Source organism: Antedon mediterranea, chromosome 9 (genome assembly GCF_964355755.1).
Source record: "Antedon mediterranea chromosome 9, ecAntMedi1.1, whole genome shotgun sequence".
Lineage (NCBI taxonomy): Eukaryota > Metazoa > Echinodermata > Crinoidea > Comatulida > Antedonidae > Antedon > Antedon mediterranea.
The window spans coordinates 5,803,462-5,925,357 of record NC_092678.1 but is presented as its reverse complement, the minus strand read 5'-3'; the positions used below and the strand labels follow the sequence as shown (position 1 = coordinate 5,925,357).

The following is a 121,896-nucleotide window of genomic DNA, read 5'->3' as shown; positions in this document are numbered from 1 at the left end:
CGTTTCACCCACTTGCGCTAGATATCCGCTTGGTGGAATATTGTCACCAATTTTAATATCATTACCGGCTGCCTGTGTTGATCATATTTATAATTTCTTATGCACATTTTCCTATAAAAGAAGAATTTGAATGCATGGAGGGCAAATTGTTCGTTCAACCTGGAAACGAATAAAAAAGTAAGCCTGCTAAAGATAGGAAGAACAGGAAGAGTATTTTACTTTAGGATTAAAAAGACAAAAATTGACCATTTTGATGGGTGCATGGTCAAAGGCTTGCTTTGATCATGTCGTCTATCGATTTGAAATTAATATTTAATAATTCATAATTCAGGTGTTAAGTACGTTTATAAATAATGTATTTTAATAGCTAAATCGTATTATCTTAGATACTGGCACTCTAGTCAGGGGAGGGAAGGGGAACGTTTTTACATCTCGGCGACCCCATGAGTTGTACTGATATCTGAAATACGCAAAGTCATTGTATTTTTTTTTATCATGACATAGGCCTACAGCAAGTCTCTTTTATCATTTTATTGGAATTCTTTGTGCTTCTACTTAAACAATTACGTTTGTTCCCTTGTACTTTTGTATTGAATATTTAAAATTGGTTTACATACTTTCTCCTGTTTAATTTTGAAGACATCTATTGACTTTAATTGAATAAGCAAAACTAAATAACTTAGCCTGTTTTTTACTAACAGAGCGCGTAGTACCCGCTGCGCGCAGTACCCGCTGCGCGCAAATGTGAAAACGTTATGTTTTATAGAAATTGTGTTCCTTTGTTTTTAGATTTTTTTTTTTTACCTTAGTTGGGAGCCCTCTAACGGCCGTATATCTATAAAGTGATTTCCGGTGTGCGCAGGCGTACTTAAGTTTCTAAGCACGTCGTATGAAAGTTATCACGGTATATTTCTGTTGCATTTGTTATTGAAAGTCTGCTTTGAGAAGACGTAAACACGCGTGGAATGGTATATTTTGCTTGGAATATCATGATTAGGCCTATGATTTACTAAAATAGGATTTATTTGATAGAGGGTAAGTAGAATTAAGTTTTACTTTTAAAAACTTGTTTGGAGACCAAATGTCTTACGCCGAAGTGAAATCATCGGTATGTCTTCGGCCCACTCACTGTCGCTCAAAAGGGTAACTAACTGGTCGTATATCATCGACATCACACACAGTGAGTGGCCTAAATAATTTGGCATTATTTCATAGAATTTATCCTCTACCGTTATTACGGAAACCCGGATAGATTTCAAACGGTAACATACATCGTCAACAGACAGACTTCTATTAATTGTATGGTGGTTGTTTGTTTATTCTGCAAGTACAATGCTAGTTTGTGTACAGTAGGAAGAGATAGGCTAGTTTTGTAGGTGTGCGGAATTCCAGCGTGAACCGGACATGTCATGACTAAGAAGTATTAGTATTACTGATTGTTTGACAGCCGAATTCGACCAAATTTATCCCACAGCATTTCTTCAGAGTACATATTATATTCTCTAGTAATTTATTGTTCCCACAAATATTGTACGTACACAGTATTGATTAATTAATTGCAATAGTTTAACCAAATGTACAGTCTTAGACCCCATTTACACTTTCGTTTGGGTCCAGGGCCGGTCCTGGGTCGGTCCTGGGCCGGTTGCAAATATTTACTTTTTAGGCCGGCCCAGAGCGTTTACACTACCGACGCAGATTACTGGTCGTAAATAATTTTATCGGAAGTACCATTGCATGCTGGGATACGAAGTACAGTTTGTTTACATTTTTCTCTCTCGATCGTCAATTCAACTCTCCGCGCGAACCGACCGTTTTATATTTATAGTACTGTATTGTTGTTTTTTGTCCCATTAAAAACAAAATGAACCCCACTGTTTTATATAATATGGCTATATTTTATGTATATGCGAAACAAGCGGAGGAATACTTTATTGAAAGAAGATGTCTGAAAATAAATTTAACTATATAATGAAGAAAACAAATTGTCGCCCGAAAAGGAGGAAGGTATGTACTGAGAATGTCGGATCGTCATAACAACAACCTCATAAAAAGGTCAAACGTTGTTCACGGTTCACTGCGTAAGCCGGCCCAAACGTAAAAGCCGCTCCTGAACCTACCTGGAGAGGTGGCCCAGATCTGCGTCCGGCCCAGGGCCGGCCTAACTTTTTGGAGTATTTACACTTATCAATTGCCGACCCAGGGCCGGCCTAAATCGTAAGTGTAAATGGGGTCTTAAGTAACTGTTAGTTACTGTTGTTAGTTAGTTACTGTTAGTCAGTAACTGTTAGTCAAAGTTGGCCTCTGAATACAAAGTTTATTCATATTATTGGTTGCTTCACAAAGTGACCTAGTTTTGTTTTTATGGAGTGTGTATAACCTGTAACACTATTAAATTTACCGTATACCCATATAAATATAGAAGATTAGCAATTTATGATAGTGGAATGTTTCCTATATAATATATACGTATATTTAAAATGTTTACTTTAAAATAATGTTTATACTCTTAAAATCTGTATTGTTTCCTTAGTTTATCATTGAGTAGACTAATTATGATATGGGATTGTGATGTAGAAGATTCCAGTGTCTGTCTCTTATTTCAATTGCTTGCTGTTTCTTTTCACAGATAAATATCTTAAATTCTTTTTCTTTTAAAAGTAAATCACATTTCTAAATAAGCATTTAGTCACCATGGCAAGTTAAGTTATCACACAAATGTAAATATATTAATAAATGACCAGTGGGGACAGAACAATAACACCATTATGCAGCAAAAGATAGGACATAGTTAAAGCTCCGTCTACACTATCAAAGTTTATGTGAAAAAAAATGTGATTATGTTGTGCTTATATATGGACATATGATGTCATATCACTACCATACTAACTTGGACATATCATTACCATATTTGTTATTGATCTGGCACCGAACATGCCGAAATCATAGAATGAATAGGCAGTGTGATCTATTTAATTAAAAAAAAACATAAGTCTTCCTTTATAATTCATGCTTCACTTCCTTCCAAGGTTGGATTATTTATATAAAAGAAATCCTGCTAACTTTATATAGGATTAACGCAGGAAGGGAAAAGGCATATACAGTACGATTAGAACTGGGAGTATTATTTGGGGTCAGTATATGCCCTATTTATAATTCCCTAAATTAGGCTAGGATAGAAACCCATGTCCTTTTGTACTGTACTGCCATGGGAACAACATTTAGAATAAAATTGATGCTGGAATACATTAGATTATTTTTATACCAGTTACTATAAAAATATTTATTGGTTCTTTTTTCCTTTTTTGAAAGAGCTACAGTATATACTGTATATATTGGTTCCGTTCGTACGTGCCTAACTTACCTGGATAAACCAACATACTGTAGAGACTTTATCTTTAAAGAATATAACTCGAAATGTGATAAAAAACGCATCTAAGTCAGTGGTATTATATGTGATTACTAAAGCTTGGTTTCCATAAAATCGCTACACGACAGAGCGTAGCGATTCTATGGAAACGCTAGAATTTATCGGGGATCTAGTACGCGAGCGCTAAATATTCTTTAGTACGCGTATACGATTCATTGCCGGCAAAGTTGAACATGGTTGAACTTTGCCGATTTGACTGCAATGAATCGGGAAGCCTTCCCGATTGCGTCGGCGACATCTGCGCGTGTAGCAATTTGAATGGAAACGCTGTAGCGATTTTAATGGAAACCGGGCTTTAAATACTAAATCTTTTAGCATTATGTTCTTCCCTTTACCTCCACTGTACAGTATGTCAAATTATCCAGGTACAGTAGGAGCACAGAATACCAAAATTACTTCTGGTAATATTTATCTATTTTTCATTCCATTTTTATTTGAAACTAAAATTCCAGAAGTGGATACAATTGTTTATAAAACAATGTTAATTTATTATCTCAATTAGCGCTTCATTACCCACCCATTATGCTATCTCTTTGTACTCTTCAAATGAAATATGATGTGAGCAATTTTTTTATGGGTAATACACAGCTGGCTTTATCTGCATCCTGACTAAAGTTTAGCCTTTTGTCTATAATTTGAACCTGTTAAAATTTATCATGCCTTCTTATAATTTTTTGATATTAATTCAATTTTTAAACACAAAGTATTGAGTGAATGTTCTTTATAATTATTTTAGCTGCAATCGTTTTAGTTACGTGCAGTTTGGTTTGAGTTGACTATCTATATTGTTTACTTAACTTGTTTGTTTAGTATCACCTACAGAAGTGTAAAATATAAACATTTTAATTTGTTACTGAAAACTAATTAGCCATTGAAAATTGCTATTTTTAACTCTACTGAAAGTCTGTTCAGACCTAACAAGTTATGATTTTGTATAATACACCTCTTGGTTTCAAATTCAACTAAGATTATTGGAATCCACCTGCTACGGAACATCCCTATACTGTACCTATTTAGGGTACACCCATATCAAGGAACACTCCTACTCAAGGAACAGCCATACTCAAGGAACAGACATACTCAAGGAACAGCCATACTCAAGGAACAGCCATACTCAAGGAACAGCCCTACTCAAGGAACAGCCATACTCAAGGAACTCCCCTACTCAAGGAACACCCCTACTCAAGGAACTCCCCTACTCAAGGAACTCCCCTACTCAAGGAACAGCCATACTCAAGGAACTCCCCTACTCAAGGAACTCCCCTACTCAAGGAACAGCCATACTCAAGGAACAGCCATACTCAAGGAACAGCCATACTCAAGAAACTCCCATATTCAGAGAACACCCATATTCATGCGATACCCATATTATATAAACCAGAGAAAACTATGTTTTAACACTAAACAGCTAACCCCTATTAAGGGGACATTTTGTTGGGTCCCTAGGTTGTCCCCTTAACACATTGACTGCCAAGGCATTTTCCGTAATTTCTGTCCCAGTGCCAAGTCCCGTTTACATATTAAATTACAGTTTGAAAGTGTAACATCTGGTCACAGACTATCATGATGTCATTCAAAATATTTTTAGATTATCGTTTACGTACATCATTCATAAACTGCCATGCGATAATTCCTGTTCCAATCACCACTGCCAGCGATTCTACATACAATACAAAAGTGCTACGATTTTGACGTAGTATTACGTCTTGGCAAGTAGCGACACGCAATTTTTGACGTATAAATACGCCGTGGCAGTGAACGTGTTAATAGAGGTTAGGTATTATAATGTAAACATGATTTTAATCAATTGTCCAATGTGTGTACACCAAAAAAAGAACCTATGAGTCAATGAAAGAATATTGATGAACATTAAATGAAGAATTTTGTGAAGTTTATTAGCAATTTATTGACATTTATTGCAAGTATTTTGTAGTAAAAACACCAACTCAATTTTATTGATTTTATAGGTTCATGTGTTAGTTTTATAGTCCATGAATCATTTTATGTTTATTTCCTTATTTGGACACATTTTCTTTGTAATAAATTGATTGATTGATTTAATAGGTTGAAACACTGAAACATAAAAGATTATAGTAATAAGTTGTGTGTATGTTGATAAAAGTAGTTCTTGACATTGTTACAACATACAGGTGGTTCAAATTTGAAGGTGACTGATTCTCAGTGTATTTTCATATACTGTATGACAATATATCTTCAGTGTCAGGAAAATTCCATGATACAGTATCACATGGTGCCTGTATCTTGTATTCTTAGGTTAAGGATAATGTCTAGGATACTAGACAATGTGAAACACATGTGATGCTGTATTAAAGTATTTCCCTATGATACCGGAAAAATCTAGTGAATGTTTTGTTCATTCTTATTTAACGTCTCATCATAGTTCATTTACAGTATTCTGTCAAGATTTGTCCGCTTAGTGGCAATAAATTAACATTCTAATAGACACAGAAAATATATTGAAAATGCAGCATTGAATTTATTATTTTCATAATTCATAATACAAGTAATCATTATTTGAATTATACTAAACCTGTCATAAAAATGATATAAAATATGCACAGACAATTTTAATAGGATATTCTGTAAACATAATAAGAATGGCAATATATATTTTAATGCACGTTACGAAGGATGCCATAATGTCATGGTCATACGCAAGTCTTACATTCAAGTCACATGTGGACGAAGCAACATTAAGCTTCACACGTGAACGAGCACACAGTGACGAAAATCGCAACTTATCAGATATATAATGATATGCTTAATTGTCAGTGTATTTATCGACGCGAAAACGGCGGCCAATTAACCTTGGGAATTTTAGTATGCAAAATACGACATACAGTACACTTTTGGTGTGTAGTGAAACTTTCAAAATTAAAAGATGTGAAACAGTGTAAATAATGTTGGTACTGTATAATATTAAAATTTAATAAGATTTATTATTACAATATTGTACAGACATCCCTATAGAACTTGAATATAAAAATTATTTATGAATAAAAAAAATTTGTTTTGATGGTGCCTTAAATATAACATTATATAACCTATATAAACACTCTTATGATAAATAATATTTTAAAAATTCTTGGGAGAAATATTTGTATCAAAAATAATCAGTATAGTTTCAATGAATCAAATTTATGTAGATTTATTGTATTATTTTCTCGATAAGAAACTGTGTCAGATTTCGAAAAAGGGATCTGATGAAGTAGGTTAGTCAGTTTTTCTGTTGGTGCGATAATATAATGGAAATGAAATTATATTCTCGGGAGAAGAATTATTTATTTCAATGTTACAGTCCAGTATGGTAGTAAAAAAGGACAATGTTCTTTTTATGTTTCATACCTGTCTAGCTCACAGTATTGTTTGACGTATCATATATCGTTTATACAGCTACATGCTATGTCTTGATAAGAAAAGGTGTGGTTGAATAGGGCTTGTCCCACTTTAGGGCGGGGTTTAGTGCCACAATTCATGAATATAGTACTCTAAAAATCTCCCAAAAGATTTTTTTGTGGTAAAAAATGTTTTTACCCTTTACACAATTCAGAATATCAGAATGTTTGTGTGTTCAGTATTGGAAGACTCACTGTATAACAGGGAACGACAGCATTGGTTATCATTTTGTGACTTAAATTATGGTTTGCCCTGATAAGGATGGTCATTATGGATATATATAATTCCTGAAATAGATATAACTTCTTTTTATACAGCATGACGCATGCTTAAATTAGCAATTGAATTGTCCAGGCTACTCATTGAAGTATTCGTTGAGTCATGTTATGTGTTAAATTGTTGGTGAGATTTTATTTATAGTATATTACTCAGCAGTTGAGGTTTAACATTAGTATGGAAAGAGTCATTTGGTAATGTTTTCTGTGATAATTGTCTTTTCAACTGTACATGCAGTTTAAACTTTACTTTTACTGTATTTATAGAGTTGGAAATCCAGTAGATCCTTCTTTGTTGTCCCAAAGGTGTCTCCTTAATAGAGGTTTTATCTTTGAATACAGGTTGACCATAGTGTTATATGTATTTCTCTCAAGAAAGTGTGTCTTATTAATAGGGGTGTCCTCTAAATCCTAAAATGGTGTCCCAAAAAGTCTTACTAAATTAGCCCAGTTCCCAGCATCTGCGGCTAGTTACTTATATAGCCTTATTTCACTAACTTGTTTTATATCGATAACCGATTACATTAAATTGCATTTCAACCATCAAATCAAATTGATTATTTGTTTGTTGTTGATGATGGTACTACGTGGGAGTGGTCCCACTAGAGGGCGCTATAGCGGACTGTCCCATTTATCACGGAGGGGAGCTAAATTCTTTTTTTCGTAATTGTTTCGCACTTCGTGGAAAAGGGCTTATGTCGGGTTTATCCAGGTAAGCGGCACTCATAGACTACCAACACCATTTCTGGTTTGTGTAGTTTTTTTCATTTATTGTGGTGGATACTTTTTGTAAATACTGTATTTTTATGGTTATTATTATTATTGACCAGAGAATGTCATTTAACTGGTTATTCAAAATGTTTATAATGTCCTGTTTCTGCTGCCAGTTTTTTTCATGGAATATTAATTGGTAACAGTATTTGCCCTCAGAATAGACGGGCCCTGTTGTACATTTGCTATTAATGTTTAGTTCAATCTTGTGGTAATGTTTATTTGATGTGTTCTTATATTAATAATTGATGTAACTCTCATTTTCCTAATGTCTCATCAATATTCAATACTGTATACTAATGGATAGAGTTGTCATGATTACTAATTATTATTAGGAAGTTAAGTAGCTTTAATTATCGTTGGGAAGTTAAGTACAGTAGCTTTAATTAAACTGTTTGCCATTTAAATTATCCATTCAATTTAAAATTATGAATTTCTAATTAAGACTCTAAAGACAGATAATAATAATTGTTTGTTGATCACTTTGTCCTAAAGTTGAACCTGGAAATCTTAATTTTAAAAGGTTAATATACTCTGATGCTTTATTTGAATTCACTCTCTAAAGCTGGGTTCACACTACAATGCAATCTTGGCAAGTAATTTGAAATAGGAGTCACCGTTTGTATGTAATTGACCAATGACTCGTGCTATATCCTAGTGGGAACCAAGCTTTCAATTGGTGTATTAGTACAACCCTATTAAGTGGGATGTACAACAGTAGTGGTAAATAACAATTTTTTTTGTTTCGTGGGAATCTGTCCCTATTTCCTTCTCATCCATTTCACAAGCAATTGTTCACTTAATAGGAGTTGCCCTTTGAATAGAGGTTGACCATACTGGTAAAGTACAGTATATTGCCCCTCATACATATCCTGAGAATGGGCCGCCTTTATAGGGGTACTGTATCCCTGAAAAAGAGATGAACCGTTTGTGTACCAATCATTAGTAAGTACTGTAAGCACTCATAATAGTTTTTAGCAAATCATATTTGTAAGCTTGCTAAAATAAAACACTATTGTGACTATCATTTAATTTCAATTTAATGGAGGGAATGTTACTTTCGAAATTAACAGGAAAAAGGCGACAGTGCTGTCGCTATGAACAAGGCATGTAGATCAGAATTTTTAGGGTAATCGACCAAAACTAATTGTACAAAGACACTAAAATAAAGATATGATACAATGATTATACCTAATTCATGCTAGGCCCATTAGTTTAATTAATTTCTATTTAAACAAACCATCTTTCATTGCCATTCACTAATCCGAATGAAAGCTTTTTCACCGTAAATTAAATATATTGTTTCTCGTAAAAGTGCTGTTGACTTTTTACTCTAATTTTTATACCTCGTTGCGTTAATGTACGAAACACACAAATCATAGTTTCCGCTTGTATCTCTGTTGGAAAATCTTTGCCGAGATAACTTTTAAAATTAGACCAATGATTCCTTTGATGTTATGCCGACAAACACCTGTTAATGATACGGAATAGCCAAACAGACTAAATCGGTTTTTTGTTTCATTTTTATAAATAGTAGAATTGAAAATAAATTGAAATGTAGGGTTCAATGGTCTACTGTAGCAGTTTTCTTTTCCTGAAAAAATGTTATTTAAAAAATCATAAGTATATAATAATTATACAATATAATAATAATACCAGTGGATTAAACCAAAATAGAAGATAGACGACAATAGAAACAGAACTTTAAAACACTTTTTTGTGACAGTGGTGTTGTCCATGACCTGTCCTCTGATGTACACTTCTGTTTTGTGTAGCAGGCCCGTAGCCAGGCGGTTTTATAGTTCGGGTAAATCCCTCTTTACCGCAAACCCCCCTTAATCAACTGCAAACCCCCCTTAATTAACTGCAAACCCCCCTTAATCAACTGCAAACCCCCTTAATCAACTGCAAACCCCCTTAATCAATTGCAAACCCTCCTTAATCAACTGCAAACCCCCTTAATCAACTGCAAACCCCCCTTAATCAACTGCAAACCCCCCTAATCAACTGCAAACCCCCCTTAATCAACTGCAAACCCCTTAATCAACTACAAACCCCCTTAATCGACTGCAAACCCCCTTAATCAACTGCAAACCCCCTTAATCAACTGCAAACCCCCTTAATCAACTGCAAACCCCCCTTAATCAACTGCAAACCCCCCCCCCCCCCTTAATCAACTGCAAACCCCCCCCCCCCCCTTAATCAACTGCAAACCCCCCCTTAATCAACTGCAAACCCCCCCTTAATCAACTGCAAACCCCCCCTTAATCAACTGCAAACTCCCCTTAATCAACTGCAAACCCCCCCCTTAATCAACTGCAAACCCCCCCCCCCCCCTTAATCAACTGCAAACTCCCCTTAATCAACTGCAAACCCCTAATATCCTGACATGCCCAATACCCTCACCCCATCTCTGAAAATCCTCCAAATACTGCATGTGCCCCATGGTACTAAAGTTTATTTGTAAATTGAAAAAATCGTAAACTTGATTGTGAATATAACTTGAACTTATTTGATACTTGTAAATACAGGCACTGAAATTAGTTATGTTTGAGGTAGACCATGTGATTTAAAAAAGAATGGTTGAGAATGTCCTAACGTTTTGGTTGATATGGTACATTATTCTATTCTGGGGAATGTACACGCACTGAAATGCCACACAAGCAATGTATTTCTTTGTAATAATATTTTGTAAACGAACACATGCTACCTCTATGCTTCGTTATTTATAAAACATCATTCAATTACCATCACAAAGCCTTGTATTAGCAGTTTCACTCACATTTGTGATGCTCCATTAGACTCGGTTAAATTTTCTATAGATTTTGTCGTCGTACATTATTACCACCATTCTTACTGGCCTACTTAATGCAAACGTAATTATCTAATCGAACGTTTTTATTGCGTGACCTTAAGCCGAATGACTTTAGGCATCAAATGCATACAGTGTATCGTAAATAAGGGCCAGTACTTGATTATGTAATCAATAATTACATGGGAAATTTGTGATTGTTTCATATCTGAGAAAACAGGCAGATTACAAGAAGAATATTTGATCTTGATGATTAATGTAATGATTTCAGTTAAGCTTGGTTCCCACTAGAACGTAAAGCAAGGACGTTAAACGCAACGCAAGCGTTTTAACCAATGACAAGCGAAGTTATAGACAGTTAGCAATCACAAGCGAATAAGCCATCGCTTGTGATTGGTCAATTCACTTGCGTTGCGTTACGTCCATGTCTTGCGTCGCTAGTGGGAACCACGCTTTACTGTATACAGGGTAATTTAACCCCATATTGGAATTTTGGTGGAAGACTCATTTAGCTTGGGTCCCCTGCCCTAAAATTTAAAAAGTACAAATATGCAAAAGGTATAGGATATTCGGTTTACTGTAAAAGTTAATTATTTCGGCCCTGTCTTATTAAAGTGGCACCTTTACAGTAGGACCCAATAGTAGGGGTGTCCCCTGAATAGGAGTTGGTTGTATTGCCCCTCTCATTCGTTTCACAGAGTACAGTGTCGTCCTAAATATCAGTTAAACACTGATAACTAGCCGACTAGGGCTACAGGTTAGTTAATTACATTTCCTAGCCCACATGATATTTGCTAGCCCAAAATTTACAGGATTTTAGATGTATGGTAAGCAGCTAATGACGTTTTACTGATCATATCAGTAACTTACAGTACTGTCACACCTGAAAGACCAACAAATTACTAACTAACAAAGAAAGAAAGAAAGAAAGAAACTGCCTTGTGATAGTATCAATAGAACTAATCCCTTTTGGTTGTCGGAAAACGAAATAAACAAACAACTTATTAGGCTTTACTGGTTTGTAAGTGGTATTCAACCCACGTTAGCACCAGAATCAAGTTAAACGGTGCATGATAAGATCAAAGTTAGCACTCTGTGTAAAAGGTAATTATAAAGTTGAATTTATGATAAAAAAATACTGTACCTACAGTATATTTGTTAACATACACTTTTGGTTATAAAGTTTAAATGAGGATTCAGTTTAGATTGGCCAGAGTAGTATGTGTTTTGTAGTATAGAAACAAAAAATGTAGCTATTTTATTATTTTAACTGAGCAGAAAGGCCCAAACTATAATTAAATATAGGGATATGGCACCGAATCCAGCAAATTCCAGTTAGTTGTACTGTATAGTAAATACACGGCAGCAACATGGGCTTTTTATTGTGTTTTATTTGTATTTTAATACTCACATTGCAGAGTAAGTCAATGTTCTTTAAGCAGTAAGTTTGCTTATTATAAAGAGAATCATAAACGTATGACAAAATGTTGTGTACATTCATAGATTTATTGAATAAAGTCAAGTTTAACCTATGACCTTGTATTAACTGACAATTGGTTTTGTCAAATAACTTATCACATAGTATTTACACTCACTACTGAAGGAAAGTTACCCCTGTCCTACATTTTGTTAAATATTGTGTTACTGTACCTATTGTAAAGTACAGATAATACTAATAAATAGTAAAGAAATACCTTTAAAAGGCCTTTACACCAGTTAAACGTGTATGGAATATTTTGTATGCTTTTAATCGTTTTACTGTCATTTACACAATATGTAATGGGTTGCTTTTATTACACTTAGCGTGTTATAAACTAATAAACAAACAAAGGCAAGGCAAGTTATTACTGGATGACGTATCATGAGAGTTCACAGTTTTTGTCATTTTTTACAATTATTTATTTAAATATAACATTTAAGTAATAGTATATGTACACATTTTGTATAATTAAATGTACAGGAGTAGTGTATTTCTTATTTGAATTCTTATTTATCTAGTAAATCAATTTGCTTAATAATTTTTAATAAGTTATTGTAATGAACTTATAGAGATATACAGTAACTTTCGATAAGAATTATAACTGATACTGTATCTGAACTTATAACCTTTTAATATTTACATAATAGGAGCCCTTATTATATTTGATGTCTTAAAGTTATTAGTTATGTAAATTTTAAATTTAATTACAATTTAATTTAAATTTGGATAGATGACAACTTTTGATTTAATATCTGACCTTATGACCTTCTTTGAATATTTGAATAAACTAATTATGCTTGATGTCTTTATTGGTTATGTAAATTTTATATTTAATGACAATTTTACTTAAATTGGATGAATGGTAATTTTCGAACTGATATTATCTGAACATGTGACCTTATTTGGATATTTGCATTAACTAATTATAAGAAGCCCTAATTATACATGATGATATTAGTTATGTAAATTTGTATTAAGTTTTAATTACAATTTCACTTAAATTGGATGAATAGTAACTTGCAAACTGATAGCCCTTTCTCCTCGAAGAGCGAGATATAACTCGAAAAGTAGTTTATGGGGAGGCTCCCACCTGAGGACATAGTTCATGGACTATATCATTTGTGGAGAGGGGTATTCAATAACATTTTATACTTTTAGAGTTATATCTCAATTTTTGAGGAGAAAGGGCTATTGTTGGTTTATCCAGGTAAGCTAGCACTCGTAATGTAATATATTGGATGTGTTGATTTACCATCGAAAGAAACATGTTAGCTAACCCAACAAAGCAACATCATTGCAAGTTGGGCTGGAGGCTGTTAATAAATAAAGGTACGGCTCACCGAAATTGGCAAAATGAAGTTAAAATTACATACTTATGACGTTAATATCACATACGGCTTTTATTAACTTAGCACATTCACATTCGTAATCAAAATAAATTGGTAAATTATTATAGAAAAACACTTAAGAAGCAGTCTTGATTATGAAATTCACGAGAGGTTACAACATTTTTAGTGGACGATGCTGTTAGGATATTAATCAACGAGAAATTCAATTAGAGTCGTTGCGATTATTGATGTATTGCTAAGAATTAGCCGCAACGTGGTAACGCGTTTCTCATCAAAATTCGTTAACAAGGCAGGGATGTTGACATTGCAAATAGAGACTAACCCTGTGCATTGTACAGGTAATGGATCTAAAGTGATCTGGACAATGGTCACTTTCAACTGACCGTTGTGTTACTTCGAAGGAGGTATTGCAAATTGTATCTGCTTATTTGATAAGCCAAGGTGAGATTGTTTGTTGTGGAATTAAGCTTTTTTTTTATGATAATGGATTTGATATTTTATGGTGTAAATAATTTAGATCAGGTATTGTCTGTTTTTAGCTATATAGTACAGTATACTCTTTTATTTTACTCATGGTTAGTGACCCAAAAATGAGAAGATAAAAGGCTATTCTTGTACAGCATTTGTTCAATTCTAAAATGACGCACATGGTTTTACTGGTTCAGAGTACTGTATGTATGCCTTTTCATACTTAAATGATAGTTAGCCCACCTAGTTTTGGTATGATGAATGATGACTTAATTACAGCCTAACTCGTGAATGATTTTGTTTTCCTTTTGTGGAAAAAAAGAACCCTTTAAAAATCCTTGATACCAGTGCTGTAAGCATATGCGTGGTTTGACATATTTTAATGCCTTCATATTCCTGTGGGCCCTGCTCAGGTGCACCTGGGTTTAACCAGTGGGCAGTCATAGACACTGCTTGGTACGCAGACATGATGATTGAGTTTTATTGTATTGAAATACAGAGCGGAGAAACATGCAATAAAAGTACAATTTGACTGTAAGTGGTTGTCTGCTAATCTACTGTACTCTTGAGCGTCCAATTGAGCTGTCGTAATCAAGCTAATAACCAACATCTTGTCTCTATCTTCTCAGGATGCTAATCTCCGCAGTTATTAAGTTACAGTACCATGTGATACGCTGTCAACGATTTACAATATCCTCGGAAAAATATTTTCTACCTTTACAGTTTGTGATGGCTTGGTACAGAATAGTCTTGGTAATAATTTTAGATAAAAAGAAAATAGTTGGTACATATTCCTGAAGTTGAACAAATAATGTTTAAAATATTGGATAATAATAGCTTGTCTCGCTTTTTCAGAGTTTGTTTTATATTTATATTTTCAAATAAAGCTGTTTGACATTATGCAGAAGAAACAAGCAACTTTTTTAGGAGTTTAGTTTTTCCATACAGTAATTAGTTATTGAGGAAATGAAATTTGGCAGAGCTAGCCCAGTCGACTTTTACAAAATTAGATTCAATTAACTGTGTTTAGCCCTGTTAGGAACCATTAACTAAATCGAGCCCATTTATTTAATCACGCTTGTTTAGACGCATCAAACGTATTTGTAAATGATGCTCGTCGGTGACCTGAAAATAAATTCATTTCCAGAAATGATGCTTGTGACCTCTATGTGACCTTTCTCTACTACATATTTTTTTTTTTAACCAATATCAAATTCACAACATGTATGTAATATGTTCAAGAAATATGACACTACTGTATAAATTTATGTATGAAATGTTGAATTTTGATGGAGCTTTGAGATATTTGAGAATATTTCCCCAATGTTTAATAAAACCCTTCATTTTTTAATACTTTGAATGACATCCATTCCAAAAAATATTTACAGTATTTCTGTTTTAGTTTGGCTTATGGATCAAATTTATTTTACTGCAGTTACTTCAGTATCCATACATTTTTAAAACTTTTTTAAATCGTGTATATGCATAAGCTTACTGTAAGCATAAGATTTGTTGATAAACGGGCTGTTTATTGCAGTGAATGTATCGTACAGTACATTCAGATATTTCCTGCTATCGATTTTACATGATATTTCATGTAAATTTTAACCTTGTGAAAAGAAGATATCACTGATAATGGAAAATATGATAACTTGATTTAGAATATGGATCTTACAGTAGTGTTAACTGAAATATTTCATCTAATTTGTAGGTTATATAGCAATAAAGGTTGACCTTTCACTCCCTAGATGGTATTAATAAAATATTAATATAATAATGATATGGAGTGGAATAGTTAAAAGAAGAATATTCTGACACAAAAAATGTCAGAACAAAAAGAAGGAGAACTGATGAGTCTACTGATGATATTCATTTAACAATAACATTTTAAGAATATTTCTAGGAAGGCCCATGATAGCAGGAAATTTTAGCTGGCATACTCAGTGTCCGGTCTCTCTTCAAGAAAATTCCTCATTGATCGTGAAGCGTCCTGGTCGTGGTCAATTGATCCCTAAATAGTAAATAGCAAGTTTGAATTTGAAAAGAGCTTACAACATTTCTTACGTAACTTTTTATTCAACATATACGTGCTTAAGAACAAATCTGTTTGCCATTAAATCATTTAATAAGTTATAATCACGGTTGGCGACATTCTCAATGTCTAGCATGAGCCTAGATAGTTGTCTTGTTATAGATAACTTAAACTTTATGTCTGAGAGATGGTGCCTCGGGTAAAAATGCTATTCAATGTATTTCCTCTACTACATGGCGTAATGTTTTCATTTTTCTCTTTAGAAAAATAAATGTAAATTTTGAATTAAAATTTGTTAACTATTTTGTAATTTAAACTTTCAACCATCAATTTCCAGCCGCAAGCAATATATTACATTGTCAGTTTGTTTGAAATTGAACTCTTTTATTGTGAAATGTGAGCAGTTATCTTCGCTTTTCATCTACGTAAACGAAGGACTTTGATTTGTCTGTAGTTTTTTCTGAATAGTGTAATAGTTGTAATTTAGTGAAAAGATGAATTACATAAATGCTGCATCAAATATAATGTATACATAGGAATAGATTTATCTGTTACTTAATAACTTGTTTCGCAGACATTCTCCATTATAAATTCTGTTCAATGTTGCTCGTCAATTCAGTTGAGATTCAGCCAAGGCGTCTTGGTTTGTGTTTCTTAAGTGATGAAAACATTAAGTTCTCCTAATATATATCCAGTCATTTAGAATTTGGGGCCAAAGTATCCATCAGTATTTTGTCAGCTGTTTATAAAGTTAATATGATGTGAACCAGCTCTGCTTCAGTAGTCAGTCAGGAACGTGCATGTTATTATTCTCTCTGCAGAAATGGTTGTATAATATTGAGAATTTAACTGAGATTGGTAAACATTAAAAGCTTGCTTTTTCGATACTTTATACAAGCGTAATTTTCATGCATAGCTTACATGGATAAACCGAAACAGGCATCTTCCACCACTAGAGGACGCTAGATAAGTCAAGATTGGCGTTGTGTATTGGACATTATTTGTATATCATTTGTAAGTCTGTAACTATCTCCTTTTAAGAATCCATTAACTACTTTACCTTGAATTCTCATTAGTAATCTCAACTTATAGATTTTTAACAAGCCTAGTAGATTATTATTTATTTATTGAAGGATAATCTTTGGTCGTTACAGTTTGTGAAAGCGATTCAAGCCATAATTGGTTTTCAATTTGGTATTGAAACTAGAAAACTGTGAATAATTTAAGAAATACAGAACAATACTGCACAAACAAATAAATTATTAAAGATTATGTTAATATACAGTAGTTTACCTGGATAAACCGATACTAACCTATTCTCCTTGAGGCGTTTGATATAACTTGTAGAATTATTTGAACACCCCTCTCTATAAATAGTATAGTCTAAAACAATAGCTTTAGATACATATCTTCCATATTTCAAAAAAGAAATGTTAATGGTGATTTGTGAGGATGCTTGAGTATATGGGTCTTTGACTGTACCATTTATTGAGAGGGATGTTCAATGAATTTAACTTTTCAATTATTCATTCTTAAAGAAGATTAGGCTATTGTCGGTTTATCCAGATAAGCATCATTCATAGTCTACCAACTCCCGTTGGTTTTTGTATTTTCAGCTATATGACCCCACCCATTCTTTGCCTAGCACCTCTGACATATTGTATAATTAGTATTATACAGCGTGGAATTAAAATCAATAAATTTGATGCTACAAAAAGTTGCAGTGTTTTTTCAGTACATAAATATAACGCCTAGCTTGGCGACCTACGACCCTTTATTAAAATCAATGATGTCTACGTCTGTAGGCGCTTGACAAAATAGATCAATGCTTCTGGCAAGTTTAATATTCAATGTGATTTTAAAAGACATGATTTTTCAAATTGATTATGTCTCGCAATATGTATTTAGTGTGTTTTTATTTTATTTTTTATGGTATAAAATCAATTTTTTGGACAGTTAGTTGGATTCTAAAGGTTTACCTTAATTCAGGGTGGGTCTACTGTAGATAAAAATTTATATAAAACCTCAAAAAAACATCAATTATCCAGTAATAATCTTATTGAACATTATGTAAATTAGTCTACTGTATCTACACAAGGTCACATGACGTTTAGAATTATGACATAATTAAGGTAATCAAATAATAATGGCAACATGCATGTCTCATAAATTTTTAACCATTTATTTCCTCTGATAATTTCATCTTTATAGTAACAACTACAGTATACATATTTTTATCGTGCATTTTTTACTGTGTAAACTTATACTTTATTTGTAAAGTTTCTTTAATTTGTCCAAATTGTACAATGCAATGTCACATTAGTATCACATGTGACACCTGTTTTAAAGCCTACAGTATATAACATTAACTAAACATGTAATGTGATGCATGTATAACATGTACACTAACAGATAATGCCAGATGTGGAAATGAAGAGAATTAAATCAATTTAACTTAAATGTTTTATTTATTAAGTGAAACAAAATAAACATACTTTTATCAAAAAATTATAATAGAAAACTTTTAAAATACTACAATATGTATTTATTCCCTTTGGAATTATGCTTTTATGATTATTTATGGATGTTATTTATTCTTTAATATCTAATGATTAGTAGTAGCCTTATAAATCATTTAACATTCATGAAATTCCATACATTGAATTATTTCGTAACTTGAATAATTGAATTAAATATAATTTATTCATTCATAAGTAACAAGCCAGTTGTTGTGGCATCATAGAAAATATAGTACAGTTGAACATGTCAATTTCTTAAGTAGTTGTATTGTAAAATTAATGAAATAGGCCAGTCTATTTCGTGCCAACTTACATGGATAAACCAATGTTAGCCTTTTACATATATACTTGTACATACAACATGAATCCAGAAGTAATAAAAATGTATAAACTCCCTTCAAAGACAATGGTATTGTCCGTGAACATGCCAATGCATATCTCACCATATCTTTGCCTATGTCTGTTTATCCTGTTAAGCTGCACTAATTGTAATTAGACTGACTACTAACACCATTATTGGTTTGTGTGTATATTTTTGTGGTGGAAGTGGATCCTAGGCCTCCCTCTACATTTGGAAATTAGGACTGACCACCCGCAGTTTCTCAACAAACTGGAAACCCTTGGACTGGCCCGAAATATCTCACCAAAAACTGGACATCCTTAAGATGGTTTTTAATTTTCATCTGTGACCTTTAATGAAAATCTGAATTTATAATAGTTTCCTGTTGGGAAAATAGATTGTATTTCTACGTAAGTTTATATAGAAATTATAGTACGAACAAATTAACAATAAATTGGATTTTTACCAACCTAAAGGTTGAATCAATTTAAATCTTTTGAATTTATTTATCAGGAATCCAATTTGAATGCAAACAAATTATAGCAAATCCTTGCAATGATATTTTTCTAAACAAATCCTTCGGAAATGGAATTTGGATTATTGTTGTTGATCCTGCTTTAATTTTTGGTTCCGTGTTGGATTAAAACGGACAGACACGAATATACTATCATAATAATAATTGTTGACAGGTCATGGACTACAGACAGAAAATATTTGGCAATGTTCTGAGTCAACTATATATTGTATCTGGAGGCCATCTTTTATTGTATTGAATCGCAGTTTCGCAGATTCGGGATTAGGTCTGGACCTTATAGATGTACAGGTATGTGTGTAGGACAGATAGACCAGCTCCCTAACATTTATCAAAATAACTACACAAACCAACAGTATAGTGGATATAGTTTATTGTACCATTTGTTTGGCTTAACACTTCCCTGCCATCCTATAAGACCAGAGGTGAAATAACATTGATATAGGTGTGGTTGTGGACTGTCCCATTTTCAGGTAGGTTACTCAGGTAACCGGCATATACTGCTTTTTTTCTGCTGCAAATAAAAAAGAGGTAATTTATTTGCAGCAGAAACTGGCCTTAAAAATTAAACAAATATTTTTTTTCTTATATAAAGTTAATTTTGCTAATATCTGTATGAATGGACAGATTTCTGAATGAAGGTTGTCTAGCATTATTAAAACTAATCAACTCATAATTATGTCTTTGTCATGTTGTAATAGGATTAGTTTTGATTAGTAATTAGTGTTAATGATATTGGATAGAGTAGCTTTAATTACAGACCATCCAGAAACCCTCCAGAAACTGAATGTAATGCTAGAACCATGGCTATGACTCAAAAACAGGAAAGCCTACCACCATGTCTAGGTTACTGTTTTGCGGCAAAGAAAAAGGTGGAGAAATATGACTTCTTGGCAACAGTTATTGGACAGATACCAACAAATGTTAAATGTGGTTTTTAAATAATATGATTTGTTGTTTGGATGCCATAAACTATTTTTAGTTTTACTTTGACCATAAGGTAAGGTTGAGTTGATTAGTTATACAGTACCAGAAGCTTGGTTCACTCTAGAAGTTGATACCAGAAGCTTGGTTCACTCTAGAAGCTGATACCAGAAGCGTTGTTTCGCTATAGAAGTGATAGCCCATCCAATGTGTCTCTTGTGATTGGTTAGATTACTTTTTTGTCCTAGTGTGAACCGTGTCTAAAGGTAAACTTTTTTCTCGAAATAACTTCCTCGAATATCACGTATCAAGTGATGACTCAATTGTAATTTTGATTTCTCCAGAATTGACCCAGTGAGAGGAGGTGTGTTAAGTTTAGCAACTTTTATTTCTTTCCTGTATATTATGATACAAACTATATATGAGAGGGAAACTTAGAAGGGGGAAAACTTAGAAGGGTGGAGAGGGAACTTAGAAGGGGAGGAACTTAGAAGGGGAGGAACTTAGAAGGGTGGAGAGGGAACTTAGAAGGGGAGGAACTTAGAAGGGTGGAGAGGGAACTTAGAAGGGGAGGAACTTAGAAGGGGAGGAACTTAGAAGGGGAGGAACTTAGAAGGGGAGGAACTTAGAAGGGGAGGAACTTAGAAGGGGAGGAACTTAGAAGGGGAGGAACTTAGAAGGGGAGGAACTTAGAAGGAGGGGGAAGAACTTAGAAGGGGAACTTAGAAGGGAGGGGGAACTTAGAAGTGAGGGAGAACTTAGAAGGGAGGGGGAACTTAGAAGGGAGGGGGAACTTAGAAGGGAGGGAAAACTTAGAAGGGAGGGGGAACTTAGAAGGGAGGGAAAACTTAGAAGGGAGGGAAAACTTAGAAGGGGGGGAAAACTTAGAAGGGGGGGAAAACTTAGAAGGGGGAAAACTTAGAAGGGGAAAACTTAGAAGGGGGAAACTTAGAAGGGGGAAACTTAGAAGGAGAGGGAAACTTAGAAGGAGGGGGAAACTTAGAAGGGGGAAACTTAGAAGGGAAACTTAGAAGGAGGGGGAACTTAGAAGGAGGGGGTACTTAGAAGGGAAACTTAGAAGGGGGAGGGGAACCTTAGAAGGGGAAACTTAGAAGGGGAACTTCAAAGGGGGAGGGAACTTAGAAGGTTTTTTCCGTTAGTTTCACAGTAAAGTGTCCCTTTAATGTTTTCAGTTTCCTGTAAATTACAAAATGCATAATTCCTGCACTTATTAGAAAAGGTCATAGTGGGTTCACTGTAAACATAAAGTATCAACTGAACCGGTTTCATTGTTGTCGGATACCATAACATTGTTTACTTTGGGTGTTCGTATTTCGGAAGTAGCTTTAATACCTCAGAATTCATTATATTTTAACTGAATAACACTATAGAACTATTTGTTGATTTATTTATGAGGTTATTTATATAGGTGTGATGTCAGCATTTGAAATTTTATATGTTTGTTTCGTAACTGACTTTAATTTATAGTATTTATAATTATTCCACTATACCTTTTATTAGAATCCATTGCAGGCAATATAAAAGATAGGTAGATATTGTTGTTTGTTCAGTGGTCTATTTAAACATATAATATTATTATAGTACGTAGTTAATTGTTTATATAGCAATGTTTGTTATGTATCATTATCATCCTCTTTCCAAAATTAACAGGCAATGGATGTCTATGCATTATTGAAGACACTACTTGTACTGACCCCTGGTTAATTACGAGCATGTGGTTTGAGTTTTTCTGGCAATACTGTTTTGTTTTGTCTGTTTATTTGAATTAGTTGTTTTTTAAATAATGTATGTACAGAGCTTTAATGACGTTTATGTGCTATATAAATCTAGGATATTTATTGTTAATTAGTAGTTAAAAAATACAGTAGGCTGGAACCAGTATGTTTGTATATTTCTGTGCAGTGCAAATAAGGCTGTTGTGTCAGTACTATAGGAAATGTATTGAGTATTGTAATTGTATAATTGGTTCTAGACCTTAAGATCTAAACAATGTGTCTGTGACCGCACCCCACATTTCATAGGTTATAGGAATGAATGGTACCCTATTGGAAAGTGCCTATTGTCAACAGAGGACAATATGTGCTTTGTATTTCCTATTGTCTGGCATATAGGCACTTTCCAGTACCTATTGTTGAACCCAAGACAGTTATATATGGAAAGTATAATCAATCCAGTGGTAAGGTTTAAAATGTAGTGTTTTCATAGGTGGATATTTTGCAACACAGACAAAACATTAGACTAAGATCAGCACTTAATTTCACAGCTTTTAGGCCCTCCTATTTTAATATCATATAGGCTACTGGTGCTTTTGGAAATTACTGATTTTGTGTTTTGTTCATTATATTTATCGTCTAAATCACATTTTCAGATTTGTTAGTAAAACAAAACTTCCGCTGTGTAATATTGATAGTTTCGTTGTTTGTTCAGGGGCTAAGTGTTGTGTACAGTTGATCTAATATCTTAACACTTTCACTGTTTGTCACAGATACAATCTGATTACCATTAGTGCTGGAATGTTCCCTACGGGTCGACAAGGTCGTGAACATCCTGAGGGTCAAAGGTCAAATTCTTCATCGAAGAAACACCTGTGCATAGGTAATAAGATGGATGTTGTGGAAATGGGAGAAACACATTGAGTTCAACCTGCGTTCCTATGTAATATAATACGAATAGGCATAAATAACTCGGAGCGATGGTACTAAGTATTTTAGTAGTCACAGACAGGAATCGTAAATTACGTTTTTATGTACCTTATTAAGGAAATCCTGTTTCGCATCCTTTAAGTTGTCTGCTCGTAGACTGCACTAGTTTTCGTACTGAGATGCCATAGTTAGCAGAATATTGAATAAAAGAAACATCTTCTGTTTGTACAGTATGGATCATCTCGGCTTTTGCTTTTACAGGAATGTAGCGCTCTTTATAATTGATAGTAATGTTTACTGAACTTTATCTTCTGTCGCTATTTGTCATTGTTGTAAAAACATTAACAAAAGTATTTGTATCTAGTTGAAAGTAGAAATAATCAATAACCAAAACATAATGGATTTTAAAAAGAAAAAACTATGCTAGTAACTGCACAATATTTCCCTTTTCAATTAGTTAAGAACATTGAATATTTATTGGACGCTAAACAAGGCCATACCTTAACGGCACTTGCTACGTGAAAGCCTATGATAGTCAAAAAGCGATAAAATCATCAGTTGGAATCCCTTCCTGTAAAAGGGACATCTGAATAGGGATTGACCATAGTGTTATGACCCTCTAATAGAGGTGCCCTCTAACAGAGGTGTCCCCTAATAAAGTAGTAGAATTGGAATATTGTACCTATCTGAAGGTACGATGTCTGCATATCAAGCAGAAGGTTCCTGGTTTTGAATCTTAGTTTGGTCAGTTTTGTTCATTCTCAAAGATTTCCTCATCTTTACCAGTACATAAATTAATTTATTAATATCACTGGGCAGTTTAGATTGTCTATGCCAATAAATTTATATTATTATTTTACAAGTAAGGTAATACACTAGAGAATCTGAAATAAAGCCCTCTATGAATTACCTTATTGTTGCTCCTTTCCTATTTATTAATTCTCCATGTACAATGAAATGATGTTCAAATACATAGGTATAGTTTATTAAATGTAATCCAATACTGCCTTGCCAGTTCAGTTTAATATATGAATAACATATTACTGAAAAGAAAAAAAAAATGTTTGAAATTCTATCTTCAATATATGCTGCGAACAACTTGCATATTTTTGTATTATTGTTCCTTGTTGGTACATTATGAGTATTAATGTTTTTTTGAATGTTCTTGTAATCTAAGTACGTGTTCTTTGAGTTTAAATTGCTCTGGGGTTACCTTAGCAAACCTCTGGTTCAGAAATAAATCTTCTCAGTATTTAATGGAATCACTGAATCTTAACTATGTACTTCTCGTATTTGTTGATTCACGTTCCATTTCAACTCTTTTATGTAAGGTTAATGTTGTCTTGCATTTCTTGGATACGCAGTGTTATCTTTAGAATTCTTTAATATTCAATATAATATGAAACTGTTGCTATTGAAAACATGAAAGAATAGATTAAAACTTTATTTTTCAAGAATATTATCTTGCTAAACCAGTTTTTTAAAAGCTCCAAATGGTTCCAGTGTTTGATTGCTTAAACTGCAGATTCTGTGGAGCACGTTTTTAACTTCAAATATTTTTAATCACAGTCTCAATTTTTCCTCACTTCAAATTGCCCAAACAGAAGAAGATATTATTTTTTTTTACTTAATTATTTTATCTTAATTTATAAGGTACAAATACAGTACCTTGATCTATTCCCTGTTATTTTTTACTCATTTATAGCACAAAACTGTGGTATTGGTAAACCAGCAAACCTAAAAAAAAAACATAGCAAACCTCATTGAACCAGCATAAAAGTTAGTGAATTATGTAGTGTACAACTCACTTATGTATGTCAGTTTAAAAAAATATTTCTTTAAAAAAACGCTTTGACTTTTTGATGTAAAATTTTTATTTACAGTATTGTTCTTTCTTCAGAAATTATGATTTATTATCAGTTATTTTTGTTTAACAATCAGTAGTGAACAAAAATATAATACAAAATTGTATAACTTTTTAAAAAGAAATTGAATTTTTGACTTTTCCGTTTTAGATACATATTATATAAGGTACAAGACCCAATATAGCTTGATCTAGATTCTTTGACCTTTTGTGATCTACAGTGAGTATTGTCTGTTTTTATGAGCTACTTGAAATTGATATTAGTATTGATTTCTGTCTTTCTTTTATGAATTAATTATATTTTTGTGGGGTTTATTAGAGGCTAATTTAGGTCATGGACACTGATGTTTTAAGTTAACGATAGTACAGTAGTTAAATTTAGTATTTATAGGTTGTAAATTTGGTATAATTAATTTTGGAAAATCTTGAAGGTAGTGGATAGGAAATCTTTCTACAAGTAATACTGCACATACTAAGAAACTTTGTTTAAATGCAGAATGACTTTTTGAGTAGACAGCTTCATAGTCCTTTGAAAACAAAAGAATCTCTATCCAAAGTTATTCTAGAACAGTGTACAATTACGTCGATCCAAAAGTTGGGCTTTTCATGTTGTGGTCATTGATTTGACAATAATGTATATATATATTGCTCTTCTAGGAGAAAGGGCTATTGACGGTTTATCCAGGTATTTGTTATTAATTATTAACTTTAGTGGTTTATATTCCTTTATTGATTTCTTTATCTGAACTTTTCCACCAGAATGATGTTAATTGTTAAATTAACTTACATACTTATCTGTATGACATTAGTGTTTTTAGAGTGACATTGAAAACTATAGTAGTTAGTATTAGTATTTTGCAATTGGTATCGTTTTATTGATCGCTTATACAAGATACATTTGAATATATGAAAATTGATCAATTTGTATCTTCTTCAAAATGACTCAGTCTATATTCGTGACTTTCAACATGTATAAACCATTTTCATTAATTTTCTAAGCAAGTGCTCACCCAAAATGCCACATTCACCCTAAATGCCACGTTCACTTAATCCACTGAACATTTAACGCACTTTAGAATGGAACTTCCAAGTGCATAGCATTTATAAAGCTTTATACTTGATGATTTGATTTATCAGGGCTTTTATCCTCAAATGACCTTTGAACTCAGTCTTTAATGGTAGGTGTGAAATAGTGGGATTTGTAGGTCATGTGATTTGTGTGTCATGTTCTGGCACTTTAGATAATTTCTGAATGAATTGAAAATGAAAATTTAGCTTAGACTTTCGTAAAAAATTAACTCATTATACTTTTTTGTTGTTTATATGTTAATGTAACAAAGCTCTACTTTTTAAAAACTTTTTTAGTGTAAATATTATTTTAACCAGTCAAACCACTTACAGTTACACCTAAAAATGCCTGCAAAGTTTTGAACAGAAAACTTTTAATCTAATCTTCTCAATATACAATCACTTCCTACTATTTTATGTAGCTTAAAAATCTCTTTGTTTAATACCCTTTTATCACACAATTTGAGTGTTACCCTTTCCACTTAGCATGAATAGGTGTGAGCTAATGAAGCCCATAATAATAGGATTTATATGTTAAATACACATTTTAAATACTCTACCTCTAGGTGTAGTTATTTATCATTGTTTCAATATTTCCAAGCTTGAAAATGTAATCGTCCAAACTAAATCATGCTTTATTTAATTTGTATGTGTAGTAATTTAAGTCATAAATTTTAAAGTTATATTATTAGTTTACTGGGTGGTACTGGTATATGAAAATAGTATAACATATTTAATTCCAATATTTTACCAGTGTGGTCCAATCAGTCAAAAAAGACCCCCATGGATGTTGATGTATTATTAACAATTTAAAACAAGCATCAAATATGAAATTAAATAATATAATATTAATCTAATTGATCTTTGGAACATTAGGGACGTAGTCTGTCGTTTCAATTTAAAAGACTTAAGTTTGTTTTCTTTCAAAATACCATGTTTTTTGTAGAGCGCTATTATAAATAAATGTCAATTATTACTACTATATTAATTGGTAATGATAACTTTAAATATTCATTTATGCAGTTTAAATCTAGCAGAGTCCATCTATTCTGTGGACCGATAGTAGCCACAGACACAATTATATATGGCTACCATAGTTTGATAAGTAACAAATTTCTCTGTGAGTGTGATTGCCATAAAATATTATGAATAAAACACAATAGATAGAAACATATTATTATTATTATTATTTATTGCCAAAAACCAGTTACAAACAAACAAAACACAGAAACTAAGGGAGTAGGCAGGAACCTAAAAGTGAACCTAATCACTATAACAAGAGTTCAGGTTCCGTACTCCCAAAGTAACAACAATGATATAAAATAAACTATATAAAAATATTTAAAAAACAAAAAGACGAATCAACAGTGTCAATATAAAATAAACGGATAAAATACATAATAGTCGATTCAACAAAGTCAATATAAAACATAAAAATTACTTTATTATTCAACAAGCGTATTGTTACATTATAGTTTAGTAAGTATGTGTGCAGCTGAATAGTTTATTGTTTACATATAAGCTATAATACTAAGTTTAATTGCTCTATTTGGTACTATTATTACTCTCTTTGTGTATAGTATACTATGTCATGTACTATGTACTAAAGCTCATGAATTGTATTCTGGCATTATTTATACGCTCATATTTGAGAAAATGCGAGATCTGTTGTGAGATATGTATGCATTTGAACAAAATGTGAGATCGTTTTATTATGTGAGATTCATATTCAGGAAAATGTTAGATATGTTCTATGAGAATATACTATGTAATGTACTATGTACTAAAGCTTATGAATTGTATTCTGGCATTATTTATACGCTCATATTTGAGAAAATGTGAGATCTGTTGTGAGATATGTATGCATTTGAACAAAATGTGAGATCGTTTTATTATGTGAGATTCATATTCAGGAAAATGCGAGATATGTTCTATGAGAATTATATTTGGAGGAATGTGAGATCTGGTGTGAGACTTGCAAATCGAAAAAAATGTGAGATCTGTTTATGTGAGATTCATATTCAGGAAATGTGAGATCTATACTATGAGAATTATATTTGGAATAATGTGAGATCTGTTGCGAGACTTGCATTCGAAAAAATGTAAGATCTGTTTATGTGCGATTTATATTCAGGAAAATGTGAGATCTGTACTTTGAGAATTACATTTGGAAAAATGTGAGATCTGTTATAAGAATTGCATTCCAAAAAAATGTGAGATCTGTTTATGTGCGATTCATTTTCAGGAAAATGCGAGATATGTTCTGTGATAACATTTGGAAAATCCGAGATATGTTCTGTGATAATTACATTTGGAAAATGTGTGATTTGTTCCTTTACCTGTATAAAGAATTGAATTAAAAATATGTTATTGGAGATAACTAGAAAATGAAAGAATGTGCTACTTGGATTTCATGGAAGTACAGCAATTGCAAAATTAATTTAGGCAAGTAAAATTACAGAACATATGGTATGATTCACTAGCCCCGGGCATATAACGTGAACGTAATCAACTTGATTGAAATTAAATGAAAACATTTGTAGTGTTTGTACCTATGCAACACTTTGACGCGTATTCATCAAGAAAAGAGTTTTAGTAGGTATGTCGTGTGATTCCTTTGTATAAATCCATAACCGAATCATTTCTGGTGAATCACGTAAAAGCTGCCTTCACATATTTCCTCCAACGATAATTTCCATCGTAAATGTCAATCATAAATGAAATGGTGCAAATTTAAGGTTGTTGAACCTAGTACCATCTTTCGTTTTGATACTTGAATGATTTTATTGAGGTCAGAGGTCAATGATAGGTGATCTTTCAGTTTTGGTGCTAACTTCAGATTGGATGTTACACATTGATGTCTTGTCTTGCTAGGTAGTTTCTCAGATCAGAATAGAAATATTGTTTGAGAGAGAAGTATAAGTATACGGAGTAAAGTGCAATGTTTCTAGAACTACTATAAATATATTGATACAGAGAATAAATCTATACTAGTATGACACAATAAAAATGTTAACTTTACTGAACAGGACGTGCTAAAGGTATGTATGTACGGTTAACTTTCTCAATACCGTATATAATGTGTTTTTAATGGTACAAATTAATTGGGGACCTTTTGGACCTCAAGAAACGTCTGGTTTTGGAAGAGTTTACTGTTTTCAGCGAGTTTGGTATGTAGAGAGAGTATTTGCATTTGTAACAAAGAAAGTTAAAAGGGTTTTAACTATTATTTGGTAGTACTGTAGTTATTACTGTAGCTATAACTATTTAAATGCTCCTTACAATTTTCTTTGGTCGAATGCACGAAACACGATACAAAATTAATGTTGAATTGTTGAAGATGTTGTAGACTAGGCTCGTAGCCCTGAGCGAGTGCCAGTTTATTGTGCGTAAGTACTTAAATTACGTTGATGTTTATTAATATAGATCTGAGGAGTCGTTGAACGGAAGAACAAATTCTGATCAAAAATAAGAATCGTTGTCGGTAAATACGAGGATATTTAATATTAAATTGGATATATTTGCTGAATCTGGACATCTGCGCCTTGTTTAACTTTAATAATACTATTGATAAATTATTATATAATTTTATAGCCTTGAGTAAACGTTGGTGTACCTTGCTTCCTGTTGATGGCGTTCGACCTTCTTTTAATGCATAGAACATACTTCAAGTCTGGCTAGACAAACATATAATAATTCATGTTCACATAATACTATCTCGAAATCAGCCACTCCTTGTGGTTAAACTGTACATATCCTCAATGGGGATGAAAACATTTTCTAAAAAACATCACAAATCACTTTCATAATCATATAAATTGGATTGATGCTAAAAACCATTTAGATTAATTTTACGAATAATTAAACATACTAGACACACGCCTAAATTATTATTTTTCTAAAAGAAAATTAGATACTATATAATAATTCAGCTTATATAATGGACGTCAAAACAATATTAGTTATTCACTTTATACTTTATAGTGTTGAAACTATATTAAAATAACTGTAGATCTTGCACTTTCATTTGTTGTTGAAGTATCTTTACATCATCCTAAAACGTAATTATGATCTTAGAATAATAATTTACCCAAGGTTAGTTGGTAATAAATCTTCGCTTAATCAGTAACTGGTGATAAAATTTAAATTAATTCATTTTTCATTATCAAGGTAAAAACTACTTACAGTGAGTCTCTGTGATTTCTGTATACAGTAGAAGGAATGGAACACTTTTAAAACCCAAAATTTGGTGATCTCAAATTAACGATTAAAAACACACAATGGATTGAGCGTTAGAACAACATTTAACCGGTTACATATGTGCAATTTTTAGCTGCAATGCAAAATAACAGTTATTTGAATGACCTCCATTGACCTTGAGTCAAATAATGCAGTATAGTTTATACATCTGAGCGCATTGTATTTTGGTAAATTTTAACATTTAAACTGATTAAAAACAGGTTTTTAGGAGGACCAATTTGCCAGAAATGTTGTCGATATAAAAATTAGGGCAGTCAATAGGTTTTTTAGTTCAAATACTATTTGCGTATCTTTAGATTTTAAATAGTTACGTCCATAATATGTAAACAAATCTTCTGAGCCATTTTATTTATACGAGGCATAATCAGTTGATACTAAATTTAACGTGATTGATAGTGAGGTAGTGTTGCAGATGGAGGCTATAGGCAATTCAGTTTAAATAGCTTATTTAGATTATGACCAGCTCACCGGCAACTTACATCTAAATATAATTTAATCCACAATAGTTCTAAACTTGTGGTCCTTCTGAAGGATTTATCAAACTCTACAGATCAGAAATCATATAAAGGTAATATTATAATACATTAAATAAAACTAGTGCGGATGAGTTACATCATCTGAATATTTAGTAACTGCACATTTTATCTTTAAATCTAAGAAGACTTGGCATCTCTCAAGGGTAAAGGAAATCGTTGTCAACTCAACAACTTAATATTGCAAGCATTTTTGTAATATAAAATTTGAAATATTTCTAGAATCAAAATTTTATAAAACTTTACTAACACGATTCATTTCCATAAATATTAAATTTTCGTTTCTGTCGCATTTAGTTAGTTTTGACAATTTTCAATATGTACAGTTTATTTTTTTTAACAATTCTTGATTTTTATTTTCTGCATATGGAATATTAATAATTTATAGAAAGTTTGAATTCAATTCTACATCTCCTTGTATTTCATACCGGATATTAATTTTTGGTATTTTGTTTTTATGACTATATTATATGTAGGTCACATGATCTTGGGGCATTGATATGTAGATTTCAATCGTTTCTAATTTTGTAAATTTACAAAAACCACAACATTTGAAGATTATAAAGGTTGTATGAAGTAAGATTTAATTTAACGAGGATACAAAACAAATATATTAAACCGTAACGAACTAAAACAACCAATTATTCCTTTTGTGAAATGATCGAAAGTTCATTTGCTTTGACAGTCAAAGATAAACTGTTTAGATTGAGAATAAATACACGTGTATAACCGACTGCAGTTGTATTAAACCGGCGGATTCACATGAACTTATCGATGCTCCGGCCTGCTTGTCGTCGTTAACGTTGAGAAGAGATAAGCGTCTATGTATCTAGGGATAGAATCGTTCGGTCACATCAATCAGAAAACGCAATTAAGATACCATTGTCAACCAGGTGTTGGATGCCTTCACTAGTATGATATTATTACTGTGGATTAGCATTGTGATTTGGAAAATACTATTCATATCCTCGCATTATACGCATATTCAAGTTTATTGCAGTTCCATTGTCTATTAAAGGTATTGATCTCAAGACTAAATCGCATTTCTTGAAGTTTGAACTGCCTGCTTAACTTTGTAAGCAAATTTAATAAAACATGGAAGTCAAGAAATAGATGTTATTTTTAGAAGTTTACATAATAAAATACAGAAACAAGAACAATTTATCACAAATATCTTAAGGCCTTTTCACACAGAGGTGTGAGATGGTGATATTTTGGTGACAAGCCCCCACACACTGAGCTGTGAGATGGTGATATTGTGGATGCTGACTTATGTGTGAATAAAATGGTTCAAACACCAAAATACTGGTTCTGGTTAAATCCAGAGGTGCCAAAGCTTGAGCATCACAAGCTTGAGCAGCCCAGCATTTGAGGGCCCTTAGAAGTACTAAACCAGGGGCATTTTTCCCTTCCGTTACGCCATTTCTCAGGCATGGTCTTGGTGTTCAAACGCTTGCTTATCTAGTGAAGACAGTGCTGTAGCTACAAGAAATAAAGTGGGAACAATCTCTGTTCAACCCCACTGGGTTGTTGAAGGCTTCTGTTTAAAAGTGGTCAGATTGAAAGGTTACCAACCACTCTGGTGGCTATGGCCCTGGAAGTTTAACCCAACAAACAGAAACTTGAGGACAATTTTGTTCTAAAAAATGTGAATAATCTCTTGAACTCTTTTTTTACATGGACAATAGTAAAATTACCACAATATCTGTGAAGTGACTTGCTTATTACAATTCTATAAAGTATTTAACATTCTTTTGTTAAAGTTTTATTGCTTTGTGCTGGTAATATAATTTTGTTTCAACCTAACAGTTCTTCTATTAATCAATTATTACACGGTATTTGAGGTATTTTATAGTATAATAGTATAACAATTCACAATACATATTATCTGTTCATATCATCCTTTTTTCCATTCCTTTTGTGTCCATTCCTATTGTTGTTGGTGTGTGTGGGATCAGTTTGGTACGTGTCGACCTTGAATGTTTGATAAAAGCAATTTTATTTTATGCACTGTGTAATTATTCCTGATGGAAACATAGTCTATATACATCAGGTTTTCCACCCATAGACAAAGAGACTCTTTTATAATAATATTGTACTTTTCTTATTTTTTATGATTGACAATGAATTGTTACATATATTTCAAATATTTTGTATTGTTAATAATTTATCGTAGAAGATATAGTAGTATAATCAGGGAGTTGCTCCCTGCTACGATAAAAGATATTAATATTACAATATGTTGTTAGCCTTTGTTAATGAAAAATTATCAACTCTCATATTATCTGGTGGTGACTATTCATGTGATTCTTGGGCAGCAGGCCAAAGTTTTCCTCTAGAAATTCTGAACACCAAAATGATATCCTAGCCGTGCAAAATATTTATGACTCAACATCACGTTGGGTGGTTATAAATTCTTGCAAAACATTTGTAGGTAACGATTATAGGTGTTAATTGATTGTTTAATTTTGTTTAAGCATGGTGGTATTTTATACATACTGATGACCTAATTAGTCAAACTTAATTGCCAAATTTATAAATTAGTTTAGTTTAATTGCTAAATTAGTGACTTTCATCATATTAATTATACTTTGAAATCAAAGTTTAATGTTTAATTAATGTTTGAGTCCATTAATGATTATGTTCCTTAATGTTTATTAGTTATTAATGTTTGTGTTTCTTAAAATTTATCTTCATTAATGTTTATGTTCATTAATGTTTATGTTTAGTAATTCTTTTTTTTTAAAGAAATGTGAAATCTAAGGATAACTTAACATTTTGGCGCGAGAAATTCAAAAAGCTCGACAGGGGCCTTAAACACCTTTTCTTGTTGTATATCCATACTTAAGTCTATTGTTTTACACATTAAGGATGTTTTTTACCAGCACAGTGTGGACTTTTCATTACCCTGGGATAAGAATCTCAAGGTTTTCTCTATTGTGAATCATGAAAGCATTCAGTTGTATCCAATCATCCCTTTGTTCACAGTGACTGTACTCTCTTTCAAAGTGTATTAGTTGATCAAAGTTGATACGATGTGTGTTTGCTTCTGTTTAGCATGTTGCTAGCTGTACAGAGTCGTTAAATGCTGTTGCTTGGCTAAAGGCTAGTTACTTGGAAACACTTGCGATTTAGTAATTACCAGTTGTTGGAATAGTATGAATTCTAGTATTTGTCAAGTTATAGAATCTGGGTTAATGTACTGTTGAAATCTGTAAGTATATTATTACACATTAATTTTTTGTGTATTATATTTTTATCTATTTGATGCCAGATTTCCTGGGTTGTAAAAAAGTGCATAGCATACTATTGAAGTGTTCTTTATGATAATAAATGTGAGATATTTTACAAGAGTTTGATATGAACGTCTATTCTAAACTTAAGCTCTGTCTACACTATCAAACTAGTTTGACAAACAAAAATGTTGATATGCTTAAATATGGTAGTGATATGACATCATCATGTCCATAGGATGATAGTAATTTGAAAAATTAACTGAAAGTTAACTTTCGCTGGCGTTAACTCACTTACGTTGTGCCTATGTCGATGCGTTACGTCCAAATGGGAACCGGAACAAAACTTTTAAGGGTGTAGAAGATTGTAAAGTTGTTTTCTCATAATGATATGTTTTATTGGTGATCTCTAGATCTTGTTTGTTTAATATTTCTCTGGATCTAGCAGGTGATAGGGGAAATGTCATATTATTCTACCCAAAAATAGAAATGGCCTTGACTAAATAATTAGGTTAGCTCATAAAACCATGGAGGACTCTCTCCATGGTAAACCTAAAATAGTAAAACTTTTTAAAACCATTTACTTGTTGTACATGGAATGAATGTAGTGAAACAATGTGTGGATACGAGTTGGAAGATCTTGCAGTATTTGAGGTTCCAGTTTGAAAAAGAATCTTACTAGGTAGGTGAAATTGAATTGGGAAGATATTGTACCTATTTTCACAGATACACCCTCTTCTTAAATTGTACTCGGTACATCAAATAAAATGGATAAATGATGTCAAATATGTCTAGCTACACTACATATTATGGAGGAGCAATACACCTGTATAATTCTTTTATTGCTTATACTTATAGATACTTAAAACAATTCCCATACTTTGAATGGGTGTAAAATTAAGTTGTGGAGATTTTACGTAGGAGGTTGTATATTTATATACCATCACAGTAAGATTTGCATTCCACAAATGTTTTTATCAACTGGCCTCAAAATAGCAAATCTACCTTCCTAGGCTTAGTGAACCATGTAAATGATATGTAGTAAACTTCGATCCAATGGAAAATTAGCATAAAAAATTTCAGGAAAGTATAAAAAACCTATAAACATCGACACGCCAGATAATTTAAAAATGGAGATTGACAATTAAAAGGTTGTGTTGCTTTTGAAAAACTGGCTTAGAAAAGTAGTATAGGACAGAATTGAGAATTCAGTCCACCTTCCTGCTTTTTTTAAAATGGTCACTTCACTCCCTGTTTGCACAGTTTAGTTTTGAGCATACTGTATGTGGAGTGCTACCACCACAAGACACCTGTTGGTGTTCAACAGTTAGCAACTTGTATTTTACTTGGGTGAATGTATATTTCCTTCCTGTCTGGAGGCTGGTAGTCTGCTACCAGAAGATCAAGGGTGTTCCTGTAAAGAAAATTGGTTAAAATTAAATGGTGTTGTTAACATATGTTGAAAACGTCCGCAACCACATATAGTTCAACAGGAATGCATTCTGTATGGAACTTTGTTTCTCATTGAGAAGAACATACCCATATTATTTCCTATTTGTTTGTATTGTGATGTTTTTTTGTTGTTGTTCTGTTGTATCGTTTTGTTGTTATTGTTTGGCCATTGATGTTAATACAATGAAATCTTCAACTGTAACATTTTGGCATGCAGTTGGATATCAATTACAGAGAACAGCTGAAATAATGTGTCCTTTTAGCTTCTTTTTTGTTTATTAGTGTTTTATATTTAATAAGGTAGGAAGCGTATTGTTCCAATCAATTTCCTTTTAAATACTGTAGAAGTCCATACCATTGACAACTTCCTATTTTTTCAATGATTTTATACCACCTGTGTTTTGAAGGTATTGGTTAGTTGGTCTAGACTTATGTTAAGACGTTTATGTTTTTGTAGCAATGTGCATTGAGTAAAGTTAATATTCATCGCAGCCTGCAACGGTTGTTAGATTTCTTACTGTTTTGTACATTATAGGCACTGTGCCAACAGAATAATCTGTGTTTGTTATTTTTCAGAGAAGTTATATTTTCGAAAATAATTTTTGAAATGCAATTACAATTTAATTCATTACAAGTACTTAATATTAAATATATAATTATTTTTATTTTGCAGAGTGTCTGTACTTTTTCAAAATGGGAGAACATTTCTTGAAGATATTTTGGAAGGTTGCAGTCACTTTTGTTGTAATATGTCCGGCCTTATCACAAAGTTACGTCAAATATAAGGATCCTGCAGGCAATTTCTCCACATTAGTTTATGATAGTGAATCAGAAAATATATTTATCGGAGGCTTAAACAAAGTTTATAGACTTGATGCTGGTGACTTAAGACTAATAGTACAAGGAGATATTGGACCAAAATTAGATAATCCAGAATGTCAAACGCCACCCCCTGCAGAATGTGCTTTTGAACGAACATTCAGGAATAATTCCAACAAATTGTTATTACAATTTGGTGATAAAATCATCTCGTGTGGAACTGTTAATCGAGGAACTTGCGAGTTTTTGTATAGTTCTAACTTAACAAATATTGGTCAGCTGGTTAGTCCACCAGTGATAAACACAGATGGAAATAGTGTAGCGATGATTACACAGTATCCAGGTGGTGAACCAAACTTATATATTGGAACTCCAGCTGCTATTGAACCTGATTTACCGCCATTCACTACACGTTCTTTAGTAGATTTTGAGGTACAGAAAAGCATGCTGCAAAAATCACAAAAGAAAGCATCAGACAGTCATATAAGACAAGGATTTAAAATGGACTTTATACATGGATTTAATAGTAATAATGTTAACTATTATGTTGTTGTTTATGATGAGAATTACTCACAAACCACCCCTAATTACCAAACATACATTTCACATACTTGTGAATCTGATCAGACCTATAAGGTATCATATATTGAACTGCCTCTTGTTTGCAATCATAATGGCCAGAAATACATGCTTGCCCAATCAGCTTACTTGGCGAATAGGGTACCATCTGAGCCAAACACATCATCACTCATACTTGTTGTAACATTTGGAATGTCTGAGAATGGTGCAAGTTCGATTCCAGAGCGGAAATCTGCGGTTTGTGTATATTCTTTGTCGGATAAAATAGAATATTCGTTCTTGAATGCATATAAGGAATGTTCACAAGGAAATACGACATTTAAAACTGTCCAATGGGCTGGAGCTAGTCAGCATGTGTGCGAACCAAATACTTTATGGGTAAGAAATGTTCACACATGACATAATTACAGTATTACAGCTTTGTCAAAAAGACATGCGATTTAACAAAGTCATATGATTTGCAAAAAAAATGTTTTTTACTGTAGGGTGTTTGGTATGAGAAGTGGTTGCCTATCAGATTCAATACAAATAAAACTAGTTGCTTGGTGATAAATCGTTTTTGTAACAGAGCCTAAACTTTTGACCAATTTACAATTTTGAAAACAAAGTAAATTGCCTGTCAGACATGTATACAACTTGTCTCAAGCATAAAACCAGTGTTACTGTATAAAGGATCAACAAAAACTGTATTTGATTCTAATTTGGTACAAAAAAAATATCAAGCAGAAACCAGATTTTTCGAAGTATCTGTCTGTCATTTAAGTTTTATGTAACCAGAAACGTTTAAATTAATTTTTTTAGGAACAAATTCTAGTAGACGAACAAGTGCCCTATTGCCATTACCTTGAGCAGATTCCAGACCTTGGGGGTAATGCCCCGATTGTAGCAGATGCTATTTATCAGGAGGATGACACACTGTTCACATCGGTCACGTTTCAATACGTAGACGAGGTACAGGAAAGTGTGATATTCCTAGGAGATGACAAAGGTGATCTTGTGAAGGTAAAGTTTTTGGAATATTTTACATTGGTTTCTATAGGTGTGAACTACAGTATGTCCTCCAACGTTGTTACCAGCCTCATCACAGGAGCCCAGAGTGTGCAAAGATAAGAATTTTTCAAGTACAAAATTCAATCTACAACATTATACACATGGCAAAGGTGCAGCACCGTGAGGATTGCCATGAGTGCTTCTAAAGCTTGGTTCCCACTAGAACGTAACGCAAGGATGTAAATGCAACGCAAGCGTTTCAACCAATGACAAGCGAAGGTTTAGACAGTTAGCAATCAGAAGCGAATAAGCCATCGCTTGTGATTGGTCAATTCACTTGCGTTGCGTTGCGTCGCTAGTGGGAACCACACTTAAGCACTACCGTGACAAATTGGCTCTCCATACTACTGTACACCTTAAAAGTAAAACAATAAATACAAAATATATAAAATTGCAAAATATTAACAAAACTGAAAATCACAAGAAAATTATTTACAGTTAAAAATGTTTATGCGTACATCAAATTAAAGCTGCCTGATCAAAGACCGGAGAACTGTCACAAGTATGTAAAAATTAAATAAAGAATTTTCTCTTTATAATTTCTATTTGTGTAAACATTTGTTGATTTATAGAATTGTTTTATTAAATTGATTTATTTAATTTCTTATAGCTACGATTAAATTCATTGACATCTGCTCAGAAGTACGAGACGAAAACAATAGACGCCGGCAGTGCAGTTATAAGAAATGGCCTGATGTTGAGCAAAGATAACGATTCAATATACGTTACAACCAAACAACAAGTAAGTTTTGATTTGTTTATTATATACCATAATTTTTCAAATGTACAATCTTGTTTATTTTCCTTTATGCCTTCTAGTTGAGTTTATAGGACTTAAAGTGTGTTTACAAATTTAGCAAGACTTCGGAGGCCAGAGCTGACCAAGCAAATTTAAGGTGTACACACTGGTCTTGGGGGTTGTATAGTGACCATCCAGATAAACAAAGGGTTTTATGCAAATTAGTTAAGTTAGGTTTATGCAATCTTTTCTTCAATGATTTTACAGTACCAGCAGTATGTTTCATGTGCAAGTTTACAATCTAGGACGAGGCATCACCACATGCAGTAGGCAAGGTTTAGGGTATCTGCTACAATTTTTATATAGTATTCTTTCTTTGCCATGTAGGACGTCTTTCTTACAATACATTTTTTTTTTTTTTTTTTTTTTTTTTTTTTTATTTTATACTCATCCAACAGCGAGTAACCCGCCAATTACAGGATGGATAAACTATTTAATAATTTCACAAGACAAACATATACACAAGATGCTCTACAGATACATTTATTCTCTATACGACTTTACTCTATTGATAGCTCTACACACAAGTGTTGAAGTTTTGGTGCAGACATGAATTTTAAATATAATATCTGGTTAATTGTACATACCGTAAATAAAATATGTGTAACAAAAATTATGACGAAAAACATGGATTTCCCTTAAAATGCTCAAATACAAAAGTTGGCAAATTTCTTATTTATAAACCAGACTGACTTTTTTCAGTGGTTAGGTAGTTTAACCTATTGTACAAAAAATGTCTGGTGACTCCCTAGCAAGTGAAAAAAGTTGGTGGGTGCTTATTTTCAACAGGATCATGTAACAGAAATAAAATCCCAAATATTATGAAACATAAGGGAACTATAGATCCATAACTATTGGAATGTATAATCAATAGACATTTTTTGCCCGCACCTGGCCTTTAAGGCCTTAGGATGATCATACAAAGGAGGGGCTCTCCCCATGTTTTCTTTGTTAAAAGACCATTAGCATATTATATCTGTCTTTGTACAAAGGTTCTGTATTAATAACACTAGGTCGTGCAGAACATTTTAGCTATACATAGCCAGGAAATGTATTCCAGGTTTTTAAAATAAGATGCATTTATTTATCATCACCCACCTGATGTCACACGGATGCAACAAACATGTCCAATAAAAACTAGTTGTTTTTTACAACTTTAAACAGCATTTTAGTTCCTTCTTAAGTATGTTCTGCAGACCATTAAGTCACCATCTGCACATGGATTTAGATGATAGCCTTATAAACTTAATTCAATATCCTTGCCTGTTGTGCTAATTCATAGACTGCCATACAGAAATCTACAGGAAAATGCTAATAATTAAAAACATGCGAGCTGTAATACTTTAATTACATGTGTTTTTTCTCGTATTCTGAAAGATTCAAAGTTGCATAGAAAATGGATAGAACTTTTGTATATATAATCTCATGTATACTTTTACGTGTGTTAACTAGTATCAGTATAGCCATAATAATGTGTTGTTTTATAAACTATAGTAATCAATAATATAATAATGTCTACAGTCTACATCCAATAAATCCCAAAACATAATCCACATGTATTTTAAGAGGCACTATATGTCAACAAATAATTATTAGTTCTCTCTCCATGACGGTTGTCACATAATGCTTTGTATTATTTTTTATTGTATTTATATGTTTCATATGGACCGTTTGTCTGAAATAAAGTTGAATTGAATTGAATTGAAAGCACAAAGAATACAATGAAAAAATAAATCCCTTTTGTGATTTTTTCGCATAACAAACATTTCTGTTCATTTGTTCAGTTACAACACCTTGTGTATGTGTGTCTATTTCGTGCCTAGCTTACCTGTATAAACCGATAATGGCCTATACTCCTCAAAGAGATGATGATATAACTAAAAAAATTGAAAATTCATTCAACACCCCTCTCAATAAATGGTATAGTCCAAGAAACATTGTTGGTTTGTGTATGAATAAAAGAGGGTTCACAAGCAATCTATTAGACATGTGAACACCATATGAATAAAGAGAGGCTTACAAGCTGCCTGATATGTGCGAACACAGTATAAATAAAGAGAGACTCACAAGCAACCGGACATAGTATACATGCAGTAATCCATAAACATGGTATGAAAAGTGAGAGGCTCACAAGCATGTGAATGAAGAAAGAGAAGCTCACAAGCACCACGAGACGTGTAAAGAATAAAGTCGAGATGCTCATGAGGAGTTTGAGACATGTGAACATGGTGTAAATAGAGTTTAAACAATTAATGTTTTTACCAATTGTTTTCGAGTTTAGTTCTATAATAAACTTTATCGCCCACACTGGATTCCTTTCAGCTTTTAATTGATGTAATTCTCTAATGGAATTAAGCATAACAATGAATATAGGACTATGATATCTAAAGTGAATATGTCGCATTTTACACGATTTAATTTAGAGCAATTAACGTGTTCAGTGAGACGTAAACAAGTTCAAATCTGGTACAGACATCAATGTTTAAACACATCAATGTTTAAACACATGTTCTGATATCTACCATTTATTGATTATTGTTTTTTTAGCATCAATCGTTTTAATTTCCTTCTCTAATTGCTAAGAACCCACCCTCCTCACTCTTTATCTGGAATGGGAAGATAAAAGGTTTGAGATTGTTTGAATACAGACAAATTTAATGAACTTTTATTCAATTAATCTGCTACTTCCATCTTGGAATGTCAAAGGTTATAGGTCAGTGAAATAGGCAAATCTTGGATTTTTGCGCAGAATACTTTAGAACAATTGTTATACATAGATAGGGCACACAATATATAGTAACAAGTTGGATTTTGATTGCACATGTCATATTTACCAGCCTATCGCATCGCAATGCTCAGAATGCTTTACAAACAGCTGACCATGCAATAGTACTTCTACTTGTTGAAGTAGGAGGAACTAATGCATGCCATGTTATATCAACCAATCAAATGGGTATGGGTCTACACTATCAACTAGTTTGACAACAAAAAGTGTGATATGCACATCAAATTTTTTGTCACATATAGTTTGATAGTGAGGACAGAGATGTGTTACAGTACTTTGTGAAATCTGCGAAGTTGTGCTCAACTTTTAGTATTTTGAAATATATCTGGGTTACGTTATATGCATTAATTAGGTAGGTGGGCATAATATGCGTTCATTGTTGCCAGTGTTCTGTCAGTCTGTTTATCATTGTATTTTCTGTTATAAATTGTTATTATAATGTGAAGTCTGTCTGTCTGTTGTTATATTTTAGTTGTTATTGTAGAAGAAGATTGATTATATTAGGTTAAATAGGTAATTAATTTTTGCTGTGTAAAATGATTGTGTTTTAGTGCTTATGTTTCCAGCTTGTGTTGTTGGAAAATGAGAAAGATGGTACGTTAGAATTGGGTTAATTATACAGTAGTGCTATAGGTAGTACCGTATATTTCGGTGTATAAGTCGCACTTTTGACACGCAAATTTGACCTCTAAATTAAGGGTGCGTCTTATACACCGAACATAAATGCCTCACCACACAGATTGTACATAGGCCTAGGCTATCGTCACCTCGTTTTCTAGGCCTGAGTAGGCTAGGCCTAGCTACAGTAACTAACTAACGTAACGGCAACCTGCTTCTGCCTAGTTTTCAAGTCATTTTAGCATGATGTTATACTAAATATGATGAAAAGATTTGTTCATTATGGCGCTCCGATAAAATATCATTTGTAAACGTTTACGTCGTACGATTGGAATAGTATTTATTTATACAGTAGTTATACGCACGATCGCCGTACCCCAAGCGCAAGCCCTTCTTTTGGTGGCACATGGTGTACGGTATTCGACTAGTATATTCTCCAGGTGATTATAGCATGGACCTAGCGTACACACTTCTCGGATACATAGATACTAATCGAATACGATTGTCCGTGAAAACGTGCGCCCTCTCGAAATGATCGAGCGAGGCTAGCCCACACACGTGCGTGTTACACACACGGTCATGCACTCGATGTTGCGGCGAAACTCATGAATAACAAGTTAGAAAGAACTTGTTGAGGCTGGGCGCGGCCGAGCCTAGGTAAAAAAAAACCTAAATAAAGGACGCCGTTGTAGATATAACAAAATATATTATTACAATAATATTGATTACAATTAAAAAAAACATTGTTTTGATGAAATATAAGGTGCGTCTTATACATCGACGATATAAAAAATACCGATATTTTACTCTCAGTTGGGGGTGCGTCTTATACACAGGTGCGACTTATACACAGAAATATACGGTAGTAATTGTATACAGTATTATACAGTATGTGTATTCTATTGCACCACTATTACATTGAACTAAATATCTGTTTTTCCTGCAATCGGGTTGCGAGTGCTTTTTACAATATTGAGAATGAAGTAGTTGCCATCAAATCGGATTTGAGCGTGCTAAGAAAGATTCTGTGGTCTGATGGTACAGTGCCTGCATGCCAAACAAAAGTTGGAAATCGAACCCTTGATTTGATTAAGGACCCTTTTTTTCACTTTTGTTTCTAATCTTTAATTAAATTCAATTCATCTAGACTATCACTGTGTTTTTATGTCTATTGCGTTTTTCGTACTATTAGTTGGGAAAGCCACTCGACAGTGCAGTTCTTTTGAACTGATCCACTTTTGGTTACCCGCAGGTGCTGATAGTACTTTTGTTCTGTTTTGTTGAATGATGCCGTACCTTGTTTATGATTTTTGTATGTTACCTGGAAATTGAATAAAATAAAATAAAAATAAAAAATAATTATTTAATTTGAGCATTTTCAATGATGAACTATACTTTCTATTTTCAATTTTGTAGCGGTGACTCCAGCCTCCAAAGCCCCGCTAAATCCAAACGGGATAAAAACTTACTAATTACGGTTTACCAAGATACTATCTATTCTGAAGAAGTCAATTCAGGTACCTACCAGGAACATTCAAAAGCTATGATATAAAACCTCTTTGGCATAATAAGATGCCCTGTAGAATTGTTATATCCCAGGGTGCACCATTGAGGTTATGCAAGAGTCTGAATTCCTCACTTGGTCAAGGTCGTGGCCTAATGGTGACCTTGTCAATTCATCATATGATTATGATTTTACCTAAATTACATCATCTTTGGTTTTCTCATTTCCTCATATACTATTTACAGTGGAAGCAATTACAAATATCAAATGTTTGCCAACTTTTTGTTGTCAACATGGGATATAGTTTGTATACAGGATTAAAATGAGTCCTGAGCCACAAACACCAATAATCTTAATTAGTATAGAACTGAATACATTTCACACTCAAATTATAAAATTGCTTTTTTTCTTTTATTTACGATATCAAGTAAGTAGTATTTTCGTTATTATCTCCCACAGATCCTAGCATTTGCAATAACACAATTTTTGTTCTCTTAAAATAATTAAATAACATTGCTTTTGATATCAGAAATATTAAATTTATCATTGATGAATGAAAGTGAAATATGAAACCGAAATTCAAAATTGTTATTGATAGTTATTGAAGGAATAAGAGATTATTCTGAAAAAACCCAAAGCAGGGAATCTAATAATTAAAGATTTTATTACATGATACAGAATCTAGGACAGTCATTTAAACTCTGCATTTGTAAAAAATATGAGAACTGTCTGCATTGCTTACCGTATTTTTCTTTTCTTAGAAAAAAAAAAAGATTTTGTATTAAGCGGACGTTTAAATTTAATTCATTAAAGTTGGCGACTTTTGTTTAGAAAGAAAATATAACTTGGAGACGTTGAAATTGCTAATATTCCTGAATGAGTTTTGGAAAAATTGATATACTCTAATATAATGCATAGTTCTACAAAACTTTGTGCCCAAATGGCTTGTAAAATAACAGTTTTACACACATATTCATACCTACTGTAATGCACAGTTAAAAAACACATTGTGACCAAATGGGTTTTATGATGATTTATAACAGTTGTATCTATCTGTCTAACATTTCCCGTCCAGTTTCATTTTTTAGTTCATGCCTTTCATCACCTGTGGTATCTGCCATAAATTGTTCTGAAATAAATTAAAGGCCTGTTCACACTAGAGGACCTTAATCCAGATCTGGAACTAACTGTTAGCCTAACTGCTCGCAGTCTGTGTGAGAACGCCCAATAGGATAGCTTAATCCTGCTTGGCCAATGAGTATAGATTATTTAGATCTTTCCTATCTGAATAATAATAACGGTTAGTGTCTATGTGTGAAAATGGCCAATCAGTATAGGTTATTCAAATTGCGATCTCGTTTAGGCAATGTAAGTGTGAACGAACACCCTGTGTTTGGACTTTCCTATCTGGATAATAGTAACGGTTAGTGTCTATGTGTGAACATATCCTTAATGAAAGTATATTCACAGTAAATTTCCATGGAGATTTTCCTATGCTAGTCTCTTATAGCATGTTTGTGCAGTAGGTTTTGCCATATGCTGCAATATTTTCAATAACAAAAATATATTTAGAATATTTGACCGACGGCTATGAAATTCCAGGGTTATTGTTTACCTCAACCTCAGACAGCCCACCAAAAGTGATTCCAAGTATTCATGATTGTCAATACGTAGCAAGTTTGCCGGTAGCAATTTAACTGCATGGTATTAAATTTCTGCAATGTTGATAGTACTCAAGCTTAGTTTTAGTATAATGTCCTAAAATAAACAATATAGATATTCCAGAAATAGGAAAATGTATGAAAAGAAGGATATTGTATAAATATTGTGTGTTTAATTGTAAAAGGTCTCAATTTGTTTAAAAATTAAATCAAAATGAAACAAAATATTCTTATATTTTTCTGTAAAACACAGAAATGCATACGATTTCATTTCATGGCAAAAAAAGAAAAAAAACTACAAAAAAATATTGTACATTACATTTGATCATATTCTCTTATTCTTAACAAGATCGCAGCTGATAACATTTAAAAAATCCTGCCTTTGTCTGGACAAATTCATTTTCCAAGTAATATAATAAATAATAATGAATATCATTAAAACACTGATATATTTTAAAAGTTTGGATTGATTTCACTTAAGTTTTGTTGAAATAAAATATTTAATGTAAAAAGTGAAATATAAGAACCATCAAACTGTGTGTTGGGCGTTGAACTACTGATTGGAGATCGTAGTTCGAATCCAACTCTCGCTGCATTGCTTGTATCCTTAGGCAAGATACTTTACTTACGTTTGCCTCTCTCCACCCAGGTGTATAAATGTGTACCCGGTTAGATCAAGACACAACTTCGCGCTGATTACTAGCTGCATTATGGGAGTATGTTTCCATATGTGTTTGATGCAAAAAATGACCGGGGTAATAATGTTCAGCGCTTAGAGGTTTCACAGGCTATTAGGCGCTATATAAATCCAGGATATTATTATTATAACCACCATTTCTATTTCCTTCATCCAATTGAGATCACTGATATCAATAAAACATTTTTATTGTGTCATCATCTAAAGTAGTGTGCTTATCCGAACCTTTATAATCCAGGATATATAGACCTTAAATCCAAGGCTGAAGTGTAAATAGCATGTGGTTTGCCAATATCTGCTCTTAGGTCATGTGAAAGATTGCTTGAAAAATAATGCATTTGAATGAAGGAAATCGCATAATTCTAACTTCACAAAACAGTATAATGTAATACTTATCAAGCCCGCAGCCTGGGGGACAGTGGCCCATAGTTTAGCAGTCCCAAAGGCCCTCCAACGCTGGGTAGTTGCAAAGATAATAAAAGGAGAAGATACAACAGTTCCGTTGGCGGCGTAAACCACATCCGGGTTACTATTTGCTTATGCCTGAAGGTGGCGCACTTCTTTTTCGCTAGAAGAAGTGCGCCACCTTCAGGCGTGGGTAAGGTAAAACTATCTATAAAAATGCAAACGATGATTATTTATCAAAATTATTATCAAAATATTAATATCAAAATTAGTAGAGCACAGACGCGAGAACACATCAGATCATCACGATCCATCCAAACGTGGAATTAGACGGGAACCATATCTAGAGCCCGCCGTCGTTCGGCTGCTGGATTCTTACGCGTCCATGAAAGCACGTCCGCGTTTCCTATCCGTCTATATATAACAGCGCGTATTGTTGATTCTTTACCTATTTATATTCTTTGGTAGTTGGGATGTTCTTGTCTTAGCCAGTGAGCACTCATAGTCATTATACCACTGCTGGTGTTTGGTCTTTTTTTTCTGAAGTACACTTTTAACCTAGAGACTTATTGGCTAACATGTAAGGTTCTTTCTATTTGCGGTTTTCGTCGGAATCTTGAAACCATAAAAGCAGGCCCCAATTTCTGCATATGCAAAAATGAATTGACGTAACCTGGTTAGAAGGTCGGACGTCCAAAATGACAAGTGTACAGTCATTATTAGACATGTATGATGCTGTAGTTGTATTGGGCCTTCCACCGAGACATGAAACCTGAAAAAAAATATCCACAGTATAACCAGAAATGATGAATAGTCCAAAGGGAAGAAATATTATATTGATATTCAAAGTTGCCAGGATATTATAAAATTTCCTGGATATTTGATTTGTAATCAGTTGGAAATTACATTTGTTGAATACATTAAAGATAAGAGCCAGTATCCTACAGTTAATACTTAAAAATACATTAGTACCTGCCAGCTAAGGGTAATTTAAATACATTGTAGGTTTGAATATAGGTCTACACCGAGTCTAAAACTTATTATAATGAATTTTGAAATACAGTCGACTATGCTAATTGACAGACTTGCTGAAAACACTCCCAAAACCAGTCCAACGACCCAAAATTGTTTTGTACCAAACCAGTGGCTCAACCCTGCTTTGCTGTGGGACCTCTGGGTCTTGCCAGTGAGCGCTCATCCGTTATGCTTACCATTAATCAAAATATTTGAAATATTTAATTTATGGAAAATCGGACATGTTAAACCAGTCCAAGAGTGTCCAGTATTTGGAGAGTTGACTGTATAATTGTTTGTTTTCAGGATACTATTTTGACTTAGAAAATTTTAAAAAGAAAATTTAAATTTACATTATATGTTTGTTGAGACAATCAGGAGTATTTTAGGCCCTAGAAGAGACAATTTGTAGTGACATCATAAGCCTCTATTAACAGTACTTGGCACTAAGCTTGAGGACAATAATAAATATGTTTACCTTCTCGAACTTGTGGACAACTTATTTTTCAGATTCTTCTTGTTCAAACTCACCACTCAATGTTCCTTTCATTTATTTATTACTTGGGAAGAAATTAGATATTTCTATCAAACTACTTGGAGACTGAAGAAAATCGATAAAATTTAATTGAGAATTGAATCTGCAATTTCATATCAGACAAATTTGTATTAATATAAGAAATTCTAAATATATTACTTAATTTCTAATGAATTTTCCTGTTTCATCATCCGTCTCCTACCGCAATGTAACAGTCTATAAGCTTCATATTCCATCAATATCCCTTATCCCCAACGCATGAATTATTCATAGTGCAAAGGGAATGCAGCGTTAGTATAAGATAGTGTAATCAAATTTTCTGTTTAATTCTTTAAATGAAATCTGTCGGTTTTGTCGTATCCGTGTATTTAGTAATCATATAAAGACCATATTTAGTGTAGATTAGAAGAAATATTCTCTATAAATATGTTATAGCAAGCAAGTAAAAAATGAATTTAAGAAATGAATTATCATTACTCATGAGTGAGTCATATGGCCGAGCGGTTAAGGCAGGGGCGCCGTTTACCGTACCTAAAGAGCCAACAACAACATCGGCAAGGGTTCGAGGCCGACTCGCTCCTAGTTCTGGTGGTGGAACAAGTCTTCTCGGATAAGGACATAAAATAAAAAAAATTACATTTCCAATCCGATGTTTTGTCACTTAGTTGTTTCATACGTATCAACAGCTAGTAATTTGCCAACAACAGCAAAAAACATGACGAATAAACGTACAAACTCTCTAATATTATTTTTTGTTTTTAAAAGCAATCTAAAAGGATCTATCATACATCTATGAGGATAAATTTCATGTCTAGGCTTGTTTATATATAAACCGATATATATCCTATTGTACAGAAACAACACGCAACGACCATATAACAAAAACATTAGCCATTATAGAATACAAATCGGTATGTACAATAAAACTAGGCCGCTATTAAATGAAAATACATTTTTTTTGCAGACATACTATAATTTTATGTTTCTTTCCTACAATAGCTAAATAAAAAATTATTGATATGAAAAAAAAAGGTTAGTTGTTGATTGGTCAAGCCATCTGACCTATTTCTTCCGAATATGAGATCATAGAACGAACGTAATTAACTGTTTCAATGGTTAAACCAAACATATAACACGTTTGTTGAAATTTGTGCTAAGATTAAACCGTGCTTGACGTTTTGGTTCGTGAGGTCAAGCTAACGAATAAATGTTTACAAGTCATTTCTGGTTATTACGTGTTTAATTTAAATACAATTAAATTGTTCTATTTCCGATACATGTTGTCCAATACAATATATGCTGTGTTGTAATTTATTTACAGTACAAAATAATACACAGTAGTAGTATGATACAATTTGTTATATTTATTTAATCTGATATGTTGTGTCAGTTTGTAGGAATGTGTATATTCACCTTCGGAACCCTATAAAGTGATCCCTTAATAGAGGTCGCTTGTAAATTAAAGCATATATTTCACCTTTTGTTTCGTGTGAAAGTGTCCCCTTAATAGGGGTGTCTCCATGAAAGTGTTCTACTACATTATATATATGGAGGTATTCTACTGTATATAAAGTTTTTTCTATTTTATTTTTATATATACTGTATAATAAATATATTTTGTTTTTATCTGCTATAGATTACAAAAGTGCCTGTTGAAGAATGTGAACAGTATACAACATGTAGTGAATGTCTTGGCGTTGGTGGCGGTGTTGGTGACCCATACTGTGGATGGTGTACACTGATGAACAGGTAAGGGGCTATATCTATTCTATTTAGACTTGCAATTAAGGTCATGCATTTGTAAAGTGTAAATAGCAGGACTGTATAATATGAGAGTGTAAATAGCAAGCAGATATCATATGATAGTGTAAATAGCAGGCGGATATCATATATGATAGTGTAAATAGCAGGCGGATATCATATATGGGAGTGTAAATAGCAGGCGGATATCATATATGAGAGTGTAAATAGCAGGGGATTATGTCATATGAGAATTTAAATAGTAAGCGTTAATAGATGATAAATGTTACAGTACAAGAGACAAGAGAGTGCAAAAACATAGGCAGGCCAGAGTGTAGATAACATGGGAAAGCCATATGTAATAGTGTGAATATCACATGTAGGTCATATAGAGAAGTGTGAATAGCAAAGGCATTTCTCAAACTGGATTTGTAATAATTCATTTTCCACCATGTCAACATGATATATTCACACACATTTCAACAGATTGTACTTAATGACATCTTACAGGTGTCAATCTGACCCTCTTTTATAATTACATTACATTAAATAGAGTCACAATTGAAAGTTTCCAGAGATTCGGGAATGCAGGTGTCTTAGTATTAACTGTAGTTTTAGATTGCATAAAGAATCGCACAGACTGTTGATAGATGTTTGATAGCTTACACAGCACTTTTTAACAGGTGAAATCTGTGACCCAGTTTATTTCACATGACTTTTCTAGAAACAGTACTGTAATAAAAGTTTATTGAATGTTAATAAGGTGCCTGGGGAACACACTGAAGATAGTCAAAGTTATTTTCCTTGATAAATTTAATTTGAATAAGAAATTGTTTTTCGTTTAAATGAGACAGTGGGTAGAGATTGATCAAAAGCACAGTTTGGTTGTTAACCTGATTATGATCGGTTTTAATGCTTAGTTCCAACTTGGACACAATTCAGCGACGTAGGCCTAACGCAAGTTAGTTGACCAATCACAAGCAACAGTTCTCATGATACATTGCGTCATGATTGGTCAAATTGCCTGTAGAGCGCTTACGTCCTTGTGTTGTGTACAATTAGTCTTGCATTTGTCTGAATCTGATTGTTTAAAGCACCTTGATGATTGGTCCTATCATTGATCAAGGGCTTCTCTTGTCCAGTGTCCCTTGAGCAGAGGAAAGGCATAAGCCAATACGTCTGAGGCAGATACTAGATGTAGAAGCTGCCGTAAGAGTCAGCAGTGCTGATTTCAAATGCCTAATGGGACCCCATCTCCATGTACATCACTCAATATTCCCATATAGTGTTTTTTATCCAAGCTCCAATTTGGCCCAACGTTGCTTAACTTCGATGATCTGACGAAAACTGGTGTTTCAATGTGTTAAAGCCATGAAAACCAAGCTCAACTTTATTTTCTATGCGTGTGGACACAGCTACAATCATTTTATTTACTGTGGAAATGCTTCATGAAATGCTGAGTGATTTTATGATGTATTATGCAAACGTAAATCAAATTTCCTCTGCAGTTTACTCATTAACTAATGGGTGTTTTTTATATTAAAATCTTGAAAAACATTAGCACTTACATCAGTAATTCAAATTAGGAAATCACGACTGAATAAAACAAGAGGAAAGAATAAATTAGCATGTGCATTTAGCGACTTCCCGCAGTAATTTTTAAAGGTTTTGTGGTACTAACAGATAAATTGAAGGTAGTGATTTATAGGATTTTAGTTATTTTGATTATGTTTTAATTATGCATTTTGCATAAGTTAGAAGATTAATTTTTATAGACATTTTTCAATTGTAATATAAATGACTTGTTTTGGCAGAATGTATAAGGAGGTAAGATATATAATCAAATAGTTTGAACTTATTTCAAGATCTATATACTCGGGAGAGTTTTGATATTGTTGATAGATTTAATAGTTGTGAAAACCTGCTAAATTGAATTGAATTTCTAGTGGCCTGGCCTCCTTTTCCTGGCTATTCTACACCATCATCTTAATTTCATTCTTCCTCGTGTGATCAACAAAGCTTAAACATAACGTTAATTTATTGTCAATAAACTGTTCAAAGTGAATAAATATGGTGCAATAAATGTAGGTTCATAACATATTGTTACAATCTAAATATTCATGTTCAAGTCAGCCATGCCCAGGGGTTGAATTTCAATAGGAATCCATCAGGTAGAACAATTTATGAATATTTATGAATGAATGAATGATTGAAACAGCTAGGACTATGCCTGCATGTTTTCGTGTTTGTGTAACGGCCGTAAACATTTACTATCCCATATTTCTATCTCGTAAAATATAGTTTAATTAGGAAAGATACGATTTCCAACAGGTCAAGGATTTAGTAAATATATTTCTCGTATTGTTTTATAAATTTGATAACTATGAACCAGGATGATGAACTATCTACATGTAATGATAATATTAAATAATGAAAAACTCTTTCGAATTGAACTTGTAAACTGCAATAAAGTAAATAATTACACAACTGTACTGGGAGAGGGCATTATTTTATAATGATAGGATTTTTGTTGGTTGGGTAGAAACTTTCCTTATCACCTTCCCTTTGTCCAGTAAGTAAAGTAATTGTAATAGTTGGAGCTTTTAACTCTTCTCCTGAACGCCAATAGACCTGACAGTAACACCACACTAATCATGAAATTCCACTTTCTGTATAGATCTATAAATATATATCGATTTCAATAGTTGGTACTTGAGAAATATTATCAAAAAGAAAGCAAATAATGTATAGATTAATGTTCTGTCTACACTATCAAACTTTATGTGACACAAAAATGTGATGTGCCCATATATAGACAGGTTGACGTCATATCACTAGGGCACATCACACAATAGTTTGATAGTGTAGACAGAGCTTTAAGATTTAGAATTGAAACATTTATCATACAGTACAGTGAATTTGTCTTATGTTATGATATGAGAATTTGTGTTCATTTTAGAGTGGAAATATTGAAGTCTTTGGGGATATTCTAGTCATTAAAAATCGGAACTAATATTAGCAAAGTCTAGTTGTTTGGGTGGAGCTGGGGAATGAGTTTCTTACCAGGAATAATTATACACGTAAGAGACATATGACCGATTGAAATTGTGCCACTAATCTGAATTCGTTGTCTACATTTTAGAGGATGTTGAGGAAGTTTGTCGGGCCTTTGGGTATTATGAACCATGTGATCTCGGAACAAACTAGACCAGGAAGGACCTGGCTGGCTGGTTGCAAGAAGCTTAAAAGATTTGATGCCAATAACATATTTAAAATTTGTAAACATGGCTCTTCTGTAGAAAAATTTATTCATGGTAGTTAAATGGTTTAACATTGAACTATAAATAGTTTTAACAGATTTATACCAAAGAGAAAAGTATGGTAGATTGACCATAGTCTGTAGTTGGAATGTAATTTAGGAGCTCGCTTTTACCATAGCCATAGTTTGCATGAGAATGCCTTTTCCTGATGAATATCGAGATTTACTAATTAGAATAGGTTATCAAAAGCAAGAATAGATAGAGACATTGTAAATCAGCTTCTTGTACTGTATACTTAATTGTTGAATTTAAGTTCACACAGTAAATATTTTTTTCGGCAAAAAATGCATACATAATCACAATTTTGCATGTGAACTCGAAGATGGCTTTGGCAACATTTATAATGTTAAACATTGGTGAACCATGTGTGAACATAAGCTAGAAGCAAAGGTAATATGACATCTACATATTGTTTGAAACCCATATGATTTACAAATGTAATCAAGAACTTTAACGTCATGGTTATGTAAGTTTATCAAATTAATCTTCAGTTAGACATGTAAATCTTTACTTGATCCGACTTCATGTAAATCGTCTCTCACTTCAAATCAAATCAGCAAAACTGCTTTACCTTCATCTTTCAATGTCAGGGTAATATTAGTATACAATTAATCTCCTGCAATAAGGAGCTAAAGTTTTAGTGTTAACCGTCGACACTAGTTCAATACAAAAAGGATAATTATTAGCGTACTAAGGTAATAATATGATATTATTAAGCAACCAACCAATCAAATCGGCCAGGCATCTACTCTATTATCATTGTTAAATTTAGACTTGGGTTGTTCTCTTTGACTAATTTATTACCATTTATAATTTTTACATGATATATATTATTTATCATAGATTTTAATTATGAGGTCTAACATAAAAATGAATAGATGGATGGAAAATGTGTTGTCTGTCTTAAGAAAATTTTGCTAAAACTACTTATTTTGAAAATATTGTTGTTTTTTTAAAAACTAACTTAACTTACGATATGTAAAACCATAACTCTGTAAGTCTGAACAGACCTTCCGATGAGAATGTTATATCTTTCTTTTTAACAATGTAAATCCTATTTTAAATTACTTAGCACATCCATAGCATAGTTATATAAATTCATTCCATTAGACAGCATTGTGGGGTGTTTTCCCGAATGATCGCAAAATCAAGACGCATGTCGTATTTCTATTGAACCATTAAGCACATATTGCAATAATAATGAACCAATTAACAGATCTTACAAGATAACCAACAGCTAACTGGTTTTGTCAGTAATGACACATGTTGTAGGAAGCAAGTTTAAAAATGCTGTTCTTAATAAATTAATAATTTCCTGATGATTTTTATAAACGTTTTAGAAATGATTTGTAAATTGTTGATGTTGGAAGCTCCAAAAAAGTTACCTTGCTTTCCAAATTGAACAACACAAATAAGTTTCAGTGGTTTGCAAATTGTTCAATCACAAAAAAAGTGTGGTGTAAAATTGCACAAAAAGGCTACAGTGGTTTGGAAGCTGAAAACAAGTTACAATGATTTCCAAATTCTTGACATGGAAATTGCAAAAAAAGTTATGTCAGAGGTTTTCCAAATTTGTTATGCTTAAATTACAAACAGTGTTTTTCGGATTAGTGATTCCAGCAAAAAAAGTTTCCAAATTGTTGATGATAAAAAATTACAACAAAATGTTACAGTTCCTTCCAAATTGTTGATTATAGAATTATGAAGAAAAATAAGCTTAACATTTTTTTAAATAAACAAATTGATAACAATTACAAATTATATTAGGAAGAAATTATAGTATTATTACAAAGTTTTTTGGTTATAAAAGATGTGTATCTTTAGAGTTGTAACATTAATTAAATTTTAATGTTTATAGTACCTGATGAAGATTCTTAGAATAAATTAGTAATTTCTGCTGTTTAGCTAGGATACAAGCTTAGAGGAGATTATCTATAGAAGGATTTGTGTATTAGTACTTAACTGGCTAGATTAAGCTTGTTTATTGGAATTAGTATATCATAAAGGTCGTGATTATCCAATGAATTGTGGTCTTAATTGGTAGTTAACTGCGTATTAAAACTTAATTGGTATTTCTTGGTAATTTAATTAAATTGAATAGATAGTTTTGCTTCAGGAAGAATAACAATTTAAAACACATGAATTTAAGTCTTCCACAAGTTGAAACTTTCCCATACAAAGTAACAAACTGCTTTTAAAATTATATTTGAAATGAAATTTTATACTCCATTAAGTACTTGGCTATTAGAGATTTTGGCCGATGTCCATCTTCTTCAAAACGAAGTGGTTTGAAGTTTCTCCAATATTTGTTTAATACTCTAATTCAGTTTAGTTTTTCAAAAGTTAACAATTAAGTTATTATACTGTATACGTATAGGCATATATTGGATTGAAAAAAAGGTACACTGTTGTAGTTATCGAACGGTAATAAATATTTAATTCATCAACTAAAAGCGGCCTCACTTGGGAAAATGTTTTATATTGATTAATAGATTTCCCATATATTTCCACATTTCAAACCTATGTAAACCCCATGGATTTCATACCGGTCCTATATATCTTATCCTTAGGCAAGATTATTTACCCATATTATTCCTTGCCCTTCAGATAAGATGTAAAGCTGATGGGCCTGTGTGCTTATAATGAACATGTGCATGATAAATGCTATTCGTAAATATTAGGGGAATGTAATGGTAGGCGCCAAACAAGTCCTTACATAATTATATGCTTCTCTGATACAAAGGGCTAACAACCTATAGTTCATTCATTTGTTGATTTCATTGAGTTTAGCAGTTGTTGAAACTTCAAATCATCAGCTGTCATATACCTAGAGGTCATGTGTCATGTCATACCTAGTGTCATACCTAGGGGTCATGTGTACCATATGATTAAACTATTTGTAAAAATAAAATTACTATAGTACAGATTTTCAATGTAATTTCCTTATGTGTTAATCAAATGTCAGTCAGCAACTAAGTATTAATTTTTGATAGAAATTCTTTTGATACTATGCAAGGCCACATATTGCGAGATTTTCTCAAGCTTAGAATTCCCTAAATTTAATGTCAAAGATTGCGTAGTGAGGACGTTTATGAATAACAATGTTTCTAAATATACAGTTAGTATACAATAGTATATTCATTGAGAAAAAAGAAAGAAGATGGAAATGGTTGGTTGGATAGAAGAGATGGGGAGTGGCTGAGTTAGTATTAGTATTTGTCTTAATTGTTTCTAAACATAGACATGTTTTCTCTCATTGATAGACACTTAAGTGTGTTGCTTAAGTTTGTTTAATTTGCATAATTAGTATAATGTTAGATCCGTGTATATCCAACCACCAACAATAAAACACTACCTCTTTTCATTTTTGTTTTTATCCTTAACAACATGTTTACCCAATGCATGGTAACCAATGTTATTTTTGTGAGCATATAAAGTTTTCACATTAAATTTCAAACAATGAAGTTATAGTTATTAAATAGGTTGCAAAACATATTAGTTTTCGGTAATAAAATATCATAGTATATCATGATGTTTTCTAGTGTATGAAATGATATCAAATTAACCGATATGATAAATATGATCCATATTATTGTCTAGTTTTGCTTAAAAAGTCAGGCTCTGCATGCTGTTGCTAGGTTACGCAAAGCTATAATCTTGTGGATCGGTTGTTGCAAACTATAGTTGCTTAGATAATAGTGTAATAATACATTCTGCATATTTTTTAATGGCGTTCATAATCTATGCCTTTATAAACTCATAATAATTAAACTATATAATTATGTTTGTCCAAGCAGACAAGAGCTCTTCTGAAACATTATGTTGACCAATGAAGTCTAAATATTTGTTGACTATAACAAAATTATCACAATAAATTTGTAATATTGAACATTTTAAAAATAATTTTACTTGAAGAAAGAAACAAAAATATAAACAATTGGCAAGGGCTAGAAATGTACTTTTTTTTTTCCACAAGCAACCTTTTTGTGTTGTAAACAAATCTAACTAGCAAAAAAAAAACAATTTAGCAAATTAATTATTGTACAAAATTATTCTGAAGAAATTATCAGATCAAGTCTACTGGCGGATTCAGGATTTTTAAATTGGTGGACCAAGGGCCTAAAAATCTTAAAAAGATCTATCTTTTGCATTGTAATTTGATAAATTTAAAGGGAGGAACGGGTGGCGATCGGTTGCGCTGCCAGACACTTTTCCCACAAATGCAAATATTAGCTTTGAAATTTTCAACTTCGAAAATAATTTTCGAGCAAATTTCTAATTCGCTATGGTGAATTTCAAGTTCTTTTGTTCTTACATTCTGTAATTAAATCAAAATCAAATTGATCATTTATGATTTTGTGTAATACTCCATACTAATTTCTATATTATGAATTTATTATGTAAGAATTAGAATAATTATGTCTGTATAAATTAAAGTGGTTATTTCAATTCTGGTATTCATGTTTTCATTAGAGTGATTGTAAAACGTAGTCTGCTGCATAGCCCCTGGGTATAAGTAATAATTTACAGCTTAGATGGCGGGTTATACAAGGTAGTAAAGATTTTTATCAATCTTAGATAAGACCTAACCGGTATTACAGTTCTTGCGGTCTTTCAAAACTACAATATGTGCCGCTTAATTCATATTAAGCTATATTTCATGCCATGAGGAGGTAGGTAGAGATATTCGGCACTAAACAAATGAAAAGAAAAACGAACAGTTTTATTAGTAGTCGTATTGTAGTAAAGGTTTTTGAAGTCATAATTGAAAAAGATATAAAAAAAGAAAACAGCAATTTACAAACTACTGTTTGAATAGAAAGAATTGTAGTGTAACTGACATAGGTATGATTAGTACAAGTCTTGTGTATGAAATTTAGGTGGTGGGATTATACCAGAGCATGGGATTATAATTGGTCTTATGGTAATACAGTCAACTCTCCCAATACCGGACACCTTTGGGCCGGCCAAATAAGTCTGGTTTTCCGGAAAGTCTGGTATTCGGAATGTGTTTTTAATGGTAAAAATAAATTTGGGACCTTTTGGTCCTCAAAAAAAGTCTGGTATTGGGAGAGTTTCTGGTTTTCAGAGAGTCCGGTATTGGGAGAGTTGACTGTAGTAATATTTTCCATAAATTAAATTAATTAATAATTTAAAAAAAAAATAATGTAATAAATCATGCAGAATCGTAATACTCACATCTGTTTTAATTTCATGTTTAATACATTTTTATATTTTGAATGTTTTAAAAATTTGTCTTAAATCACTTACGTAACAGGGTCCACTAATTTAAGTCGACTCTAGATGTATTTTAAGTTTTTAATCCTTGACAAATAACCTCAGATAAACTTTGCTACTTACAAAAGTAATGTTTCTATCATGATTTTATAAATGGAAAAAATGCAAGAGTGACCGGTCACTGATAAGGAAATACTAGAAATGTATAAGGTCGTTTGACCTCACTGGCAGGCGCCACTATTTGGGAAGTGTTCTTTCTCTTTCAGATCATAAAACTTGTGTCTTGAAAACTCATTTAAAAGAATATTGAGTGTTTAACAGCTAGAAAAATGTCTTTTAAGGGTAAACCTCAAAAACAAAATGTCCCCATAATAAATAGGGGTTGTATCCTTGAAGAAGTTTTGTCAGCCAGAAAAACTCTTTTAGGGGACACCTCACAAAGTGTTACTAGGGGCTGTATCCCTCTGAAGAAGCGTTGTCTCTCAATCACCCTGGGTTGCCTGTAATGTTAAAGCATAAATTTCCCTTCATTTGTTTATACGAGGAATGATTCCGATTTATAATATGAGTGGCACTATGAATTTTAAATCGGAGGTTTCTATCTAGACACCTCTTATTCTTTTGTACATACAGTAAAAACGTGACGTTGTTTTTACTGCAGCTCCTAAGGGGAGTGGAATTAAGTTTAAAGTATTGCCACCCATTGTTTATGGCCTCTTAACTTTGGTGTTTTTCTGCTTTGTTTGTGACCTTCCATTTCTTTCTATCTAGTTCCTCTTTGCTTCAATGGATTGAAATTCCTGTTGTTAGATTCTAAATTGATAGCACTTAAAAGTCAATTGGACCAAAGACACAGACAACACCTCTGTTTATACAATTTGTTTTATTTTTTAATCTTACTCTTTTTTTCAAGAAATTTCAAGACACTCATATTAATTAAAGGAAAACTTGTTTAGGCCCAGAACATGTCCTTTGCTTTACATATGATAGTCAAGACTACCCAATCTGATTACTATAAAAATTGTAACATTTCTAAACTTTCAATTTTACTATCAATATTAATATGCATTTTACTGGTACATCTGTTACCATATTTAATTGAAAATATTGTTACTAATGTCTTTAAATCTAAGATCACCTAAGGCTTTATTGTTACTGATATGTCGTATTATCTTCCTACTCTATTACTATGGATAACATCATTAATACTAACAGAAAACTGAATTGGACTAAATTTAAATATAAAAAAATCTTGGTTTTTTTTTGGAACTGAGACCGCCCAAATGACCTGCTTCCACATACATCATAAAAATTAATATTTATATTACTGCCTGAGTATAATACAATGTAATTAATTAATATATTTTTAAAATTGTATTGTATAATTGTATCTATAGTCTGTTATATAGTAAAACCCCTATTATATTATGAAGACATCTTCATGCCCCAAAAAACAGCGGTATTCCCTGAATATAACCTTAAATAGAGTTTGGCCATATATATATTTCACTTGTTAAGTCCCCACCCCCCTTAATAGGGTGTCACTGAAAGTGGGTATCCCAAAAAAGAGGTTCCACTGTATTTTTAATGTAGAGAGGGCAGTATACAGACACCTATGTAAAGATTACATAAATAAACAATAGGAAAAGGAAAAGAAGCAAAGTAGCCAGACTAGTTAAAACTACTTGTAAACTATTAAAAAGGACAACAGTAGAACCTATGTTAAAGGGACACCTTCAGGATCAAACAACGTGTTAATAGGTATGTCTCCTATTTAAAGGTGTCTTCAATATATGTGTGTGTCCCCTGACTACAATAGGTGTTTGCCATAGTGTTGAAACATATATTTTCCATTTTTGTTTCTCAGGAAAGTGTCCCCTTAATGGAGAAGTCCCAAAGGAGCTTTACTATTGTTCTTATTTTTTTATTAACACTTCTGTTCCTCTACTTATTCCATGAATTTACTATATACAAGATTTAAATTCATTATAAAATGAAACCAATTATATGGAACTGTAAAGCACTTGTTAATGAAAAATACATATAACAATCAACACGTCGAGTGCCATACTACCAGATGGTGCAATAATTGTTAGCAATAAATTTAATTGTATTTGAATAGATTAGATATTTCTGCATAGGATGGAAAATTTAGAAGATAACAAAAAATTACAACCCCTCGGGGTCCTGAGAAAGTAGCCTTATCTGTTAAAATCATACCCATTAGCTACTGTTTATGAAGTCGTAAAAGTGCACATCAAACAGCCATGCCTCCCATAGGATGCAGTGATTGTCCTCCAGGCCAGCAGGCCTAGCAGTTAAACAACATTCTTTTTAAACATAAATTGATTACAAATTTTCTCCTCAAAATTAATAAGATACAATATTCTTTATGATATTATGGAGACAATTTTTCTCAAAATGATTATAAAAAATTGAATTTATGAATTTGAAATTTTAATTCAATTAGTCCAGTTGAAGGAGAGTGATTATAGCATTAGGAATGAAATCATTGACGCCAGCTCTCAGTTGAATAAGATTAATGTTTCTGAAAGGGCCTGTGGGGTTTTGAATCCGTTTTCTTTTGCAAAAATTCTATTAGAATTGCATATATAAATTGCAATCAAAGGATAACATTAAACCAAAATAAATTACTTCGGTAATTATGATAATCTACGCAGTTAAATGTCAACATATTCAGTTGTATGTCTGTGGGAAAACATGTTTTTCAGCCCAATGTATACTCTAATACATGATGTTAATTTAAAAATTATGTTCTAAACCTAAGGGGGTTCAGAGATTCAAAAGCAACAAGCAAAAGTCAATCGATTTCAATTATTAGTTGATGCTACCTAAATTAATTCAAAATTTATTTTTGTAATTGTTTACTCTGTTTTGTGCCTAGCTTACCTGGATAAACCAACAATAGCCATATCTTTCTGAAGAGAGGAATACAATATGAAAACAAGAGAATTTGTTTAATACCCCTATCAGATAATTGACTAATCCATGAACAAAGCCTTGTATTTTTACATAACATTTTTTGTTTGATTTATTTGTAAAATATCGGAGACAAAACACGTCCCACAATTCCCCCTCATGCCATACTAGAATCTAGAATCGCTAAAAGGATAGAAATCTTAGAAAGATGTACATACTATACTGAAAGCTAGCTATGCTATAAATAATAGTTATCTCTATGATGTTTAGTGTGTAAATACACACTTAAGCTTTTAATACTACACTTGAGTTTCTAAAGGAGTAGGCAGTTACACTATTATTGTGAGTTGATAACCTCTACTTTCAATAATCAAATAAATTTGGTAATTTGAAAAGGAATAGCAACTTGTTTGTTATATAAAGTTTGATAGTGTAGGCATAAATGTTTTTTTACTTAACTAACTGTAAGCAGAATGAAACAGTTACAGGCAAGTTAAGCTTCTGTGACATTTAGATTTCTCTAATTTTAAAATATTCCAATCAAAGTAATCTTCACCCATGGGTGCAGAAATCGCATTAACTTAGATCCAACATAGTGAAAAATAGAATTAGTAGCAACATAACATCTATCTATCATCACATGTCTATGAGGATTTATTCCTGACAGTGTTGCAGCGACGATACGTGAAGGCAGCATGTTAAGAGTTGAATCTGTCCACCCCAACGTATCATTTTACGTAAATTACATTAGCGGTATCATAGATCTGAAATATGCCTAATCTTGTAAAGAACTAAACGTATTTGTAAACATTATATTTCTTTAGGATTTGTAGGGTAATGACGTCGTATGAATATTTCAAAAGGGTAATGCATTTTCGCCAAGAGCATTCTTATGTGTGCTTTGTAATGAATGTTTGCATAGATTATGTACTGGTTAATTAGGACAATGTATGTTTTCTCTGCTGATTATGTATTTCATATTAAAGCTCTTGTCTCCTCGTACAATCTCAGATTACAATTATTTGTAATAATACCACTTTGGCTACTAAATCCAAATCTGTATCTATGATATTATGATACAGTAGAATCCGTATTAAGGAGCACCTTCGGTACCACCCAATTACCAAATGTAATTTAAGCCTGGTTCCCACTAGCGACGCAACGCAAGGACGTAACGCAACGCAAGTGAATTGACCAATCACAAGCGATGGCTTATTCGTTTGTGATTGCTAACTGTCTATAACTTTGCTTGTCATTGGTTAAAACGCTTACGTTGCGTTTACGTCCTTGCGTTACGTTCTAGTGGGAACCAAGCTTTAGGGATATTACCGTACTCCTGAATAGGATGTCTAAAAGAAGGGATTCTACTGTATGCAAACTAGGCTAGTGAAATTTACAGCTCGATGAGAAAACGAAATTAAATTTAGGCCTGCACTATTTTAACATTGGAAATTTATTTCTCTATAATTTTATTTTCATTTTGTTCCATATAAAAGTATGTGTATATTATTTTCTTTTTCCAGTTTCATTGTTACTTTTCTATTATTAGTGTGTTTAAAGTAATGGCCCGAAAAAATGTGTAGCTGCGACCTCTTTAGTGCTGTTACTACCGCTAGAAATGGTACCAAGCTTTTGCTTCATGTACAACAACGCTTCTTACGTTTACTTAGCCTAAATACAACACTAGTAATACATTTGACAGTTGTATATTATGACATTGATGTATTTTATACCTGGATTCCACCTACGGCATTCGTATGGATTTCTGAGTAGCTTGACATTGCCAGGAGAAGATGAATTTCCTGCCCAATTTATTGAAGTGGAATGTTCTATTTCTCCTTCCGTCAGTTTGTTTTGCCATTGGCTTTGCGAGCTAAAAAGCATTAAAAATTTGATACGTGTTTGTTTGCAAAGACAACTAATGTTAAGAAAATAACTTTAAATAATAGACGTTGATTTATAGAATTGGGTGGGCCACGTTAGTCTGTATCCTTATTAGCTATGGACCACTGGTATCGAAGGGGATAGATGAAGAAAAGTTATTTTTTACGCCCAGGTATCTACAGTACTACCTGTGGTTACACATTTTGTTTCTTTTTAAATTAAATTGATCAATTGTGTTGCAAAATATGCCAAATACAGAACATTTGTAATATAAATTGGTGTGACCTGGAAAGTTAAGCCCTATTCACACTTGTACATATATTATGTTTCCTAATTGCCTCATACTTATTATTGATCCAAACACTATTTGTCATGTGTTTGCCAACCATTAATGTGGTTTTCCCCATTGCATTTCGCTTGTCCTTATATGGTCAGCATTCTCTTTTTTTTTTTGGGACAATATCCAATTTAATAATACCTGTATCTCTGTCTTATGATTTTGTTGATTGCAAAAAAACTTTCTCTTTCATTTTATTGCTTAAGATGTCAACATAACACCAGTACATTAGCATCTGCTTCCATTAAAACTATTGAAAATGTAACAATAGCGATATTAATACTTCAAACAATGAATCAAGAATATTAATGCCTAACATTGTCATCATTAAAGAGTATAACCCATAAATTTATTAATTTCAATCGATAAATTATATTATACATATTGTGAGCACATTTGTTGAGTTTATCACCATTGTTGTCATTGTACATTACTCATGTGTTTAGAAGAAGTCTTTGTGTTCGCATGATTTGCGTATGTTATTTATTATACACGCACCGGATCATTTCTTTCTGAATTCAATTCATTTAAACGCAATTTCATTTCTCATAATTTAATGGCCTATTGAGTAAAAGAGATTACTGGATATATTTTGCAAAGTTTTCAGTGAAAGTAATTACTTATGTTGCACATCAGCCGGTAGAGTTGTACTCTTTCTTATGTTAATACGACCCAATTAAATTCAATATGCAAGCCATATGTTGGCAAGTATCTCGTATTCAATTTTTAATTTACACTTATATTACATTGATACTGAGGAATCGGCAGACTATGGCCAGATCTTTGTGTTGCTTAAAGTGCAGATAGTAGCAAATACAGCAGACCTATTAAGGGAACACTTTTGGGTCCCAATAAAGCATCTATCGCCTGAATATGGTGTCCCCTGAATAGTGCTGTCCCTTGTTAGTGCTGTCCCCTTATTAGTGCTGTCCCCTGAATTGGGGTTGACCATATTGTCCATTGGAAAGTTTCCCCTTAATATTTTCCAAAGGAGAGTTTCTTCTCATTCAAATGTTGTATTTGTTGATATGGATAGTTATAAAGATTGGACAAACTGCTAATGTTAAGTAATTTTTCTAAGGTGTCCCCAGAATAGTGTTAGAATATTTATTTCCCCTTGTTCGTTTTACAAGAAACTTGATAGAGGTGTCCCAAAGGAGAGATTCTAATGTTTCTTGTTTTTGTTGATACAGACAGTTATAACTGACAGGACCAACTGCTAATGTCCTATCCAAAGGACGAGGTAATTAGTAGTAAAGAATCTTGCCCGTGGACAAAAGATTTCATAATTGCGAAGATTTTTTAATTAAACACGTTTTGTTCTTTGTTGACATTTGAAACAAAGACAACGATAGTCTAAACTAATTCCATGGTAATACAAGATTTATAAAGTTCTTACAAAAAGAGCAATTAACATGACTGGTTTAATTATTACGCCAATAACCAGCTTAGTGCTTGGTAAACAGTGTTAGATCAGCAGGTAATGAACTGGTACAAATTGGTTTTTGTTTTCTTATGGAAGTATAGGTGGTATTTATATCAATCTAATATTAAGAAGTGCAGTCAACTTGACTGTACAAAACAATTATTTTTCTATTAATAATTGAGAAGGATTTATACGGTTTGGATGTATTTAGGGCAAATAAAAATTATGACTTTCATGTCTAGGAGTTTTTCTATATAGAAAATTTAAGCGACATTTCTTGAATGTATTTAGGCGAAATAAAAAAACTGTTTCGACAGAATATACAGAAATGTACAAGGGAATATAAATATATAAATATTATATAAATATACAATGTTTCGGCGCGACAATAGCAATATTAAGAAACTTTCACCGGTAAGGTGTGTCTCCAATTTTGGTTTTGCATTAGTTTCAATCTCATAGTCTGTGAAAAATGTTCAGGCTATTACTTGCACATGATGTATGCTAAATAAATAATTTCCAAAAAGTTGAGCGCTCAGAAATTACTGAGTGGAATAATATGCAAAAATGTATTTTAATATTTTGGTTCATATTAGTACAGAACAAACCGTACAAAGTTAGTACGATAATTAATACACTTGGCATTTTGCCAAGTATTAATAAAAAAAAATATCACAATTTTAATGTTTTCTTTTAAATACAGAAGTTTCACAAGGTGTTTTGAGCTTAATGATAATTAATTACTGCAGTATAAAATGCATCAGCGGTTTTAAAAGATAAATTATCAATATTAATGACTTTAGCTTTAAATTAAATGTGGATGTACATGACTGTAGTATCTGTGCATCGATGCGTAACATATTCATAAATTTAAAAGATCTTTACATAGATTTTCTAAATTCCTTTCCTTACATTAGGAATTATAGTCACATAAATTATTATCCCTGATGCCTTGTAAATCATAATTTTGATAATAACTACTAATGAGATGTTAGCAGTAAGTAAGCTGGGGATATGTGAGATTTCTCTATGGAAAATATGAAATTACTGGTTGAGAGAAATAATTTTAAGGGGAATTATAATACGATTTGGAGAAGAGTGTTAAATTGGAAGGGAAAAGTGTAATGATTTATGACGGACCACAAGTTGAGTGGTAATAAAAGATAATATTTTTCCAATACTGGACCACTTTGGGCTGGACCAATGTTTGAATGAAAATTCAATATTACTGGAGTTTACATCCCGGTTTTGGAGAAATTTTAGCTTTCAGGTAGTTTAATATTCGGAACAGTTAACTATTTACAAGTGATAAGAAATTTTCTTCAATAAGACTTTAACGGAAAATAAATATAAACTTAGTTTTTTGAATGATTTTTGTTCGTTTGCAATATAAGACTGTAGATTATATATTAATGTAATTTTAGATAGAAGATATTTTCTGTAAGTTATCGATCATTTGTTTGACCAGACAAAGAAATTTAACAAAAACGACAGAACTGTTAGAATAACAATAATATTGTAATAATATTCCATTAAAACAGATGCTAAAATGACTGTTGTTTCGTGACAAAGCAAGGAAATATGAAAAATTGGCATATAACCCATTTATGGATGTTATACTCTTTATTTTTGTTATTGTTTTGTATCAGTCAAGGTTATATATCTTCTATTACTAGTTGTGGTTGCGGAACGATATGATTCAGTGTCTGCTGGAGTTCAAATGTGGGTCAGGACGAGATATTTCGCAACTTCATGTTATTATGACTACGAAGTAGTTGTTTGTGATGGTAGTCGGCCGTTGAGAAATATTAAACCTAATATAATTTTATTCTTTCTGATGGAAATTAATTGCGGTCAATAACTGTTTTTATTATATTTCATCCTGGTAATAAAAATATATCTCATCTATAATTGATATTGTATAGTATTGTTATACTGTTTTGTTTATATTTTTTGAAGCCCTTGTTGGTGTTGGTAGTTTAATAATAACACAGAGAAATAAGATGAGCCCTAACTTATTTTTCAGTGGTAATAGGCCACAAACTGATCTCCAATTATTTTAATTTTTGATATTTTAACAAATTTGAGTGACGGGTATTATTAAATGGATTGTTTAGTTTAATAGTTGCTAATTTCTATTGTTTTGGTTGTTAATCACCCAATTCAAAAGAATTAAATTACTATTTATGTTTCGGTTTCATTCATGATTTATTTGCTAAAATTAAGAATATTTTCTAGTCTATTTTAAAATGTACATTAAGTATATTTTTAATATCTGCTGTTCTAATGGAAACTGAGATTTTATATCTTCAATTTTCATTGATACTTTTTGGATTTCATACGACCTAGAATTTGATTTTGATGCTTTTATATAGAACAGAAAATATAGACTTGGTTTTTATTAAATCTTTACTCTACATTCGCAATTCTACATCTTTGAATAATTGTTATTAAAATGTTTATTAAATCTCTGACATTTGCTAGATACATTTTCAAGCTAATTCCACGACAAAAATAACAACATCTATCAAAATGTTGCATTGAGTTGATTATGCGAAAGGATATCCAACGCTTTTAACGACGCTAAAAGTGCGTAGCACTCGGTAGAAATAATCGCTACTGATATTACGGATAACCTACATAAAAATAGACTAATGCTTAAATGTATCCGTACGCTTTCATGTCTGAACCGTTTCAATTTATGTATTGAGGGAAGAATTCTGAAAATGACATATTTAGACTGATGTTTATGTTATTGTGAGTAAAAAACAGATTCATTACATTATACATTATAGCAAAAATGCTAATTTCATCAGGTATAGAAATATGTAGTGTTGTGTTAATGTGATTTGTTAGTAAAGTACTTCTATATAATTATAAATAATACTTATATTACAATGTATTATATTCTAATGCTAATTTTAGCAGGTATAGAAATATGTAAGTGTTGTGTGATACTAAAGCACTTTGTTCTATATAATTATAATATACAATACTGTATATTACAATTGAATGTGTAGTATTTTTGAAAGGAAAATTTATTTTATATTTTAGTATGAACTTTAGAAAATATCAATATTAGAGAATTCTGTTCCTTTTATATCTCAAAGGAAAATAAACATATAAATATTTCTGAAAAACAAGATTAATCCAAAAAGGCAAATTATTGAAAAAATGAAAATGATGTGGATATCAGTGACTAAATTTTAATGGAAATACAAATAAAATAAGCAAAATGTTATTTATTAAAATTAAAACACTAGTTCTTCCTCATTTTTGTTTATTTAGGAATCATTTAACTGAATTTGTGATATATTTAATTATTATTGGTACACTTTTAATGAAATGCATAAACGAGTCAATCTTTCATTTATTTGATTGCAAGAAAGTTACAATAGAATTCAGATTCCAATATAGAAATTAAAGTGATTTGTTATTATAAATTTTGTTATCTTTAAAATCATTACAGTATATTATAATCAAAGTATTTAGACTGCTTTATTGTCTGTCCGCATGGACATGTGAATTCAACAACATGCTGGTCAATCTCATTACGTTTGTTTACATTACTTCAAATTTACATCATATTAGCGAGATTAAAGGATTTACTGAAAGTGCCAAATGATATTTTGTTGACTTATTCTTTGTTTTTCTGTTAAATTCCACATGGAGCATGTTTGATTTATTCTGTAAGAATTAAAACAGCAAAAAAAAACTTCCAAGAATATAATGTTTAATATGAGTGTTACAAATTGAGGGCGCCAACTATTTTAAACTAGGTACTAGACAGAAAGTGTTACCATTTTGAGTGTGTTTTGGGATTCATTTTCTCCGAAGACTTTATTAAGTTTGCCGCTCCAACATGGAGGTACAGTTATAGCCAGAGGCTTCTTACGGTTTATGAGTAACAATCTTATTTGCAATAGATATACTTTGGACAAATATTAATTGTATTCAGTAATTAGTTCTACCATTTCGTTTTGGGATTTGTGTTCACCGAGAATATATTGTCCCTCCCCTCCGGTTGTAATAGTTATAGCTAGAATATACTGTCCCTCCCCTCCGGTTGTAATAGTTATAGCTAGAATATACTGTCCCTCCCCTCCGGTTGTAATAGTTATAGCTAGAATATACTGTCCCTCCCCTCCAGTTGTAATAGTTATAACTAGAATATACTGTCCCTCCCCTCCTCCGGTCGTAATAGTTATAGCTAGAAGTATCTTGAGTGATAAAATATAAATTATGAAATAAATAATTATGTTATGTTGAACTTAATAGAAAAAAAATTGATCATCTGATGCAACTCAACCTACTATAACCTCACACATGCTCATCAGAAGGTATTTTTGTATCAGCATAACTATATCAACTTTAGAGTTAAAATAGATAAGACTGCATAAATTGTGTGTTTTAATCCCAGCTTTCTGTTCATAAGGTTTGAATTAATGGTACTTAGGAGTTAAAATGTAAAATCATTGATGCATAACAAGCACTTTAAGTCGAACTATAAAAATGTAAGTTTTCCAGTTTAGCAGAGGAAGTATGGTTTTATCCGTGACAAAGAAACATCCCCTGAGTTTTGTGTTAAGTGTACTAAATTATATGCAAATGTTTAGTCACAAGTGGAAAGAAGTTTGCATTGTCTCAAGCCATTTAACAAATGAACCTACAAGCTGTAGAGTAGAGTGGGGTGTGATAATGAGGAGGGATGGGTGTGAGGACGATTAGGGGGGGGGGGACGGGGCCCATAGTTGTTAACTATAGTTTTAATATAGTAGCAACCAATTACTATTGGTTTTTAAAAATAAAAACATTTTTGTAACAAAAAAATGGTAGCTTGATGGTTAATGTACTTGCCTTCCAATCCCAAGGTTCTGGTTCAATCCTGTTGTAACTTGAGACTCTTTCTACTTTACTCGCTAAGCCGCAAATGAGACTTAGTTTGTAAGAAAGATAAATTCTGTAATTTCTGTAATTTGTGAGTTGCTTGCTGTTGGATGTGTATGATGTGAAAATATCATACTGTATAACCTAAATTTTGTTGATTATTACAATTAAATTGTAATTCTGTTACAGACTACTTCAACTATTTTTTTTCAAAGGATTTTAATTGAGAATTTGCAATTAAGTTGCTAAATATTATTAATGGCACTAATGCATAAATTGTGTTTGCATAGCATATGTGATATCATTGACCACAAATCCTCATTTCTGTTGTGTAATGTTATTATGCATAATGCATATCCCAATGGGACTTCCGCTGCGCTTACAGTAATGCACTCTCATTTCCAGGTACCTATCGTTATTTTTTTAACATATAATTGTCCTAATTAGTAGTGGCTTATCACAAATTTTATTTTAAAAAAAATTTACGTTGGTATTGTATTAGTAAGTATTAACTGTTTTGTAATTTCAGATGTACCCGTAAAAATGACAATGAATGCACTGGAGCGTATAAAGATGGAGAGAACCGTTGGTTGAATCATTTTGACCAGTGCATTAACATTACCGACATTGAGCCAGCTAACCTGCCAAGTGATATGCAAATTGAGGTAGGCTTGGAAAAATGTTTCCTCATAAGGCTAGGTTTTTTGTGAATGGCACAGATTTAGGTGGTGGCTAAGACACCCCACACTCTAGAATTAACAGACATAGTCTTTATTATCTCTTTAAAAATAAGTTAGTGTTTACCGACCAACCGACCGACATAGTGAGCTGTAGAGTTGCGTCGCACGTGACTAAAAATACTGACAAAAAAAAACACATAATAAGCATCTCTAACAGAACATACGCAAACAATGTTACTGGCCAGTAGAAAAGTATGATTGCTTTGTTGATTGCTATGTGCGATACATTGGAGTGTCATATACGGCTTTACCACGTTGAAACACCGGTTCTCGTCAGATCACCAAAGTTAAGCAACGTTGGGCCTGGTTAGAACTTGGATGGGAGACCATCTGGGAATAGCGGGTGCTGTATACGGAGCTGGGGTCCCATTAGGCATTTGCAATCAGCACTGCTGACTCTTATGGCAGCCCCTGCATCTAGTATCTGCCTTAGACCTCTGGTCAAGGAGGGCACTGGACGAGAGAAGCCCCTGATCAATGTCAAGAACAATCAAGGTGCTTTAAACAGTCCTGGCTTTGTTTGTATCAAACCTGTTAGTAGCGGTAATTATCGCTGTTGGTTTTGATTGAATAAAAAAAAAAATTCCGGGTCAACTGGGAGGGTGGGGGGTGCCATTTTATCATGAATTTTATGTGAGAGACTACCATTTTCGACTATCTAGGGGTGTCAGTTACCTAACGGGCCCTGGGCTCACTATTTCAAATTCATTGATCCGCCCCGGACGCGATTTTTTTTTTCGTACATAAGTTGGGGACCCCTTCATGAAACGTCACAAAATAAACATGAATAATTCATCAGTTAAATTTTCTTGTTCCGTGTGCACCCAAGCGTATAGCAACAAGAAGTGATTACACAATACAACTGCGATACGATTCTAGGCCTATCTCCGCTGTGGATGCGGCGTGCGATTTCATAGAAGAATAGCGTCGTTTTGTGTGGATTGTCGAAATAATCAGCCTTTGGTTTATGGTGTTTTTAATATAATTTATTACTAAAGAATTACGTGTTAAAATTATAGTTTCTATTAATACTATCAGGCCTAATTATTAGTCTCTAAACCCATTTCTATTCTAGTAGTAGCTGTGTGGGGTGTGTGACGTGTGTGTGTTAGGTATGACACAGTCCGAGTAATAAGTCAGCAAAATTAAACAATAAACATTACACAAAAATACATTTTTTATTCTCGTGAGTCTAATCTTCCCATCTCATGTGTTCATATACGCGCATTTTTAAAGTTCCTTTGAGTACATGCATATTGTTTGATAATAAAATAGCAGAATTAAAAAATTACAGTACACAAATTATATACATTTTTTATTCTTGTGGGTCTAAGCTTTCTTTGGGCTATGTCCAATTAACTACAGTACTTAGTTTAATATCTTGCCTAGCTGTCGATTAGCCTCGACACATTTTGCATAGTGGTGTGTGTGTGAAGATTAAGAAGAGTGCGCGAAGGCAATCACGTGAATTGACCTAGAATCCTAGGCCTACTGTAGAAAGAATCGTATCGCAGTTTAGTTGTGCGTGTAATCACTTCTTGTTGCTATACGCTTGGGTGCACACGTACACAACTGCGATACGATACTTTCTACTGTAGGCCTAGGATTCTAAGTCAATTCACGTGATTGCCTTCGCGCACTCTTCTTCACACAAAATGTGTCGAGTCGAGGCTAATCGACAGCTAGGCAAGACATTAAACCATGGAGGTATAAAATAAATTTATTTTATACCTCCATGATTAAACTAAGTAGTAATTCATTGGACATAGCCCAAAGAAAGCTTAGACCCACAAGAATAAAGAATGTGTATAATTTGTAGGCCTATACTGTATTTTTTTAATTCTGCTATTTTATTATCAAACAATATGCATGTACTCAAAGGAACTTTAAAACTGCGCGTATATGAACACATGAGATGGGAAGATTTGACCCACGAGAATAAAAAATGTATTTTTGTGTAATGTTTATTGTTTAATTTTGCTGACTTATTACTCGGATTGTGTCATACCAAAGATAGTGTAACTATCTTTGGTCATACCTAACACACACACGTCACACACACCCACACAGCTACTACTAGAATAGACATGGGTTTAGAGACTAATAATTAGGCCTAATAGTATTAATAGAAACTATAATTTTAACACGTAATTCTTTAGTAATAAATTATATTAAAACACCATAAACTAAAGGCTGATTATTTCGACAATCCACACAAAATGCCGCTATTCTTCTATGAAATCGCACGCCGCAACAACAGCGGAGATAGGCCTAGAATCGTACCGCACTTGTGTAATCACTTCTTGTTGCTATACGCTTGGGTGCACACGGAACAAGAACATTTTAAAATTTTCTTGTTGCGTGTGTTGTTCAGTTAAAACTGATGAATTATTCATGTTTATTTTGTGACGTTTCATGAGGGGGTTCCCAACTTATGTACGAAAAAAAAAATCGCGCCCCGGGCACCCCTCAAAATATCAAAAGGGAATTTTGGTAAACTTTCATCACCAGATTTTAATCGAATGCGCAAACAACATTTGGTAGGTGCTTGATGAGAATAACGGCTATAGAGTAAAAGAAATTAACCATACATAATTCTATATTATAAATTAAACCCTATTTGTGCTGAGAAAAACAGGCTCAGTTATTTCAAAATTTCAAATATAAATTAATTAATAATTTAAAAATTTATAATGACAAAAATATCCATTTGAAACAATTTAATTTTCACATGCATAATGTATTTAATTTTAATTTCAAAATGGATGTACTGTAGCCAAATGATTGATCAGGCATAGTAAAAATATCATATTATTTTCCTGTGATGTTTAATTACCGTTCCGAACCGCAAACCACAAGACATTTATGTTGACATTTAAAAAATAGATTAATAACATATACAATAATTAATGTACGTAAACGAATGCAGTATAATTTGCTGGGTAACGGATTGAAAATCTGTAGTAATTATTCAAAATCTAATTCCTATTTCAAAATGTCAGACATCAAGTTGATTGCAAAATATTATCAATTTTTATGTTTTAATGATGAACGTGTGCGTGATCAGATTTTGAATAAGGTAGTGTGTTTTTTTTGTGATTAAATTAAACTAGTATAGGCTTTATACAGAAGAAAACAATTGGTTCTCTTCTTGAAAATAATTACTCATGGATTCAATGGGAAAAATTATACTATGTTCTAAGTAGTTGATTTGTCTGGAGACTAAATTAAAGGCACTCAAAGAAATGAAAGAATTTCAAAAATAAAATAACTGCATTTGTATAACATAACATAAAATAAAAACCTCAAATGTATTATAAAGGGAGGGGAAAAAGTGAAGGTAGGGAAAGAGTGAAGGGAGAAGAAGAAGTGGCGGTAGGAGAAGGAGTGAAGGGAGAAGAAGTGAAAGGAGGGAAGGAGTGAAGGGAGAAGAAGTAGTGAAGGTGGGAGAAGAAGTAGTGAAGGTAGGAGAAACAGAGGGAAGGGAGAAGAAGAAGAGAAAGGAGTGAAGGGAGAAGAAGTGGAGGTAGGAGAATCAGAGAGAAGGGAGAAGAAGAAGAGAAAGGAGTGAAGGGAGAAAAAGTAGTCGAGGTAGGAGAAGGAGAGGGAAGGGAAGGAGTGAAGGGAGAAGAAGTAGTGGAGGTAGGAAAAGGAGAGGGAAGGAGAAGTGAAAGAGAAGGAGTGAAGGGAGAAGAAGTAGTGGAGATAGTAGAAGGAGAGGGGAGGGAGAAGTGAAAGGAGGGGAGGAGTGAAGGGAAAAGAAGTAGTGGAGGTAGGAGAAGGAGAGGGAAGGGAGAAGAAGAAGAGAAAGGAGTGAAGGGAGAAAAAGTAGTCGAGGTAGGAGAAGGAGAGGGAAGGAGAAGTGAAAGGAGGGAAGGAGTGAAGGGAGAAGAAGTAGGGAGGAGGGAAGGAGAAGGAAAGAGAGGGGAGGGAGAAGAGAGGGAGGGAGAATGAGGGGGAGGAGAGGAAGGAGAGAGGAAGAGGAAAGGAGGAAAATGAAGGAGGAAGAAGAGGAGGAGGGGGAAGGAGAAGTGAAAGGGAAGGAGTGAAGGGAGAGAAGTAGTGGAGATAAGAGAAGGAGAGTGAAGGAGGGAAGGAGGAAGGGAGAGAAGGAGAAGTAGTGGAGGTAGGAGAAGGAGAGGGAAGGAGAAGTGAAAGGGAAGGAGTGAAGGGAGAAGAAGTAGTGGAGATAGTAGAAGGAGAGGGAGGGGAAGTGAAGAGAGGTGAGGAGTGACAAGGGAAAAGAAGTAGTGGAGGTAGGAGAAGGAGAGGGAAGGAGAAAGAAGTGAAAGGAGGAGAGGAAGGAGGTGGGGTAGGAAGAAGAAGAAGTAGTGGAGTAGAGAGAGAGAGAAGAGGAGAAGGAGGAAGGAAGAAGGAAGAAGTGGAGGAGAGGGGAAGGAAGGAAGAAGAGAAAGGGAAGGAAGGGAGAGAAGTGAAAGGAGGGATAGAGTGAAGGGAGAAGAAGAAGTGAAAGGAGGGATAGAGTGAAGGGAGAAGAAGTAGTGGAGGTAGGAGAAGGAGGAATGGGAAAAAAAAGTGAAGGGAGGGAAGGAATGAAGGGAGAAGAAGTGAAGGTAGGGGAAGGAGTAAAGAGAGAAGAAGAAAGTGAAGAGAGGATGGGTGTGGAATAAGGAGAGAGGTAAGCAATGGAGAGATGAGTAAGGAATAGAAGGTGTAAGGAGTTAAAGGAATAGTAAGAATTTGAGGAGGAGGAATAAGAAGTAGGAGAAGGGTAAGAAGTTTGGAATAAGGAGTAGAGAGAAGGGTAAGGAATGGTGGAAGAAAGGGAGAAATTGATGAAAATGTCAAGAATGGAGTGAGGATAAGGAATGGCAAGAGGAAGCGTGTGAGATAAGAAGTAGAAGTGGTAAAGAAGTTGACTGAAATTTGAAATATAATAAATTTTGTATATTTATATTTATTGATTATCTAACCGACTGTTAAACAAATTTCTACTTTAGTATGGCTCTTGTGAGTAGAATAACCATCTCTATTAAGGTCATTCGCATGTACTATTAGAATCTGCAAACAAAGAACAAAGATTTCATCTTTCTATTATTAATACACCATTAAAATTGTATGAGAAGATAATAGGACACAGGTCTGTTGCACTTTCCAGTAAGCCATTAATATAGCCATCTGTAATATGACCACCGAAGATTACTGCTGAGCAAAATCCTTTGATAGACCAGACTGAATCAGTCAGATTTTTGTACCAGTGATATCTCAAATAATAATATCCTGGATTTATAAAGTGCCTAATGTTGTGAAACCTCAGTCTAAGCATACATATTATTACCCCGGTCATTTTTTTATCAAACACATATATTGAGTACCTATTTGTACAGCTGGGAGGAGAGAGGCAAACGTAATACGTAAATTGTCTTAGGATACAAACGATGCGACGAGCATTGGATTTGAACTCACGATCTTACGATCAGTAGTCCAACATCCAACACACTGCGCCACACGCCCTTAACTACCACCAGGTACGGATCTAGTTTAAACAGTGATTATCTATCTACTTTTGCAACCCAACTGCAAGGTGGGTGATGAGGTGGCACGTAATGCGAATCTGGCCTGAAGACTGGTTAAATGTTCAATTGTCAGTATATTCAAAGTCGCTATTTTCTGTTTATTAGCCCAGTAATTCAGGGTTTTTTTTCTCAACATGTCATAAAATGGTCAACCTATCTTCAGCTTAATTTCAAAAATATATTGAACTATCAGCTATGATATGCATTTCGGAAAAAAAGCACTATTTTATAGTACACTTGAGAGTAAATTAAGAATTCAAAACGAATTCTTCTAGACAAATTACGAGCTGTTTATAGTCTTTGGGCTTGAGAATTTTGGGTGATGAGGTGGCACGTAATGCGAATCTGGCCTGAAGACTGGTTAAATGTTCAATTGTCAGTATATTCAAAGTCGCTATTTTCTGTTTATTAGCCCAGTAATTCAGGGTTTTTTTTCTCAACATGTCATAAAATGGTCAACCTATCTTCAGCTTAATTTCAAAAATATATTGAACTATCAGCTATGATATGCATTTCGGAAAAAAAGCACTATTTTATAGTACACTTGAGAGTAAATTAAGAATTCAAAACGAATTCTTCTAGACAAATTACGAGCTGTTTATAGTCTTTGGGCTTGAGAATTTTATGCATGACCGATCAACCTTGACACTAAAATTGCTTAGTTATCTAGTAGAAGAAAAGATTTGAGTTGACAGCCAAATGAGGTCTGTCTCAAGATTGTGACAAGAATCTGACGCCTTAAGCTAGAAAATGTCCGTTTGTTGCACAATTTCCCTCTTTTATGTTCTTGTTCTACTGTTAAAAAGGGATCCCTCATGCCATCCACCATACCACATTATAACATAAAAAAAAAATCATGGGAAGGGAAGTTTAAACAAAGTACCATTACTTTAAAAAAAAAATACTGAATGAGGTATATTATATTATAAACATTTATGTAAATAATTATTATTTTTTATCCTTCAGCTAACTTTGACGGTGAGAAGCCTTCCTAGTGGGACACCCCAATCTTACTTCTGCGTCTTTGAAGACATTAAAACAATGCCGGTTTTAGCAATTGACAACACAAAGGAATCCCCAACATTGACATGTGAAACACCACCTGAGGTAGAAATTGTCAAACCTGATGGTTAGTACTGTTTTTTTAATTTGCTTTTAACCATTAAAATTTCCATGAATGCTTAAAGATTTATTTGATACTCAGTGGCTTCTGGAGGTCTAGATACTCTAAAGCTTCTTAGAGTCTAGTTTATAATCAGTGGCTTCTGGGAGTCTAGTTTTTACTCCACAGCTGCTGGGAGTCTAGTTTATACTCAGTAGCTGCTGAGAGTCTAGTTCATACTCAACAGCTGCTAGGAGTCTACTTTTTACTCCACGGCTGCTGGGAGTCTAGTTTATACTCAGTAGCTGCTGGGAGTCTAGTTTATACTCAGTAGCTGCTGGGAGTCTATCTGATAATTCACGACTTCTGGGCGTCTAGTTTATACTCAGTGGCTGCTGGGAGTCTAGTTTATACCATGGAATAGACAGACCAAAGCTTGTATGTTAAATGATAACTTTATATCAATAAAAATAATTTTCTAGGATTTCGAAAAGTGAACCTATCCATACTTTCAAACGAGACCAACATGGAGTTTGTGAGCAGCGAGTTTGTCTTCTATGACTGTAGTGCTTTCCAGGACTGTACCAACTGTGTGTCTAGTAATTTTGCCTGTGATTGGTGCATATACGAGAACGAGTGCACTGGAAACTCCCTGAAGTGCAAACTACAAGGGGTGGTTGGCGGTAAAGGGGTAAGTATCCATTTAAGCTCTCCCTAACGCTTTTTTATTGATGTTATGAATAATAGCGATATATTGTGGTGGTTGTTTATAGGCTGGGTGGGTAAACATCATGGTACATGTTTGAAACTGGGAGTTTAAATTCTAAATCAAACTAAATTGATACTTTTATTGGATAAAACTATATTTAAAATCTGTTTTTGGAATTTAAATCCTAGTTTAAGGTGCTATGGTAACATCTCAAAGCATTTGGTAGCGGGTGTCTCAGTTAACTCGTCCCTAAGTGTGTTAACTAAACTTTTGGAAGTAAATGTTGGCTTTCTAGATTGTCAGTGATTGGGCAATTAAATCTCCAAAATAATGCTTTTAGTATTGTCAATAAAAAAAAACTAATTTCATAATCTTGAAAAAATATAAATTTTTTGAACTGTAATTTTATATCAAGAATAATAAGACTAAACATTATTAATAATTATAATGTCTTTATATTTAAAAATATTAAGAGTATGATTTGATTAATGCAAAATTCTTTTTTTCTTAACAAAACTATGATCCATTTCCAAAAAGTTTTTACCCTGATTTGCATAATTGTTGGCAGAGTGGAATTTGTCAAATTTTAAACATTTGTTAAACTATAATTACTATTAAATGATTTATTCAATTTAAAAAATGAGACAATTCCACCTGTTTACTTCCACCCAAGTAGCCTTCCTCCCCCCCCCAATATACCTGCCCTATCACTTACCTGTGTGCAACCCGCCCCTCCCCCCATCTGACTTACTCTGCACCTATATCTTGCATGGAACTCATTGCATATCTTGAATGCATTATATATATAAACAATAAAAAAAATGTTTTATTTATTCGAATGCCTTTAAGTTATTGGTGGAGAATTCGTTGCAGCATGGAAGGTGGACACAAGACATGTTAAACAAAATTTGTAAATTAGTGTACTTTTCCTTATTAAAATAAAATAATATTGCAATATATCAAATTAGGACACACAATGTTATTGTTGCTCTCAAACTGAAATTGTTTAGAAAGAAATCATTTTAAAAACATAAAATTAATACAGTCAACTCTCCCAATACTCGACGCCTTTGAGGTGGCCTAATTTGTATGGTTTTTCTTCAAGTCTTCTGAATTTGTTTTTAATAGTAAAAATGAATTTGGGACTTTTTTGACCTCGTGAAAAGACTGATTTTTTTGGAGAGTTTCTGGTTTTCAGAGAGTTTGGTATTGAATTCCGGACTCTCTGGAAACTGGAAATATCTCAAAACCAGACTTTCAACCAAAAAAGCCCAAATTCGATTTTTCCATTAAAAACACATTTTAAACACCAGACTTTTCAGAAAATCAAAAATATTAAGGCTGCACAAGGGTAAGTTGACTGTACTAACTAAAATGTTCAAGTTTATATCTACATGTACTGTGGACATATAAAGAAAGAAATCTTTGATTAACTAAATAATTGCTAGAGTTCCAGATGGAATCTTTATGTATCGATAGTAAGATTGACACAAATTACAGCATTCTAATATTCGATCATTAAATTATTAGAAAAAAAAAAGAATTTTATTGATGCAATCCATCAGTGCCAGTGTCAATTGACAGAGTCATACATCTCGGGAACAATAACAATTTGAATTTAAAACCATTTTATTTAAAACAAAATTGTATAGGTTATTCAAGATATAAAAGCAATTTACATTTTTTTGTGAAAGAAGTTTCATTATAACAATTTTAAATAAATGTACATAAATTTAAATTAATTCCAAATCACTCAATGATGCTAGAATAAATAAAATTGAAAGCGGATCATGTCAGATTTGAACCTACTCCAGTGGTAAAATGTGCCAGCATCTGAAACATAGACCAAAGTTTTAGTTAGTTTTCAATTGTTTTACTTATAATCTTCTAAGTATGCTTTCCACTATTATCACAGAAACTTAAAAATATTATAATATAATAATAATTCATACAACATATGTAAACATTTTTTTTATTTATACCTGTATATATATCAATAGATGACTTAAGTGTAAATTAAGAAGAAAAAAAAAGAAGAGAATAATTAATTAAAATTTAAAAAAAAATCCAAACATGTCTGTCCACTTCCTGTTGCAATGATTCTGTTGCCATGGTATTTTATGTTCTTTTTTTTCTAAATTTACAAACAATTTTATACCATGTGACTGTGCTATGCTTTTTCCTCTCGAAAATATTAAAAATTTAATTCTAACGCATGGTTTATTTTCGTTATTTTTCTGTTTCGTTTGAGCATAATCTACACATATTTGTATGTGTGGTACATATTTTTATTAAAACATATATAGCAAATACTTGCGACTAAAACAATATTATGGGAAATTTATAAGTGTTATATTTTACGATTATTACATAACATGTGATCGGGCCTTTTGCAATTTAATAATTTTACACATATTTTTAATTAAACAGAATTCTCCAGTTACGACAAAATGAAATCTTTGGTCGATTCATATTTCTATGTTCAAAAATATTTATAATATAATTTTTTTTTTAAATCATATCATGATTAAAAAAAAATATTTTTGATGTATAAGAAACCAGATATTTTATGTTAAATGTCTAATTTGATAAATGTAAATAAACGGTATGTTTTAAAAATTGCTATCTAATGAAAATAGGAATATAAACGTGCTATAAACTAATAGATATTTGGTGACACTGTTTAATGTAGTTATTAGCACAATGTTGTTGTTTATTATAGAATTAATGATTAATAGTTATTAGTGAAACTTTCTTTAATTCCTTAAACCAAATTAACTGGTCTGATCACATGTTGCACAAATTATATGTACTTAACTGTACTAGCTATAGGAATTCCCTATTTAATTACCTTAGTTCTGTAGAAGAAGGTAATCAACTTCTAAAATAAAATATAAAAAAAATCTGTCTGTAAATTAAACAAATAATTGTTTTCCTCCACAAACAAATTTATATTTATACAAATGATTTTAATGCAATGTTCCTTAATCTGCCAATTTCTCCAAACAATTACCCGTGTAACTTATAAATTTAAAAACAAAAGTATTTTACATACGCAATTAAATATGTCTTATTGTGAAAGAATTCAACATTTCAATATGTTCTATTATTACCAGCAATTTTCATTTTATCATGGTTGAAATAATGAAATGAATTATCACGTTAATATACTATATAGACAAAACCGCAATAAACTTCAGGTCAAATTATAGCGTACAGCAAGCTCCCATACGTATCAAACATGGATGTTATATTGTGTTTACGAGGATCGCGTAACATCATTCTGATGATAAATTCAAATCTAGGTCTTCCGAAATAATTAAGTCCTCATACAAAATAATATTATACTGAAATATTGAATCTTATCACGGTTGAGCGTATTTATACTTGGCTTATGTATTATACTTTTGCATTATGTGAGTAAGTGCCCCAAAATTAATCAATACCCATTCCTATTTGCACTGGGGAAATTATATGTGCAAGAACGTCATATGTCGCTTGTATTTTCTTACAATCTTACGTTTTTTGTTATATATTCTTCATGTGATGTGTGTTATACAATACTCGGCATGTTTTCTCTTTCTTGATATTCAATTACGCAGCTCTATAGAGAATACACACTGGTAAGCCATCTTATTTTCGGTCCATATATAATGTCATCGCTCTTTTTTTCGTTTAAGGGTCCTTCACACCTGCTCCGGTCCCGGTTCACGTCAGATTGCGTGTACAGCATTGGGAACCTTTCGTTTTCACAACGCACCATGCAGTTACGTGCATAACAAGTAAAAAGATTGGTTGCTAGCTGTGTGGAGCGTTGTGAAAACGAAAACATTGAGATGCGATTTTATTTGGCGGAGCCGGACTTGAACTGGACCGGAGCAGGTGTGAAAGACACTTTATTCCTGTCTTGTTATGCATGCGAGTATGTTATCTGTTCACGTTTCTCGTTCTCTAATCACCAATGCGGCGCAACACAATTGTCACCATTAAACACGCTTTCTTTATTATTTTTGGGGTATTTTATTTTTTGCTGATTTTCAGGAGAATTTTATATAGTATGATATAGTTTTTACTGTATTAGGGAAACCTAAGCGTTTGAAATTATACTTTTTATGATGAGATTGTTTTTTTTTGTGGTTTAAATATGTGTTTTAAATTTGCAGCCTCTTGTTTGGTTTTTATAAGGCACCATTTAATGTCGAATTAGTTAATTTATTTACATAACGTTGCAGCATTTTATATGCTAAAAGATCTTGGTTGGCATTTTGTGTTTAGTATTTCTGTGAATTTGTTTATTATTGAATTGTGTGTGTATTATTTGCATGCAGGTGTCATTATTAGCTGTTTTTTAATGTTCTTGTGTGATGGCGTTAAAGACTTGATTGTATAAAATGAATTCTATGTGTGTAGATGATACGGGACATGGTTGGTGCAGCGGTGTTTCGTATATGTGTGGTATCGTATATCCATGCAACACTAACGATTATGTGCTAACATGCAAACAATAAATATAATTTGGTGCTAAATACGCAAATGGTATGCGTTTCCATTAACTTAGTGGTGGGATAAGAAATAACAGCTATTTGACGTATGTTATATTATGAAATGATTTTAGGCGATTGTTCAATTCTGTATAGATATAAGATAAATACCACATTTTTATAGCACCATTGACTGAACAGGTTCAAATGTGCTTTCTCTAAACTTAATGGCAATCAGAAAAAAATCTAGTTCTCTTGAATATTTTATTAGTTTAATTTGAAATTTAGTAATTCTTGCACATTTCAAATGGAAATAGAAGTAATATAAGAACAAAAACTGCAATTCCCTGGGAACAGGATCTTGTTCAGGAAAACCGCAAGAGTGTTTTGGAATCCATGTTTAGTTCCTTCGGGATTGGTAGAGATGAGTATCGGCATGCCGTCCTTGTTAAAATGCCATTAAGCTTAAAGCTAACATTATTATACAATCACATCAAATATGCATTAAATCTAAGGTTATGAAAATGTAATTTGGTTAATCCATTAACAAGTGAAGATCAGATCTTTATTTTGCAAACAATCATTGTTCAAATTTAATTGCCAATGATGGACTGTTATTCAGTTATGAAACAAAAAGTGGGCTTGGGATGAAGTGAGTAGTGCTTAGGATGAAAGGAGTGGGGCTTGAGATGAAGGCAGTGGGGCTAGAGATGAAGGCAGTGGGGCTTGAGATGAAAGGAGTGGGGCTTGAGATGAAGGCAGTGGGGCTTGAGATGAAAGGAGTGGGGCTTGAGATGAAGGCAGTGGGGCTTGAGATAAAAGGAGTGGGGCTTGAGATGAAGGCAGTGGGGCTTGAGATGAAAGGAGTTGGGCTAGAGATGAAGGCAGTGGGGCTTGAGATGAAAGGAGTTGGGCTAGAGATGAAGGCAGTGGAGCTTGGAATGAGTAGTATCAAGGGCATACGGCTTGGAATGATGTAAGAATCGGACTTGGAATGGAGTACCAAGATTAGAATGAAGTACCAAGAGAGTAGGGCTTGGAATGATGTGGGAATAGGACTTGGAATGGGTGGAGCTTGGAATGAAGTACCAAGAGATTAGAGATGATGTAGTATCACGGAAATAGGACTGATATGGATGTGGAGATTTGGCTTGGAATTAAGTAGTATTATAGGGGATAGGACTTGGAATGATGTTGAAATATGACTTGGAATGAAGTGGGGGATAGGACTTGGAATGAAGTAGGAACAGATTGGAGCTTGGAATAAAGTTCCAAAAAAAGATGAATTAATGAAGATTGTGGGGTTTTTGGTTTATTCCAAAATTGCTAGAGATTGACTTCTTTGTTATTACTTTCTATGAATGGATGATTAATTGGGAACATGAACGCTAGTTGGTCATACCCAGCAATGTTTAGATTTTATGATCCTTTGAAAAAACACCTCGGCAAGAAAATCATGGTGTGTGGCAGGATTGTGTGTTTATTGTTCAACGGTTTTGAGTAGCTGTTGTTATTAATGTTGTTATTCATATTATTTGAAAATCAGGAGATTAAATTATTAACACGTGTGTCCAAGAAAAATGTAGTAGAGTGGGTGACATAATAATTACAGGTATGAATTATTACTTAGAGTTATTGATGTCCAGTAAGAAACAAAACACCACTGAATTATGTGCGTCTAAAATAAATCACCAGTCTTTATTTAAAATTTAATAGTCCAAGATGATTTATTCAATGAAGGGCATGTCAATTTTCTTTCTTTATGCCGTTTTGTTTATGGTTCTTCTGTTTTATGTTTTTTTAAGTGTATACTTAAACATACTAGAAACAGTATAGTATTATACCCATCATGCACATAGAAAAATAAAATAACTTCACTTTTGCACATAGGATTCATATACAAATATTATTTCTATACTGCACTGCTGATTGGTATATAAGTCCACTGTCGTTCAAAACCTCATTTGCATATTTTCTGGTCAAAATAATTTTTTAGATTTACGCATAGATTTCTTAATTCTTGGTAAAACTCGACAAGAGTTTTATAATTGATTGATGGCGCTATTATTTTAATTTTATTTTATTCATTTCGGCAATAAACATAAAATAATAATTACAACAAAAAAACAAAAAACATAGAAATATATATATATATATATATATGAAAAACAGACACGAGGCTGAGGAAAGACAAAAGCATTAAACAAAACGCTGTCACCGGTAAGGTGTGTCTCTCCAACAATGTGGTAAATATATTTGTAGTCAACCTCGGTTTGACTAGAAACTGGCAATTTGTATTGGGTACTCATAGCAGAGTGCAACGCCTAACAAAGATCACCGTACCGAGTTCTTTAACGTGCACTTTGGAGGACAAAGCTATTAATAGTATTTGTACCTTGCATAAGGATATAATCAATATGGCACCAATAGGTTCAAACTCTTTCACATGATCTCTGTAATACTATTACACCATGAAGAGATGTTGTAAAGATATTTTGAGGTGTAGTTCTCCCTTTGGAAAAAAATTTGAAGCATATTGTCTACTATGAATGTTTTACTTGAGGCTTTTAGTAACATTTAATCATATTACAATTTAGCTATTTGTGTGGGTGTAGTCCTGAAGGCAATACAAATTCCATAGTTTAGAATTTTGGAATTTATGAGTTTAGAATTGCATGTATGTAGCACTGAAACAACAAAAAAATAGTTTATTAAATATAAAGACAATCTAACAAGACACTGAGCTTGCCTTGCCAAGATAAGAACTCTTTAACAGTCCTTTGATCTTATGTCTGGCTGCGACAAATACCAACAGTACTGTACTATCTACATATTCTTTGTGGCGTGCAGTGTCTGTTAAGGGGCATGGAACTGCTCGTGTCACAGCCACAGATAAAACCTTTGATCCCCGGAGCTCAGCATCCTGTTGTTAGACTGCCTTGCTCCAATGGAACTGTTGTTTCTCCTATTCCTTTTTCTACAAGTTCTGCTCTGCGAGAGAGTTCTCGAAAGAGGAGACAACCTGATGCCATACCAGTTTCGCAAGAATTGGCCATTTGTAGTGATTTATAGTGCCTGAAATAAGTGCTTTCTTTAGTGTGTCTTAGAGTTCTGCCTATCGAAGCTTGGTTGTTAGTACAAGGCCTTGATGCTAGTAACTACTTGTTTCAAGAGTTCGGTATCAGCTAGTACTGTATTTATAGACATTATAGGCATATGTATCTTATCACATGTCTATCGCATATTATAGTATTAAAGAAAATCTGAATTTAATACTAACTTGTCCTGTCACAAACTCTGACAGTAACTTCAAAGAAATAGCAGATAAAACGAAAATTCAGTTTGATATATTAAGTCTGATATCAAATTTGTTTATTATAAATGTAGAAGAATGACAAGAACTTTCTTTATAGGAGATTTTTGGACAGTTTTTGTAAAACAGTCGTTTTGTGATAGCTGACATTGTTTCCTTCGGGACCTGTCAAAGTTTTCCCTTAAAAGGGGTGTTCTTTAATAGCGGTGTCCTCGGAATAAGTGTTACCTGTAGTGTTAAAACATCTATTTTTTCCTTGTTGTTTCACAGGAAAGTGTCCTCTGAATAGGTGCATTCACTAAATTGGGGTTCCCCAAATGAGTTGTTTTACTGTATTTTGTTTTTATACCCACAGCAACCTTTCCTAGACTGAAATACCACACTTGCTGTGCAATTTTTATAAACTTAATATTATACTTATAGATCACTGTATGTCAAAGTTCAAATGAGGATGTTTTTATAAAATATGTAGCTGTTTTCATATTCTCAAAAGCTTTGCACATTTTGTTTATGATTACCAAGTAAATATAATATATAAAATAATCAAAGATAAAACTGTAGGTTTAGATAGATATTATGTCAGTATTATTAGAATTGATAACGTCGATGGTTATTAGTATTACCATGGTAACAATATTGCATACAAATCGTTAAGAAAAAAATGTGATTTATTGTATGATCTCGTGGATATTTTTATAGTGGTCTGAAATAATATCAGTGACGATTTGGTTATTGTTGGCTAACACGTTTGATTGAAATGTTTGTTTTGTATCCTTGAGTGATTTTGTTGTGTTTTTTTTTGCTTGTTTTACATTAGTTGTTATTTCGTGGCATGTACTGTATTTAAATGACGCCAGGAACAATTTTGTTTACAGATTTTACTTGGAAAACAAGTTATGATATATAAATGGTTTTTTTTTGTTCATTCAAGGATTTCCTATGTTTTCAAAAATTTTTTGTGTATTTTTGTATTTCATGAATTGTTTGGTTGTCTATGTTGTCATTTCTAAAAGTAGAATTGATTTGATTAATACTGATCACGTATTTGTTTATTGATTGATTGATTACTTTGTAATTAATTATTGATTGGTTCATGACTAGTAGAAAAATTAAGTTTTTAAAAGTTTATTGATGGCAGGAAAATAATGGTAAAAATAAAAGAAGAGCAATGACAAAAGTCTTCGAAAGGTGCCAAAAAACATTCCTTGGACAATTACCAGGGGTGAATTCAAAAGAGGGTTAGGGGGTGGGGGGATGGCAGCGCGGTGAGAGACATGTTTCCACATTGATGAATTTAATTTTAAAAATTGAAATTATGTACTTTTATAATGGTCATCCCAGCGTTGTTTTGAATTTCTCTCTCTGGTAACTGTACTGCGAGTTACGCGTGTACGTTAGCGCGAGAATTATCTGCCTTTAACCGCATGACTTCATATCTCCTAACTTAATATTAATATTTTATTTTATATTTTGAAATTAATAATTTAACCTTTTATACACTTACACCAACTGGACACACAGTACTTAGCTGCTAACCCTATGTAGAACCGAAACCTGTACTACTGATACGCTAGTTTGTAGTGTTGAATGCTCTTGTTGTTAACATACGCTGCCTAATTTATGCAATTAATTTAAATGTTTTTCATTTCAGATTTTTGAACTATATTTGTTGTTAATTTTGTTATAGATTTAGAATTTTTCATTAAAATAATTAAAACCACAGTAGAACCGCTCTTTCTTCATTCAGGGGACACCCCCATTAAGGGGACACCCCCATTAAGGGGACACCCTATTAAGGAGACACTTTTCAATATGTTTTAACGAGCAAACCTTTGTTGGGTCCCAAAGGTGTCCTCTTAATAGGAGTTCTAATGTGGATATATATTTATCAAATAAAAAAAATGATAATACAATATCACTTATGTATAGTATGGATAATTTACCACTAATAACATATAGGTTTGCCTCTAATTAAAGGCCTTACTTAGTTAAATTTCTTTTAACTCATTCTTAGTGACTCTAATAAGAGACCAAAATGCTAATATCACTAAAATTCTAGTACTAAAATGGTCTTTAATTGGAGGAGGAACTATTTTGTGGTTTATTGTTTAATTATAATGCAAGGGATGCATGTTTATCTAATACATTAGAACAGTAACTAATTTACATAAATTAAGCAAATTAATTTTGTAGACGCAATACAATCATCACATTACTGACGCATAAATTTGAATATATTTTATACGATTTTTTGTTCTTAAATAGTAACAAAAATAATATACTAATTTAAAAAATGCATATATATATATATTTAATATTTGATGTATTCCCATAAAAAGAATATTTAAATTGTGATTATATATAATAATGTTTATTAATAGTTTTGTTTTCTTTCTGGGTACATTTCATCATTTGAAAATTGTATAGATTATCTAAAAACTGAATTTTTAATTATTAATTTAAATAATTAATTTACTAATAGTTTTTCTTCTGTGGACATGACATCTTTTGAGCATAAAAATATTCTTATACAAACACTATTATAAAAATGATTTGAGAATATGTATATAAAAATTAAGACAAGACAATGCAGAATGGTACATGTATTATGTAAATAATATGATTGAATTCTGATCAAGTTGAAAGAAAAGCCTTAAGTTGAAGATATTCATCAAATCAATAAATATATGATGTATTTCTTCTTCCCTATTCTCTGTCAAAATTCTATTTTCTGAATCTATTGATTTTAATATGATACACACGGTACCTCTTATCTTTTTGATAAATGCAATTATTTGTATGGATAGATTGTCTCTCTTAACTTTAAATTCCCGACTCAATAACAACAAAAAAACAAATTCAATTCACTGTAATTATAAATAATTTATTAACTTTCCATAATAAAATCCAACAGAAATTGACAATTTACAAATGATATGTCAAAAATCAAATTGATTCTAAAATAAAACTAAAATATAACTACAATATTTTGTTTTTGCTTTAATGGAATGATAATTATATTTTTTGGAGCCTATTTCTACTGAAAAAAAAAACAATTTACAGATTATTAACCACAAATTATTTACATTGAATCTAATGTAGAAACTCCTATTTGGGAACACATTGATTTTTTCTGAAGGTGTGTCCCCTTAATAGTGGTGCTCTACTGTGTAGACAAAATATATAACACATTTATTTCTCAAACACCCAATTGAGTTTTTTCTATTTTGAAATCAAAAGGAAAAGTCTAAATTGAATTGCATACAAAATTATTGATGAAAAAATGGTAATAAAAACATATAAATTAAATTTTTAATTAATCAATATTTTTCTAATTTTTAAAGTAATCGACGATTTATCTTTAAAGATGTTAATATTGCTATTATAATGCTCTTTTGAAAGCAAAGGAAATTTGTGCTCAAAAGATTATTAATGTCGCTCATTTAGGTGCCATAGATTTGGTCAGACAATCATTCCCGCACTCCATCATTTAAATTTTACTTTATTTATTCTATTTGTGAATTATAAAATCAATTATTTAATTTTTACTTTAATTTACTTAAATCCTTTCTGTAGATTACAATAATATGTCATTTTCATTTATTAAAGTTCAATTTTTATTCATTTAATTTTGAATTTTATAACAATAGATTTCTCAAAATTTAAATATAATTTTCAAACGTTGAATTGATACACTTGATAATTCTTTTTATAAAATCTTAGATCGGGTAAATTTAAAATGAAAAATATTTGAATGCTTGATTTATAATTAGTAGTCTCTTAGACTATCGGACAATAACAATCCATCAATTCATTATTCATAATGGATTTAAATGTATTTGTCCATTTTATTAAAATAGTAGCTCTTAAATTTTTCTTTTTAAAATAGTAATTTAATGTTTTTTGAATAGTTTTTTTGTCTAATGTTTCATAAATTAAACGTTATTCATTCTTGTTTAATCATAAAATAAAAGTAATTAAATAATTTAAATTTTGTTTTCTTCTTTTAATGATCTTTCTCAAATAGTTTTTTAAATTGTTAGATCTGTCCTGACTTAAAAAATACAGTAGAACTCCTTGGGGTTTTATGTTGGGGTAACCCTATCATTTCCTCTTGTTAGTTTCATGAGAAAGTTTCCTCTTAATAGAAGTGTTTGTATAGTAGATTTAATTGTTTACCAGTATAATCTTATTTATATTTGCACATTTATATGTATTTTATTTCAAATTTATTAATATAATTAATAATAAATAGTTTTCATTTTTAATTTATTATAATTAATCAGCAACAATTTGATTCTTATTTCTTCTAGAACGCACAAACCAACGCAACCAAATTTGGACCTGACAAATGCCCTCGTTTAAAGAAACGCGATACAGAGATTCTCTTGTCTGTGGACACAAAACGACCCATTGAGGTTGTGGCGCAGAACTTGCCTATGCTTGAGGTAACTGAGGTGTTTTTTTCTTTTTTTTCTAAATATCAAAATATTTGTATCATTACTAACACAAAATACTGAAATATTTAATTTTCCAACTGAGATTCTTCTGTTGAAATAGTGGCACTCTACATTTAGACCACATATTTCTTTGTTTAATTATTCCTACGTTCAAATTACACTATTTTTATTTTATTTTTTCATAATATTTTTCATAATATTTTTCACAATATGCAAGAAATACTTATTAGTCCATATGGTCCATGTTTTGTAGAGTTTAAAGTAGCACCTTTTCATTAGCCTCTGGACATGGCGTTACCCTATGGAAAAAATGTTATGTTAGAAATTCTAATTGTCTGCACTTTTAAATAATAAATTGCTGCTAAATACCTGATTAATATGATGATTTGTTCAGACTGGCCAAGAGGGATATGAATGTGTTATAGGTGAAGAAGTTGTAAGAGCAGAAGTTATGGTCAATAATACCATTAGATGCGAACCAAAACAGGTAGGCCTATGAACATTTTATTTACCATGTTTTATTTAAAATCATAATATAAAATGCTTATATTTTAAACCTATTTTACAGTCGACATTGAGTTGCCGCCAGTTGCGTCAATTTCAGTGGACGACAACTTTGGACAAATGACCTAATGCATGATTTACCTAAGCTGTAGCCGTAGGTGTCGTAAATATTGCGTTTTGACACCGAGCCAATAGGCCTACTTTCTGTCACGTACAGGATTTGTTACATGCTTGTGTTGTACCCACAGTGATTCTAAGGTCACAAGTTTCTAATTCAGTTCCAAATGTCCTAATTTTTAGACTTTTAAGCTGGAATTATTACATAAAATTCAATTTGTATATGACAGTTGACCTGCATTCCTTCTGCAAACACTCGGACTTTAAGTGTTATAATTACATTCACTACTTCTGTCATATTTTCAATCTATGTTTATGATCATTTACCGAGCACTAAGTGCTCTGTGAGAACCGGAAAATCTGCTAATTGCATTTAATGCGACGTTTCTGATTTTCCTCGAAATCGTGGAAAATAAACACAATCTCAAGGATAAATAAGCGTAACATAAAAAAACATTTTACATATTATCGGATTGAAAAAATTGGAACATATCACGTACAATGTAAATATTGAAATAGATTTGTAATTTTAATTTATCCATTTATAAAATAATTTGTTATTGGGAAAATTGGAACATATCGCATACAATGTAAATATTGAATTTGTATTTTAAATATATATTCATTTGTCAAATATTTTATAAATTAAACTTATCGCATATAATGCAATGCATATATAATGTGTAAATATATGTGTATTATTAATAAAATAGAAATATTTAATAAATTTAATAACATCATGCATTAGAATTTGTTTTATAATTAACTTTATTTAACTTTACCTAGTTAAAGATTTTAAAAGTCATAAATATTTCAGTAAATTTTTATATCGTTTTCCCAGATTGATAATTCGAAAAGTACATATAAATGCTTATGCTTTAATAATGTATTAAAATAACAATGCATTTAACATACTGTGTGTGTCTCACGTACATAACTCGTTAAAAAGTATGCTGGAAAAGCGTAATTAAAGTAGTTATCTGTCATTAAGTGTGAATTAAAACATTCACGTGTTAACTCGCATTGTTCAAAAGTCACTGGAGCATGTCCATGGTTATGTTTGTTGGAATTGCCAGTGGAGAAATCAATGTTTTACAGTCGGAACATCGCATGTCGAGTTTTAATCAGGTTTTATAATTGCTGTCTTGTGCTCAACAATGATAATGCAATTACTTCAATATAAGTGGCAATTTGTAATAGTTTGTGAATTATAGGTGTATAGTTGAAAAGTTTAATCTTCCCTCATCTAGAAAATTCCCCTTTGCCCTTCCTAGATGGTTTTCAAATGTAGCTTCCCAGTGCAATTCCTGTCAACATTGTTTAAGAATATTCCTTAAAAAATGAATTTATTTTCTGTGTGAAACTTTTGCGTAAACTGCATTAACATGCATAGAAACGGTTTGTACTACATGGGCTTTTCTGTTTGTTTTAATAGTATTCGTATTCCGACCAAGAACAAGAGAAGCCTATTGTACTGAAAGTTCGCTGGAATGGCAACTTCATGATTGACAATCCTGACAAGGTGACAGGTAAGTAAAAAAACGATTACAGGCGTGTACACCTCCAACACATGTCTTCAGTCAAATCTGTCGTAAGATAATAAGGGAGTTGCCAACTGCATAATGTCATGTTGTAATGATAAGGGAATCTAGCTTGTGAGAGGAATAGGTTCGAGATGTGCTATATTGATTGTAACCTTAAGGCAAGATGCTTTAATCTCATTGCCTCGTCCTCCAGATGGGACGTAAATCTGATGTACATACAATGCACAATAATGAACTTGGTACACTATTAAAAAAAGTGATTGTCTCCCGGTTTACTGATCATAGTAGGTGCTGAACTGTGGCTGTTGTGAGCCGTATGGGGTCTAAACCAAATGTCCTTAACTGAATTATAATACATTTTCAATGTATTCTGTAATAGGTTCAACTTCATACCCTAGTAAGGTGTGTCTACACTATCAAACTATGTGACAAAAAATGTGGACACGATGACATCATATGACTCTCCATATTTGGGAAAACTTTTTTAGACTAGTGTAGACAAAGCTTAAGAATACCTGCGAATTTATGTTTCTTATAAATCTTAAATCTAGTCACTCTCTACAAGTGTGATGTTAACCGGACCACCTGCGGCAAGTGCTTGCTGGCCGATAGTAAATATGAATGCGGCTGGTGCAATCAGGTCATGTGTCGGTATAAGGATCATTGCCAAAATGGCGCTCCATTCTTGAATGGCAATGTTGTTTGTCCTAATCCGAAGATAATAAGTGTAAGTTGTATACTTCTGTTAATAACCATTATTTTGTTATGATTTGTAAAATATACAATATAATTTTCTATTTATTATGAGGTATATTCTACAAAAAACTATATTTTGTTTTAATCAGTTAAATTTTGTAAACGAATTTTGTACCAACACAAGTAAAGACATTAATAGTATAGATACATATTTTTATATGCTCACATTTTTTCAAGAATTTATAACTAAAAAGAATAATTTAATATTAAAATATAATTTGATTTCAGTTTTTAGGATGACAAGACATGTTTAAATCTCATAAATCTAAAAATAGTCACCATAAAAAAAAGATATTTTATAACTAATTACAAATGTGCATGGCAAAACTCAAACTACTTAAATGTTCTTGAGATGATGTGTGTGAAAGTGATTGTAAACACGTCTTGCACGGTAGTAACACGTCCGTTGGTGTACGTGCTGTATCGTGGAGAAGCCACTGCGACAGCCTGTGTAAATATTGTAATGTCATTATTCAACTTGTCACATATATGTTTGCTAGCCATGTAAATATTAGCGCAATACAAACACACTTTTAATTATCTGTGTGTCAGTGTCTGGAAATTGGAAATTATAAGCATGTTAATATCTCTTTAAACGCAATGTTTGCTTAATTGTTTTTATTGTAGTAGAAAATGAAATAATAATAATGATATACATACAAACTTAGCAGGGTTGTTCTCTGAATAGGAGTAGGCCTTAATGTTAATTATATATTGCCTCTTGTTCACTTTGATAGTTGTATCCTCTGAATAGGGGTTGGTCTTTAGTGTTAAATCATATTGCCTCGTATATTTCATTGGAAACTGTCCACATGAGATGTCCATTGATTGTCCATTGATATCATTACTACCACCACCACTGCCACCAACATTACTACCACCACCACCACTGCCACCAACATTACTACCACCAACAACAACAACAACATTACTACCACTGCCACCAACATTACTACCAACAACAACATTACTAGCAACACCAACAACATTACTACCACCGCCACTGCCACCAACATTACTACCACTAACAACATTACTACCACCATCACCAACATTACTACCACCACCACCAACATTACTACCACCACCACCAACATTACTACCACCACCACTGCCACCAACATTACTACCACCTCCACCACCATTACTACCACCAACCACCACCAATATTACTTCCACCAACCACCACCAATATTACTACCACCAACCACCACCAACATTACTACCACCAACCACCACCAACATTACTACCACCACCACCAAAATTACTACCACTAACCACCACCAATATTACTTCCACCAACCACCACCAACATTACTACCACCAACCACCACCAATATTACTTCAACCAACCACCACCAACATTACTTCAACCAACCACCACCAACATTACTACCATCACCAACAACATTATTACCATCATCACCAACAACATTATTACCACCAACAACAACATTATTACCATCACCAACAACATTATTACCACCACCAACAACATTATTACCACCACCAGCAACATTATTACCACCACCAACAACATTACTACCACCACCAACAACATTACTACCATCACCCACCACCAACATTACCCTCACAAACAACATTGTTACCACCACCACCAACATTATTACCACCACCAACAACATTACTACCATCACCAATAACATTACTACCATCACCAATAACATTACTACCACCACCAACAACATTAATACCACTACTAACATTACTACCAACAGCATACCGGCATCAATAACCATTACCACCAGTTCAATTTTTAAACGCTTTTTCATTAAGTATTCCTAATCCAATGATATATTTGTCATCTACAGTTCAGCCCTCTGAAAGGACCTATAAAAGGAGGTACTCAGTTGATCATCAAAGGAGAGAACCTTGGTCTAGCGTTCAACGACACGGAAAGCATCATGGTTGATAACGTCAACTGCGTGACGGAAGAGGAAGGATACATTCCATCAGAACAGTAAGTATTGATCAAAGAAAAGATATTTTTAGGTTGCGAGAAATAATAAATGTTATATGTGAACAGTATGGTATAAACCTTTAAGGGAACACCTAGAATGAAGTGTCTCTTGACCCTGAATAGTGATTGTCTAGCATATTATTGAGTAGATATAACAAATTATTTTATAATCTATTATTATATTATCTTATAAACTAAGTCTTAGGAAGTGGAGTTGAAAGAGTCGTGAATTACTACCCTGGCCATGTCAGGATTGAACCCTGTATTGGAAGGCAAGCATGTTAACCACCAAGCTTCACTACTAGATTAGATTGTAATTCTTTACATTAAATATTGTTCCTTCGTGTTTTCAGGTTGCAATGCACACTGAGTAGCACACCTACAAGGCTGAGTAGCTGGGTCAAAGTTAAGATCAGTAAAGAGTCAACGACCTATTCTGCCACGTCAGAAGAAAAGTATAGTTTTGTTGTAAGTATAAGACAATCAATTTTGTTTAAATTTTTAGGACAGACGTTTTTCTGATTTTTAGCAGGTCAACTAGTTCTGTATCTCCATATACTGTATAGCATTAATTTATCAAGAAAATTGTGTGCAACTATGCACTACCTAAATTCCATTTTGATATCTGGGTATCCACTGAATAATACCCTTCCCTTCACCTCAGCCAATGACCACTTCTGAATTGAGCAACATGATCATTCATCCAGACTTTTTTGACTATTTTTTTCTTTCACTACATATCTAGATTCCAGAAGTAACCAAGATTGAGCCCACTCTGGGGCCTATGTCTGGAGGAACTGATGTGATTTTAGAGGGAGATAATTTAGATGCTGGTACAAGTGTAAATGTTACGATTGCAGATCAACCGTGCCTGGATATACAGTAAGTCTGTATAAGTCTATATATGATGGGAAAATGCAACCCACCTAAAGCAAGGCTTGTATTAAGCTAGCATGATTTTAAAATACTGTATAAAGAATTCAATTCAATTACTTTATTTAATCCTTTAGGAGAAAAGAGGATGGGACAATACATTGTGTGACATCGCCAGTGATTACAAACGTGACAATTGGTGATGTCGTGCTAATGATTGACAATGGCAAGGATGACAGTAACGTTATGTTCTACTACAAAACAGACCCCACTATCACCAAGATCTTACCAGGACACGCCATTGCAAGGTGAAATGATTTTTATTTTTCCTGGTATTGCTCAGAGAGAGGATTGGTTTGTATTTGTAATGTGCTTTCTAAAAAATTTGGCTTAAAGCCCAGTGGAGTAAATATGTCACACAGACAATAACCTGTTTGTAGCTGCCACCAAATGGGGCTCATATATTTGCCATAATCACTCAACAATACCACTTTAGTTTCAGTTGTTTTTCATATAAAACCAGAAGAATAAAGGCAAAACATGTCAACTTAGTGTCCAACAACGCTGCAGCGGAGAGAGTTTTGCCATATATTGTTTGTGTAATTCGTTAATTAATTAATTTATTATATTTTTTAGTGGAGGAACCAGAGTTCAAGTCAAAGGGCTTAATCTACACGTAGCAAAAAAGAAGATATTGACGATGACGATAGACAGTCAAGAATTCAGAGGAGTAGGTGTTACTTTTACTTTACTTTAACCTCTATTAAGGGGACACCTTTGGGGCATAAAAAGTATCTCTTAACAGATTTTTCCCTTGAAAAATAGTGTTATTTTAAAAATATTAGAGTTTCATTAAGGGGAAATCTTTGACCATAGTGTTAAACTTTAATTTTTTTTGTTTGTTTCTTGGGAAAGTGTCTCCAGAGCTGTCCCAAAGGAGAGATTCTATTAAAGCTTTTTACTTATAGCCCCCATAATCCTTGAGAAAGGGCCCTCAATTTGTCTTTTAAGGATTAAACGGTTGTTACAGAAATACTCTATTACCCAAAAAACAACATCATTAATAAATGGCCTCATAAGTTTTCTCTGTGTGGGAGAAAGAGATGAAAGAGAAAACAAAAATTGATGGTGAAGATTTATATGATTAGATGATTCTAATTGTTATATAGTTCTTATTTATTTATATATGTATATTTTCATCCTGTAATTGGTGTTTACACTGTTGGATGTACAATAAATAAAAAAATAAAAAAATATATACTAATACACATTTTGATTGTTGCAGGAATGTTTCAATGCCTCCAGTCTTGGTGTTTCAATGACGTGTAAGGCACCAAACATCAGTGCCAAGTTCATGCCACTGGAGGAAACGAACTACATGTCTATTCCAGAATACGGATTTATACTCGATGGCGTCACCAAGTACCAAAGTTTGGATGGAGAGTATCCACCATTTGAATATTTTGTCGATCCGGAATATTTCGATCTTGAAGATAATGAATATAACAAGAACGAGGATGAGAATTTGATTATTCCTGTAAGAATTGTTGTACTACTTGTTTCAGCTTTCAGTTTGTGACAATGGTCATAATGAGTCATGTTAATTCATTGTCCACAAACATGGACATTAAAATGTGCGTGCTTACTCAACAGTTGTTTAGGAGGTCCTAGGTTCAGAGGATGACCTCTTTCTAATAAAAAAAAACTGTACAGGTTACCCTCTCTCAGAATAGTTAATAAAATATGTGTGTACACTATTCACACAATACGTGTAGATCCTAAATGGAAAGTACAATTACGTCAGAGTAGATGAAAAAATCTGACCAATTACTGTAGCTCCTAGACACTACATTGAAATAATTTCTTAAATTTTTTTGCATTCGTTTGTTCACCATAGGGTAGAAATCTGAATCTAGCATCGCAGAAAGAAGACGTTCAAGTGAGAATTGGTAAAGGAGTTTGCGAGGTGAAAGACATCGGACTTTTGCACTTAACATGTAAGCCACCAGAAGACCAACCTAAAAGCCTGGATGGGTCTGACGGCGCCGCAGAAGTTATAGTAAGTGTTGTTATGTTTTAGTTCTAGAGCATGTGGTACATTGTGTTAGACATTGGACTTCTAATCGAGAGATCAGGCGTTCAAGACCAACACTTATAATGCGTGTGTCAATGGCCAAGACACTTGCTCTCTCTACCCAGTTGTAAATAGGGGCATGTGTTGACACCATGCAAACGAATACTACCATATTTCCTACTAATTCTATTGATATTTGTTTAGGTTTACCATGGAAACCTGAACTTCAGTGTGGGGTTGTTAAAATACTACAAATGGCCTCTTCCTCTACCATTGGAACAGATGATCGCCATAGCTGCTATCTTAATTATTGTCATTCTTATTGTCGTTGGATTTTGTATTTATCGATGCAAAGCAGGCAGAAGTGAACAAAAGATTACGCAGTTTAGGCAGCAATTGGACCAGCTTGAGATGAAAGTGGCACAGGAGTGTAAAGAAGGTATAATAGAACCGCCATACATCGAAATAGAACTCCTATTAAAGGGACACTTTGTTGGGTTCTGAAGGTGTCCCTTTAATAGAGATTCTACTGTATGTAAATGAAATATTTATCATTTTAAGTTTGACCAGAGACTTCTGAGGAAATCCTAATTATGTCCTCACATCTGCAAAATTGCTTTACATCGCATTTGAAAGACGAGGCAATTGGTATCTTGAACCTTGCTTCCCACACGCCTCTCTTATTTATACATTCAATCAGAGGAAAAGTGGCAGAAGGCTTCCTACTTTCTAGAAGTTTTATCAGATAATCTATATTGTTTTAACAACTCTTGTAACATGACTACATGTGCTGATTTATCCATATTTCCCCTAACTGCATTCAAATTATAATTCGTAATTTTAAATAATACAATGTTCTCAGGTCCTATACTGTAATAACTTGGTAGTTATTAATAGAGAGCATGCAGTAAGGCTCAAGAGTAAACTGCAATATGTCTCCTTTATTTCATTGCCTGCTTTAGAGTCCCACCAGCAGCAGTAATACAATTTAGCATGTATACCGTGCTTACTATATCCAGGGTATGGTTATCATGTAACAGTAAACAAAGTATTTATAGACTAGTAATATTTTGCGAATTTTTCTTCAGCATTTGCCGAACTTCAAATCGAAATTGAATTGCCGACCAACGAGGAATATGAGAATCAAGGAATTCCATACCGGGAGTTCCGTAGTTGTATCCTGCGTGTTCTGTTTCCGGATCAACCTGATCATCCAATTTTACGTGATCTCCCTGTAAGTTTTATTGTTACACCTTTATTTTGTCGGCCTTGTTTCCACTTATCTCCTACCTATCATACCTTCGTTATCCTCGTAACCCCTTCCCAAATTCCTTTTTATGTCCATCACTTTTCATCATTTCCCTCTCTTTCTAATATTTATGTTTTATTCACTCACAGGAAAATGGTGTGCGATCAGAAAAAGTTGATATGGGTTTACAACAATTTGGCAGCCTGATAAACAACAAAACATTTTTGCTTTTATTTATTCGCACATTGGAAAGTCAGTCGTCTTTCACTATTAAAGACAAAAGTAATGTGGCGTCCTTGTTGATTGTGGTTCTGCAGAGTAAAATGGATTATGCTACCGATATCCTGAAGGTGCTATTGGCTGATCTTATTGAGAAAGGAGTTGATCAGGACAGAGCAAGGTTACTCATGAGAAGGTAGCGGTTTATAATTGTAATATTTTTAAAGCAAAACACTAGAAACTACAGACAGCACATGTTCTCACTAGGACGCAAACAAACAAATTTACCAATCAAAAGTGATGGTCTATTTGAACTGCCGCTTGTCATTGGTCAATTCAGTTGCAGCTTAAACCCTTGTGTTACTTCCTAGTGTGAACCAAGTGTTACTGGAGGCTATGGGAGCACATGAATTCTAATATAAAACTTGATATATTGTAACTTTTTTTAAATACAGAAACCACCTAATATATTCCAACTAAACCATAGTCTAAACTAACTTTTATTTGCTGATTTTACCATAGACTTGCCCCAAGTCTGTATTTTCTTTTTTTTTATTTATTTGTTTTTATTTCGACCGCGATTTTTGTCTGAAAATACAGACTTGTGAAACACGTATAGAAATCGATTTGCAGACCGCAAACATACGATAAGAATGACGTAGGTTATCATACCGTATTTGGCTATATGGGGCGGGTGGTATGTAAATATGGATTTCGAATCAACCAATGATCATTTTGTTTCAAAATGAAAGAGATCGAGTACGTAGGCCTACCAGTGCTTAATGTACGATCGAGACTGTTGAAATATAAATAGTAATGCCAAGTTGTTTTGTTTATTAATTGTTTAGTCCTTGGCCTAGGCCTCTTTCGTAGGTCCTACTCAACTCGCACGTATGACCTGCCAAATAAAACGCCAATGAAGTAGGCCTACATACCACCGGCACACAACAGGGCTACACCACCACACAGAACAGGACAGGGTCTGGGTGGGAATTAAATCAAAATTATCTCCGCGTAATAAATGATCCATTCAATGTTTGATTTGCGGAGAAGCTAGCCTAGTATCATATATCAAGACGAGTTTTCATGTTTCAAAGATCCCATCAAATGTTTACCAGACTACTAGGCATATAAAATAATTTCTAGCCTTCAGAACTTTCATAAATGTACCCAAGTACACATTTTCTAAACGTAACATAGCGCATGCGCATCATCTTAGTTGTTGAGTCTTTGAAATTCTGAAATATGAATATTTAAACGGTGTACGAGAGAGTAGCCAATCGCATGCAGCTGAAACTAGTCAACCGGATAATCGTATGCACCAAGAATTCTTGGTGTCAAACCACGTGACTTGTGCGTGTTTCCCCAAACGGAGTATCCAAAATCAAGTAGTATACGTATGAAACGCCATATGTGCCAAAATATTTATCTTTTAACTAATATTAAGACAAAACTCCGTCTGGAACCCAGACTAATTTTACCACTGCTGTAGGAATTTTTTATTCTAGAGCTTCTATTACTGCAGGAATTTTTACGAACCTCATCAAGCTAGTTTGTCAAGAAGTAAATATATTTTTCTACTGAGGTTTGTCAACTAGTCCACACTGATAAACTTTTAAAAACTTTCTTGAAAAATACCTTCTGATAAGCTATGTAGCTTACATACATGTTGGATTCATGAAATAACAATTACTACTAGAGCAGGTTCACATTGTTCTTAAAGATTGTGGGTAGGTGAATCTTTTACCAACAATCCTAAAATTGGTTAAACCTGGTTAAATTTATTCAAAATTTACTTTTCCAGAAATGAGTCTGTAGCAGAGAAGTTTGTCAGCAATTGGTTGTCTTTCCTCTTGCACAGTTACCTTCAAGAATCTGCGGCGGCGCCTCTATACCGGCTATTTCGCGCCATCAAGATACATGTCGAACGTGGCCCAGTAGATGCTGTTACGGCTGATGCGAGATATTCATTGAACGAAGGCAAACTTATTCGAGAAATTCTTGAATACGAAACTCTGGTAAATTGACAAAGTATTTTTATGTACATATGTAGTACCTAATGAAATTTCGTGAGATGAGATATTTTTAACAAATAATAATTTTTTTAACCTTTTCAGAATATATATGCAATAGGATTGGACCCCGCCAAGGATCCAGTAGAAGTAAAGGTGCTGAGCATCGATACCATTATGCAAGCAAAAGAAAAAATAATGGATGCTCTATACAAAAATGTACCATATAGTCAGAGGCCTTCACCAGATACAGTCGAATTAGGTTAGTATACAGTAATGCAGTAATACAGTAATACAGTACCAGGCCTCTACCAGACAAAACAGTAAAACCCCTATTAAGACACTTTCAGAGCCTAACATAGTGTCCCTTTAATATGTGTCCCCTCAATATGGATTGATCAATGATACTTAACCTTAAGCTCTGTCTACACTATCAAACTAGTTTGAAAAAAAAAGCGTGATGTGCCCAAATATGGAAGTGATAATATGGTCAAACATGGTAGTGATATGACATCATCATGTCCATATATGGGCACATCACATTTTTTTGTCACATAAAGTGTGATAGTGTAGATAGAGCTTAAGGAATAATGTAAATTTGTTAACAACTTTAAAGCGTTATTCCTTTAGTAAGAGTTTTTCCAACTTTTCTTCTTAGAGTGGAAAAATACATCCGGACGTTTGACACTCCAGGATGAAAACGACTACACCAAAGGCGACGGCGAATGGAAACGCCTGAATACACTCAGCGTTTACGAGGTAAGTAAATTAATTAGCATTTTAATGAGTCCCATGTTGTCTATGGTTTGATTACACTATCTATTATCTTCTTTAGTCATCTTGGCTCCTGTTTGATTAAGTCAACTTGAATTCACTTTCTGAAAAGGTTACATGATTAATATTATATTTGTACAGTTGTTTTTATTATGTAATAATTTCTTTCATCTTGAGACAAAATATAATAAATATTCAAATATAAATTGTTATGAAAATTAAATGGAAGAATTGATAGTTGCATTTACTATTAGTGTCAATGATGTTAGACTGTATGTCTACATAATTATTTCGATAGAAAGGGTAAGAAAATAAATTTTTTTAAATGGTAGTTTTCCTGCAGGCTAACTTTTTCTATGCCCTTGCTTGACCTTTGAGTTTTAATGCTTCCGAGAATTGTGATCGGGAGTAATGACATTTTGATTACCACCAATTACATCCCAGCTAATTGAATTGTGATGACTATACGCATGAATGTATAAATTTGGGATTATAGCTCTAAATGAAGGAATAGTGTAATTTGCCTTTTCTTCCGAGCTGTTTGAATTTAATCTTTTCGATTTGGTTTTCTTTTTATATCTCTATTGAGATCCAGCCACTGATACCCACAGCATTGTCATTTATGCAGTAATTTGTCTTTCGATTGGTATATCAATTTGAAATATACACACTTAAGAGTGAGTGAGTGAGTGGCCGAGCGGTTAAGACAGTGGAACCGTAATCACGTAGCCATAACATCGGCAGGGGTTCGAGGCTCACTCACTCCATGGTTCTGGTGGTAGAACGAGTCTTCTCGGATAAGGACTATAAACCGTAGGTCCAGTGTACACAACTTGCTCGTGTGCACTTTAAAGAACCTAGTACATCTTTCGAGATGAGTAGGGGGTTACCCCGGTGTATTAGTACATCACAGCCACTGATCACCAACTGGGCCCTCTGGGAGATCAGTCTTTGACTGAAGAGGTTACCCAGTATAAAGATAAAAAACAAACAAACAAACAAAAAAAAAACAAACAAACAAACACTGATTCCCAGTTAGCGGTGATGGGTGCTAGCTTGGTGTTTTTGTCTCTTTGTTCTCTTCCTTTTGGTTTCCACTCTTTCTATTTATTGTCAAGCACATAGAGACATTGTTTATTTGCGCTATATAAATCTATCTATTATTATTATATATTTAGTGAAAATTGTAAAAACAATTATTCTAACTTATATATATATATTTTATCTTTCAGATCAGAAATGGGGCATCAATCACCCTAATAAACAAACAGGGCTGTAATTCAACCTTGACCCACCCAAGATATAGTAAGTTTTGTACACACCTTGCGATTTGATTGGTTAATTCATATCATGTGATGTTCAATATTAGTTTCATATTATTTGTTTTATTTATTGGTGTTATTACACCCGAACTTATTGCCGAGGTAGAGGCAGCGAATTAAGTTTTGTATTCATGGAATGGAGAGAATGGTTACATATATACAAGGAGGATTTGTCTATTCATCAGAAATATAATAAAAAACATATTTTCGGCCGTGCCAACTTACATTTACTGCATACTTGATAATTTGTCTAATAACTACTTGTTAATTTACTATTTGTACACTTACAGTGAACAGCCATGTCACATCAAGCCCCAGTAGGTCAATGTCCCCAATGTTGGGTCAGGGTGATTCAGAAAACAGTGTCAAAGTTTGTCATCTTGTCAAACATGGCGACAATGACAACCAAGAAGGTGATAGAGGCAATAGAATGGTATCGGAGATCTTCTTGACCAGGTTGTTGTACACCAAGGTAATTATTTTTACATTTAAATCTCATGATATCAATGTTTAAGATAGAAGTCTGAAATGATGTGTAGTAGTAGTGTGTGACAGTTTTTGTGTATAAGAAGGGAGTGTTCGATTGAACCTCTTGTTGTATGTGTTCTGCTTCCAATGCTGTAGTCTTCAGATAAATATTGATTCCAATACACTTGCTGCGAGTATTGCAACATTTGAGTCATGAAAACCTCTGCAGTATGTGTCCCGGATAGATATTGATTGTTTACAAATATAATGTTTAATTTTTTTCCTTGCTAATATTGCAGTCACCAGAGAAAATACTGTACTGTGCTGTTTTAATTGTTATTAAGTAAAACAAATGTTTTAATTTATGTTTTGCAGGGTGCATTGCAGAAATTTGTAGATGAACTTTTCGCCACCATACTAAATGTTCGAAGGGAAGCAGCAAATGTACCGCTTCCTATCAAGTATCTCTTTGATTATTTTGATGATCAAGCAAAGGAAAATGGAATTACGAATCCAGAGGTAGTACACGCATGGAAAAGTAATAGGTAAGTGTAGTTAAATTGTATGGAAAGCTATTGTCGCCAAAAACACAAGTAAAACAATTTTCTTGGAAGGTCTATTTTACTTTTGTATTTATTTTATATTCTATGGCACTGATTGCCTTCCATAGAATTTGTTTGTATTAAAATTAGAATGTTTTTAAATTTGTTTGTTGAAAATGCCATTTTGGTCATTCCCTTTGACCAAAATTTGATAGAAAAAAAATCATTATTTACCTGACAGAACTGTAATTTAAAGCAAATAGTCATATTGGCACCAGTTGGTTGAATTTAACAGTTTCTTTTTTCTTTTTATAAGTAATAACAATTTTTTTTTCTGCGGAAGTGATTAACTTGATTAAAACTACAAAATGGCATATTCTTTTTCATGTTTTTGAAGGACAATACATCATTGAAGGAAGAAATCCAAAGTATGTTATTATTATTCATCATATCATATATCGTATTTCTTTCTTTTTCACAGCTTACCATTAAGGTTCTGGGTGAATCTTATAAAGAACCCAGATGTGATCTTTGACATTCACAAATCTGACGCAGTGGATGCATGCTTGTCAATTATCGGACAAACATTAATGGACTCCTGTTCAGTATCTGAACATCAACTTACTAAAGAGTCACCTTCCAGCAAACTATTATATGCCAAGGATATCCCGAACTATAAAAAATTAGTAGCAGAGTAAGCCATTTTTTTACCTAATAAGTTGTAACAAGATAGAGTTTTCAAATTTGAGAAATGAAAATCCAGAAGCGTGACAGTATTAGTTGATTTAGTGTTGTAGCCACAAGAAATAAAGTGGGGCGGTTTTCATAAGAAAAGGGTATAATCTCTGTTCAAGCCACTGGGTTGTCAAAAGCCTCTGTGGAAAAGTGGTCAGGTTGAAACGTTACCAACCTTACTGGTGGCTACGGCTGTGATTTTGAGAGCCCTCCCAACAGTAACCAAACAATGTTTAAATACAGTAGAAGCCCTCCTTTGAGACACCCATTGAACACTTTTGTTGATGTTTTCCAATTTTAAATGATTTCTACTTTGGAATCTTATCCAACAGGTACTACACAGAAATTCAACGAAGGCCAGCAGTGAGTGATCAAGAAATGAACAGGGTGCTAGGAGATCACTCAACAAAGCACAAGTATGATTTCCATGAGCAGACTGCCCTCAACGAACTGTACTACACATATGTACGAAAATACAGGGAAATCGTGAGTAGTCTTAGTGCAACTTTTGCTATTTTGCATATACTTTTAGCTTACCAAATCACAATTAATGTTGCTATGCTTTTTAGTATTGTATTGCATGCTTGCATGGAATTTCACCCTGCTTTAGACTGAATATAGACACCTAGTAATTCACTGATCTTGCCTAGGCCAGTGGGCCTGGCAGTCACTGTCGGCAGGCTGTTATGTCTAGCCTCTCAGAGATGGTGTACAGTACTAACACATTACGTTTGGGTAGCACATTTTATAGGCATCATTCTTTGTGGAAAAACTATGCTTTAACAGCCAAAGTATATGGTTTTCAGTTTTTACCACCAAATATTTCACAATAATTCCAAGGTTAAAAGGTCATAAAAGAACATTTCGGAATTTCATGATTTGTATAAACAGAAGAAAAAACATAGATGAAAGAAAACTTTTTTGATGCACCTCACTCGATGAAAACCATATCATAATTATATTTCCATAGTCTAATCATTAGAATAGATTACTAATATTGAATGCCATTTAAAAATTTGTTTGCTTGCATTTTGTTTTTTTTTCTTTTTTTTTTGCATTTATAATTGATAACATAATAAATATAAATATTAAATACAACCGTAAGTTGTCTTGGCTTTTATTGTGGTGGTGGAAAATTAACAACCGTGTTTCTGTGCTTTGCTCTCTGTTAAAATTGTTTGTGCATAGTATAATCAATTTTTTATTATCAATTTTACAAACTGTATTTCTTGTACAACCAAAATATCGATCGAAAAATCTATGTTTTATCTTCCGTTGATTGTAGTAAAATAGAAAAAATCTTTGCTTCTTGTCAATGCATGTTTGTCTGCTTCATCTTCTTCATACATTTACCCACTCCACAGTTAGGAAAAAACCCATTTTATATTTTTATAATATTGCCAAATATATCTATATATATATCAATTTACAGGCGTGGAAACTCTAAACCACCAAAATATTATGTTATGTTTCCTTACAAATGAGGAAAAAAAATTGCATTGTTGTTGTGTGCAGTCTTGCATGTAAATGTTCATTGAAGCATGACTAAAACCAGTCATGCATGAATGTTGCAAAAACTTTTGTTTAATTTGTTTCGCATGGATGGTTTTGAACATTTTTTTGTTTGTGGGGGTGGGGTTGCGCTGGGGAGACAGGGAGAGAGTGCGGGAAGATGAAGGAAGACGTGGGGTTGCGCTGGGGAGACAGGGAGAGAGTGCGGGAAGATGAAGGAAGCACTTATACTGAACTTGGTTGTTATAGAAGCAAAATTTAGTAGTACTGTAATATGCATGATAAAAACGCTTTTGAAAAAATCTAAATGGTTTATAAATTTAAAATTTTTTTTTCAATTTTTATCAATCCTTTTATTTTGTTTATAATTTAACCAACAACTTTTTTGATTTTTAAATGCATTAAACAATTCCTTTTTAAATATAAAGTAATATAATTAACCTGCACATTCCCTCCCCGTTTGCTTTTTTTATTAACATAATTTGCACTTAAGTCTATAAAATTGTAATATTAATCGTAATATAGATACAAATTAATTTTAAAATGTTCTTAAAATTTTTGTGATTTTCTCAAAAAAATTTAAAAATCCTAAAAAATAGTTTTGAAAAACCAACAACCAAGTCGGACTAAAAGCTTCCTTCATCGTCTCTCTTTTCCGTCTCACAGATTATGCCGAAACTTGAAGAAGATGAGATTGCACAAGAACAAAAGCTAGCGTATAAACTCTCAGAAGTTGAAATTGCAATGGGGGATTTATATTCTTACACCCTCCCACTAAAATCGTGATTTTTCCATGTGGTTGAAGCTGGCTTTCAAGTCATATTCTTGGGCCATTGCTGGCTTACGCCATATGTCTTATTCCACGTGGTTGACGTAGGCTTTGTTATTACTGTCTCAATATTTTTTTCGCAGATCTTAAGCGGGCTTAAATCGGACGAGTTCGCCCAGAAGAATAAACTTTCGTTCAAATTTGAGCAAGTCGAGCACCTAATGAACGAGACAAATGTATAGCTACTCGCTTTAAATACAGATTGTATATTATTATATTGATGGTTTGATGAAGGTATATGCTGGATGGCTTGACTTAATAACTTGTATAGTCCATACTCATGCCAAAAGAGTTTAAAAATGTTTACAAAGTTTAAAAACCTCATACTAGCCAAATATGTAAAAGTTTTTCTATATGAGGTGATGTATTTTCTCAACTATAAATATACACTTGATTTAATATCAAGTAGATTATATTATCAATTTTTATTTTCAAGGGGAAAAAAGTAATAAACGAACGTTTACAATCGGTTTTCTTGAACTTGCAAAATAATCTATATGATAATAATTTCAAATTTTCAGTTTGATTTTACGATAATTAATTATTTGTTATTAATTGTTTTTGTCTCAACAAATATCAATTATACCACAATGATTATATCTAATAAGAATTTTGATAACATTTTCATCTACAGAACAAAATATTGGATGAAATATTTTCTAGCGAACTTGTGATCTAAGTAAATAAGTAATTATAAATTAAATAGTTTTTCATATAATATAATAAAATTGTATTTCAGTAGAAACATATGAAATACTGTAGTTTTACAAACATTGAAGAATTATAATATTTTTTGGAAACTCTAAAAAAAAACACTAACTAATTCATTATATAATTTATCATCTATTTTTAAAAGTAAAATTGAATTCGTTTCAAAGAAAGATTTATTTTGATTAATTATTGCTCAATTATTAATTATTGAAAATATTTTAGTCCCCTTGACATCTTGAAAATTCAACCAAACATTTTTTAAACAAAATTATTGAAAAATAACATTGTTTCCAAAAAATTATTAAATGTGGTTATTTTTATACTTAATTGAATTTAATTGGTTTTTATTTAGTATTTAACATGAAATCAATTTGAACATAATCTCTAAATATTAATCATGGACATCCAATCAAAATAGTTTATATACATACATGTGTTAAATTTATGTAAATTTTGTTTGTATACAACCAATGGATGTTCACTATGCAAATAACCTTATTTGTTTGTTTTTTTATTCAAATTCTGTTTAAACTACATTTTGTTTGTAAAGTGTAACATAACTAATATGTTTTGTGGGGGTCGGGGAGAACAATTTTAATAAATCATGCAAAATAAGTGTCCTTGTTTTTTTAGAGATAAAGTTTTTTAATATCAATTATTTCTATTAGATTATTAAATTTATGTTAAATGTAGTGTAATTTAAGGTAGGGTAGCGGTTAATATGCCCTCCTTTTAAGTAAGGTGTGCAGAAACTGGGCAGGGAGAGACATCTGGGAGGGGGGCGAGACATCTGGGAGGAGGGTGAGACATCTGGGAGGAGGGCGAGACATCTGGGAGGGGATACATGAGGTCATGACCATGGCCATATTTATAAAAACCAACCTTCATAGTTTTTGGTATTTGAATTATGAAAAATTGAAATTCCTCCTTTCCACTATTGGTGACAAAAAAACATTACATGAAATTAATCTGGGCATAAACAATGTTGTTACCTTTGAATTACTTTAAACTAATCCTCAAACAATCATATCACATCATTGCCATATAAATTAAATTTATTTTGAAGGTTAGAAAAATGAGCAATTGTTATTATTCTTTAAGCGCTTATTAGTCATGGAGAATCGGGAAAGGGTGAGATTTCCTGGGTTTACGCAAGTAAATGTATGTAAATAATAAATAAAAAGAAGACAGTTTAACATAATAATAAATAATATTTTCCAGTATATAGTGTTCTGCCTTCTCTTTTTCTACTTTTTATTTCAACAAATGATAACATATTCTAACTTATTGTTTATTGAAATTGTGCTGAGAACTCTATATATATCATATAAAATAATTAGTCTTTCTTCGCCATGTTGTAAATATTATTTTTGTTTATATGTAATAGGGTGTTTGTAAAATTTAGAATAGGCATTATATTTTTCTTTAAAATGCTGTAACAGAATCCAGTGTTTTGTAATTTTGAGTGGAAGAGAGAGTGGGAACAATATTAAAGCTTGATTCCCACTTATGTAAGCGCACCGCAAGCAATTTTGACCAATCACGACGCAATAGAGCATCCAAACATTTGATCGGTCAATTCCTTGTGTTGGGTCAAGTGGAAACCAAGTTAACAAGCTATTTTAATGTTAGGTGTATAACGTATTATAGGCTAAACTATTTTGTTAAAGTTGTTGAATATACGAAATGTCTTAGATTTCTATAGAACTGATTGTCAGAGGTGACGCCAAATAAAAAGAACTTTTTTGTAAGAAGTAAATTGTCGAGACATTGAATACATTTAATGTGGGCGGACCAAAAATAAACTCTAAATGAAGGTCTGCAATCTAATGTATTGTTTACTACATTTGACTTAGTAATAAACAAGGTTTTTCTTAAGAATGTTTAGTAAGTTGTTTATTTAATTAGTGTTTTCATCATTCGACTTACTAAGCCTAACCTATACTAGCAAACTATACTAAGCACGTTTTTAGTCGCGTGTCGCGCGCAACGCAACTATGACTCACTATATGTCGGTCGGTAAACACTAACTCAAATTTATTATCAAATTGATATATGACCTTGTTGTTTGCGAAATCAGTCTTTGCAAACTCAAAACTTTTTTAGACAAACACAAAGTTTGGTCAAGTTAGCAACCAAAAGTGTCTAGTGAAGACTTCTGCAAACTAGTTTTCTGCAGTTTCTCAACTGGTATACACTACTGTGCCATACTTTGGAAAACTTTTCTAGACAAACTCAAAGTTTGGTCAAGTTAGCAAACACAAGTGTCCAGTGTAGACTTCTGAAAATTTGTTTTCTGAAGTTTGTCAAATGTTGTCAACTGGTCTACACTACTGTAGCTCACTTTGGAAAACTTTTCTAGACAAACACAAAGTTTGGTCAAGTTAGCAAACAAAAGTGTTATTTTCTTCAAATGTTTTCAGTGTACCTCTGCAGATTTGTCTGCAGTTTATCTACACTAGTCTGGTCTACAGTATAAAATTTCGTCGGAAAACGTTTCGGAGTTGACATTTGCTTTAATGCAAATATACTATGAGCAATTGATATTGAGAATACAATTGCTATTGTGTAGAAATACAATGCCAAAAATACCCCATGAGGAACTTCGCAATTTGAGCTATCATCATTGTTACTGCACAGTATCGGATAACACCGATCGAAATAAAGTCCACGCCCCTTTAGGTTAGAAAGCGGATCTACCAACACATTGCGGTACAGTATTTGATAATATTTATTTGTCAATGTATTTTGTGTATATAATCATTTATGGTAGCCATATAATTTGATTACAAATTTACGATAGGAAGTTATTACAGTAATAACGTGATGAAATGTTTTGCCAAACTTTCTGAAGTAATAGATAGGCCTACTCAGTACACAGTTGAACCTCTCCATTGCATTGAGACACCTATTAATGGTAGCCTTTCCAATTTTTAAATCATGTCCACTCCCTCATCAAATGTTTCAAACCGCATGCACAATCTTGTATATAATTTAAAAAAAAGATCAATGAGAAATTTGGCAGATGCATTAGTCCAACACGTTTTTTATTGGTTGTACTAGTTACTGTATGTTTTCTCGGAGAATTTTCTTTCCCATAGTTTTTACCTCATTATGTATTCCAAGCCACGTAACCTTGTATACCTCTTAGCGTGTTGTTTCAGTGCATTGTAACATAATTTCACGCTTCTTGATACTAATAACGAATTGTTGTTTATAGAACTCTAGCTAAAAATGCAGACCATTATTATTTAAATAAAGAGCAACCATTGCAAAACCCCAACGCTCCGTGAATAAGTTACTAAAACAAACATGGGTTTGTAATGGATTTTACGTACTATAAAAATTGGGCAACAATGCTGAAGAGTATGTACTGTTGTTCGATCGGTGGAGCGATAACCTGAGATTGACAAAAGCCACTTAAATATTTACCTTGACTTTGATCGGCGTTGCAATACTGTATATCCTGGGTAAACAACACGTTTGTGTACGCTTTATGAATCATTCCCAGACTGGAAACCTACTCGCTGGTACGTGTATTGCTGGATTCAGCAAATACCGATTTTTAGATCTTCTCAGCTTCGATGATACAGGAGCAGCAACCGGGTATTTTATGTATGGATTTTATTCGAAGTTATTTCAAGGATTAAAGAAATCATCAAGTGCCCAGACGATACTGTATACCTGTGGACTATTACAATTACTACAGTAGTTGGATGAGATATTACTATTGAGCAAAAGGAATATTCTTACTAGAACCAGCATTTCATTAAGTCTATATTCTTAGTGGGGAAAAAGATTTAGCAGTGCAGTAAGTGCTGAAACTTTAGGCGACAATAGTCACTTGATTGTTCGAGACATTTCGTGTCAAAAACATAAAAAACAAAGTAATTTTTTCTGTATTTTACTATTATAAATCTTTGATGAGAAGTAAGAGATTCGCAATTTGATAAAACGTTATTTGTTGACAAAACTACTTGAACTGTAGATCATTTCATTCGGACAAACATGGCTGTATTTGAAACTAGTAAATTACTTTTAAAGTGTGCCGTTCTACTTGTAAGTACATACTTTGTTGATTCAGCATATCTTATATCTGTATCTGACAATACGACATCGGACCAAGGAGAGTCTGTCGTCTTATCTTGTAAGGCATACAACAACCTCACTCAACAGTTGTATACAGTAGCATGGCGAAGATCAGACGTAGTGATCACAGAACGAAAACAGGTTAACACGAACAACCTACAACAGTTCGTCGGTGATGATCAATTGTATAGGTATAAAATACAAGGATTGCCTGCAACGACTGACGTCACAGATTACAGACTTATAGTAGAAGATGTAAAGAAGGAGGACATTGGTGATTATGCTTGTTCACTCTGCAAGCGACCAGCGTCTTTGTACTCTTGTATAGAACCCCTTGATATTTCAGAAAACCTACCCGTTTCTCTCGACGTTATGTACACTCCAGATCAGCCAGAATGCTCTACTTTAGAAAAGACGTCAATAGGAGAGCATATCACAGTGGAATGTTCCAGTGGAGAGGGAAGACCCCGTGTGGATTTGAATTTCACTGTAGATGGAGTTTATTTAGATAGTCAGTTGATGACGTATGCGTTTGAAAACGGCGTAATAAAAATTACGTATTCTTTCATAGTGGCAGAGACCAATGTTGGTAAAAAGATAAGCTGCAATTCTACAAGTCCATATTTTAAGGATTTTATTGGTAGCTGCTCAAATGGAGTGATAACCGTTCATGATCCACCATCACTTTCTCTGTCATCCACTCCATCTGGACATGTGTCTATCGGAACTTCTGTTTTATTGACATGTTCTTCAAAAAGTCGTTCAGACATCAGATATTTTGATTGGACAACTGATCCTAAATCTGTAAAAGACCGTATGGTAATAAGAACGGATTTGGCAGGGTTGACATCAACTGCGGTTTTGGATGGAACGTCTGAAGATGGCCAAACACGTATTAACTGTGCAGTCGCTAATGAAGCTGGTGAATCCAGCACTACGTCAATTGTGCTCACCATTGTGAGTGACGTCATGCCATTAACAGTCGCTCACACAGAAACAACTATCACTGAAGGAAATAAAACAAGTGAAAAACTCGAAAACGTTGACGAGTCAAATATTGGATTGATCACTGGTGTCATTTTAACTATTATTTTTTTGATCGTTGTAAGTGGAATTGCAGGTTATTTATTATTCGTTAGAAGACGAAAATCACGCAAGGGACTTGAACCAGTTCCTCTGAACGATACATCATTCAAATCGTGGAATGAAAATGATGACTTTAAGGATATGGAGAAAACTAAAATAGAACACGATGACAATCTGAACGAAAATACGAAATGTATTAAAGAATCTCCAACCAAGAAACATGATAATGGAAGTACACAATTTCCAGAAGATCTTGCATATGAAGATGAAAATAATGTTGATAATTCATATGAAGATGATGTTTTTTTAAACATGCCTGTAACTCATGAGCTTCCTGTTCCAACCCACGTATAAAGAGGAGTCTACACTGGCAGACCAACCCTAGCCCTAATCGGTTTTAAAAAGTTCACACTAGCAAGCTTAAATTTGCAAATTTGAGCCAACTCTGAGTTCACAAACAAAAACAAGCTGTGTTCTAGTATTTATTGTTCCAACAGCCAACAAAATGTTGTTCAGTTCGTTCGTTCTTTAAATGCAATACAGTTGCCAAAGACTCTTTTATTAGACCATTCACACAGTCTTAAAGATGTAACTAGCTTTGTCTACACTAACGCACTTTAGTATGTAAGCTCAAACAAAAACAGTGTCTAAGTGGCATAGTGTACACAATATACAAACTTCACCAAACTGCTGAAAACTATGTTGAAAAAAAGTTTGGCCGTACACCTTCCTGACAACAATAGTATAATGAGGTTTGTGATCCCAGCGAATCAAACAACAGTGGTGGTGCTTTTCGGTCATGTGATTCTATCCTCCAGATAGACAAAATGGCATCCAGTAACAATACAGGAATCATAAACTTCTTCAAACAGTATAAACTCAGGAGTTTGCAAACAAAAGTTCGGTCAAGTTTTCTTGTGGTACAAATCGTTATGCATGATTAATTAAAGAGTTACGTAATGATATCGGTTTATAAACACGGTGTTAAGCGTGGCGCGTCGTGAAACAAAATGCTGTACGCGCAATCTTGAACTGGTGTCTGCAGGACCGGAGCAAGTGTGAAAAACCCTTATGTATGTCCTCGTTGTTCACTTGCTTATAGTACAGACGGAATCAGTATTATTGTGTGCTTGTAAATTTTTATTTTTCGCTGTAGGCGCGCCTACTGAAATTAACCAAAGGACGGACGGAACAGTTGCCAAAGACTATGCTGGTGTGAACTGTATAACTGGAACATTTAAACGTACCAAAACGAATATTTTCCTACGGGATAACTTTACAACATTCATTTGAATTTCTCGTAGTGTCTGGTCTTTCAATTTTAATTCGGTTTGGTGATATTGGATTATATTATATATTTCTATTCAATGGTTGCGTTGCATGTCATTAAACATGGTTCTGTACACATTTGACAATTGACTCTATAATTTATTGTGTTTGTTGCTGTAGTAGATTAAAACATTTTTTAAATATAAATGCAAGTGTAAATGCAGCCTGTTATGTTGTTTGTCTTTACATGCGTACGGGGCGCAATTCAGAACATTGCTTTTTTTTGTCAACATAATACACCTGATACAGATTATTCGGACATAAACACATAATTTATATAAAATAATTCACTCTGCCACACATCCCGTATTTTACATACAAAAATCATGTTTATATTGATTTTATTCTATTAAAAATCAAATGCCCATAAATTTGCGAGTGGTTTTTGTCTTAAAAAAATCAGCATTGATCAGTTCGTAGGCTGTCCCCTTAATATGGGTATACCGGGGTTCTAATGGTTCTATTGTACTTACTAGCCCTTTAAATCCTCATTTCATATTCAAAGATATACCTGAAAAAATAATGTTAAAAATGTCTGTCATTATATAAATCTTAACTAGAATTCGTCACTTATCATAATATGAACTGACAAATCATTTCGGGTATTGCTAAACACCGCAAACACCGCAAACCCCCGCAAACCTCCAAAAAAACATAGCAAACCCCATCGAACCAACATAAAAGTGATTGAATCATGTAGTGTACAACCCACTGGGTTTATCAATGTAAACAAAAAAATTAAATTTCTACTGTTAACTACTTTTTTGGGGATAAAACATCATTTTTTGGTTAAAAATTAGCAATCATATATAATATATAATATATTTTTTTGGAGGTGTGCGGGGTTTAGCAATCATTTTGTCAGTCGGCAGATTAAAAAATGTTAATGATAAAATACAGGCCCCCGTAGCCAGGGAGGTTTTATCCCTCCCCGCTTTACAGCGAATCCCCTTAACCGCACTGCGAACCCTCATCTGCGACATGCCCAATACCTCACCCCATCTCTTAAAATCTTCCAAATACGTGCCCCACAGTACCAAAGGTTATTCGTAAATTGAATAATTTGTAAACTCGTTTGTGAATAACTCATAACCTTCTAGCTACTAGCGATACGTGTCTGTAAATGTCTCCGATTTTCATCTGAAAAATAAATACGAATTTTTGGTCCTTGATGTAACGTGACATTGCCGCGTATATCGTATCATACAGTGAGCTGGGGCATGAACGGTTCGTGCAAAGGACACCGCCAGACAACCGCGTACCTTGTTTAGATCTCTGGCAGTCTGCATGCATAAAGTATATATATATATATATCTAATTCCGACGTACATAAAAAAAAATGGAACGATGCGGTTACCGACAGTATTTATGTGTGGCTATGAAGTATAGTGTATCATCTTTATAGAGGATTATAGTGAATATTAATATTAATATGACTGTGGTAATAATGTTCAGCACATTGAGAGCTTGCTTATATGTGCTATATAAGAATGAACTATTATTATTATTATTATTTTACACTAATAGTGTATAATATCTATGGTATCATGTACTGTGGTTTACATTACATCCGATTATATTTCTCTACAGCTCACTATGTCGGTCGGTCGGTAAACACTAACTTGTATATGGCCTTGATATCAGTTTCATCTAGCTAAGTCAATTTTTCACAGTATATATTCCATGGCCAGGAATCAATGTGGTTATGTTTTCACGGTGCGCAATAAAAAATTACGCGGTCTACGCACGATTTAATCAAATCACGTTTGTAATCATATCTTCACAAGCATGAATAACAATTAAATAAAATTTGGTACTCATAAATTTCAGGGCATAAATCATCATGGCAATACAATTACGTGCGTAGCGCATGTAACGCATGCGTACGCACTTAACATTTTCAAAATTGTCAACATTTATTTTCAATGAAATAAGAGTACGTTTCAGGCAATTTTAGACGTTTAAAAAAATGCACTTTTCTTTAATAATATCATCATGTTTGATTCAGTTTTCAACTCAACATTACTTTATACTAGCACGTGTAAATTTAAAAAATCTAAATGTTTTTAAACATTTTTAAATATGTTCAGCAATTTTGGTCGGTCGGTCGGTAAACACTAACTTGAGCAGCACGCGACTGCAGCATATATGGCCTTGTTTTCTAGGAACTAGCCGATACGTACTCAACTGTATCAATACCATCTATTTACATTGATATATTTAATTTCCTCAACAAATTTCTGTAAATAAATATAGATAAAGCTATAATAAGCATTGAATTTGCCTTCTCACCCAATGTGAGGCTTTTTCCCTTAGACGTTAGTTCGCATTGAACTTGAACGCAAAACAAAATACCGAATGAATGATCAAAGAATCAGCGGTTCCGCATAGAGCAGCACAACAACAAAGGAGATGCGTAAAATACGCGAAAAATTGAGTAGCATTTATTATATGTTATCTATTAATAAGTTATGTTAAAGTTGAACCTTTAATAAAAATGTCCTAATGTAATATTAATTGTACATAATTGTCATTAAAACAAGTATATTGCATTCGCATTTAATTGTGATTGGTTCACAAATAAAAACAAGGCCATTTTACTCTGCAGTCGCGTGTGCGCAGATTTGAGAATCTACCGACCGAACAACCGACCGATAATGAGGTATAGAGTCGCGTTGCACGCACTCGACTAAAGAGAGTCGGAGAAAGTCGCCATAATATACCGGTACCGGTAATGTAGAAATCATATGAATGAGGATGTTAATGAAGCCGTCTTTCGTTCAGTAACATATACGTTGCTTTCAGTATATAGTTTTAATTCCAAAACATTACGTACCAATTTTCGACCAAGTTTTAAAACAATTTATTATCAACATTATTTCATGAACAAAAGACATCTGGAAGATTAAATTAATACTGAAAGATGAGGGCGTATCAATTTGATCTCTGGTGCGCGTGCGTACAACTGAAGACTAGTGCTGTTCCGCCGTACCACGCCGAGAATGTTAAATAATCGCTATCCAATCGAGTTTGAACAATACCATGAAAGCCCCAGTGGTCTAATGGTTAGGACATCTGCATATCAAGCAGGCGGTCCGAGTTCGAGTCTCGGTTGGGGCGACTTTTTCTCATTCTCACAGATTTCCTCATCTTTATCGATTCAAATTATTTGAAAAGTACACAACTGTTATAATCCTTTATTTTTTCCATATAGAAACATTTGTTTTGTATGTAATCATTAATAACGATAAACCAAAAGAAAATGGGAACCTGAACGTAAATAATGCTTTTTAAAAAAGCACGCAATATCCATGATACCATAAATAAAACATCCTAATAGGCCTACTGTATTGGTTACGGATGGAATTTTGTTAGAAATAAATACAACAGTAGGCTCATTAATAAACAAAATATAATTTGATAAATAAAATTAATATTGTGAGAGAAAATTGGAATGAAAAATTTATGAACAAGAATAGCCTACAATCTAAGTGTATAGGCCTCTCACGTCTGTCAAAAAACTTATTTTACAAAAAGACAAAAAAAAAACAAAAAAAAAAAAAAACCCGTAACTGACACAATTTGACTATTTTTTGATTGAATTTACAATTTTCAGTAAATAAAACAGAAAGAAATGTGTTAAAACACAATATTGTGTATTATATTATGTGACGAGGCATTCGAGGAAATATACAAACGGACGGCTTTATTCCAATTGTTGTTTTATAGGAGGCGTTTAATCGAATAAAAACGGTACGTAGCTGTACAGTAGTACGATCCAGGATCCTTCCGGTATGATAATGATACAACACGTAAGCACCCATACAGGTGGTGTGGTGAGGCGCGGCATACTGGTTTCGCTTCTTCCGGTATGTTATACAACACGCGCACACATACAGGTGGTGTTGTGAGGCGCGGTGTACTGATATCGCTCCTTCCGGTATGTTATACAACACACGCACCCATCCAGGTGGTGTGGTGAGGCGCGGTGTACTGATATCGCTCCTTCCGGTATGTTATACAACACACGCACCCATACAGGTGGTGTGGTGAGGCGCGGTGTACTGATATCGCTCCTTCCGGTATGTTATACAACACACGCACCCATCCAGGTGGTGTGGTGAGGCGCGGTGTACTGATATCGCTCCTTCCGGTATGTTATACAACACACGCACCCATACAGGTGGTGTGGTGAGGCGCGGTGTACTGATATCGCTCCTTCCGGTATGTTATACAACACACGCACCCATCCAGGTGGTGTGGTGAGGCGCGGTGTACTGATATCGCTCCTTCCGGTATGTTATACAACACACGCACCCATCCAGGTGGTGTGGTGAGGCGCGGTGTACTGATATCGCTCCTTCCGGTATGTTATACAACACACGCACCCATACAGGTGGTGTGGTGAGGCGCGGCGTACTGATATCGCTCCTTCCATATACAAAACGCACACATACACAGGTGGTTCGATCTACCGACCACATATGGACAGAAGACGATGGAAGTGGTGGCCTATAATTTTGAACTGTAGCCTATAGTATCCTTGTGAGTAGCGCCTGAGAGTATGCCTAGCATCAGAGAGTATCGCCTATTCTGATGTGCATACATAAAAGCTAAAATAATATTACCTAGCAATAATTATATCACTCTGTGGTCTGAGCTCTCAAGGTGCAGGAGAGGCCTATGCTCACAGGTAGGAGCGCTTGTACTTGGAGAGGTAGGCTACGACGTAGAGGTAGGCTTACAGAAACATGCCTATAATATCGAACTGTGACCTACCGTTGAGTAGCGCCGGAGAGTAGCGCCTAGTACCCGACAGTAGTTCGCAGATTATTTTGTTCCTGGCAATACCCCTCATCGATGATGTGGCAACGCAGTCCCATTATTTTCTCGTTCTTCTCGGAGGTGCACTTCAGAGGTAGCGCTTGATGGTACGCGCTCATGCGGTAGGTCCGACTTAGCGGTAGGCATACATCGCTCAGATGGTCACAATTCGTTGGAAATCGCTCCAAAAGAAAATATTGCGCCGTGGGACATCGCTCTGAAAATTGCACCAAGGTATATTGCTCGGCATTTAGGCATAATTTTTAAATATACTTTAATTTACCACCTCCCCCCTCCCCCACCCCTTTAGCGTATTCTAATGGTTCTCATGTCCTTGCACAAGTATCTTATGCATTTTGTAAGGGTTGGGGACAACTTTTGTGTTATGGAAGCCCTTGATCACTTGTTGAATAATATGTTTTAAAAAAGGTCTTTTCCTCTGCAAGCTCTTCTTCCTCTGCCAGCTTTTCTTCCTCTGCCAGCTCTTAGGTGGCAGTTATTCGTTTGGTCCACCTGTTGTCCTATCTTCTTGCTAGTTAATTTTCCCATTTTGCCGTTGTCTCTTTGACTTGGATAATTTCCTTTCTTGTGCTTTGTCTTTTTGACACCAAGCATTTCTCTTAATTCATTTTTCTTCATGAATTAACAAGTTTTGTTACAAAAATGTGATTTAAACATTCTTAGATGACAAAAACTGGACTGTAAAAAATGTCTTTACTGTGTATTTTCTTATTAATTTTAAATCTATTTAGTTTTAAAAAACTTTATTGCTTGATTTGTAGGATTGTGTAAAATGAAAAAAATACACTATAGTGATATGTTGTGTTGAGACAACACATAATAAAACATGAAATTATTATGAAAATCTTTAAAAAAAAAAAAAAAAAAGTCTTGTTTTATAGAAAATAAGGTAAAGCCAGTTAATGATTTTGATTCTGAAACATTGCTTTATCATTCTCTGTCATGTGATCAAGCATTTGTCGTTCAATTGTTCTTTGTAAAGTAAAAAGTCTTTGTTCTTGAAAGAAAAGTTTTTAAATGTACTGCAAAACAATGATAATTGTTCTTTGTAAAGTAACAATTTTTAGTCTACAGCTCACTCTATGGCCTTTTTTGTTCTCGTTTTTTAAATGTACTATAAAACAGTTTTTGAATATTATACGAACTTTGATAAGTAAATGATCCCTACCATCCTGGCAACCATCATTTCCAAATTATGTCTCACAGTCACAAATATAGATCGATACTTGCAAAAACTAAAAGGTCACCAATCTGCACAATTAATGAAGCATGTTTACGTATGTACTTCCCCAAAACCTTCAAATACCATAATAGTTTGAACCAACCCCCCGAAACCAGTTCTAGAAGTACCGGGATGGTGTCCGGCGGGGGATAGTTTCACCATGTAGTTTAAGTTCTCATTTATTTGTTTTTAGCCAAACCGTTCATTTACTTAAAATGCAAGAGCAATCAGAGGTTGCATAGCTTACAACAGACAAACAAAAAACAAATAAATATCGCAGAAATATCGTCGAAACAATGAAAATCTATAGTGGAAAACACCAATGTTTGATAGAAAATAGAGGTAATCATGTGAAAAACACATTCGAGTTTGATTAAAAAAATAAAATGAAAAGAATTATAATATTACTGCACACAGACACTGTCAAACAAAAAAGAAATTGCTCCAATATTCACCACAGCTAAATGTTTTTCTATTAAAACCATGCAATTGGTTTCAAATCCTCTGACTATCTATAAAGTAATGTTTGATACATTTTGTCGACAAGGTTTATATGTCACAGTATTCAACTAGAAAGACACTCGGAGAGTGCATACCTCAGCCTAGTGTAAAATTCTCCTACACAAGATGTCACTGAAAAAAGAAAAAAATGTTTTAAATTGTTGTCTTAATGCTGTGTGTGATTTAGGCTATTTTCACTACACTAACAAACAAACACACAATCGATTACATATAGCTCGTTGGCGGAGGTAAATTAAATTCAAACCTATAAAATGTCACAGTTATTGGTAGCCTAACCTACATCATTCACTGTTTGACTGTCCGTGCTTGTGCATTAGCCAATTGCCAATCGCCAATCTTAGCCTGTTGTTTATTACAAAGTTTTATTCCAGTAAATTATTTTGATTCAGTCCTCTACCTTTTGGATTTAGCGCTTGATTTACTTCCCAGACTGTTGTCCATTTCTCCATCATTCTATGTTGGATGTACCCGTTCTTCTCTTCATAACTCTTCTGTAACTATGCTGCCCTTCTGTAACTATGCTGCCCAAATAGTTATAGGTCTTTCTGTTTTTATATTTTACCTCTTTTTCTTCTTTT

General features: G+C 33.1%; 1 protein-coding gene and 1 pseudogene across 1 annotated transcript; both read left to right on the top strand.

The window, feature by feature from the left end:
- Positions 1 to 911: 911 nt before the first annotated feature.
- On the top strand, positions 912 to 107,591 carry LOC140058984 (plexin-A4-like). Its single transcript, XM_072104776.1, has 32 exons — positions 912 to 1,035; positions 36,096 to 37,198; positions 37,622 to 37,822; positions 38,481 to 38,612; positions 49,525 to 49,637; positions 70,190 to 70,325; positions 76,904 to 77,066; positions 77,522 to 77,730; positions 81,351 to 81,371; positions 89,856 to 89,990; positions 90,397 to 90,489; positions 92,059 to 92,152; positions 92,719 to 92,894; positions 94,757 to 94,905; positions 95,259 to 95,373; positions 95,651 to 95,787; positions 95,916 to 96,086; positions 96,415 to 96,508; positions 97,064 to 97,315; positions 97,676 to 97,837; positions 98,057 to 98,291; positions 98,941 to 99,086; positions 99,251 to 99,516; positions 101,125 to 101,338; positions 101,438 to 101,594; positions 101,991 to 102,091; positions 103,339 to 103,411; positions 103,719 to 103,900; positions 104,272 to 104,441; positions 104,920 to 105,132; positions 105,506 to 105,659; positions 107,352 to 107,591. The coding sequence occupies exons 2-32, from the start codon at positions 36,116 to 36,118 to the stop codon at positions 107,469 to 107,471; spliced, it is 5,667 nt and encodes a 1,888-aa protein (XP_071960877.1). The 5' UTR covers positions 912 to 1,035; positions 36,096 to 36,115; the 3' UTR covers positions 107,472 to 107,591.
- Positions 70,638 to 70,755, top strand: LOC140059631 (5S ribosomal RNA; annotated as a pseudogene).
- Positions 107,592 to 121,896: the final 14,305 nt, after the last annotated feature.

Bases quoted from the DNA above. Each gene is read 5' to 3' on its own strand.
- LOC140058984 (XM_072104776.1), top strand. From the start codon at position 36,116: ATGGGAGAACATTTCTTGAAGATATTTTGGAAGGTTGCAGTCACTTTT. The intron at 37,199-37,621 runs GTAAGAAATGTT...TAATTTTTTTAG, and splicing joins GCGAACCAAATACTTTATGG to GAACAAATTCTAGTAGACGA. The intron at 90,490-92,058 runs GTAGGCCTATGA...TTGTTTTAATAG, and splicing joins TTAGATGCGAACCAAAACAG to TATTCGTATTCCGACCAAGA.